Genomic DNA, 144,179 nt, shown 5'->3' with positions numbered 1-144,179 from the left:
AGTTTCAGTGTGGAAGAACAGCCTCATCAGGTGACAGATTCACAGCCACCAGTCAGTCCAGCATGGTACCCTGACATGGGAGTTCTGTGTTTGTTCTGATGTTACATCAACAGAAGCTCCTTCATTTTTCCTTGAATCATCCCTAGAAGCTACTGCAGGACTTTCTTAGTGATCAAGAACCTTTTTTACACCACCAATTACTTTTCTAATGAAATTCTCTCTCTTGGACTCTAAGACCTGAAAAACCTGATTTTCTTTCTATCTTCTCCTATTTTTCATCAATATGATAAATAATAACAGCTTATGAAACACCCTAATGTCTGGAAAATGGGGCACACATGCTTCAAGGAGCAAGTAATAAGATAACTTCTTTCAGCCTGTGCTTTGTATCTGAATGACTGTCCAAATAAATTAGTGTGACTGGACAAAGTCAAACTTTTTCTTATGGGCTGTAAAAATATCAGTCATACTTTAAAATCTAAAAATGCTAGATTGCCTGAGACTTTAGAGCAGATCCACTGAAGAAAAAAATCCTTGTGCTATGCATAAACATGACGTAGCTTAAATAAAAATGTGTTTACAGTCCTAGCACATGAATTTTGCAAGTGAAGTGTATTATCAGCTTGTCAAGCTGTTGCTGTCATGTTCCATCTGATTACAAACTGCGTCAAACACAATAAGAGAGGTAAAAGCCTTGAAACTACAAGTTTCTATAGGCTCATTCTCTCTGACTATAGGCCCATTCAAACTAGCAGGATGACTTCACAGATGCTGATAAATTTATTTTATTAAACTGCTTTAAGGCATTTGAAGATGGTCTGAGTGGGTTTTGCACTTGCAGCACAGCTGTTATGGGCATCTCACCCAAAGACTAGAGATATCTCCCCTCAAAAACCTGCAGATCAGCCAACACAGGCACAGCTTTTCTCAATGTGCTGTCAAGGGAGCAAAGATGTGTTTGCTGAACTCCTCCTTCAGCCAAGGACATTTGAATGCAAACAGGTACTATGAATTTCCTTTCAAGTGTCATTATAATGCAGTATTTGATCAGCCTCAAGTGGTACAAGCCTAAGGATCTAAACCAGTCCCAAGATGTTGCATTTGTTTAGCAGTGATTTGCTGTTGGCTCCCCAGCACACTACCTTTGCTACACTCTGATTTTACATGTATCATCTGATTAGCACCAGATCCCTGCAATGCCTCATAGGAAAAAATAATACAGGTGCCATAGAATTAATGAAAGTGACTTAAAGACCTCTCATACTTTGGGATCCTGTTCCATTACTGCCCATAACAGCAGAACCACACTTCAAAGAGGTGGTTTGTAAGCTTCTAGGATGGCTCTCCATTGTAGAGAGATATTAATGTAACAAATTTACTGCAAGGATATGAAAAAATCCAGAAAAAAAAATTAAGAGAAGAAAATCTTTTATGGTTATCTAAAACCAAAAATAAAACATAGTGAAACTACAATAGAAAGATCATTTTCCTAAATGAAATTCTTTTTATGAAATACGTTATAAAAGCAGTAAAATGGACTTTAGCCAAGAATCTTTCAAATGAATACACCTTTTGAATCAGAGAAAAAGACAGTGGAGGTAATAGTAAAAACCGCTCCTGATTATTAGAACCTGCTGCAGGCACATACATTTAAGAAAAAAAAGTACTATTCCTCAATTAAACATAATCAAATAAGAGTTCATCTCTTTTCTTGATGAAATTGTTCATTTTAATAATTCAGGAGGCAATTCAGACAGGGTTTTGCTGTGATTTTTTTTTTTTTTTTTTTTTTTTTTTTTTTTTTGGTACAAAACCCCAGAAACTTCAACTTCTGGTTTAATCTTTCTCCTGCCTGTGGCAGGCATGAAAAGGTGAGGGACACCATTCTTCAAGGTAGTGATGTATATGACAGGAAATAGAAATTTTACAACAAGCATTAGCTTCAACATGAGCACAAAGTATTTTTGTAGCTACACATAATGCTCAGCTACACTTTATGGACATGGCAAAATAATACACAGATTAATGTAAAAATGTGGGCTTGGTAGGGTTTGGTTTTCATTGGTGCACACATCCCTACCTTGCCTCACCAGCCCTGATTTGTAGGAACTCTGCTAATTTAGACCAAGTAAAATGTGGCTTTGGGCTATTAGGGCCTTTACCAGCTTGTTCCTGATCAACCTCTCATCTTCTCTGTGGAAGGCAAAGAAAACTTTAATGAAGCAACTGGAGCAATGTTTCCATTCCACAGTTAAAGGACTGTGTGAACTCAGAGTAATGAATGTACTGATACAATGTTTAACAGCTGCAAAGTCAAAATGTTCACACCTGCAAGAACTTTTACATCCATGTCATCTATCCCTCAAAAGATAGCCAGATTTGCAGAAAAGGTAAGTATTTTCCAGTTCAGAGGATGCCAGCCATGACTTCACTAGCAGCTGTCCAAAAATTGGAGCTGTGTTCTGGTCACTGAATTCCTGAATATCAATGTTTATGTGCATCTCTGATCCTAACCCAGGCTTTCTTTTCCAAAAAAGTTTTCAGGGCCAAAAGCTCTGTATCCATTTAACAGTTTTTGGACAGACAGATTTTTGGCTTGCAACTCCCAAACAGTATAGAGAAGAAAAATTTTAAGACTACTGACTCAGAAGAGAAAGGTCATTATGGACAATACAAAGAACTGGTAAAGCAGAAAGTCCTTATCACAGCTGTAGTTGATAACTAACCATCCATCATTCAGTCCCCTGGTCTGCTCCTAGCAAATGAGTTAATGAAACAACAAAAATGCTTTCAAGTGGATATGAGCAGATTTAAACAGGTGCCTGATGCTTTTGAAAACTTCATTATTTCTATCCATGTACAGAATGACTTTTAAAAGCATACTGGTGAGGTTAAAAAGCAATTATAACACAAAAAACATCATTAGATTGTGCAGCAAGTTCTGCTAACAAAATTTTCTGAGTCTGAATGCTACCAGAGCACACAGCTTAAAATCTTCCTCTTGCAGCTACATGAACAATGCCATAAGTACCTAGGTGGCAAGCAACGGAAACACAGATTTCAAGACTTTTAAAGAGACAAAGAATTCTAGGTTATATTCACTGCAAAACTTATATTGCTAGGTTATATTGCTGCAAAACATTTTCTTAATTATATAACAGAGCTTGAATATTGAGGGTTTTCATAGATCTGCATGGAACCATTGATCAGACAAATCTAAGACACAAGTTACTTGTTATATTCCTATATCGTGCCTCAGTAGTGGCAGTAGGAATAACAATTCGATATCCAAGTAAGTCAATTCTGTGAGATATTTTTACCACATTATTCTAAATTGACAGAATTTATCTTTTAATGCAAATACATATTTTCATTTTTCCTGAATACCATCATTGGTTGACTGAAAAGTAAAAAATACAAAAAGCAAGAATATTAATTTTGTTATAGCCTTAGGTTCAAAAGGAATAAGTAAGCTTCAAGAGATAAACCTAGAGAAAAGCAGTTTTATCTGGCTACTGCAAGAAATAAATGGAAAGAAGTTTATAAATAAACATGATTCATATATTTATAAATGTCTAGAGATAAGAAATAATAATAATTCTCTGATGTAACAAAAGCTGACGTATTTATTACTAAACATAATGTACTTAACAACAAGAGCTGTAAGACAACAGGCTGTTTTACTACTGCCTCTTAATGGGAATTACATGAATAATGAGTCTCAGGAGGCACTTACCAGTGATAAAGGTAAATATTGGCTCTAAAAAATGTCAGACAAGCTATTATATCTCTGTATTGCAAGCAAGCTACACAGATTATTAGCTATTATTTTGTTTTATTATATCTAGCATTTAATAGCTGGGAATGTATATTTAAAAGATAAAACAACTGATAATATCTAAAAGCACAGTCAGTGCAAAGCAAATAATCGATTTCTTTTCACACCATAACTGTGGCAGGATGGCATGCAAGAAAAAAGGAAAACAAGCTTACATCAAGGTCATTGCAGTGAGGGATCTTGAACAGAAACCAGCACAGAACAAACAAAAAATTGCAATAAATCGCATTAAAATCTCAGATGGAAAGTATAACTTGTTTCTACTACCACAAGAAGTATAAGTTTTTCCTTTTGGACTCCAGAAATTATTTTCCTCATCATGGCATATTTTTACAGCTCTGCCCCTTGATCTCTGTTGCTCTCCACTGGCCAGCAGTGACACAAGTGGCAAAGGAAATGTAAGTCAGACTGGTGATTTCTGGAACATCAGATGTGACAACTGTAGAGTAGAACTGGGTGAGTTAAGACAGTTAAGAACTGTTGAGACAGTTCTTTTGAAGTGTATTACACTTGGGAATCAGTCATCACAGAGAGACCATTCAAACTTAGGAAACTTTATTCTTTATGAAGAAACTCACTGCAAGAGAGGGAATATGCCTACCCTGCAACCACAAAATCCAAAAGGTGTTGTCAAGACATTTTAGGCTTCTGCTAAGAATTCCATAAATTATGTGAAAACCATCTATCTCAAAAATCTTAATGTCTTTGATTTTTCAGTAGAAGCAGGCTGGGATGAAAAAGATCTCCACAAAATTTATTTCTGTTTAATTTAGAATTCTCTTTTAAGGCTGACTTAGCCACAAGGTGCTTGTATGCTATTGCCTAGTATGGGCTAGAATTTTGGGTATTAGTAGCACATTCTAGTGCTGAGAGTTCTGATGTACATGAACATTATTACCATAATTGTGGTGAAGTTTTCAGATTTTCCTGCCTTTTTCTAATTACCTGCCTCTTAGCTCTTTGTACTGTGGAAGGATGGATTGTAAGAGAACAGAGACAGTGCTGAAGGCAATCTCACCCCCGAGGAGTTGCAGCTGTGCTAATTACCAAAGAGTAGGAACAGCCTGGCCCTTAATAGGTCACAGCTGTGTCCAATAAGGATGGGTGTTATAAAAGGGTGGGTTAGCTGGCTGAGGGGAGAGTTGGAGTCAGTTGGTTGTGCTGTGAGGAGTAAGGGTCAAGTGGTTGTGCAAGGGACAGTGAGGGTTAGTAAGTGCTGCTAGGGACAGAAAGAAGTCAGCTGGCTGTGCAGAAGAAAGAGAAAAGGAGTCAGTGCTGTGAGGAGCTGCCCATGAGAACTCACAGAGAAGGTATGAAAGTTTTACAGTAAGATAACAAACTGGTGGTGACAGTTCCTATCCACCCTTGACTGGTGCCAAGCACCAACTCTGACATTGTACAGCATTCGCTGCTGAGAAGTCCCAGTTGCACACCACAGATCCTAGCTGCTGTTAGAGCTAATAGCAGTAATGCCAGCTGATACCTGACATTTTTTTCTCAGCAGAATATAAAGGTCATTGAAGAAGCTTAGGAGAGCAAAGAGAGTAGATCTTTGCATGATTTTTTCAAATCTGGTGAACTGCAAACAATTCTCCCTCTTAAACATCATTTGTTTAAAGAAGGAAACATGAGCATCTATGAACAGCTCAGCACTATTATTACCATTTCACATTACTGAAAAAGATTTGATAACTTGAGTCCTTGGATAGTTAAAACATAGCTAGGCCTTTTGATTATATCACCAAAGATATGGTATTGTGACCATGATGAATATTTTTCTCTTAACTTTCAGTCCACTTCTGTACAGTCATGTTCAGATGAACAGCTTGTGAAGTCTCAGACATCCTGAGTTACCAGTTATTGCAGCTAACAGGTTGTGGTCTGGTCTGCCTGGTTTTTTGCCTGCAGAAGTCAGACAGAAAACTGTTGGCATATATCCAATGTTAATGGTTTCTTGGCCTTTCTGAAGCACTTTGGTTTAACTGTAGAAATAATCAAATTAATACATTTAAATAATTATTCAGAGATAAGGAATGATGTTTCCTGTGAGAACCATTTGTCCTTCTTTGGAGCAAGGAGTGCCAAGGACAATTTTTTGTCCTTTTCAACCTTATTGTTCAGTGGTGCCACAATGTTCCCTCAGAGGGCACCTCAGAGACAGCCTTGCACCAAGGCTGAGGCTTTTCCCCAGAAATCTGTGGCAGGCACAATCTTGCTCTGTGGCAGGTCACTCCTGCAGGGAGACTCTTTGGGTCAGGGGCTGTCAGTGCAGTGGGCAGGGGAGCATGGTCCAGGTGGCTTGGGTGTGCAGGCACTGGCTCCTGCTGAAACCCAGGAGTCAGGGGTCAGCAGCTGTGACATCATCTCCTCCTCCCTTCAAATAGATGCACATTTGCTGCTAGTCATCCTCCTTCAGCCTATGTTAAGCTGCTTCAAGTCTGCCTTTACACCTTCCTTACTTTCAGTTATTCTCTCTGGTGTCGTCTCTGTGTGCTGTTTCCCTCTGTGTGCACTGATGAGAACAGAATGTCCATTCTAGCTATGCAAAGTACACTCTGTAGAGGGTCAAGTACCAGAGCTGACATCTCAGGCAAGTTCTTCCCTGTTCCTATATAGAAAAAACTATTTATGCAGAAGATTACTAAATACAACCAGTTGCCTTACGGCTCTTGAATCTTCCAAGGATGACACTGTGAGACTGCTGTTCAATAAATATGAAACACAGTCTTAGGGCAAGTCAGAAAAAAATCAGATTCTTCTTTTTTTATTACTCCTAATTACTGTTTGCTTGAGCGGGAGGGAGGGGAGGATGGTAGAGTGTTTATCTCTATAAAATAATTTAAAATCATTTCTACGGCTAACATAACAGAAAGAGTGCAAAACCTGCTGACCCTGAGAGAAATTTGCATCAGCTCTGGGACTCTGCCAAAGGCACAAAGTCTTTGAGGAAAAGTAACTATGTCTTAAATATGTGTATTTAGAGCCTAAATTGTGGTATGATGAGGATGAACTCTTAAACTTAATGAAACAGTTCTAAACCTCTAATCAAATTATTAAAATGCTATCAAATTATTTTTAATTTATACACATAAATATGAATTTTCACCCCAAATTCAATTGATTCTCCTATCTGCCATAGCTTTAGTGTTAACTTCCACTTCAAGTTTGATGTCTAGACATCTGCAACACAACAGAATTCATGCACAGAATACCACACTGCATAATTTCCTGAGAAGCATGAACAGAACCACAGTTCCTCCTAAACTTTGTGAAAACAAATGGAAAATTTGGGGTTTGACACTCACTTCAAACTTTCTTTTTTACTTAAAGCCATATATAAAACATCACATGGTTTCAAATGAGCCAGAGCAATCCTCACGAGTGATGTCCATCTCAGTAACCCCCAAAATTTTGTTCCAACTTCCCATGGAGATAAATGGTGAGCTACTCAAATGTGTGAATGACATTGATGCACATAATTTGGAAATCTGATTCTAAATGTACCCATTTCAATATCTACACAGAGGCAGAACTCTTCACTCATTTGCCACCTTTTTCTCCTCCTTTCTCCACAAATTCTTATTGTGTGGGCATAATTTGCTTTACAGTCTTGAAGTTTTCTACAAAACTGTTTTTTCAAGCTGTGTGTACCTAGACAGAGTTCTCGTGAGCAAGGAAAGTTAAGGTGGCCAAATGTGATGACTGAGCACGTGATATATCTTAACCACAATTAACTGCTGAAATGTGGGTGCCTAAACCAATTTGACGTCTTGGCCCATGTAGGCTGAAATGTGTTGAATTTCACTCTCAACAGATTTTGTTAAAATAATAAATGGATATTCTGTTCTCAGTGGTATTAACGGAACATTTGAGCTAGACTTCCCTTGCAGATTCCCTCAATTTTGCTAAACCTTCAATTACATGCTTTTGTTTCACTCTTGCTTTTGCCAAGACTTGTTAGGGCAAGATATAGGGAAGAGACTCAGGAAAAAAGTGAGATGACAGATTGTTTCATGCCACAAGGGACTGTGGGATTAAGAAACACAACAAGCTTGTAGAAAGATTTTGTGGCTGCAGGCAACCTATGTCAGAACTGGAGAGCAGTAGTCCTGGGACAGCAGTGCCCCAGAGCTGTGACTTGTAACAACTGTATATGGCCTAAATACCAAAACAAATCCCCATTTAGTCATTTCCAATCTAGTCAAAGGAGACAGTAAGACATAGAAAGGAATAACTAAGTAGTTGCTGCATTACAGTCCATTCTGAGACTCTTGTCCTAAACTAACACAGCCTTAGTATGCGATAAAAAATTAGCTTCTGGAGCAAAAGTGTGTTGTTACTCTCTGTAAGATGATGAATCACCAAACTCGATCCTTTTCTATGGATACAAACCCCCTTTTGGTTTTTTTGATTTTTAAATATAATTTTCCTTCATATGATAAATGTATTTGGACTCAAAAAATAGAGAAATGAGTTTGACTCTAGTGAGTGTTAAACAAATACTGGAATTTACTTGGATTAGATGATACTTGATGAGCAGGTAAAATAACAACCTTTGTATAGTCCATTCTTAATGAATCAGTAAGGTACCCTTTGAGAAACCTGAATTAGGAAGACCAATGTACAATTGTTCCATCTAAACTGTGCACAATCTGTGCAAGACTGAGCTATCAGTATAAAAAATAGCCTGGTAAATATAAAAACCATAAAATTTTACTGCCTGTGCTCCATAAGACTTTTTTTTTAAAAAGAAACATTTATACTTTCTTTTGAGCAATATATTTTTGTTCTCAAAAAGAGTTTGATGAAATGATGTTGGTATTTTATTTCTAAGTTAATAGGCAATATAAGATGCTATGAAAAGAAATGTTGGTTTATATACCATCACTAAAATGCAAGGTTGAAATGTAGCAATGCTATTATTGTGTTATCAAATGATTCACATGAAATAGCCAGCAGACCAATACAATCCTGCTCAACTTCCATGAGTTAATAAAGGATATTATAAATGTTAGGTATATTCTGCTATATAAAACATTCTCATATCTGCAGTCTGTCTTGTATTTTATACTGAATAGTATAAAAAATGCATTCTGTACAAAAGACAAAAAGAGGAAGAAAAAAGCAGCCCAGATGATGGATTTCAGAGATTCAGCTGAAAAGCATTAAGAAGTAAAAAAGCCCTATGTGCAATACAGGAAGATTCAAAGAAGCTAGAGCAGAAAAAAATAAGAGGGAATAAGCTTCCATCCACCAGTAATGAGGTTTGAGAATATTAATGCACATCCCAGTACTTTAGTTGAATTTGTGTTTCCACATTTTTGATTCATGTTAAGAAAGCAAGACCTAAGTAGTGAATTGACTTAGGATCCTCTCCAGCTACATTACAAAATTTTGCTAGTGTAGTAACTGAGCCAATATAAATATGATTAAAATGGGATTTAATTCCTGATTAATTTGGAGAAAAGTTATCCAAAAGGAAAAGAACAAGAAAAACATTCCTGCACCCTAATCAATATAATTGCCATGATCATTTCCTACCAAAATATCCAATGAGAAATTTCAGCCCTAATTAGAGGAATCAGTTTGAATCACCCAGCTCTAGACATGCACTCAGAGTTGACAATTAGGAGGGGTTTATCTGCGAGCTTTTTGCACCTCAACATTAAAGAGAGATTTAAAAAATTTGATATAATTTGCAGGTTGTATGGTGCTGAGTCATGTGTGGAAAAAAGTGAGTGCCAGAATCAGGCTGTGATAAAAGAAAAAGATTTTTAATCAAGTAACATGCTCAATTATGTAGAAATAGAGGATTCCAGAGAGATCCAGTGGCCCTATTGACATCATGGGTGGCAGTTTTTAAGCAAAACTCCATCATCATAATCTTATGAGGTGATTAAAGACAAAGAGTCAATTAATAAGGATTGTTATAATGTGATTTGAAGTGGATTATAGTATCATTTTACTTCCTGGGCTTAGCAGATAGAAATAGCAGATGAGTGCAGGATCCTATTACCTAGCAATAAAATAAAAACCTACAAGCCCAAACTGGGAAAATAAAACAGAAAAACAAATTGTCAGTAAAACAAATGTCAGTAAAATTACTGACATGAGGTCTAGGTTTCTGCTGCTGCAAACTAACCAGGGCAGGGATTTGAGAGCTGCTGCTGAAAATGTACAAATTTCAACCCAATACAATGCAGTCATGAAGTAGGAAAATGCAAATTGGAATCAGTGTTCCAAAGAGACTGAAATGGAAAATAAATAAAAATAATTAGTGTTGGTATCTACTTTTTTTTCATCTACAGTAATAGGATGTTAACTAGAGAAATCCTATTCAATTCTGGATGAGAAAACTGAGACAAAAAAACAGATGAAGTGCCTGAGCAACACAACTAATGTACATCATATGACTTAATATAGATCAGAAAGATTTCTTAAAATATAATAAATTAAAAATTAAAAACTGTCTCTGGTAGAAGAGGTTAAGAAGAGATTAAAATATGTGGTATGAATAAGGAATCTGTGCAGTAGTTCGAGCAACTATACATAAAATGACATGCTACCTGTTTCATTAGGAAGCAGTAATCAAGCAAGTTGACTAAACCAATTAATATTATGCAGCAAAGTCAAATTAATTGCCCTACTGGGATATACTCTGTAAAGGTAGAATTATTATTTGTCAGAAAAGACAAATTCCCAGTCTGAAGTAAGGAAATTAATCTGCTTCATCACCAAATCCTACTGACATGTCAAGTGTAAGCCTCTAGGGCTAATTCTCCATCACAGCACACTGATGAGGAGCACATGAGCAGACCAGTCTGGGAGTCCTCCCTGTGTCATCTTGATTGATGACCAGTTCAAATGGATATTTGCAAATGTTTATTTGGCCCCCCATGAGTTTCAGTCAGCACAACAGACAGCTCAGAGTACCAGACAATACTGTGGCTTCCTTGAAAAAGGCACTTTATATAAATGAGAGCTCTCTAGGAAATGACCATTAGCAAAGGAAGAGAAAGAAATGTTGATAAGGGACCCAGACACACAGATAAGAACAGATCAGTATCAGAAAGAGAAGCAGTTCTTCCAAGTTTTGCCCAGTGTCACTTCCACACTATGCTATATCTCCATCAGGATATAAAAATTATATCTTAGACTCTTCCCCCTCACCCCTCTGCCTCATCCACCCCATCCCAATCACTGATTTTTTCCATGTCCTTTCAGACACTGAAAGATGCTGAGACAACAGATTGGATGCTCACTTTCCAGCTCTGCTGGAACCATCATCCAAAGATTCGAGAGAGATTGCATATAACCTCTTTATAAAATTAATCTCCATCCCCAACAGACCTCGCCACTCAAATACAAAGTCAGTCTCTTCTAAATCACCATGATAATCAAAGTGCTATAGCCCTTGTAATAAATAGATTTAAGTGATCTTAGCTCACTTGTTCCATCACTCTGCCATACAATCATGCTGTCACAAAAGGATTATCATAAATGACCTGGAAAATTTTGTTAACCCACAATGGTTCCAGAACAGTTATAGTGCAGGACACCTTAAAGCAGTTATTTCTGCCCTTAACATAACCTGTACCCAAGTACAGGTTTTTCTTTTCATAAAAGAAAAACCTGTACTTAGGAGCACTCTTTTATCTACTTTTCTTTCTCCAGATCTTACTTACCTTACAGAAAAACATTCTGAAAACAACAGACATGGTCCTAAAGAAACTCCAAAACCCCAAAAGAATGAAAATGCAAAAACTGAAATACATCTTTCCTTATTTTGGCTTTAAGATACAAGAAGTCAAGGTTAGTTCTAAGGCATTTTCTTCAACATGTAACCGAATCCAAGCTCCTTGCACAGATACACTCCAATTAGCCTGTGATTGACAGCTGTCAGACTGGTTCATTATCAGGATTCTTTATAGTAGATATTCAAAGAGACTAAAGGAAAAAGTCATAGAAAATTGAATTTTGTTAGTGAGCTAGCACTAGTCAGATTACTAAGATTTTGTTGCTGCACGTTTTTTTGTTCATTTCAAAGGCATTTAAAGACAAAGTCAGCTTTTCCATAGCAGAGACATCTACTGAGGTTTATAGATGAATGAAGTCATCCAGGAATGAAAAATTAAATGAGTTCACCTACACAGAATAACTCACTTCATGAATGTCTGTGCAATAGCTTAAACTAATGAACAAACATATGCAAAGAAAAACAAGTATATGCAAATAAGCAGCAAGCATACATGTACTATAATTTTACAAACTATAAAAAGGGAACTTACTACTGGAAATTAACATTTCTAAAATTAAGAATGCTTTCCTCTGCCAGACTTCTGATAATATTTTGTTCATTTAAACAAAGGCAAGATAGCAGGAATGGCCACCTGTTACTCCTGAATGCCTCATAGTTAATGCTTGAGATTATTCATTCTCCCTGCCTTTATCATTATTCACATCATAAGCAGCGATAATACTGTGTTGTTCCAGGTACTTTACACATGTGGGCTAAGGAAAGTAGTGTGGCCTGACTTTTTAAAGCAACTTGAAAGCTAGTTTTCCTCACCAGCTCTTTGACACAAAAAAAAGGGCACTTTTCTGTTTAAGGATCGGTGTAGCTGGAAATCACCAAATCCATTTTCATGCCTTCTCTCATTCCCTGCCTTCAGCAAGGGTCTCACTAGAACAGTAATGTTTAAATTGATAAATTCTAGGAATTTTGTGCACTGAATTTAACCACCAGTGACTAGTCCAGAGAACCAGCTTGGTACTCACAGGAAACAAGAGCAGCCATGAAGTGATAATTACAGATAAGATCACATCATTTTACACTGAGAACAATGGCCCTAATTACCACTCTCTTTGCTTAAAAATTACTTCTGTGTTTTTCTCCTCTTGCATGTATTCCTATGTGGACCAAGAAAAGAAACTAAGTATTCTGGAATGTAACAACTAGAAACAGTCTGGGAATGGCCTTGTCTTACTGCACTGATTTCATTGTGCTCCTAATTGTAGCATCAGTGGTCGTAATTAAAACATCACCAAGAAATTAAAAATGTTCCTACTTTGCGACATAAGTAAAGCTCTGTTTATTCAACCAGGAGAAGGATTTGTGACACAAAATACTCTTCTACATTAATTTAATGAGCTCATTTTCTGGGGAGGATTAACTGATAAGATGTTTAAATGGAACTTAATTATTCTTTGTGAGATAAAGTAACAAATTAGGGTATACTGTGTGGATTAGCAAATAAGTAATTTATTTTTCTATAATTAAGACCCAAGTTCAAGAACCAAGTAAGATGGGTCATGTTATCAAGAGACTGTATGCTACATTTTCCCAGCATTCCTGAGTTCCATCACGTTAGTTTATTATCCAGAATTGAAGGGCATTAAAAAAAAAAAAAAAAAGAAGATACAGGGAGAAAATAAGTGAAAAAAAAAACCTATAAGCTTTCATGATAAATATTTACATGTGAAGCACATTTTGCATTCAGATTTCAGAAGCATTTAAGCTAAAAAGTCCAACTATTTTCAGAATCACAAGATGACAAATGGAGTCTTTTATGTCTGTTCTATTGTTTGTGTGAGGCTTTTTATGAATTAGCTATATCTATATAGTCACAGAAAGATTGTTAATACAGATTGTGTAGTTATTCAGACACTTAACGCTCCAGTAGCATTAAACATGCTCATTCAGTACTACATCACGAGGATAGAAGCCACAGACAAAAATCTGGATATTTTTCCGTGGTTTTCTTGCTGTGATTTTTGAGTCTGAGGTTTCATAAAATACTTCAGGTCAGTGAAAGCTCTTGTATTAGATAAACTACCCATATTCAGCATGTTTAAACTGCATGTCTGTGGCTGGAATACAAAACCCATAGAATCACAGGACAAATGCCAATCCACTGTTAGGGTTTTGTGAGTTCTCCTTTTGGCTTTTTTTTTTTTTCTCCCTCTTAAGAGGAGGTTACATAGCTTCCTTAGCAGACACCTGTCATTCAAACCAAGACAATCACCTAAAAAAAGCTGGCATTTTTTTCAGTTTGGTTTCATTTGAATTGAAACAGGTCCATAATTTAAAGTCTTCTGCTCCATATCATCAAGAGAAGTGATACACCTGGGTCTCTTGAGCAATGCTGTAACTCTGGCTCATTCAGGACTTAAAGCAAACAGAGCATCAGCATCCAAAGTGTCACTGTGCTCTTGGTAGAGGACCAGAGAGATACCAGTCAATAATACAAGTTCATAACCTCTTGAAACTCACTTTGTTCTTGTGTATTAGCATTTGCAATCAAACTGTTAGCTGCAATTTCTGAAAACAAATGCATAAATAATGACTGATATGGAAATTAGGTCATCTATTAGAATGTCTCCTAGAACTGTCATTTAGAGTGTGCATGTACTCTCTAAAAATATCATAGGGTTCAGTCTACCCATGGCAGGAAGGTGGGGAAGGTCTTACCTTTCCCAGTGCCTTGAGCCATTAGAGTTTGAGGATCTGCAACAGTATGCATGTCATCCTTTACTGCCCAACAAGGGCCATGTCAAAGAGAACACCTGTGGATATTCTCAGCTCAGTCAGAGAGAAAGAGAAAGGTTTTCGAACCAGGCAAGAGCCTGTGAGACAGTTGGGCAAGAATGTAAAAATTCTCTAATCTATCTTGTTATTCACATTGTTTATAGCTATGCTCTGCCACTGTGCGTCATTCACTGCACACCAATGGCGTGGGATGTTTTTACTCTAAGACCAATGAAATTAATCTTCTCGATGTTCTCTATATATAGAGTGGTACATTTGAAATAAAGGGAGAGTTCATTTTCTTAGCCTTCTGATCTGGAGTTCTTTGTTCCCGTCCTGCTCAACAGCGTCAAACACCCACTGCCTTTTGACAGTCAGGAAGACCACAGAATTTACTCCAAGTGTTTTCTTGAATTCTCGGGGTTTTTAGCTTCAGATTCCTTCCTTTCTGGTATTTTTCTCAATAAACTCAACATTGCTAACAACTAACCAACTGGGTGCAATGATTAACACACAAAAATGGACAAAGAACATTAGCTACAAATGGTTTAAAGACAGAGACATATTTGACTTCCACCTTTTCCACCTCAATATCTAAATGATCACAAAACATAAATGTTGCTGCTCTGATATTTTCCTTCTTTGTCTCTAATGGTTTTCTGGGTTTAATCAACCTTGTTTGTTTTGCTCCCTAGAAGAGGATGTGGTATCCTAAAAACAGGTACTCAGGTTTCCAGTCTGTTTGATTCTTCTAGGAGATGGCACAAAACCAGCCAGACATCTTGTGTTCATATTAGACAAACTACTGGGCAATTTATTGACAGCATGGGGGCAAAGAGGGAGGCAAAAAAGCCAACCTGGCTTCACACTGCTACCTTCCCTTCCACAGACAAAGAAATCTTACATGTTGTTAGTTATTTAGCTTAAATCAATGAGAATATTCTAATCATATTTGGATGTGTCCACCTGCAATTTTTTTTTTTGCCTTTCCTACAAGACAAGTATTTATCTTTTAGTGAAATACAGCTCCCCTACCACAAAATTTCATTTCAACAGCTGTTATTTTACAGATGTCTACTGCTTCTTTGCCCTTAAGCTTCAATACTCTTTCCTCAGAGTTAACTTCAGACACTCAAAACACCCCAATGTTTATACCCAGACACCTTGTTTTGTTTCTATTGCTCCATATTTGCCAACAGGAACAACAAATAAAGAGAGTACAATCTGGTAACCATGTGAAAAATACATTATGTTACATTACTTTTTTTTTTCTGGCTACCATGTTACCCTCTTCAGTTTATGAACTACCACAACCCTTGAGCCAGAGGGACTTCTCAGAGACAGTCCCCCATTCTTTTAAAATTTAACCCATGTTATTAGCTATCTAAATCTAATGAAATGCTTATTGCTCTTTTTAAACATTCACCTAAAGAATTCAGGTGATTCTGTATTGGTGAGCTTTCCTTTCCCTTCATTTGCCACGTGCATTTATGGTTTCACTAAAAACAGAACTTCCTCTAGGGCAACAAATGGTGTAACAGTGCCAGTGCAGTGATTACACAACTTTATAAAATTTATACAGCTTCCATGCTTGGCAATGCTCTATGTCTCATGGTGGGATTCTTGAGATTTTCCTGTGAAGGACCAGGATTTCAATGATCCTCATGGGTCACAATCCATGATTCCCTGCAAAAATGTGCAGTTTCACCCGAGATAAAATTCAGTACAAGTTGCATTGCAGTAATGGTCATAAGAACTACTTAAAAAGTTATCTTTTGCTCTACTGGAAAATGGGACAGACAGAAAGGAGCTGTTTCAATCCAATTCATAAATAATCTGTCATCATCTATTCTGCTCAAGCCTAACAGTGTCACCATGTCCCTGTTTATTTTGAACTTGTCACTTAAGGCAACCAGACAAATTATTGATCTCTTCATCAAGCATCTCAGTGCAAACTTTGATTAATTGCTTATGTTTCTTTCTGAGAGTGAGGAAATTGCTGAACTGCAGTGGCAGATGAGAGGAAGCTGTGAGAGGCTGCTCCCAAAGTCACGAGTGTTCACCTGAAAGCCCTCAGAGCATGAACTCTGTGCTTGGGCACACTTGCACTTGTACCTCATTTGAAACATGAGCAACTGCCACAGCATTCAGGTCAAAGTCAACCCAAGGCCAAAAAGGCAAAACTTTGAGAATGCTTATAGATTTCAAAAGAAAATGCAGCTGAAGCAAAGCTTCCCACATCTCACTCACTGAACTAAAACAAGAGTGCTCAAAGAGCTTTTGCCAAAACAAGGTTTTATTCACAGAAAAAAGTTCAGAAAGCATGCATAGATTTTTTTTTTTTTTTTTTTTTTTTTTTTTTTTTTTTTTTTTTTGCTGCTGCTGCTGGTTTTAGAAAAGTTTTTGCTAATACACACAGAAATTTTCAGTGAGACCTTTCTTTAACAAAAGGAATTACACCCCCTTGAATGATTTAAAAGGCCAGGACCCATAAGGAAAAATGAGAAACTCAGCTTGATGGGAGAGGACACAAAACATCAGCCTCCCCTCCAAGGCCATTGTATTTTTGTGAAAAGGTGAGGAGTTGGAAATACCCTCAGTTTCCCTTTTATCATAATGAAAGGCCTGCTCTTCTCTGGGAGATGCTCTTAGATGGTTTGTTTTTTTTTTTTTTTTGCCTTTTCCCTTTTTTTACCTCTTTTTGTTCTAGCCACTATTTTTTCTCTGCAGAAGAAATTGCTTTCCTTCCACTTTTACTTAGCTGCATGTCATGCAACAAAGCTATCATTGATAAGTGAATTGAAATAAATGCAGTGCTTCAGTTTGCAATTCACTAAGGCTCATGTGCCTGGGAGCCAACACTGTGCCCACTGAACATTAAGTTTCACAAAAGGTTCACAAAACCATGGCAGGCTCAGAAGTGGGAGACTGAAAGGTCTGAGGCTGAGTGGGTGGAGGTCAATGACCAAAAAGAAGAAACCTCAACCAATACATGAAACTTATTTGAGTATCAAATAGACTCACAGTGTTGTATTGTGTTTCTGTACCCTATGTTATTTCTGTAATGGTTTGCCTCTGTACCCCCCACTTTCCCCTATGGTTCTACCCTTACTCTGCTGATACTTGTCTGTTCCCTGCAAATTCCAATGCAGATGTTTCATTGACTTAAAGACCTTATTCAGCCTTATCTCTTGAATTAATATATCTGGACTCTGATTTTTCCATGAAAGGAACTTTTCAAAACATGGTTTCTTGTCAGCTCCACTCAGGATGAAGGTACCTCATTGTCTCCTTTCCAGCTTGCTCAAGAACACCAGCTTGCAAGGTCATGTTGAACCTCACAATTACTGTCTCCACACTCTCTGATGGGCAGAAGAGAGTGAGAGAAGAGTTAACACATGGTGGGGATAGACGAACTGGAAAATGGTGGGAAACAGTCTGAGAGAAGAATAAGGAACTTCCAAAAAGCACTACAGTACATCTTATAAATGGGAAGTTTATTCATGCACACCACTTAATGACAACTTACCTAACATTTTGATTCATAAATGCTTTAATTTTCCAATTATTTCATTTGCAAATAATTTTTTAATTTTTCAAAACAACCATCACAAATACCAGTGATCTCAGGCAACATGACAAAAGCCTCGCTGGTTTCCTGATTGTAGCTGTGAAGTGTCATCCCCATCCCCCAAATGTGAGAGGGGGATGTTGGGGTCTAAAAGAAGAGAAGAAAAGAATTATTTTAAAAATGTGTTTGCCAATAGTTAATAAGTCAGTTGAGTAGGTAACCTTGCTAAATTGAAACTTCTCAGGAGTGGAGAAAAATCCTGTAAGATGACTGTGGCTTTTGCTACTTTTACCATTCTCCAACCAGATGTGACCTTTTCCAAAATATATCTTTTCTTTTAACTGATTTTGTCTTGTGATATTGCAAACACAGAGCAGAAGGAAGCCTCTTGTTCCTAACCAGTTCCCTTAAAGAACTGTGTACTAGAGAAGAGATCCTGCATGGCAATCCTGTGGAATTCAGCAGCTTATAGACATCACCAGCAAAATGCCTTTTCAGTTTTAGTCATTTTGAGCAAATGTAGATATTAATCATTGCAGAAAGACCAAAGCAACCAAGGTTCCAAACCATGCTGGGTTTTATCTAATGCTTAAATTATTATTTAAATAATTCATCTTCTTTAGTATAAAATACTGCTAGGTGCTTTTATTCCCCCACAGAGAATTGAGTGGGCTTTCCCTTAGTCTCCCCATTTAATGGACCTTTTTTCAACTAGAAAGTTCATAAAGTGGATCAAATTGTGATTCTGTTGAAGTCAGCTACAAATTATCATTGACTTTGAAAGGATTTCAGGCTTCAAAGATGATTACCTGCATATATGTAATGTTATCCCTGAATTTCCTGTATCTCTATAGGACTAGGAAGAAAGTATAAACAGGTAGGCTGATCTCCACATTTCTCAGATGGTCCTTCTTCAAAGATTCTTATATCTTTGAATTTTTAACTTTGAAGTGCTTAGATTCAAGGCAGCAAATATGATTATTCTCTGGGAGACTTTAACCATCTTAAGATTTTTTTTTTTTTCTGGAAGTGTTCTACTTATAGCAGTAAACTAATTATATGCAATTAGAACACAGCAAAAGTCTCAGAAAATGAGAAGCTGATAGAAAGCTATAAAATCATAGTAAAATGAAAGCATAACTATTTTTGAATACAGAGTTCCATCTTTCAGTCTTAATCTTTTAAACCCTGCATTGTATAAAACAATTATATAATTTAACTTTGCCAAGTGAACATAAATGAATATACATGTATATTCTAAATTAATTAACTGACAACTTTGTGTTTGCTTTTCATGAATATTTTAGTAAATAGCCTAATAGGAGAAAAAATTGCAGAAGCTGCAATGCTAATATCAAAGTTAGAAAATATTAACAATAATGCACTCATGAAAGCAAAGTCATATATATGAACATCTATTAAAATAAATTCTTTGTATTTTCCCCATTTAAAGAGAAACACCTATATTTAAGTATCTGGGGTTAAATCAGTTAGGTTAGAAAGTAAGCAGAACTCAAGTGACTTCAGAATGTTTGTGTAATTTTTAAGAAAACCACTATTCCTGTTCTTTTAAAATAAATTCTACCACATTTTCATCTGAGCTCAGCTGAGATACTAAATAATGGTATAGATACTGTGTGAGGGACCCAAATGACCTAGTTAAGTGGCCAATACTGAAATAATGAAAATCACATAAGGGTATTAATCCAAAAGCCACATTCCAGCCATTCACTTAACACCCAAAGCCTCATGATGTTTGCTATGCAAACACAAATATTATCAGCCTCCCTCAAAAAATTACAAAATACTTTACCAACATTCGCACAAGAGGAAAAAAAAATTGCATTTGTATAGTTTCACTGATTTCAAATAAGCAAAACTCATTTACTCGCTCCTGTCTCTACTCCATCACTCCGTATCAAATAATGATAAGAATGGAACAGGAGAGGAGCAAATGGCACAGTAACACCCATTAGTTTGGCTGCTTTTGGTTGTTTTTAACATTGCATTTACAACTAATACTGTTCCTTATAGTTTCTAAAACATATAATTATAGAAACACAATTTTTATACTCCCATTAAGGAAGAACCTTGGGAAACAAAACCGACCCTGCTGTTGGCAGAGAATGTCTCTGCTGCTGCTCGCTCCTTGATGCAAAGGCTGGTATTGAAAAATGAAAACAGTAGCCTGGGGGCTGGGAACGTCATCTGTCTTCATTAACCACCATCTCCAGTGCTATGGACTCAGAGATAGCCTGAGGGGAAACAATGTGCCACAGAAAAATATCCTCCAAATAAATCACATTTTTAAAGAAACAAGTCAAGCACTCAAACAAATGGCAGCCAGCTGCTAGTGTTAAAAAAAGAAACCCAGCCTTTACTTTTTATGTATACTTTCCTAAGCTTGTAATGGGAAATTATTGCCATTTGAAAGGAAAAAGCAACCGGCAACAACCCTGTTTGGCACCATCCTACATTATATCACAAATCAGACTTTCTGGGGACAGGTAGATACTTTAATATTCTCATCCTAAATTTTAGACATGATAGGTGTGTGTGATAAAAGGATTTGCCTTCATGAGAACTAAGCAACAACATGGTTTCTCTTAGAAGTCTCCCTGTTCTGTTTGGCAAAACCTTCTTCCAAATATAAATCCTGGTACAGTGACTGCATTTTTGCCATCTCAGTATTAGGTGTCTAACCCCACTGAAGTGCCAAATCAAATGCCAAATGCTTCTGCCTGCTCATGAGGCTGAACAAACCTTTAGGATCCCTTTAGATCACTTCACTGATATTTCCACATTTGAGTGCCTGCACTCTTTCTACACTTTGGGGGAGCCATGGTAAAGGCCAGAACACACCTGAACTAGAGCTCCTCCATTTAGAGAAGTGTTGACATGTTGCTCACGGTGAAAAATTATTATTCTCAGGACTTTCTGTTCTCTGGCATCCAGCAGGAGCATAGCTTGCCTCAAACAACAAACACCTGTTGTCTCACGGACCGAGAAAAGAGTGAGCTGTGCTAAAAAACCAGCAGTGACTAATCCTGATTTTGTGGGTTTTAGCTGATGTGACAGTCACCTCCATATGACTGTTTCAGTGCTCTGCACAGACACAGCACCTGCTCCCACGCCCAGCGTGACTGTGGGGCGCCTGCCCACGGCTTCAGCACGGCTGCTGCAGAGCTGGCCCTCAACAGCTCATCTCCCCTGTACAAACGGGCTGGGAGCTATCACCCCCTTCAGACATACAGTAGAGTCACCACTCGTGCTGCACTAATCTGTCCCTTTGAAGTATCTGAAACTGGCTGAAAAGACAGCAGTTTCTTTTGCTGAATGCAGTCTTGAAGTTAATTTTTAAAATAAGACTGGCTCACCTTCCTTAGCTTAGTGAAATGGAAGCAGAACCTGATGAAAATGCAGAATTTGGCAAAAAGGGGAAGTTTTTGCTTTTGCAAAAGAATAGAAGAGCTTCTAAAATATCATTCTTTTTGGATCACATACTCCAAACCCCCTAGATTAAACCAGGAATCTTACAGTGTGGCACTCCAGAAATAGCTATTGCTATAGCTTGCCAAAGATTTCCAGGACATACTTTTCTATAAGCATGCCTGGCTCTTTTGCAAACATGTTGTTTCTAAAACTAAGGAAGCTGGTCTGAGAAGGGGTATATTGATATAATTTGATCATATCTGCATTTATTTTACAAGCAGAAGTATCTGCTAAATCACATGTGAGCTGCTAACTGGGATCAACAACATGTTTGCCCTGGCAGTGGTGGTGAACAGAAGTGTTGAGAAAGCTCAAGGACAAGATCAAGTCACAAATGATTAAAATTAATTTCAAAATTATATTTCATATTTTAATATCAGTTGTACTTAATGTATAACCTTGCTTTGCAATTCATAGTTTTTCTTCAAGTTTCATTGCTACAAAACACTTTTATTTAAAATATGTGTGCATGGATATTTTGAGAAAATTCTTCCCAACATCTAAGTACAACAATGAAACAGAATTTTTGTATGGAGTAGCCCTAATCATCATGCATGGCTCTGCCTCTTGCAGGCCATACTTGTTCTTCAGTTACAAATTGCTGCTGTGTTTAGAGAAAACTGGCACACCATGATCTCCTTCCCAGCCAAGTGGTGGGATGGGTGTGGGACTGGCTTTAAGTCAGCTTGGTGCTGGTTTGAACTCTCGAGACTCAGAAAAAAAGGCTCAGTGACCTCAAAAGCTCAAAGCATGCCATGGAAAGAAAAGAACAGACACGTGGCCTACCTTTAAAGGGTTAGAATTTCCATGGGGACCTAAGAGGAGACTGACAGAATTGCTTTAACCAAGAAAACCACTGATTTAGCAGTGTGAGTCTTATGAAGACATTTAAAGGAGATACAAGGGAGGGTGTGTGCAAAAAAGGATGTGCCATGCCTTACTCCAAGCTCTCAGTTTCCAAAAGAGCTATTCAGTATTCATAAATCTCTCTTTCGAAGCCCACACACCTTTTTGGACATTCCAAGTTTCTCACTGCAAAAGAAAGTCTAGGGACTCCCACTCAAGCTCTGCCCAAACTGAATCTTAGCACAGACACTTCCATCACAAAAACAAGGCAATCTTGTAAAGTTTAATGTTCATGAGACTTTCTGCTGTGGGATAACTGAGATATATCTATGGAAATATGGGGACATGTCATGCTTATGAAAGCACACCACAAACATCTAGAGAATAAATTAACTCCTAAAAACCGAAGCAAACTAAAATAACACACTACTTCCTAGCTAATCACATGGTTAAAGAGGTCCAGCTTGAGACTGTCTAAATAAGTAGGAGCAATGGGTGAGTCTGAACAGATGAACAGAAAACTGAGACATCTGGACAGGTCTTGGTATATCAAGTGACAAGTGAGAATTCAGTGTGTGGTGTCTTTATCACCATTCACTGCTCTTTAAACTATGCTGCCTTTTACGCTATGGACAAAAAACAGCAGCAAAACCATGAAGTCTGACAGGCTGTCTCAAGCAACAACTTCAGCAGCTTCCTAGTATTCTTTTATTTCTCTATTTTTGGCATGTTCTGCTAGGGAGAGGAAAAAAAAATATTCAGCTGACAGTTCTGTAAAATCTCTGTCCTGTACACCTCACTTTTAGATAATTTTGGGCGAAGCAGGGTTTCTTTAAACAGGGCCAGGGTGTGAGAAGGGGTCATCTTCAAAAGTGAAAGAAGTAGAAAAAAATTATATGAAATAGTGCAAATTAATGTATATTATATGAGTATATGATAAACTGCAGATTCATGAAAAGAGTTGTTAACTCTTTTAAAGACCTGGAGTCTTTAAAAGGCTCACTGGTTTAGTCAAGCTAATAGCACACATTTTAAATAGAAGTGTTTTTATAGCAATGAAATTTGCAATTGCATTAATCAGCTTATGTTTTTTTGAGAATCAGTCAGATAATTTGATCTTTGTTCATATTTCTAAACCGGTATAATTGCACTGCCCTTTATAAACCAAGCCCTCCTCAATTAGTTATTGCAGACATTTCTACTAAATTAAATGTGGAAAAGAAGGCATTTGGTAGAAATCACACTGCACAGAATCCTTTGGCAAAGATCTTCTGAGTCAAAATATGAAGCTTTATTTCTACTGTATTGAAAACTGAGACAACGACCAGCCTAATTCAAGCCACTATTTATAAAATGGCACAGCAGTGACTTTTATACATTAAATGTTGTTTATTGTCATGCAGGAAGTTATTATGCAGCACACCTTGTCTTGACACTGCTTGTGGGAATTGAAAGATTTTGCTTGTCTCAGCTCCTTTCCAGTGGAATTCTATTCTTTAAAGAACAGAAAAGCCTAAAGCCAGTTCCTCTGCAATAGGACACCAGTTGAGACAAGACACCATCACCTACAGGTTGCACTGGAAAGGATCTTATTTTACTTCCAGAACGTTAGCTGTTGTTGGAACAGTCATCATCTGCTTTCTCTCCGTTAATGCAGTTCTTAATGCAAAGTCTGGAGTGACATTTGCAGAAAATCAAACACTTTCCCCCAGAATTATGCTACAAGGGTCTAAGAATCAGTTGCACAAGTGCTTTGAAAATGGGGAGATATAATTAATGTTTGATGAAGAGGAACATGACAAAGGGAGAACAAAGACACAAACAAGTGAAAAGAGCAGACTAGAAAAATGTCCTTTGCCCAAACAGAGAATAGAATAGCATAAAGTAAACTATCCTAGCAGGAAATCGCAAAAAAAAATACCCCTTAATTGTCATGCTGCTCAGTAGAAGATACCAAGTTCATATGATAAACTGGCAAGTGAGAAGCACATAGTAATTAAGTATTGATGGAAGTATGTAATTAGTAGGTCCTACTATATATGATTAGTTTAGAAATCAAAATAAGTCATCTACTGCATCATTCTAGAATTGAAGTGACCCTTTGCAGTACTAGAATTGGACAAGTTAATTGTACCAAACATTAGTTTAATTAATTCTTTTAAATTATTTTAACAGACTAATTAGTTGAACTGACTTCTAAGCTATGCAAATTTGCTCATTTAAAATTATTTAGTGAATGATTTATGCACCATAATTATCCTGAATAAAGGTAAATATTTTAGTTCATCATCTAGATACCTTGAACATATTGACTGTGTAAACAGAATGACACAAACGTACCCTGACTGATGGAAGTGGCCTTCTCCTAAAATTACTAAAGAGGAAGATTATATATTTCTCAAACTGAGATAATTAAATAAATGAATTCTACACTAAGACCCTCTCTTCATGAATGAAGATTGAAGAATGAAGAGCTTTTCTCTTTATAGACAGCAGGTATGAGAGCTAACAAGTTGTAAGACCTAAAATTTTGTATGAATAAACATCCAGGAAATGCATATTAGTTGTAATACACCCCTGTTCAATGCCAGAAGAATGATACTTCGACTACCCTTTAAGTCACTTCTGACTGAGATTGTGAAGAATGTTTTACCACCACTTCTCAGAGACACAGCTGCTGAACAGCCGTGTTCAGATGCAATGCTATGGTCTGCCTGGTCTGGATTTAGTCCTCTTCTCACCTTGCCCTCTATTTTATTTATTTAAGTATTAGACCATTGGAGATCCTCATACACTGCTCTAGCTCAGTCAGTGCTTTGGATTTCAAAGAACACTGAAAATAGAAATGGGCCTACTGTGATTTAGCTCAAAATCACCAGCTGTCTTCAACTCTGACGTTAGGAACATATGCCATTTTTATTTATCACAGCCACCCTTCTGGACTCTGTAAGAACCAAACATATGTACACATTTTGGCCAGGAAACTAAAAACACTCATGGAAGAAGTTAGTGAACAGATTTGGCTTGTGTTAAACCTGCTTTTTACTTTGCACTCCTCTCACTATGCAAATTAAATAGTGATTATCTAAATAATGATATACATCACAGGATTCCAAAGGGTGGAGAAACTCAATATAAAGCCATACATGGTTCTTTTGACAGCTTTCAGCAGAAAGACATCAGGTATGAGCAGGCTTGTGATGGTGTCCATCTGTTAAATAGCCCCTCAGAGATTATCACAGCTGGATGTGAAACAGCAGTCACCAGGGAGCTCTTATTTACACCTGTGATTGAAGTGCCCAGCAGTAACATTGTGATAGAAAACTGCTTTTGCCGTAACTGCCATCTGTTTCTTTGCCAATGTAGTCCCACTGATTCAAATGGCCCTAAAACTTACCACACGTTTTTTACAAAATATGAGTCTTTAGTAACAGCTTGTAAAAATCACTTAATCATAATTCATTAGATTACAATAACTATTTATGTTAAAAATATGTGATTATTTCAAATTTGTTTCAAGGTGACTCTGCTCTATCTTAAAAAGAAATAAAACAAAGAAATAGAATAGAAGCCCAACAGTCTCTCCCTATCAACCAGCTCCAGGCTGTTGTACCCAGCCAGCCCATTCTTTTACTGGCAACAGCTTGAATTAAAACACATTCTCCATGTTTGTGGAGAACATTTTGTCATCTTAAATTAAGATTCTGTTTTGTCCTCCTTACCCAGACCAGTGAGTAGAGGCACACATTCAGCTGAAGTGAAAAAGCACTGGGATCTATATGACTGGAATCTAGAAGTCTTTATTATAAGCCAAATATTCGATTTAGTCCAGCAGTCTTTTCATTGTGTAAATGCTCCCTGCATACAGATTTGACTTTGCAAAAAGAGCAGCTTTGCACACAAGTTCCTGCATGCTAATGTAGGCACAGAGAGGATGCATTTGTGATCAGCTTAGTATGGCACTCAGTGTTTCCAGAGACACTCCCTCAAAAGAAAAATGCACCAGCTTTGGCACACACCTGAAGGGTATTAGAACACTTTTTTTTTTTCCAGTATCTACATATGAATTTCACTGTAAAACAGTCTTTAGAAGAAATGTGTACTTGGCTCTGAAACATTCCAAATGTCATTGTCTCAGACAAAGGTGTACCTAAGCCTTTCAGTGACATGGTGAGACCATTCAAATTAGGAGACACAGAGCAGCAAATGCAGGAAATTTTTCCCGTATTCCTTTTCCAACATTTCTTCTTCCTCTTTTTTTTTTTTTTTCCTCCCTCCTGTCCCCCCACTCCATACATCCCCCCCTCTCCCCAGCTTTGTTGTTTTTATTTTTGTGTTCTCTTTCTGTTAGCTCCATTAGGAGGAGCTCTTGCAGTATTTGGGCTGGATGGGATTCTGGTTTATCTAGTATCATCCAAACTGATCATCACCCAGTAGGAAGGGACACACTGAGGTTTAAAATACAAAATACACTGCAAGAAGTATGACTTCAACCATACAACTTTCACTAACATTATCTGAAGACAGCAGACTGGTCAGTAAAAAGCAAAAACCCAGTGCTAACATTTTTGTGTTTCAGGGCATATTCACACCTTCAGACATTCCCACAACATATCAGCCTTAAAGCAGCATCACATATATAATAGCATCCATTTATATATATTCTGGAAACATAGATAAATCATGAAATACAGAAACAGTCACTCATAAAACACACCCTTTGCATGACAACAGTGAAAATATATCTTCACAGAAAAGTAGCAAGACATTCTGGTATTGCAACAAACACTACAGCACTGTGTGGTCCAATTTTTGGTATATTTGCTAACTCTGTTGTACTCCTTGATGGCACTGAATTGGCAAAGCTCAATGGACCACATTCTGAAGGTGGTTCTGAGAGATGAAATGGAATTCATCCAGCTCCTACCACACAAAGACAAGGAACTAATGTGCAAACTCTGATTTCTGCACACACTAACCACAGAACACAGGATCTCTACATATTGATGTGTTGATGAGACAACATTCAGTTCCAAAACTGATGATTTCAGCACTACTGACTTCAGCAGACTTAAATTGTTAAGTAATGTGTACCGCTACCCTGGGTGTGTGTTTCTACTTCTCTGACTAACACAGAATCTGACACTTCTTGAAGAAGGAAATACTCCTCCCCCTACAAAATATTCAGCAGCTGAGCACCTACTGCAAGTTGCTTCAAATGCAGAACTGTGTGTAAATCAAAGGAGAAAAGATGGGAGATAGGAGATATGTAAATGTCAAATCACATGCTTAGATGCTATTAAATATATTATCAGAGCAGTGTCTGCCTGAGTCCAATCTAGAAAATCTCTAGATGCAAGGGAACATAAAGGTAAATTTGATTTAATATTTTAACAGCAATTTTCATAAAAATTTCAGCTTTGGTTGTGCTTACATTCAATGACATGGTGATTCTTTTTATGTAACTCCACTTGACAGAGGTGAACCATTAGCTTTTTCAGTAAAATAACATTTATTGTACTTTTTTTGAGAAAGGTAGGATCCAGTGTGTCATAAACCTTTCTGTCTGATGAAAATATTTAATAAGGTGATGTTTAAGCTAGTGCTTGTTTTTTCAAAGTATCTCATTTGAAGAAGCTTACATTTTAAGTCTACCAAAATAAGGATCAAGAGTAAGGAAGAATAGTGTGAAATAAACATTTGTCAGTTCTGGAAGGCATTATAGAATTCTAACTACTCAAGCTTTTTCTTTTTCTCTTCCTCTTTTTTTTTTTTTTCTTTTTTATTCAACCCTTATACTGTATCCAAGCCCATATAAAATTTTAAGGCCACAGACTGTTTCATTTCAGTTTCAGGATCAGGATTCTCTTTCCACATAATAAATACTGAAATATTGACTTCAGCTAAATTAGGAGAATGCTGCATAAGTGGGGAAAACTGAGAGTTAAATTTGATTTAGCAGTTCAGCAGCCTTAATGTGAGGGGCTCCCATTGGTAATATCTGATTCATTTGCACAACGTTTCTTTGTTATAATTCTACAGAAAAGACTTCTAGTTTTATTCTTATTTCTCCCTAATTGCAAAAGTATAATCTGATAAAGAACTGCCACCTGATGAATGGACAAATACCTACATGCTCTAGACATTTTCTTCTCAGAAGTTATTGGCTTAGACATCATAACATATCACCTTGGGATACATAAAATCCTTCTCTCTGTGCAATGCAGACAGGTCTACTGTCCTTTATTCTTGCCAGCAGCCCTTCCACACCACCTCAAACTGATGTCTTACACAGTTTCTGGGAAAGATCTACAGGCTAAGCTAGAGAAGGAAAAATTAGATCAAGTGTCTCTCAGCAGTTTTCACCCTCTTCAGCTCCTGCCATCTGCTGTATTATACAAAACCTCCACAGATCTCACAAATTTCAATGCTTTAATTCAAAAAGGAATGTGATGGAGGGCAAAATTTGTGTCATCAGCTTCTCCCAATCTCTGACTATATTGTTCTTTTTTCTGATGGACATATGGGTATATAGTAAGAAAGTTGTGGGATTTTTTTTTCCTTCACCATATTTACACCATTTTAAAAGACATTTTAAACACATTTCTTCATCTTCTGCAGCCTAAAGAGAAAGTGACATTTACCTCAAGGAATTTGTAAAAAACAAAGTCTGCAATACTGCAGGTCTAATTTAAAAGGCTAGAGTTTTCATAGTTTATCTCAAATACCTATAAACAACCCTGCAGAATACATACCAAAATTTGAAAAACAACAAAACAAAATCCTTTCCAAAGGTCAACAGATATTAGGCTAACAAGACAAAGAATGGTTTAAATTCTAGCTCTCGTAGTGAATTAATTTACTCCAGTTTGTTCAAAGCAAATTTTTTATGTAGTTGTGCCCTAAGTTTTTGTTACCTAATATAAGTAAATAACAACAATGTTAATTTTAACTTTCCAACATCCCATTCACTTTAAAAGCTCCAAATATATTGGCTAGACATATACATTAATGTAATTCAATAATCTGAACATCATTTCTTATATGACAATTTATGAGGAAAAGGAATTATCTAGCTGCTATTTTGCTCCTTGACTTCTGAAAACCCAGAGTAATTTTATGCTTGATATTTTTCAGAGACGCTGTTTTCATTAATTAAATAAACACTTCACAAAGAGAAGTCTAATGAGAGATTGTATCCTGTGAGTCAAGCTTAAAGAACAGCCCAGTCATTTCTTCCATCAGGGCTGGGACTCTGCTGGTAAATAGTTCATGTAGTGCCATTGTCAAGTAATATGAAATAAAAGCTCCAGTCAGAGGGGCATTTGCATAGCAGTGCTTTGATTTACCAAAAACCCTCCAGAAGAAGAGGACAGTGATCCACTGCTGCCTCTCAGCAGTTAAAACTTTTGTTTTTGAAAGAGAATGTTAAAATATGGCATCCTGAGAACCTCCACAGTGGTTTAGTGAAAACAATTTAGCAACTAACTGGAAATATTAGGACAACTCCTGTCTCAAAGAGCAAAGTGGAGATGGTTACAGACAATCTTATGAAATGTAATTAAAAAAAAAAGTTAGCATAACTAATCATCATATTTCAGGGGATCTGAGTGTGAAATGCTGGAAGACAAACTAATAATGAGATAATATTACCCTGCAAGTTCATCAATAGCCACAGTGTTTTAGAAAACCATACCTGCTAAACATTTCCTGAAGAAAATTCAGAATATTTAGCCATGACAGTTTACTTTACAAAAGTCTTCATACCTCAGAGCTGTTCTGGTAAAATTTAAAAATGGATATATGACAGATAAGTTTGTAATGACCATTCTATAAAAAAATTGAAACATCGTGCAAACAAAAATCTGAGCTTAGAGGCATGAGATCCCCAGAAAGGTCTGCCTGAAGTAGACCTTGTGCAAATGTAATCACACCCAACAACCAATGGAGCATTTTCTTGCTTGAACATGTAGATTAGAGGCTGACATCACAAGTGATCACTGATCTCTTGGTTCTGGCTGACTACTTATGGACAAGTTGACTGTAAAATTAAAATAGAGATAAATAGATTGTTTTTGATGTAAGAGGGAAGGAAAGGCACATCAATAAAGTTACAGGGTAAAGAAAAACATTTGTGAGGCAAATTACTTTTCACAGTGGTATTCTGGATTACTCCATAAAGTGTTTTAGGCCAACAGTATTGTAAAATACAGCAACTAGAGGCCAGAAGAAGAGACTTGAGAAAAGCCTTACTGATTGCATAGATAAGAAAGCCTATCAAACAGATAACCATAACAACCCAGATGCAAATGCCTTGATAAAAGCCTGAGCAAAACAGTGATGCACAGGAGAAAAATCAAAGAGCTGCTGTCTTTGAGAAAGGAGACAGCCAAAGGAAAACATGTATGTTTTTGTCTAAAGAGGAGATAGAGTTGTGTGTGAGGACAAGTCAGAAAAACATGTCATGATTTTCCACCGAACAGGTGGAATCATGTCACACTGTCATTCTAGAGGTGGGTTGAAACATCTGTGCTTGTAAATAAGAACCTTCATAAATCTGGCATGAAGCTAGAAAATAAAATAGCAAAAGTTCTGGGAAACGTGAAAAAGACACTAAGGAAATGACTGGCAGCAGATCAAAGGTTAAGAAAAGAGGACAATGACAAATAGCATACACATTTTTAGTACACAAAATCCAGAAACAAATCAAAATTTTTCTCCAATGTTCCTTTCCTAAACTAGTAGGATGCTTACTTATGCTGACTATAAGACAAATTGCTCCTGAGTGACTTAATTTTTCCACACTCTTTAATTATTACTAAATGACACTGATTCCAAGCCAGATCATCCAATTTCTGCAAAAATATAATTAAAGGCTTTCACTTGACCTTCTTTTGTGACATTAAACATTTTATGCTGTTCTTTTACAGTAAACAGTGATGTAAAATGCATCATCAGTTCCTGTGTGAACATTCAGTATCAACATTTATCCTTTTAGATGTGTGTACAAGCTACTTAACACCTATATAAGCAGACATGTACATGAGAAATAGATAGAAACCTTCAAACTAATTATTTAAAAACATTTCACTAATCCTAAACATTTATAAGAAATAATTGTCTGATTATTCTATGAAGTGTTTGCCTTCAAGTGGAAGTGAAGGGACATTGCCCAAGGGACATACATTGCAAATGAAATGGGAATGGCAGTGGCAGGCTGGGCTTTCAAAAAAACCCTCCAAATCTGTTCACCCAAAGGGATATTCACAGAGAGTATTAACATATATTCAGTGATTTTACATTCCTTAAAAAAAAAAATCCCATATGACAACCTCAGCATCTGGTAGAAAGGTTTCATTAGTCCAATTAGATGAGAACTCAAGAACCAATTTTCATGAAAGTCTGTTAGAGCACTTAATCCCTTGAAAAATATTTTTACACCCTAAGAGCTCTTTTTTTTTTCTCCTTTAAAAACAATGTTGGTAAATTCAATTGCCAAGTTAAGCTAAAATAAAAGAGAAACTACTAACATTTCAAAAAATTCTTATGACCAATTGAATCCCATTATAAAAAAATTATGAAAAGACAAATAAAGAGTACTTAAAACCACACAAAAACTTGAAATCTCCCAGCAATCCCTTTTGTTACAATCTTAGAGCAAGTCTATTTGAATTAGGTTGCAAAATGCTGATCTCACTCTTGAACATGAATATAGACTTCTTCAGACACTGAGATACTTTTGCAAAAGGATTGTTAAGTGTTCTGGTGGCAAAGCATAATCCTTTATAAACCTAAAGGAGACAAATGGGATCAGATCAGATGGAGCTGAGTTGCACTACTATCCTTAGACACCAGAGATGGATCAGTAGGAATTTGCTGACCCTGCCTGTATTATTTTGAATCTCCCTCATCCTAAGCTTGACTCTGACAGCAACACAAAGCTTTAGAAAGTGTAATTCCATGACACTGTGCAACTTGGAGACACAAATCTTACTGCAGAGTCCATCCTTCTTCTGGAATGACATTGCAGGATTCCTTAAAATGCACAATGGCTTTCCAGTTTTGAGTCATTAGGAGATGTCTAGCTGAGAGTATGGAAAAGACTTGAGCTGGGCCAGCTGGTACAGAATTCAACAGCACATCATTCAGTGTGTCTTGACAAGAGCCCACATTTGCAGTTCAATAAGGAAAATGTTCTTATTTGCAAGGACAGTAACAGTGCCCAGGTGACCATGGGAAGGATGGAGGGGGACAAAGAGGCTCTATCTGACAACTGGCCTTGCTTTTGCCTTCTGCCAACTTCCTCCTTTGTTTCCCTCATTTCACAGCTCTTGTTGTTGAAAATGTTTGTTTTAATTCCTAAGTATGGGACCAGCACTATTCTACAGACACCAGAGGTCTGACACAATGGTGTAGTAAAGGGTGACAGTTTGGAAAATTCACATAGCTGAGACTTGAAATCCTGGACTATGGATAAACTTGTGTACAGCTGTGACAGAACTGGCAAACCTCCTTAACTTTAATTGCTTCAGAGTTTACTCATGAGTTCTTTTTTAAAAATCCCACTCTACAGTAATAAACGAGTGAAATATACTACCTGAATATCCTGAGGTATTGTATTCCTTTAACTGGAGGGTTTGAAACAGAAATAGGAATTATTTGCACAATGCTCTCCGACAAGTCCAGCCTGGAGATCATGTAATTTCATCATACCCTACATAGTTTTTCTGTCTCTCTGCAATGTCCTTGTTGCCTGAATAACTTGCCCAGCTGTACTGCACTCACATGATCTTCTTGCTGGAACTTGGGAGGTGATGTACAAGGAAGGCAAATGTAGCTTTTGATAATGGTCTTTAAATTGCAGACAGTTTCTATTAACTGCTTGCTTTAGGATTCCACTGGGTAAATAATAATTCTTTTTCTCATTAAGAGGAAGAAGAGCGGAGGAAAGGAAAATACTAAAATGGTATTATCAGGATTAAAAAAAAAAAGCAGCTAACAAAATAAAAAGGAAGGCTGAGTAGTCAAGGGATAAGAGATAAGCCACATTAATGAGGAAGGTGAACCTGATTGATTTAGAGACATTATTTAGAGGGGAGGAAGAGAAATTAGAAATAGATCCTATTTTTATATCATTGCATAATAACCTCAATGAACAAAGTGATGCACTAGAAGTTACTTAGGAAATCTAAAAATTGGAGGCACTTCAAGCTCTTAAAGCCTAGTAAAGGCATTTCAGAGCATGCTATCTTCCTGTTAAGGCAGAACCTGTCTTTTGTTATGCACTACTTTGGACTTGAGATTAAGATTTGGCTCCAGGTCCCAAGTAGTAATGTTACGAGGAAAAAAATTAAAGAACTTAGAAAGTAACCACCTGCAACATTCACTGGGGCTCCAGAACTCGAATAAATTGTGTGTTTGGATGGGATGTACTGTCTGTCACAGGAAAAATGGGATTTTTTACATGTAAATCCATATTAATGGAGATATTATTAGTCTATTAATCTGTTAGTCTATTAATCTGTTGCAATCAATAGGAGCTAGACAACAGACTGGATTTTGGTGTCTATGTTTTGCCTTCAGTCACCAGTAAGTCAATTGCAGAGAATGTAGTTGAGATCAGGCTCCTCCTGCCAGCCCCTTCCTCTGAATTTAAACAGCGACGCTGGAGGGAAGCAGTGTGAGAGAGATGCTGCACACTGTTAGAACAAACACAACCTCTAAATATTCACGTGTGGTGGTTTATTTATCTTAGAGCCTGTTACTTGCTTCAGTGGGGCTGTCATTCCCTTGGACTCTTGTTGGGCTTGCACATGTGGCAGAAAGGATAAGAAACCTGCTTATGCTCTAGAAAATTAAATCCTTACGTGGCACAATCAAGAACTAATGAAAAGTGGAATGGTTGAATTTGATGAGCTCCATTGAATGTTTCATATCTTGGTAGAAAAATACAAGTAACCAGAAGAAGAATCCTGAAACACTGAATTTCATAGAAAAAGAGGGGAAAATGCACTGTCTCTAAAATTATTTTTCTGAGGGCAGGGGGCATAAGTGGAAATTGTAGGGTGTTCCATAGCAATATCACATCCTGTGTGACAGTGTTGTGCTCAAGGTCAACAGGCACATACCATTCTTTAGATATGTGATTCATGGGACACACTGATAATGCTGATCTGTCTATCATATAGAAGGAAAAAAATACTAAAATAAAGTTATTCAAATAAAAAAAAAAAGTTTTAAAAAAATCAGCTTGGAATGATGTATTAATGTACCATTTTGTTTCATTTGTATTCTAATACTGGTCTTAGAAAAGCACTCTGCCAGTTTGGGGTATTTAGTGTAATATTTAATTTAAAGCTGTGATTGAATCCTGGAAAATCTAACAAGCATTTAGGTTCATTTATTAATATCTAAAGATGCAGTATTCATCATCAGTGATTTTGATTAATGCTCCCCTTTAGCAACGATACACAACAGTGAGGTGACCTTGGTGAGAGAACATTCCATGCTATTAAGTAAGAGACATCCAAAAGATTATTTTGATTCCTGTATTTGCCTGATTCATTCATTCCTTTGGCAAAAGTTGTTCTTGGTAGAATAAAGCCATGCATGGAATGAGACAATTCTTTAAATTTTAATTCATTTTTCTTTAACTTTTAAATTGAAGTTTTACTTCCTTTGGGGGCCATCACCACTAGATATTAAAGGTCACTTGCTAAAGAATCTTTTTTTTTTTCCAGTGACTGGCTTATGCTTTGGATTTTTTCTTGCATTTTCCAGATAATTATCATAATACATAACCATAAATTTAAAATTATTAATTAAATATTACATATTTATAAGACAAGTTGCATAAGTGCTTCTCTAGGATAATTTGGATGTAATTATTCACAGAACTTAATGAAAAGACTTCAAGGAAAATATTTTTACCTGCCACTTAACATGGAAATGATCCAAAGGTAGGGAAAAGCTCAATAAGAATGGGAGTCAAGAAATATATTTTTATGGATTAGGGTTTGATTTAATAAATAACATTTAATAATATAGAACTTTGAGGTGGGGTAAATGATTAAGTATTATTAGAAGAAAATAATTTGTCTTGAAAATTTATTCTTCAGTGTTCTACAATTTCAATGCAGGGTCAGTTGCAGTCATGAACAGTATGGGACAAGTTAAGTTTAGTTATGATTGCTGAGACAGTCACATGGAAGAGAGAAATCTTATTTGGACACAAATACATTGGGCATAACTTTCTTTGAGTGCACTCTCTTCTACATCTGAGTCCTTTGAAATGCCTACAATAACAATACCACACATGTATCACCCCCTCCTTCTCATTAAATAAGATCAATATAAGATAAACATGAGCTAGTTTTGTTTCTAAGGTCCTGAAAAGTACCTTTCATTAGTATCACTTGTCTGCAGTAAGCTGCACATCAGTCCTTGAATTTGCTGATGGCACCAGTAATCATGCACAGGTGAGGGGATGTGCTTTAGAAAGTGCACTAAATGTATATTTATGTTCAGACTCCTAAATACCTTTGAAATCCAGCCTCTGGATTTCAAAACTAAATCTTGTAGACGTTTGGTTTATAGGAATACTTGTGGGAAAGGCAGAGACTCTCTCCTAAGAAGCAGTTTGCATTCAGGAGGTCACATCTGCAGATGGTTGATTGTGTCCTCAGTGAAAGTGGGCTCAGGTGTGGGCACTCTGGTGAAGGACCAGAGTCTATAAAAGACTGGTACCAGAGCAAAGGGGTGGAAAATATATGAAAAAATGCTTGAAATACTCTTTCAAATGTCTCTTCTTTCTGTTTTCTCTACTGTTTGTCATCTACTGTGACTTTTGCTCCTCCAGCTTCATATGGAGGCACTCAGAGTATATCCAAATGCCTAGTGTCCCTCAGCCTTGAGAGATGGAGGCTGTTCAGGTCAGGATGCTGTTTTATAGCAAGTCTTTGCTCAGGAATGAATGTCCAGTTGGGTAATAATGGATAACAACTTCCTCTGAAATTCTTTAATTTTTTTTTCTTTTTAAATTTGTGATTAAAAGCTTAAGAGCAAAACAGATAAGCTTTAGCATCAAGATAGTAAATCAAATAATGCTTAGAAAGGAAAATCACATTGGAGAATTCTTTATCTTGTGGTTGAAAAGAGAATAGTCAAACAGTTTTGCTAAAGAGAAGGGAAAAAAAAATCATAGAAACCAATGCAAATTAGACTTATGAGGTTACTTCAGGGATTTAGCAGCACAATTTTGTAGGCACACAGTTTGTGGTAATTGGGCTAGGGCTGCAGCCCCATCTGACTTTTACAGGTGACTGGCTTTCCATGGTTGGTTTGAAATATCTCCTGTTCTGCTATAAGATTAGTGATTTCTAGTTTTATTAACCTTTGAAGATTTGGTGAAATGCATTGTATTGTAAATCCTTTTTCTTCTGCTTAAAAAAATTACAGAAAAAAAAAAAGTTTGCTGTAGTTTTAAGAATCCCTTGAACTCTAATGTCTGGAAACAGTCTAGCACTGATGCTGTGTCTGTTATGCTGACTACCCTGAAGCCACCCAAATTTATGAATGTTGAAGTCACTCTGTAATTTTGCTGTCACTCTTAATGTAAACACCATGGGCGAGATTTCCTCCTAAACCAACACCCTTCCTGCTCCTGTTCCTATAATTGCACTCACTTTCAAGTACATCTTATTTGAGTGTAGGTATCACTAAGAAATGCTTAGAGTCCAGCCTTTTCACTGCCACAAGCTCTGAAGCTGGATGCTTGAAAGACATAGATGAGATTTTCTCTATCATAACTTACATACTTAGAAAACTTAAATAATTTTTGTACAGCACAAACTAACCATCCTTTTAAAGAAAATCTGAGAAAGAAAAGCAAACTTAGAAAATTTATCTTCTGATGAGTAGGTAATTTCTGAATTTTGTAAGTGATGTAGATTTGGAAACCATAGTTATTGAAAACTTGGTTCCCATATAGTGCTAATCATGGCTGTCTTCAAAATCTGCAGAACTGCACCTGTTTTCCTTTTTTACTGCTTTCTGCCCACGGTTTTGCTATCACTCTTAATTTCTTTCTCTGGATCCATAGGGTCCTTTCTGGACTCTGCAGTAAGATTTGTGTCTCCAAGTTGCACAGTCCAGAGTGAAAGTACCCCTGTGAATTCCTGCCTGAGGACAGGGCAAAGCAAGAAGGACATCTCTAATTTCTTCATTTCCTCACTCACTCCATAGGAAGAAAAAGAGTAAGACAGAAAAACCGTAAGTTGTTCCTAAATAAAAATTTGATAGAAATGAATGAATGTCATTATTGATACATTATCTGAGCCCTCAGATAAGTCACTGACCATCTGGTAGCTGGCAATGTAATAACTCATGAAACTACTTTGGGGAAGCTGTGGATTGAAATATGACATTCCTGATTTCTTTTTGCTTTTAACTGACACATAAAGCTGAACATTTTACAGATTCCGTCACAACAAATGTAACAGCTCCTATCTTCTCCACCATCTTAAATTCATTTTTTAAATAGTACTTTTCAGCAATCCACAGTGACATGCTGTAGGTGGGCTAGTGGCTCAGAATAACTTTTACATACCTTCTGATTTCATGAAGCATTTGGAATAGAAGCCTGTAGGAGGGAAAACCCTTTGCTGATACATTATTTGCAGGTCATGATGTATATGCCCCTATATAATTGCAAGATGACAATGTTAACAGTGCTAAAATTAGGTATAACATTTAGAAAAAAAAATATGCATAAGCAGTTTAGCAGTTTCAGCTTTCCAGAATATCATGTGCTTGGCAGTTGATACCAAGAATACAGCAGATAATTTTAAACATAATCTAAAATTGAAATTGAGCTACAAAAAGAACAATCAAGTAACAGACTGCTGCAGACATTTGAACAACAATACTATGTTTTCAGCCAACAGAACAGAATTTTTAATATGTATATGTTTCTCTAGTTTTTAAAAGAACTGATGAAATTAGATATTGACTAGTCAGTTCTGAAGACACAGACATAATAAAGCACTTAGAATTGATAGAAATTTTCTTTGATGAGTATGACAGTACTTGTTATTTTAGAAAATCCTTCCATAATTTTTAGAGTTTTCCAAAAGCTTGTGTTGAATAAAAATAAAATTTAATAGACTTTAAGGCAAAAAGCAACAAAGGCTGAGTAAGCAACAGAAATACAAACATATTGTAATTGAAATGTATAAACAGGAATGAAGATATTCAGACTAATGCATAATTCAGGATTACGTGATGTAAAAGCAAAATCTCACTGATAAATTGAATACATCACTTGTTTTCTTAAATTCATCAAATTTTATGTATTTACAGCGTGACATACATTTTTTTCTCTTCATACTCAGGCTGGCTGCACTGCTGCAATTTGTGTAAGCCTTTGACTTGGTAAAGCTGGAATTCCTCCTGGCTGCACCGGGCTAGGACTGCTCCACTCACAGCCTGCTGGTCCCTTTGCTTACCCACCCTCCGTATGAGCACAGATCAACAGGGGAGCATCCTTGCAGCTCATGTTTTATTTCATTAAATTGTTGTTAAATAGTTCATTCTGTTATCCCCCAATGGTTTCCCTGAGTTGGTTTTTCCCGAAGTTGTACCCTTCCTTTGTTCTAGTCCCTTCTCTGCCTGTCAAGGTGACCCTGCCCATTTTTCCAGAATGTCCCCTGCCACTCACCCCTTGGGCCAATCCCTGATTGAAACACCCACTTAGAAATCCCCTAATCCACGATGCCCCATTGGCCCACGTGAAAGGTCTTTCCCCTTCCCTCTCCTCCCCATATCCTGATTGGTCCTACAGTGTTGATGTAATCCCCTTGCTCCACCCCTGACATCCCCCTGTTGGTTGATTTTCTGTCTCCACACCCTGGTTTGTAGCTGTATTTAACCCCTTGCACTGAAGTGCTCAGGGCCCTTCTGCTTTACCCACTTTACCTGGAGTAAATGTCCCATGGAGCCTCAAGACAAAGAGCCTCCTCCTTTGCCTGGTCCCTGCTGTGGCTGTAACAGTGTGCACTGTAGAGCTTGCAGCTCTTGTGGTTCAGCTGTGGGCAAACCCCAGTTCCCAGCTGTTCCCCACTCCTGCCGTGGCTACCAGAGCGTTAAGAGCTAGCCCAGGTTTGGTGGGCTTTGGCAGAGCATCTCACCCATCTTTCCTGGAGGATGCAGGAGCTGATGGGTCGGAAACTCTGTGGCCACCAGCTGCAGGTGCTGAGAATTCTGTTGTCATGATCACAACTGCCTTTGTAAATGTTCCTAGGAAAGAGGCAACAAATATCATCAAACTCCTGCTAGGGCAAACAACACCAGAATTTTCCTCCATATGTTCCAGTATGAGGTTCCTTAGTAGGAATCTGAATTGAGAATTTGAAATAACTTCTTTTTATAAAACCAGAAATTCCAGCCTTTCTAGCAAAAATAAAAATAAAACCATACAAAACATAGAATATAGTGCTCAAATAATGTAAAGTGGTCACAGATGAAGCTGTTCTTTGTTCTCTGCTAATAAAATACATGTCTGGTTTCCTTCCTTCTATGATTAAATCTTACCTGTCAAATTAATAAAGAGAATTTATCATTGTAGCAGCTGCAGCTGTTTATTTGCAGTGAGTAAAATTCAACTCTCTAGCATCAGCGGAAAACAAATAAATTTGTGCTTGAAATGTCCTTCATAGTCTGAGTTGCTTCTATTTCTCACATGTGCCTGTTACTAAGAGGGTTAAGAAACCATATATTTTGTGTTTAATTAAAATTAGTAATATAAAGATTTATTAGAGGTGACATAATATCTGATGTTTCCTTAAGATCTTCAATCAGATTGAACAAGATGGGTAACAAGATAGATTTTTCTTGCACTGAATGGCATTTAATTTGGTGTGGGAAACATCTGAGTCTAAGACCTGAGTGAAAAGAATAATGCTACTGTTTGCTCACATGAAGCTTTTAGAGTAAAATTTTTAAAATTTAGATACCAGCTGATATCACAATGATGGTTGACAACTCCAAAAGGAACCAATATCACCAACTTTCTCAGCATATTCGCCTTCATTTTCTTCTGGTCTGAATTGCAAAAATAATTATTCACAGTTATTGTCAGAATTGCCTCTGTGAGCAGAATAATTCCTCCCTACAAAATAAAACCATAGAGAAACACATACTACAAGTGATGGAAACATCCTTTTAGCAGGTAAAGAAGGAAGTAAAACTCCAGACCAATTTTCTTACACCTGCCATGGATGTGCCAAGTGCAGAATATTATGTCTTGATTTGAAAGCTTCATGGAAAAAAGAAAATGACGTGCTTGTTGTGAAGAACAGCTCATTTAATCATCAAAATCACTTTTAAGTGTCACTTAATAATGCAACCAAACTGATAGAGGAAATGGTGATTTGATTATAAGTGGCAAACCTGCATACAGTAACTCCTGTCATGATGTCATAGTGTTATTAACAGGATCCAGCTTGGTTTTGAGCTTAAGGGAGAGCCAGTGTGATCCTCTGCACAGGAGGAAAACTCAAATGGCTAACAAAGATTTCTGTGGCATTTATAAGCCTAATCTGATTTAATTTCCTGCTGTTTAATTTATCTCTGTTGCAATAGGACTCACAATTGGCACGTGTAGTTCACATGTATATCACAAACTGAATATTCCTTCTGAGATCTTACAATATACTTTGTTCAAAGAAACAGATGTGATCTTTAACTGCCTTTACAGAGAGGGAAATGAGACACAGAAAGTTGGTGGCAGAAGAGGTAACCCAAATTATCTTTTGATGTAAAAGTACAGTATCTTTGTTTCTATTGATTAATAAACTGGTATTTACCAGATTCTTTCATAGGAGGTAGATAAAGTTATAGTAATTTTTCATTTTATTTAGAATGGGGATTAGAAACAAAGAGCCTGATGGTAACACTACAGATCTGTTCTTCCTTATTTAAAAGAATATTCCACTTAACCCCACAATGTGCTGGACAGTAAGATTTTGGAGTTGTCATAGGTTGAGGTCCTTGAGATTTTTATTCCTCCTTTTTTTTTGCCCCAAGAAAAGAGAGGAAGGGTCTTCCCTGTGCTTTTGGCAATTTGTGAATTGTTGCCTTGCTATTGCTTCAAGTGTTGGGTAATTAAAAAAAAAAAAAAAAAAAAGAAAGGAAACCTTTGGGTTATATGAAGGTTTGCACTAACTCACATTTCCTTTTCTGTTAGATAGCTGAAATGAAACAATCATTTTTATGCAGTTTTAATAAAAAAAACCTGTATACAAAGGAGTTCTCCATTCACTGCTGGAGAAAAAGTGATGTTTAAAAAAACCATAAGCATAATGTGAAAGTAGGATAGATGAACATAGAAAAAAGTACTGTAAATTATTTAACAGATGAATGTTTTATATCAATGCACAGGTTCCCTTGTATTCATTGTGAATATTTCATGTTAATATTGATTTAGATTTGGCTCATAAAGTATTCTGATGCCTAAAATCCTAGCAATACGTAGGAATATTTTTTCTTGAAGCATATGACTTGTCATGAAAATTTCTCTAGCAAATTTCTCTTCCCATTCACAAAAAAAGTTTATTTAGTACAAGTTTATTCACATTACTATTTTTTTAAATTGTGATTTAGTGTACTTTGAAATGTTTTGAAACTTTCCATTCTAACCCTCCTGCACAGAATCAGTCATTGGCATTGTAATTGCTAATGGAGTTCATGTGAGAATGGTAAGTTATTATGGGAAAAAAATGTGTTATTGCTAAGCTCTGTTATAATTATCCAAAATGAAAAATCCTTGTAGTTAATTCATGTCTCCCTTGTTTTCATTATTGAAAATAACTATTCTAATTAGTGGAAAAGAAGCTATTTCTAACAAACCTGAATTATTACAAAAAAAATAAAAAATACACGAGCGAAAATAAAACTAAAATTCATGTTGGAATTCCAAAGCAACTAGAGAAGAAAAATGTAACCAGTGTTGTCCCATTGATATCCAACAACGTGCAAAGACTCAATAAATCAGTCTCACTTTTCTTGCTGGTGTGGCCTGATCATGAAATAATAGATCTAGAGCTGTGCATATTTGTTGTCACTGTGTTACAAACCCTTTAACCATGACTGAAAAGAAGGAAGGAGTTCATTTGGCACAAGTTCCTGACTACAGCAGCTGTGTGAAGGATTTGCACACAGCAAAAAGTTTTAAAAGTTTCTAGAACCACAGGAACCAAATATGCTCAGTACTGAAAGCCTTCATGGCATGCTTTTTGCCCAGCTTTATTTCACCAGTTTTCTTGCAACGCCTATCCAATCAAAGGGAATAAAATTAACTAAAATTAAAGAATAGATTGTATGGTTCCTAAACTATAAGAGAGTTTCTAAAAGAACTTTGAATATTATTTTAATAACATGATATGAATGGTCTATGGCAGTGAAGCACTCTTCTCAAAAAGAAAAATACACCTACAATAACTAACACAATTCAGATGGCGGATGATAACTGACCAGTTAAAGCTCTTTTTCTTCTCAGACCCACTGCTGGATCAATAATATAATGGTAGAATCCTCACCTCGCCTTAAGGCTGGTTTCTTGTATTTCCACAAGTATTTTCCTCCCTCTGATAGGATTTACATATATTGCAGGCTCAGCAGAGCCTGAAAAAAGTTTATGGGAACATTTAAATCAAAACCAGGTATATTTAACAGATAGTGTTATTTTGTTCAATTGCTGTGGGAAAAATATTGATTTTCTCTTGACTTCAGTTTTTTTCCTCTACCACTAGCTGAAATAGGAATGCTTTTGCAACAAATTAAAGGTGGCCTCCCTATAAATAAGTCATAACCATTATTATGGCTTTCTAGGAGGGGAGCACATGTAGATAAAAGAATAGTTGAAAATATATATATTTGTTTTAATTATGATATACTTCTCCTCTTAGTGTTATAAAACAATATCAACAATAAAATAAATATGGCACACACCTAATAAATCAGGCCAGATGTGAAAATACATTTAATTCCTACAATAATTTATTATAGTCAGATTTGTTTATGGATTTTTCTAGCATTTGATTAAATTTGATCACTGAGACATCACTGATAAAGAAGAGATATTTAAATGCTACAGTACACTACAGTATTGTCTAACAAAGTGTACCTGAGTGTAGAAAAAGAAGCTTTCCAAAAACCTGTAAGGAATAAAAAACCTTTGGTTGAGTTTAGGTAGTGAGTTGTGTGCTTTGAAAGGTTAATTTCCTAAGGTCTTTCTTCATATGATGCCTCTGATGCAATGTAAATCCCCCCAAACATTAATGGTGTGCTGGATTTTATCTGGATGGCTATTTTTACAGATTCTTGCCTGGCCTTGAGACAGTAGAATAGTCTGAAAAAACTTTAATCTTACATATATATTGTTGTGTTCTAACGTGTTCTAATATGATAGTTTAACAATCCCCTGAGGAGGAATCCAGGTTCCACATACTCACACACATACAAAAAAAGCTTTTGTCTGGTTCCAGCCAGTATGTTGAACAACCTTTCCCTGCAAAAAAAATAAAATATGCAAGTGAGTCTACTCTGTTTTTCTTTTCACACAATAAAATAAGAAGTGCTGCCATCATTCACCTGGAAGTTTCTTGGCAATGTTACAAAAATTTGGGTAGTAACTGAGCTCCTAAATAAAGAGTCAGGCATTGGAGAAGTCACACATGAAGTGTGGTAGACAGCTTCAAGCCAGAAACTGCAGACACTCCTTTGAAGACACGTTGTGGCACTGTCTCTGAAGAATATTACTGCACTTAATTTGCAAATCAGCTGTGCAGATCTGATCACATAAAACAATAAATGTTTCCTTTCAAAGAAATGCAAAAGTCTTAAAAAACCACAGGATACTCATAATTGTTGTAGGTATCCTTACAATTCCAATTTAACCAATTAACCAGTTTAATGTTGAAACCTGTACTATTTAGCAGTGTGGTTTTCAGTTTTCATATCCATACAATACAGAGAGAGTATCAACAGAACACTTCCACTATTAAAAAGGTTGGTATTTACCTTTTTAGTTTCCCTCCTACTACTTTATGTAATATAATATCTAAAAATGCTAACATAGACCATCTGTTCTTATTCCTATTTCCAGCCCACTCTTTTTTTTTTTTTTTTCCTAGTTAAACTGATTTTAGCAGCACTGGAGCTCATTCTGTGACATTTTGCTACAGGGAAAATTCATGTTTATTTCCATACAATTTAATAGACCAAATCAAACAATGAATATGCAAATTCCAAAACTAGCAAGATTTTTGAAAAACAGTTGTGAAAAAAAGAGAAAAATATCGAGTTATAAAAACAGAACCAAAATGTTAGCAAGCATTGTAGTGGATGTTACAACATAGAACAAAAAGAGTATGAATAGGCTCTAGACCATACAAAGAACTAAGAGTCACTGCCCAGATCAATAAATAAAATAGAGAAGATATTATTTAGTTACACTAAAAAAAGTCCGAGAAAAGCACTAGAACTCTGTGAAGTTTTACATATTAATAGTTTTTTCACTGCCAAAAGGAGAACAGAAGTGAGGAGATATATTTGCATATATGGATGGCACTGAAAGCAAGAAAAGGGAAATTTCTCTCAACATTTTGCTTTCCATGTTAGAGACAAGGACAAGGAAAAGTGGAAAAAAAAAATGGCATCACCTTGGCTGGCATTACCTTTGGGCTCCTGATGCCAGGAATCCCCCAGCTGATTAAGCAAATTTCTGCCCATATTTTGAAACAGTGCAAAAGAACCAGGGCTGGGAATTTGATCTGACAGAACCCATCTGAAATTTCAGTTAAACCATCCATAAACAAAATGGAAGGAAGTAACTAAGCAAATGTTGTTGTGCATAAATAACTTCGGGCAGTCATTTGCCTGTTTAAAAGAGCCTAATTTATTTGTTTTCCCAGGATTTCCTTTCACAGATGCTGCAGAGATTTTTTTCTCCTCCTTCTTTCTGCAGGATTGTCACTGCAATGTCCATTAGGGAGGATTATTTTGAGAAACAGTCTCCCCATCTGTTGGCTCTTTTAAATGCTGTTAAGCAGTATTTTACCTCCCTGGGAAAAACCTGTCCATGTATCCCATTCCTGCTGTTCAGCAGCAGCAGCTTGGGATGAGCACCTGGGAAGTGCAACTGAGTGGAGCAGGTTCAAAGAACAGCATTTGTTCACTGAAGGTAAGAGTGCTCTTACGTTATAGAGCATGATACAGAGCCAAAGTGCACTGAACCCTGTGCCTGCAATCCTTGGACACCCCAAGAGTGCACAACTCTGGGGTAGGTGCATCTTTCCCTTCCTGGGTATTTCAAAGCCAAACTCTGTGCAGTGGAGTAAGCTCATCTATTTCAAGATGGCCAGTAGGATAATCAGCTTTAAAATTTCTGCATTTTTGATTTCCTATGTCTCCTCTGAGGATGTCTGTGAAATGTCAGTTTTGATTTTAAATGTGTAATATTCAGCACAGCTCTCTGTATTCCTGTAACCTGTAACATAGGCCCTGGTGAATAACACATAGATAAAGAAATGTTTTTCTTGTAATTATGCAAACTTGCTAACTCAGAGGCATAAAAAGCTGATTCAATTTTTTTTCTCAGGATTGCGATGAAACAATACAAAACTTAGTTAAGTGGTATCTCTTAAAAACCCAATCAATTTAATCTCTATTTGACTTCTGGCTTAAATGATGGTACAGGTGCCCACTGCTAAACTTCAGGCAGAAAAGCAGCAGGTTAACCTCTATTTCTGGATTCACCCTGACATTCACTGCTGTTGACATCATCTGACAAAGATCAAAGTGTGCAGCCCATTAATTTCTTGGCTTGTTCTTTGGGAGAAGTATGAAAGATTAAATCAATATTTGCTGAATGGAAAAAGATCAAAAGTTTCAGTAAAATAAATCTTGGTTTACAGCTCCTGAGATACTATTCTAAATAAAGAGGAATGTGTAACATCTAACCAATAATTAAAAAGCACTTGAAAGCCTCCTTTGAATGGTCTCTTGCTGTATCAATTCAGTTATGGATTCACTGCTATGTCAGAGAGGACACTTCATTTTCAAGTGGATACATTTTTGGATTCTTCTAATTAATTCCTGCCTGGTTCTATGTTCTGACAGTGACAATAGGTAGAGGAATATTCAAAATGGAGCTATCTCATAGTATTTGATTTAGTTATTTTTTCTTAATTTGGTATGTTATTAATATACACATTCATATTTAGTTTAGTCCAAGCCCCTGGAATAATAGCACACACATCATTTCAAACTAGACAATGCTGCCTCATCATGATTATCACATGATAAACTTTAATAATAGCACAATTGTTAAATAATTATAATTGCAATAATAATACATAACTTTACCTGATTATGCATTACAATGTTTTATGTTTAAACTTCTTTGAACTTTTTTTTCAGTTATTTTTGCTTCAAAATGAAGTTTAATTTACTGAAGTGTTAATGGGATTGTGTTGAAAAATGAGCATGGTACTGTATGGTCTCATTAGTTGTAACAGCCCCTCTGATAATAAAGCCTTTAGTGTAAAAGAACCAGGAAACTAAATAAGCATCCTTTGAAAATAGAGGCATTTAAGATTAATTATTTAAAATATTTTTTTCCAAGAGAAGATGCACAAACAGGTATCATTCAAAGGAGGCACAAATAAATAAACCAAAATATACTCCTGGGAAGCTTCCAGTGATGGTACTGTACAGTAATTTTTTTAATTTTAATTTTTTAGTGTAAAAGGAAAATTAACATAGTTTTTATCCCTCTAGTTTAGCTAGAGCCTTTAGATTTTGCATTTTGTTGTTTATAAAATTGGGCACTAAAAGAAACCGGATGCATCAAGTTTGTGGATGACAGCAGCTGGGGCATGGTGTCAATGTGCTTGTGAGTAGGGCTGACATTCAGAGAGGCTGCATTTGGCTGAAGGAATGAAATGAAATTCAGTAAGAGTAGCTATAAAGTACTGCAATGGGATGGACTAATCCTTCCCAGATAGTGCTGGGGACTGACTGGCAGGGGAACAGGAGTGATGGCAGGGATGAAGGCAAAGCTGAGGAAGTCATCACTCACCTTTACCTGGCCTTCATCAGACCACATCTGGACCACTGTGTCGTTTGGGGGCTTCAAGACAAGAAGTTGTACAGTTATTCAACTGACAAACACGAGTGAGCCCCCAGAGAACCACGGAAGTGGCCGCACATGGAGCAGCTCCCTGGGGTCAGAAGGCAGTGCCAGAGATAAGGGTCGTTATCAAAGGGGGAGAACAATGATTCACTGTCAGCACAATTAAAGATTAGAATGAATTGCTCAGAGAGGCTGTGAAATCTCTAACCTTGATGCTTTTCTAGACCTGAGCGGCAAGGTCTGGTTTAAATTCAGTCAGCACTGACAGCTCTTTTGAATAGGAGCTGGATGAGGGATATCATGCTGTCCCTTCCTGCCTGTCTGACTCCCTGTGTACATCCCAACAATGTACCCAGACCTCAGGCTTCAGCCTGGTGATGTTACATTTTTCTATGACAGGCTTTTAGAGAGATTTTGTGTTCTCTGTCCCAGTTCTGAGAGCTTCATAGTACTGAAAAGAGTCAAATACTAAATTGCTACAATTTCTATACTTACTGTCACTGTATGGTCTCAGAGCAGCTTCTGAAGCCTTATTTCATCTGAAAAAAATAAACTGTGGTAGCCAGTTAGGGGCAGAGAAGTGAGTGTAAGCCTTCGCAGTTTTTTTCAATATGAGCTTGACTTATTAAGTGGAATATATGGAACTACATCACTTCAGCACTTTTCCCTTGATGTGTCACTGCTTATATTAGGAAATTTATATTTTGGGGCAATAGGATTCTTGAAAGCTTAAAACTATAGAGAAACATTGCAGCAGAAATCTGTTAATACAGGTAAAAGCTAGGATCTGGTCTGCAACTGAGATCATCACACAATCTACATTTCAGAGGAGAAGGGATGATTCAGATCCATTTTTTGTTGTCATGAGTATATGGGCCACGTCACTTAGAGATGCAAAAAAAATCCACTATATATGCAAACAGGAAAGAAGAATAAAAGACACGTCTCTTGTAGTCCAAGCAGTTTGAAGAGATTTTCAATGCAGTTACTGTTCTGAATACGTTGTTAGTTATACAAGATCAAATACCAGGAGAAGTAAAAGGGTTCAAGTTATTCCTAAGTTCTTCTTAGGAATATTTTCCTGGAAGTCATTGCTTAGTGGTGAACTTTCATGTCACAAAACGGAACTTAAGAGAGAGAGATGGAAAGCAACAATGAACTTTATATAACATCCTTAGAAATCACTTCTTTCCCTTCCATTTTCTTTTGATCTTGCAAGCAATATACTTTTTTTTTCTCATCTAAATCATGAATATTGTATACCTTTATTTTTGTGGCAACAAAAGTTTTCATTGCCCCTATTAAATGAATTAATTTCCTTTAGTTCTTTCAGATAAAAATATATGTACGAGACTGCCTTTTTTCTTTTTTTGTTTAAAAGCTTATATGAACAAGTCTCAGTTTAATTTCAGCCCATTATTTAGCTTATACAGAGCACTTACCTATCATCTGTAGAAAGCATCACTGAAGGAACCTCATATTTGATCTCAGAAAACTGTTTCAGTGCTCTGGGGTTCCCACCATAGGGCATTTTTTTTGACTTATCCAAAGATAATTAATCTAAGAAGCTGTGATAAATCTCAATCACCCTACAAAGCAGAAACACCAGCTATTCATGCCTCATTACACCTGCACATATTTCAATACTTGACATAATTCCTCTCAGACTAAACTGCATTTACCCCTTTTTCTCATGTATCCTTTAACAACAGTTTTAAAGACCTCTGGTCACTCTTTATGAATGTTCTGAATTCATCTTTTTTTTTTTTTTTTTTTTTTTTTTTCCTTTCAGATTAGCTTTTGTTTTTCAGGTCTAATCCTGTTCCCATCACTCTCCTGCCTGTGGCTTGGCATCCTTACTGAATATAGTAAGGATACTATTCATACTACCATCCAGATCATTATTTAATATATTTAGTACTAAAAAGAGTAATCCTATTCAGTACCCAACTGCACTGTAAAGCATACCACTGAAAACTACTGAGGAGAAATTTCTAGAACTAGATCAAATATCCTTAGCTTGCCCATAAGTATGTCATAGCATGGCATCAAAAGTCCAGCGTGAAAAAACATTCTCCTGCCAGCACACAGGAGCTGTTATCAGCTATCACTCCCAGAGTGCATTTGCATCCACTGCAAATCCATCACTGGAAAGTGATCCTTCCCAGTGCTGAAAGATCAAAAAGCTTACTCTGAAAAGAAACATGGCCAAACTATGAGATTTCTTCTTCAGCTTTATGTAAAGTGAAAAAGATTAAAGTAAGCCAGACTTACAGCTCAAATGCATACATGAAAAACAGATTTTGAATACTGTATTGAAAACTATACTCTTGTGTAACCTTACATTGCAGAATTAGTAAAATGAGTTAGCAGACTTTTTTTCCTGTTTTATCTTCTTTCTCAAACAGAGACAATGGGCTGCCTCCTTCTGCATGAAGAAAACATTCTTTATGGCCTTTTACTTCCATTACTTCCTGTTTTTTGGAGGAAGAATTGAAAACCATTTGCAATGATTATACAGAATGGACATAACATTCCCTTGGCAGGGCTAGCTGTAAGGCTTTCACAGACCTCAGCACCCTGGATCCATTCCCATGTAGCTATTCCTGCTCCACTCAGCCTATATGAAACCATATTTGTGTCCCAATGTGCACACAAATGGCAGGAAGATTTCCTCACAGTTACTTTGCTGCTGAAAATAGACTTTGAATATTGCAATCATATGAAATAATGACACACCAAAATAGGTCTTAAGATTATGTAAACTGTCCAAAGGAAATACCAAATCTGGCCTGGAAATACAGAGCTTTTGGATCAGTGTTAGTGAACACTAAGCAAAATGCCAGAAAAACAACACATATCAAATCAGATTTTCTGTACAAAAGGGATAACAACTACAGAAAGTCAGTGATGCTGTGTCTGATAGAAAGGAGTGGCATCCCTGAGTGTGTGCTATCACACAGGCTTTGGAGACTGGTGTCTTAAAATATTCACTGCTGAACAAATTCAGGATTTATACTGCCAAATCTCACCTTCTTTACTTTTAGATCTCACTTTCTTGGTAAGAGAGAAAAACAGAAACAGTAAAAATATCTTTACTGAAAATATAGAGATTACAATTGTGAAAAGTGATATTCTGAGGCTTTTCTGTCAGGTAGTGGCCTTTTCTTGCAATAATGGAAAAGAAGGTTGCACCTCCTTGTGCAAAGCCCTGGGCTCAGACCGCAGTTAAATATACTCTTCAGTTGCATCAAGGTTTGTTGATGCTTCCTAAGCATGCATTTCAAACTGCTTCCTTTGGCCTCTTGTCAGGATTTCTAGACTACTCTTCTGAAAAAAATACATCTATTCATAGGAAAACTGATAATTCACTTCTTTTTGAAAGTAATCATTCCCTTAAAGTAGCCAAGCTATTTTTATCAGGCAGAAACCAAGCATCTGATTTTGATGTTCTTGTTGCATTATATATTGTGAAAAACTAATAAATGAATGAACCATGATTTCCTGGTCTATGAGAATTTTCATTCTTCATATGGGAATAAAAATAATACTGTAGATGTGCATAGCTTAAATAAACAGATGTAGCAGCCTCAAGAGCATTATTCCTTTGTAGTAGTAAATAAGAAAAATTGTATATACAATGACTTGGAACAAAAACATATCATTTACAGAACTCATTAATCCTGCCAAATGTGAGTATATACTGATGAAATTACATTTGCAAGCATATTGGTCCATGAAATGTGCTGTTTCATAGGTGGTTTGAAGAAGACCTGTTTCATTTCATTCCAATACACGTATATTCACTACTATATTCATTACTGTACTAGAACACAGTAATGGAAAAATACTCTTTCAAAATTTCAAATGTGTCTTTCCTTTTGGTATTTAGTGCTGACTGTGCACAGGGTATTTCTTCCTTTCTCATTGCTAAATAGCCAATATATACAATTACAAATTACATGCAGGTAAATATCCAAAACAAGATGCAAGTAGGTTGAGTGGTCATGGGTAATAATCATATTTATGAACAATAGAATTCAACTTGTCCCACTATGTAAAAAGGATTCCCTTGTACTTTCATGTAGAGATTCTGTCATCAACCCAGAGCAGAGCCCAGCATTCCCACCCTCTCTCAACCCCAGGAGTGAGAGGTGGACAACTCCAGCATTCTCCTTTCCCCTTTGGCTGGTACTTGAGTACAGGAAGCAGAGTCTGGCACAGTTTTAAAGTGGTCTTAAACTTAGAGACTCAGCACAAGGCAAGCATGGAGAGGAAGCTGTAGTTTGAACACGGGGTTTAGATCTAAGCTCTTAGTATAAACATGTGAAGTATTGTGCACAAGACTGATATATGTGAATACATAGCAATAAATGACTCCTCAAAATCGTGCTTCTTCAAAACTCTTGGGAAACAGAAACTTCTCCTAGGCATTAACAAAACTGTTCAGAAAAAAAACCCATTCACATATTCCTCAGGAAGTGCCTTAGCATGGTGATTTCTTCACATAAGCATTTAGTGTGAAGGAACTGGGCCCTCTAGGTAATGTTACAGGGTAAGGAAGCTTAATCAGGTCAGTGGCAGGGAGATGGGGAATGCAGTTTGCTCCAAGAGTTTGATGATAACAGTATCTTAGATGTTTGCAGCACAAAACAACATTTGGTAAGTCTGTTCTGGCAGGAGCTTGTACATCTAAGCACAGTGTGAGAGCTCTTAGCCAACAACTTGTTTTCTTTACTGTTTTAGCACAAGATCAAAGCACCTAAGCAAACAGAGTATTTTAGGGTTGTGCTTTGGTTGTATTAGGCTACCAGAATTCTTTATTTTAAGTATACTTGGAATACTTGGGAAGTGATTGCTTTGAATAGAAACCTGGTGATACAGATTGAATAATATCTACCTGTAAAAATGTTCACTTTGCATTAAATCCTGAAGTGTTTTAAGAAACACTTCTCAATTTTAATTGCTAAGCTTTAAAATAATTCTTTAAAAATAATTTCCCAAGCACCAGAAGATTTTGGCTTTTTTAAAAAATGCAGTAAGTTGAATACTCTAAGAAGGTGGCTTCAGCTTGAAGGGTTTCTTGAAAGAATTACTATTTTTAACCCATTTAATCTCTTTTTTTCTTTTATTCTGACAGTTTAAGTGAATCATCTTCCAAATAAATAGGACTGAAACAATGCTTAAACAATACTTTTCCAGTTAAATAAGTAATTATACCTTAGAGCCCTACTTCAAAATTCTGTGGCATCCACATTCTACACAATGATAGGCAATATTTCTGACTCCAGCCAATATTTACCAGGGAAAAGCAGCAGCGAGATTCAATATTAAGATGGGACTATTTTTTTAATATTACAACAAATAGTTATATTTAGGTTACACTTGGAAAAAGAGACAGAACTATGGTTGGATACACTGTGCACTATACTTCTGAGTTCACCTACTTGGTTCTGACATGAATGTATGTATTTGTGCAGATGCAATAATGGTGTTGGACTTGGATCACAAAGCTCATTGAAAGGTCCAGATTTTGTGTTGATTCAGTCAATAATCATCTCCAAACTATGATTTTAGTCTAGCACTTATCTAGTGCAGTTTTTGTTCAGCCCACCCCCATACCCCTCCTTCACAGACTCACTGTGTTTTGAGCACATGGATTAAAAGAGAACTAGGTGTCTGGGTGTTCTAAATGAAATCCTCCCATGCACAACCATGAACACACATGTACAGTAATAAATGCATAAAACCATGACCTGCCTTTCTCCTAGAAGTGTTTCAAGATTAATTTTTAGTTTTCCATGTTTCAGAATGTATTTATACACCTGTTGATGACCAGAAAATGTATTATAAGATAGACCATGGGGAAAAAAATAGAGATTATATCAAATCCTAGAATTCCATCAAAAATATGCCTTATATTGGATACTATTTTCCTCTGGAGTTCAGTATTAAGATATTCACCCAGGGCTAAAATATGCTAGGAGAGTTTTTGAAGAAAGCAAAATGTTATCAATGTTATATCTACTATTATAAAATATATATTTATATATAGCTTTATACAAGCTATTTTTAAAAATATGTGGATTCATGCAGTTCAAAAGTATTTTTATTTATAACTAGGATATTTTATTTCAGAATAAGAATAATTTAAAACAGTAGTTAATGTATTTTTCTAAGCATCAAAACATTATTTGATATGTAATAAATAGTCTCATAAAGCATAATAGAAAATTTAACTACCTAGATGTTTCCTTCTTATGCCTTTAAGAAAGCATCCTCAACATGACCCATATAAACCAGTTACCTCTACCCAAATCATGTGTCCTTTGAGAGAGAGTGAAATTAGCACTTTATTTTTGGTGGTTTGCTTTGTTTTTGTCTAAAGCAACACAAGAAACAACAACCTGAAACAGAAAGAATTTCCAGATAGGAATGTGTGATGAAAAACAATCTGGCAAGATATTGACATTGACAGAATTCTTTTTGTTACTTTATGCATCTTTTGTAACACCTACTTTGCATTTGCTTTTTTACATGTATCTTTTTCATCTTCCTTTCTGATGTATGATCTAATATTTGATACAGAGAAAATAATAATTTTAGGGTAAGGAAAAGCCCTGTTTTCCTTGGACACGTAGGGAAATCATAGGAGCTGAGAACCCCTTTGTAAACGAACAAGGTGTCTGCCAAATTGACTAAGATACTCTTATAATATTCTAGTCTGATACAAAATGCATCTTTTTGGAACAATGACTTCTGTGTTTAATTATTCTTCATAAGACAATTTTTTCAAAAACTTGAAATGATTTGTTGTGAAGATACCACATTTGTGCCCAGGGACAAGTTACTATGTGGGATTGGTTTATCACACAAAAGGTGTCAGGAAAACATTTCGCACTAGGCAGTGTCCTCATGTAAATTTGATCCTTTGTGATAATTTATTATGATGGAATCCTAAAATATCAGCATCTGATAGAGTTTGTGGGTACAGAAAGAAGAACAGTGTGCTTCAAAGACAACGTGTGTTCAGAGAGAAAACAGCCTGGCACATTTTTGTTTTTCTGTGGCAGTTCTATCTGCTACAGATAAACAAAGTTTTTCCTAGCAGAGGTTATCAGTATAATATAGTAATATTGAAAATCTTGAAGCATAAAATGTGGGGTTACATTCCCTTCCTTCAGACCGAGGTTGCAAAAAATTGCAAGGACAAATTTGCATTTAAAATTACTTAGAACCAAATTGGTATTGCTTGATTATTGGTGGATAAGTATTATCTATTGGGATCAAGTATTTTAGCATTGAAATAATCTTATCTAGGAGCACTCAAAAGCCTGACTTGGCCATTGTGTGGTCTACTGACTGTAACAGAGGCCAAAGATCCTAATGCCCTACCTATTACTACCTAAGTCCATGCCTAAATGTCAATTGCAGGCAGCTGAAATAAAAATTAAAGCTGATGTGTCTGCAATGAAAAATTGATCATAATATGGTGCTGCAAGTTTTAATATGCAGAAAAATCTACACAATCTTCAGAGTATGCTTGGCTATCAAAACCCACTGATAACCAATTAACAATGTGAATAGAAGGCACAGCTAATAAAGTACCCACAAGAATAATACTATCAATGGTCTTCTGCATCTTTTACATCTCAGAGCAATCCAGGATTAGTATTACAGTACCCAATTCTTTTTGACTTACCATCTGTGTGATGGGAAGCCTGGAAAAATCTCTCAAGCTTTCACACCCATAGGTTTTTCTTCTATTGCAGACCTCTTGCCTCTCTTAGCAGGAAAAATGAGGTGACCCTCTGGAATGAAAGTGCATAAGAATTTTGTAGGGATCCAGGAGCTCTTTTCAGACAAGAAGGCTTTGCTAATAGAACAAATTTTCAGTAAAAAAGGGCAGAGTAAAGCTGTCATACTTGTGCAGACATGGTTACTGTAGCCAAGACAATAAATAAGTGTTTGCACAGTTCAAATTCTTAGCTATCAACAATTTTGATTCCCTCACCAAAATATACACAGCATTTTCACCCTTCAAAGGAATGTTGTGATAACTGATGAGAGAGATTACAGCAATAAAATCACAGAAGTGTCGTGTTTACAGGTAGTGAATTGAACCATGAGCAAATGTTGATATTTGAACATGCATACAGACATACATACATATATATAAACACTGAGAGGAAGAGAGATATGGGGAGAGTTTTAAAAATATTTTATAGCTTTCTATCACTGAAGAGGCTGTATTGCACAAGTTGGTGGAATAACTTAATTAACAATAAGATCATTGACTGGAAATATTAAGTGACAGGTTGGCAACTTGTTACTTTGTTTGTAAACACTGATAAAAATACAGTGACTGGGTTAGATATTGGCTCCAATAATCATCCAACTATCCAGGAACCAAGATGTATTTAATTCAACTAATAACATTCATCTGTTGATTACTGTTAAAGTGAAGTGCATTGTGTTTGGAAACAGAAAAAATTAATTTGATGGCTGAAGGCTGGATCTGTGTTTTTAGACTCTGAGAAAGCCACTACCGTATCTAATTCTGATGGATAAATTTCATTCTGCATTTGGGTATTGGGAAATAACAGATTGTCCAGGATAATAGAAGGTTTGAGCAGAATCCAAGTGTCAAATTTGGCTCAGACAAGACTAAGTCCAGCGGGAAATTTTGATGCTTCTATTTTATTTCACTTTCCCATAATTTAAGTTTTCTTTAGGATAATTTTTCATTTATTTCTCCTTGAAGTTTTACAAAAGTGGGCTTGGGATGGAAAAAAACATGTTCCTTGTGATTAAATTTGCTCAATCTCCCAGTTCATAAATGTCTTTGGATAGGCTTGTTATTGTCTATATTTACTTTGATCTAGACAGAAAAAATAGGAGAGGTAAAAATAATATCACAGATCGTAGTCCAAGTACCTATTTTAGACTGAAGTGCTTTTACTTTAGGAATCATGAGATTCCCTAATTTTTTTACTCCACTAGTAGTTGCTAAATTGCATTTTTGGACAACAGAATTTGGGATTCTGGTTCCAAAATTTGGCAGCGTTCATCTTCCATAGTCCTGTAGTGTTTCCCCTCTGGCCAGGAAGTGTTTCCTGTCTGTGTAACCTCTTTTATTATGGGGAGGGGAGATAAAAAACTTGCATACTCCCCCTGATCCTATCAGACACCAAATCACCTCATTCATACTGACTCCACCAATGCTGCTTTCCCCATTTCCTGGGTTACTTAGCAACAACCATCCCTCCCTTTTCCACTCCCCCATCCAACCTTTCATTTTTTTTCCCCATTTGCAATCACGATTTCCACGCTGTTTAGAAAAATGAGGATGCTCCGCAGCATAGGGCAAGCTCTTCCTTCCAACCTCCTTTTTTATGCCTGCCAAATCCTTCTCAGCTCCAAAATGAAAATCCAGGCTGCCTGCATATGTGTAGTCAAAGGTTAAAAAGCACCCTGGCTGACACCACGCATGTGTTAATCTGTGCTGCAGCAGAGTGCATCATTTCCACTTTGACCTCAGAGTTAATCTGCATTCAGGCAGAAGCTCCATTGCTTTATTCTTTCTTTTTTTTTTTTTTTTCCCTCTCATTTACTCTTTGTTGCTTTATTGGATTTTCCTGCATGTGTGTCAGCGGCTCCGTAAATGTGTATGTGCTCCTTTCCTTGACTGTTTTTATTCTGTGAGTGTCTGTGATTTTCGTGTTTTGTTTGGGTTTCATTTTTTTCCTTTTCTCCCAATTATATTATTTCCCTAGATTTGGAAGCTGCTGCCTGAGCTGACGTTTTCTGATTATATCTGCAAAGGGCTTGTGCAGATCTAATTTCTCTCCCCCTGCATATTAATTCCCGCAGCTGGGCGCAATGTCTCATCCCACTGACGGGACCTGGTAGGGAGGAGGGAGAACTACTACCAAAAAAAAAAAAAAAAAAAAAAAATTAAAGAAGGGGACGGATCCATCTGCAACCAAGAGGAAAGGGGGGAAAAAAGCTGGGGGGGGGTGGGGGGGGCTGGAATAGAGATGATTCCTCCAAATCCAACAAGCCTGGGGATCACTGCATTCTTGAATCCTGCATTTTCTCTCAGAATGATGGTGTGGGCACTTCTGTTCCTCTCTCTCATCCAGTGGTAAGATGTGCTTTCTGATTCTGTTTGGGAGGGTGGGGGGAGAGGGAGGGCTGGGGGGGGGGGGTTGAAGAATCTGCGAATTTGCTGAGCTGTCGTGAGAATGCCAGAGGTTTGGATAGTGGCATTGCATCCATCTATCTCTAGCAGCTGAGATCTTAGAATGTTTTATTTCTCTTACAATTGTTGTCGCTCTGACATGGACAGAGGGAGGGTGAGCAGCGGGTGTGTGTGATGGTGGTACATGCCGGAGTGTTCATAGAATTTGGTGCCATATTAATGAAGCCTTTTATCTCTGAATTAATTGCTTGCTCCGGTGCACGGAGCTCTACGGCGGCTGTGTTTTGCGGGCACAATGTCCGTGCATTCCTGCTTGTTTTCCCGGAGCGGGCAGCCCCATCATGGCTGTGCGGGGCTGCGCGGCGAGCGCGGCCAGGGCTGGGTACCAAGGACAGGGATGCGGGTCCCGCACGGCTCCTCCCGGCTCCGCACGGCTTCCCCGGCTCCGCACGGCTTCCCCGGGTCCGTCACAGCCCCCTTGGGTCCCTCACAGGCCCCTTGGGTCCCTCCCAGCCCGCGGCCCCACGCATCCCTCCCGTGCGGGCGGCCGCGGCTTCCCAGGGGATGGATGCGATAGTTCTGGGGTTCGCAGCAGCTGAATGTTTCCAACACACCCGACTCGTTCTGCTGGCAGACGCGCTGTGCATGCTGCATGTGTGCATCATGCACCTAAACGGAAAGGGGTGAAAATCCCGACAGCACAGGAAGCAGGAGTTCATCTGTGGATGAGCAGAAAGTGGAGGGCGGGAGAATTGCTGCAGTGCCAAGCTTTGCGCTGGAGCAGACATTCCTGCAAAAACGTGTGGACTGTGCATTTAACAGGTTAGATGAGCAAAAATCTCTGCACGGCAAAGTGTGTGGCCTTCCAAGTGGCAGCAGACCCCTCCCCACAGCTGCACAGGCATGTTGTCACTAGCATCTTCCAGAAGTTTGTGCCCACTCTCTTTGCTACTACTAACGCTGGATTCATACAGGCTCCTCAAATTTACCTTCTTTCCCCTTCCTTCCTTTTACATGGACACTACCAAACCAAAAAGTGGGTTCATTCTCTTTTTTTTGTTTGTTTGTTTGTTTGTTTTTCTGTTACTTTTTGTTTTGGTTTGTTTTTTTTTTTTTTTAATTTAAGAAAAATCAGACTTCATACCTGCAATGGTAGGATCTTAGTTCTAAGCCAAATAAAAGGCCAAAATGATTGGCTGGGGAAATGAAAAGTTGCTAGGTTTCCAAGTAACTTTTTTTCATACAGAAAGAACTTTGTAAATAATTCCTGTGAGAAGAAACTAAAAATGGTTGAAAATTGAGTAGAAAATGAGATAAAACTCGATGAGCCTACCATGAGGGTACTTTCGTGTTGGGAGTAAGACAGGTGTAAGGTATTTTTGACCCTTATAGAACCAGTAATGATTACTACCTGAATGCAGAAATGGAAAATTCAATTTTTACAGGATTTTATGATGGGCTCTCATATTATTTTGACATAAAACTTCCACTAAAATAATCCCAGATACTTATTTTAACACACTTCCCTTTTTTCACTCATCTTTCAGAAAAGCATTGCCTGAGAGGAATTTTGCCAAAATTATTTCATAAGCTTTAAAAGAAACCCTTCATAATGCAATTTATAGTTTTATCTCAACAAAAAGTTCTGTATTCTGTTCACAGCTATCTGATAGTCAAGATGGTTTCTTCTGACAGCCTCCTGACCTCATAATTTTGAAAAATAAGTCATAGACCAAGAAATAATAGCTACAAGTAAAGGGAAAATTATTCTTAGTGCTTTACAAAAACATTTTAAATGAGTCAATATGCATATAAGATTTTAATTCTAACCAGCAGGACATTTTCCTCCTCCCATTGTGGAAGAAGCCTTGTTATTAGTTTTGGAAACTCAAGGACCAAGACAGAGTTATAAAAGTTGAACTTAGATACCAATTATTTATAGCCAAGATTAAAGGTTTTCTTTGTTAAATACTCATCAAACACTTCAGAATGAGGGGAATATTATTGTATTTTGCATCACTTTTCTTGGACACTGAAATTCTGAAAGGCCAACTGAACACTAACAAAGATGCTCCATGTTAAACATCTGAATAAATGTGTTGGCATCAATCAGAATACACAGAGGTTTAAGAATTTGCAGAATTTGATGAAAGTAATGATTAGCATTAATGTGCAGAAGTTTGAACCCTATTAATACAAAAAATTATTATAGAGAGAAATTTATGGTTGCAAAATCATTAATATTTAGAAGATTGAAGAAAGAAGAGGAATGTTAAGACATCACTCAGGCATTAATGGAAGTAGCTAAAATTCTAGCACTGACTTCAGTAAATCATGAATGAATTCAGAAAAAATGTCATTTTACGACACTGTGGTATTTTATCTTTAGAGAATTTGTATCAGTTTTATCAAATGCACAAAGTACATCCTTACAACTGGGCACAGTAAAGTTTTAGGTAGTGCTTTTTTCCAGTTGGTTTCTTGACATTCATAACTGGATTGCAAATTCTTGCCCAAAATTCTCTCCTCCTCTTACCCCTCAGATCAGTGTCACAGCAGTGTGCAGTCCATCACATGGGCTTGGAACTGTGTTCAGTGAAAATCAGTCTGATCAAGCTCCCAATTTCTGAAAATTGCACGTAAAAAATCTTCAGATCAAGAGACAATTTAAAATTATTTAAGGAAATACCTTTGTACACCTGATGTGGTTTAATCAGAACTAATTATTTGATGGTCCTTATTCAACATAAAACATGTATTTAAGGCATTACATGTAATAGAACTCACCAGCAAAGTTTCAAAATTATTTAAAGCTGTATTCTGCACACAATATATATGGGGTTTATCAGTTATTTTTGTAGAGCTTTAACAAATTTCCAGCAAAAGCTACATAATACAGTGGAAAATAATGTTCAGATGGGAAATGTGGGACTTTTTTTCACTTTTTTGTGTCCAAGGAGTTTCGTGGCAATATTTTTATGCTGCAACTACATGCCTAAAATTGAAGACTGTCAAGACTGATCGAAAAAACCCCATAAACAAAGCAATCACTTTAGCATCAAAATAGTCTGGTGACTAAGTGAATATATGCATTTTTATTAGTAAAGTAATGAACATGGGTATAAATAAAATTCTTTTGCTCTTGTAAAGTGATGTGATATAATAGCAAGGATGAAGAGAATATCCTTCAGATGGACAGTCACTTAGAATTACTGTAAAACTTGCCAATATCAGTTTGGTGTTAATCCTGCAGCCATAGTTATTCATACATTTCCAATAATTTCACACAGTGTATATCACTAACACTAAGCCAGAGGTCCCATCACTGGAATAAGGAGTTGCTCAGCAAGAGGCAATTTCTCACCTCACAAGGATTGGTCCCCTTTAAAGAAGTGTCATGATAGAAGATGTGGATCTAAATCCTTTTAAAATATGACTTTGTCTATGATACCATGAAAGGGAATATTCTTTGTGCTCCAGTGTTTGTATCAGCAGAGCTAAAGCTGTGTGGACACAGGACCTGCACTACTTGAGCATGCCAGGGGGAGCAAGGCCTACCTATGAGTTTTTCATGGCCATGCTGCATTCCTGACTGCTGGGAACTGCAATGCTGGGACACAAACTTAGAACAGCTATTATTGTTATAAAAACAGTACCAAAACTACTGACCTAAAGTCGATTTGAAAATTAGATTAAATTCTATTATTAATAACTTGATGGGACAAAAAAAGACGACAGTCACTGTTTCCCTACTCGAAAATATATGATTTAGAAACAGGGATGAAACCCTTTGACTAATTTCTGCTGTAGTGAATAAACCACCTAAACATAACCTGCAAGCCAAAACTCATGTATTCCAAAATACTCCAGTGAGTATGGAAAACCATATTAGATTTCTTTCAGAAAGTTTGAATCTTTGAAAATCTAAAAAGTGGAAGCTGGTAGTAAAAAAACTATAGAAACTAACTACAGTAAAAATACCTTAGGAAAATAATCTGCTCTTTTAATATACTATTTCCCATATTAATCATATTATATGTCTTCTTCATGACCATGCTTTAGGGTCTTTAGGGTTTAAAATATTAAAGATTAATGATAATATGGAAAACGTATCTTGTTGACTTGGACTGTGCTTGCATTGTTTTCATTTATGCTACATTCATACTATTGACATATGTCATTAAATTCTATAATGGTTGCACAAAAATTTAAAAGGGAAGAAGAGGAGTGAATGGATGAAGGGAAAAGAAGCAAATGTTTGGTCAAAGGGAAGTCTTTCCAAGTCTCAATCCCAGTACAATTAAACTCCTATATGCTTAAGTAATGACCATCACTTTCTCCAACAGAGAATTGAATTGTGAATCGAATAATGAATTATGAAATTATTAGATAAAGCATTAGACACAGCTGACCAGTAACAGATGCACATACTTACAGGATGGATGATTTTTTTACAGTACCTTGCAGACATACATTCCAGTAAGCTGCAAAGCAGAGGCAGTTTTAAGGTCAATAGCTGTGCCTGGCACTGTCCTGCAGAGAGAGATGCACTGGCTCAGGACCCTTCAGCCTTGCCCTTGTTACACTGAGTGTCAGCCACTCCAGCTGTAAAAGTTCCATGTATTCCTACATATATATTCCTACATTCTATTAGGCTGATCATTTGATTACTTACTTTTTAGCATTCGTGGGGATAATTGGAGTGTACTGGGGTTCTCTGAACCAGGGCACCTGCAGCTCCACTCACAGAAACCTTTAATGCAGAAAGAGAGGTGGCTTGTGTGAGGCTGGCAGTGACTTGTGTAAGACTGCAAGTGAAGAACAAAGTGGAAGCTGGAGGGTGAATTAATGTGAATTCAAGCTCAGAAAGTCACAGAATCACTGAATCATTAGGGTTGGAATGGTCCTCTGGAGATCATCCAGTTCAACCCCCCCTGCCAAGGCAGGGTCACCTGGAGCAGGTGACACAGGAACGTGTCCAGGTGGGTTTGGGATGTCTCCAGAGTGAGAGACTCCAGCAACTGCCCTGGGCAGCTGTTCCAAGGCTCTGCCAACCTTAACATAAAGAAATTCTTCCTCATGTTGAGGTGGAACTTCTTGCATTTCTGTTTATGGCCATAACTCCTTGTCCTATTACTGGGCACCACTGAAAAGAATCTGGACACATACATATAAACACAGAGATTAAGAAAAAAAACCCCAAAACCTGATACAGGATGTCAGTGTTGAAGAAGGTTTGTTTTGTTTTTTTTTTTTTTTGTCATGCTCCATAGCCTATTTAGTGTTCTACTTTTTATAACAGATTTATATTGCAATACAAATTTCTTTTAATATGAATAATAAGATACAATTTTCCATTTTCCCAGTTTTGCCTAGTAAGAAACCAACATCATATCTAACACCTAATGCTGAAAATCTCAGCAGTTCTGGGAATCTTCTCACATGACAGGCCTCATTTTATCCTCTCAGTAATTCCTGTTCCACTGAAGTCAGTCCATTGCTGAGAAAAGCCAGGGCATATCCAGTATAGATTCATACAGGTAATTTTGTGCTTATCTAAGTAGTGGGAAAACACCCAAAGTTAAATTATAACTCAGTAAGGATCTTCAAAAAGTGTTTCTTACACTGCATAATGCTTTTGCAGAAAGCTCTCAACCTACATTCCAGCTGATTTACAATACCTCTAAATATTTTTTCCTTCATTTCTTCTTTTTTATTCTGCACAGATCATCAGCTAAAACGTCACACTCCATTTCAGACCACAGACTGTAATGTAAATTGATCTTAAGTGGCACATAAGTCTTTCCCTGGCCCTCTGGACTAAAAGGATTTTCTCCATTCTAGAAAACGATCTGTTTTCTGTGAATAGAACTTCTGAACAAGCACCAGGAAGGCTTTTTGAGAATATAGGTGAAAGAGATGTATCCATTCTCTTTTTAGAAAAGATATGACAGCTGATGATAGAAATGGGCATACAGATAACTTCACTGGAAGTAGATGTAAACTTTCTGGGCTCAAAGCAGGAAGCTGTCTACCTAGAACAAGATATGTTTCTTGTTCTTGTTTCTTATACAATGACTAAAAAGACTTCAGAAAGTACCAGAGAATCATAAATTCCAGAAAAAAAGAGCCCACCACCATAGTCAGGTGTCTATAATTATTATTAGGTAAGGAAGATCCTGAGACTAAAACTCATTGAGCACCAATGAAATTAGGGACTACAACTGCCCCTAGGGAAAATATCCAACACACAAAAACCAGGGTGAAGAGATATTTTAGGTGATGGAGAGATGAGAAAGGAACAGTATAAAGTGTCCATTCTAGATGCACTGATTTTTTTAGACTCAATTTGGTGACTTTTGATGACTTTAAACAGCATTCACTGCATGCTTCCTTGTGATAATGGATTGTGGCCTAGATTGTCATGATGCTGTAAGGAGCCGAGTGTGAGAGTCTGAATTCACCTAGAATGTATACTTTTGCAGGTGTAATGTCTTTACAGGCATTTTATTTAGGTGAGCACCTACCTCAGAAGAGCTTTGGTGCAGTAAGTAGGAGCTTTGCTGTTTGAATTGGGTCAGGTTTCCTATTTTAACGTCCAGAATAACCTGCTTATTTGATTCTTTTAATTAAGAAGAAATTTAGCTTTGCATTAAGCCAAGAAGTGAAGAAAACAGCAAAACAGAAAATAATATTACTTGCTTTTACATTTTGCATATGAAGTGGTTAGAACATAATTTATATCAGAATGTGTAACCATCTCCTTCAATGTGAGAGATTTACAAAAGGACTATACTTTTTTTTTTCATCCATATGAAAAAAGAGTGGGTAGAGGGAGATACATATTTTCACAAGTTCCAACACCTGCCAACTGGCTCAGACAAACTGAGGTAAAAGAGGGGTGATTGTGGTAGGTTGAAGAAAACTATAGAGAGAATAGTGAGGATTATATCTAGTGTCATTCTGGGGTATTTGTATAGTTGTGATGGAGAATTAATATGCGAGTCTTGTCAGACTGAATATTGGGTATTCAGTCTGACACACGGTGATATCCTCTTATTTATATAACAGTAATATTTTTAACACAACTGCTGTCAAAAAAGGAGGCTTTAATGCTGATGAAAACCACCAGTGACTGCATAAGCAGAAGAGAAATGTAACAAATACCTTCCCATGTAAATGACTACCTCAGCTGCATAATGTTTTTTCATGTGATGTCCTAAGCAACACAGAAAAAGTTGACTACAGCAGCTTTACTTGTTCTCTTATATAAAGGACATAGAACATGCAATGATATTATCCCTGGCTGAAAACTTATGAAAATGTTTTTCTTTTTAATAAGTGAGGTGATGCAGAGGCCAAATACTTATATAGATTCAAAGAGAAGAAAAATATTTTAAAAACCATTAAACTTAGTGATAGTGTTTCATTATAGGAAATCTCTAGCTGCTTGTTTCTGGAAGAGGAGAGATTTTACCAGGGATATTTCTGCCCTTATCTTTTGCTCTTATTTTCTGCTGTTGGCAGCTGCCAGATGTAAAATACATGGCACAAAATACCACTCGTTTGACCCAGAGTAGTGACTGCATTATGGTTACTCTAAAGTGATAGTAGGCAATAGAAATTCAGTAAATCATACAAGAATCTTAATGCAACAGTTGATTACGACTAAAAAAGAAAATCACTTCTGTTTAAAACAGATTTTTGTATCTTGAGGATCAGTTCTATTTTTTCAGATCTACTGGAAGGGCATTTTCACACATATTCAGTAAAGAACAACACAATGTGTAGGCCTAGCTATGAAGTCTGGCCATTGTGTATGAAACTAAATATTAGTCTTACAAGGTAGAACTTTCATCTTTTTGCAGACAGCCAGTAAAACATTAAAGAAATATCATTTTTACCATACCTAAACCAACATACACAGATTATTACCAGAAATAGAAGACTGATATATGTAAAAAAGCTATTTAAAATAAATGAAGGATAATAATGATCTTTTGGAAGGGATGGAATAAGAAGTTATTTACTTTTTATGCTTGAATAAGCTCTTTTCAAATGATGCAAGTAGTCATGTATGAAATTGTATTTTTTACCGAATGTCATCTTGGATTTTGATGTGAACCCTTGAGATAAAGACTACCTTTCTTTCTGAGCTATTTATCTTCTTCAACTTTTTAAATGCTCTGTGTTCTGCTGAAAAAAGACTTCTGGTTCTATACATTGATGAGAAATGCACCTTAAAGGGGATCTCATACATACCCCTAATAATCTTCTGCCAGAATTCCTCCCCCCAAAAAAGTGTATGATATGTGGAAATGAGTGTTTTCCCTCAGTAGTTGCTCAATGTTATATTGTGTAACACAAATAGCATGTTCTGGTCATATGAAGCTTTTGTTAATCCACAAGATCTCTTCAGATCCAAACAGAACTCTGCCTGCTGCAACCGACTGAGGATTAGCCACTAAATTCCACTTTCATTTAATTCCCTTAGATTATTTTCCAAGAGAGAGAAAAAAGATAGCAGGAGGAAGAATGAGAAAGAAAACCATTAAGAGCAATTAATTAGATAATGCTAGAAAGCCTTACTAAACTAATCAATGTATTAGTCAATATGTTATTAAGTAATGCACTTCTGGGACCTACTGAACCACAGGTATGTTTGCTAGAGGTGGAGAAGGGTGTCACCAAAGCAGAATGAGATGTGCCCATGATAACCAGGCCCCAAGATCAGTCATCTCTTGGACATTTTGTGTACATCCCATGGAAGGGTAGTAGAGTTTGTACTCTGCTTTTCCTCTCCAAAAACTGGTGAAGACACAAGAGACTTCACACTACAAATTAACACTAAAAGGGCTGCAATCAGGTGGACAGCAGATGTGGAAGCAGGCAAGGGAAACCAGATTATCAAGAAGTCTGTAATGACTTTTCCCCTCTGCTACCCTGATCAATGCCTCTGGTTTCTACTTTTATATCCCTAAGAGACATTCTTCTAAAATTTAAGCTTTTGAACTGACTCTCTGTGCAGAAAAATAATCACCTGACCCCCCAAAAATCAATAACATAATTCTATATGTAAACAATCAGCTCATTCCTAGTTTGTGAATGGACAATATTTTCAGGAGAACTGTGATGCCATGGCCCATACAGATAAAACAGGAAATGCAAACAGGCACACAAATGTCAGTGAATGAAGAATGCCAATAAATAATTGATATATAATTAAAATTACAGTCAGCTTGACCTTCTTAGATGAATTACTGATAGCCCTTAGAGTTACTTAATTCAAGGAATAAGGACTTCAGCTAAGAGTGCAGGAAGGTTGTACACTTGCTATGAATAAGAGACAGAACTGAACCTGGTCTGGAAGTGAATTGTGAAAACTGGAATTACACAACATTTATAATATAGTGACAAGAAGCCTGCTATGCTTCAAATAGGAAAGAAGTGCAGGGGTTGGGAAGATGAGTTATTATGGTCAAATTAACAAAGATGAGAAATGCAGAGCAACCATTTGCATGAAGTGAAGACAGCCTGGTATATGTTTTGGGAGTCAGAGCCATTCCACACTTGAAGAACACAAGTGAGGAAGCTGGTAGTGTCTTCAGAAGGAAGATGGGGTGTGTGACCCATGTAATAAAATTTACACTGCCAAGAACTGTCTTAGTAGCTGAACTTGAATACTGAAAAGACACCTTTTGGCTTCTCTATATGTAACTTAAATGATGCATTCTGCCCCTCTAGCCTATGAGGGCTCAAATGTGTTTGAGTATTAAAATTTTGTTTTGTCATGGAGTAAAGAAGTCACTATTTTCTGGCAAGGTGAGGATTTGGAAGAGGGGAAGGTTACCAGCAGTAAAATACTTGGAGGCCCTTGGAATGCAATTACTAATATTACTACTCTTTTAATGAAGCCAAATAATTGACCAGTATTCACAGACCACATTGTATTGAATAAACATACTGGATATTTGTAAGCTCTTTGGGGCAAGAACAATAAATTAACAATGACTTTTCTCATTTTATTTCCTGGTTTCTAAAGGAAATGCTAAAAAACCTCACTAAGCTGCTTTAAGGACTTATAGCATGCACTTAAAATTACTTAAAACCTTAATAAGGCTCTAATGTAGCACACGAGATTAAAGTCATGACAAATCTTTCAGGCCAAATTCCTGAATTCCATGTCCAGCTCAACTAACAAGGCTCTGAAACCCGTATTTAAATGGTGAACAACATGAAAATATTCTTCTTTGCACTGGTTATTGTGATCCAGATCCACAGCTCTGCCTCCTTTATGTCAAAAGGCTGTAAATCTAAGGTACTGATATTTTGTCCAGGTGAGGACAGCGTATCTTTCCTCTCACCACATGCCAGCAGCACCTCCAGGGACAGTTCATTACTCTGAAATTAAATTAAGCAATTCCAAATTACCTGCTATTAATATCCGACCACTTTCAACCACTGTTTTACCCACTTAATGCATTTTAACCACTTAATAGCCAACCACTTTTACTCTGGTATACCTGTTAATAAGGATTATTTCTATAATGAGTTCCAAAATTTACTATTCTGTCATCTAGGAATTATATGTGTGAAAAAACCCATATATAGATTTGATATTACAAGGAAATAGGAATAATTTTAGCCTTACTGATTTCAAAAAGTGGATTTTATTTCAGGCTTTGAAATAAAATTAATCTTTGGCCAGAAACCAAGAAATTCAGCTCTTGTGGTAACTTTGAAAAAGTTCTGAGTATGTGAAGGCTTATGGTGAATACTAGAAGGGAAAATTGTGAGCAGCTCTAATTATACAATTCATTAAGGAAGGGAAAAAATGAAAGAGGAAAGGTACTATATCTGTAGAGTAAATTCTTCTGTTACCATCCCCAAGGCTCTATCTCTCTTAATCTCTCTATAGTAGATAAGTACAGACGTGATTAAATTCAATGCAACGTATATTCAGACTAAAAAATGAGAAACATTTGTTATCTGCAATCATTACCTGCATATGCAATGTTCTGAGCCCCTCAATAAAATAGTAATGAAAGGATTTAATGAAAAGCCCAGAAGTTTAATAGTCAAATTACCTCCAATCATAAACAGTGTATATTTTAAATCGGACCTCTCATTTTAGTTAACGAGCAGCAATTCCAAGTGGTAGGTAAACAATGTATTTCTTTAACAAAGATGTCATGTCTGCAGTGACACCTCAGAAAACAGGCTGAGGCAGCTAAGCTGGGCTTCAGTTTTGCAAGGTTTTAAGCATTCAAACCTTTATTCAGGAAAACACTTTCATTTGTGTTTAAATGTTTACCAACATGGATTTCTGCACAAAGATTGGAATACTGAGCAGCTGGCAGTATGGAAAGCATAATCCTGGAAAATCTGACAGATATAAGCTAAAAATGCAACATTTGCCAGCAAATGTATTCCATTTATGTCCTCTCTTCTAAATGATTTCTTTGGTAATCTGTCCTGAAAAACTGTAGAGCTTAGAATAGCACCTGTTTTTTATTAAACAAATTATCCTGAGGTGTGTTTGCCAAATTCCCCAGGATCTCAGGAGGATAAATTGCATGCAGAGTTTTACTTCAGTGGCTTCCAGTGGAATTTCTTCTTATCAATACTCTGTCAGTTCTTCTGCATAAGTCTGTAGCTCATAAAAAGCTGCTGGATCGGTAGCAAGGGAAAACTGAAGATGGATTTATCCATGTGGGAGATATGCTACGATTAGTAAAACGTCTTCATCCTTAGCTTCTGCTCATCTTCCATTAATTTTAGGGGTTTACAGGTGTCCATCCTTACCTGATGGTCCCATCAGCATCTGCTCAAGTCATGGGAAGACTCTTGTTTTTAAAGAGTTCCTGATTAAGTAGTTTGGGTAAGATCCACAAACAACCAACAAAATCTCTGAAGCCTCATGGTGCCTTCTCTGTATCATAGAAAATGGGGTCTGAAACCCTCTGCATTTTGCCAATGAGCCTGTTCTGAGTTGCCATGATGCTTTGGGCAGCTACCCTGAATTCCTGTGTGGACCTTGCTTCAGTGCTTACAAGTACAATCTCCATAAATGACCCCACATGTAGCTGGTGCTTACATCTCTTCTGAGGAGCCACACAGCTGGCCATGGACTAATCCAAGGTGACCTGCTAATGCCAGATGGTAACATCTGCCTATCCCTGCCTGGTGTTTAAAGCTCCTTGCTGTCATGCCATAGTGGCTGCTCTACAGAGCTCTGATGGAGCCAAGGAAACCTGATGAGGACCTGGACATTGTGGCCTGAATATAAGGACACCTAGGTTTTCAGCTGAAACAGTCTCTGCAGCACATTTAGTGGATCCTTTGACGTAGCCACAGTACAGAGCTGCAGGAGATGAGGAGACAAGGAGAAAAGAAAATCCTCTTATATAATCTCTCAAACTGAAGGAAATATTTTCATCACTGTATATTTTTCTGGACTTTGTATCATTCTCTGTAGCATCTTCAGCACCCTGTATTCCATTGCTAAACATATTTTGAAATGCTAGTTACATGAGTCTACATCTCTTTGACCTGAATATGATTTCTTCTCTTCAGAAATTTCAGAAATAAATTGGTAATAGTGCTGGATAAACTTGGCTCCCAATGCAGTGTTTCAAAATGATGCTCTTGGAATATGTCTATGGTTATAGCCATACCACTACTGACCCTTGTAGCCAGTTATACTCATTAATCAAACCCACTTATAGCTTCTGCTTTTACTTGGTTATTGTTCTTCTTGCTCTTTTCCAGTGATGAGGCATCCAGCTTTCTCTAGCCCTGCATAGCATCTACTTATAAAAGAAGTTTCTAATATCTTTCTCTGTAAAATTTTCATTCCTTTTACAAGGAAAAACTTCTTCGACCATAATCAGAGCAATGACAATTTATAAAGTAAAATTCTATAATGCTGACGAGAGTAAAAAAAGGTATGCCAAAATATTTGTGGAGGAAAAAAAGAATTCTGGGAGATACATGTTTGTATGTGTATGGAATAGAAATTGCTCCTACTTTCCTGGTGTTTTGACAAGCCTTAATAGTCACATTGAAATGCAAGGGATGGGAAGATTGGCTTTGCAGTGATCATTATGCCTAGCCCACTCAAACGTCAAAAACTTCAGAGCTAGGTAGAATTTGCATGTTATGTGCCTTACATTTTACTTATTGGAGATTGATAAAAAAAAAGAAAAAAGATAAGACACTGAGTGAGCCCATACACAGTTTCTTCTCACTAAAATAAAATTACAGATTCACCATCATATTTATTAGTTAGGACCTTTAAAACAATTCACAATATTTTCAGAAAAATATTCAGAAATTCTTGCCTATCAAGCTGAATATAGTGAGATAGCTGAATCTAGTTGAATAGTGAGATTTTCTTTTTATGGACTACATATCCAAAGTAAGCTTTTTAGAGAATTTTCAGGACCCCAGCATTTCTTATTGAAATTGTCTCTGGAAAAGTGGGGCATAAATAGGCAAGTAAGATGTAACAGCTTTGCATCACAATTTATGTGATGATTTTTGGAAGCACCATGTGTGAATTGCAGCTGTGGCCCAGCAACACACCACAGGCACTGCTTTGCACTGAGTCTGCACGGCCTCAGGACAGAGGCTTGTCAGGGTCTGAACTCCTCTTGACCTGCCCCCAGCTCCCTTTTACTTGGTTTAGCTTCCACAGCCATTTATCTAATTGACCAGGCATCTATGGCTAATTTATCTGACTTTTTGTATGGTACAACTAGAGTTTTATTTAGACAATAATAACAAGCCATGACTCCATGGAGAATGAGTTACTGACATCACTGTGCAGTGCAGAGAAATACAAGGCTGTTACAACAGCAGAGGCACTGAGAAGTGGACTTGGAATACAGCATGGCAGGGTAAGGGCACAGGATCATGGAATCATTGAGGCTGGAATAGGCTTCGAAAATCATTGAGTCCTGTCATTAACCCCACACTGCCATGTTCACCACTAAACTATGTTCCCAAGTATCACATCCACATGGCTGGAATACTTGGGCTGGTGACTCCAGCACTTCCCTGGGCAGTCTGTTCCAATGCTCAACAACCCTTCCAGTGAAGAAATTTTTCGTAACATCCAACTTAAACCTCCCCAGCTGCAACCTGAGGCTGTTCTCTCTTGTGCTATCCCTTGTTACCTGGCAGAGGAGACTGACCCCCAGCTGGCTACAACCTCCTGTCGGGGAGATGCAGGGAGTGATAAGGTCTCCCCACAAGCCTCCTTTTCTCCAGGGTAAACAGGCATGGGGTGAGTTGTGAAACCCTGCCTGGGTGCATTTTAGAGCACAGGTGCTGGCAGTCCTTACCCAGAAGCTGGCATGCTTATATGTCCCATGGGATTAAGAAGACCCTGACATGAAGCTGTCCTGATAGTACCAACCACCAAAGTCCATCAAAACAAATGAATTTGACAGGGGAATTGCAGAACACTTGTTGATGATTTTCCTACTCAGCTGACATAGAGACATTAGTTTACCACTTACATTCTTAATGTATCACACATCTACCCTGTTATCAGAACTAAATTCCACATCCACCTCTGCACAGTCTGTTTTATGAGCATGAGTGCAAACAGCGTCTTGCATGATATAAGTTGGTTTATGTGGGAACACATGGGTTACTATTGGTTACCATGCATTAAAAATGAAGTTAAATCAGAAGCATTGTTTAAAAAAGAAACAACAAAAACCAGTTTAATTTTCACCATTTGCTTACTCTTATTTTGTGAATGAGTTAGCTACATCATGATGTAATTAAAGACATGTGTATTGAGCAGCTATTTTCTGTTCATTCAGCTCTTTCTTCAGATGTATTTCTATCTAAAAGCATTCCAGTAATGATACTTCCATGATCTAAGAGAAGTAAGAATTACTGATACACTCAGAATAAAACTATACTAGTTTCACATTTATCTTTGACTGGCTCCCTAAACAATGAGGACTTACCTGACCCACTTGCTTTACCAACAATAAGGGCTTTAATGTTGCTGGTAAGCACAATGCGAAGTCATTCCCTAAGTAATGGTTAGGGATTGTTTCCTCCTCCATCATGAGATGGTTTAGCATCGTACCCAGTCTTCATCAAACACAAATAATAAGGGACGTTTATGTGCTTGTTAATGTTGTAAAAATGGCTTACACTTACATGCAGAGAAGATATCACTTGCATAGTGATATCTTGGCTTACCACAGCAAATAGGACACTAGTCTTTTAGCTGGGGTAAGCATTCCATGTTCCTGGCTTCCAGCCCAACACCAGGAACACTTCATTATAGAGCTCTTCTGTGTACTGAGATGGAGAAGATGAGAATGAAAACATTCCCTGATAGATTTAATTCTAATAAGGATTTATATTCAGCTTAACATGAGTTTATGTTCAGCCTAACTTGAATTTATAGCTCATGCTAGTAGACCAATTAAAAAAAAAGTATTTTAAATTTGAAAAAAAAATGCTCAGGAGTGCTACTCAATAAGCAAAACTGCTGACATTTCTAGCACCTCACATGTTTGTTTTTAAACATTGACAGATAGTGATGAGAAGATGACTACATCATGAGTGCTTGATTCCAGAAGTGACTTCCTTCTGGGTGAAATTACCATGCAGACAAAATACAGAAAAAAATTGTGTAAGAATTTTGAAAAACCACAAATATGGGTGCCTCATGGGGTACTACAGAACAAGGACCTATTTTTTCCATTTCTCAAGTCTAATTGAGCAATAGGATTGGGGGTTTTGAGTTAATGTTTTTTTAAAGAGATGGCTGGAGGGCATCCATGATTTCCTAATCTTACTCACTGAGAAGAGAATTGAGCTTTTTAATTTAAAGTGAGATTTTAGAGCAATCATTTATAAAAGCAATCGCTGGGGAAGAGATATCACATGGAATATAAACAGATGACAATTATATACAATAAAACACAGGCAGAAAAAATGAAGTGAGCTCAAGCTAAAACCGACCTAGTCAAATAACATTTCAGTAATGGTTGTTTAGTCCTTCTCTTGAGATTTGTTAGCTATAGCAGAAACCAACAGGAGCTGAGTAATAGCAACAGGCAAAAATCATGCTCCAAGTGCCTTAGATTTCACATTCAGAGATGCATAGAATGGTTAAAAAAATTAAAAAAGGAGAGAAGGGGATGGGACAGGAGAGGAGTGGCAAAAAATGAATGTAAAACAAAACAGAAACCTTCTAACATTCACATAATTCCAAGATTAAACCCTTTACACTTAGATATAGCTAGATACTTTCAAATAAATCAGATCAACTCAAGCTAACCCTATAACTGATGCAGAAGAATAGCTGTAGCTATTTCTCCCTTTTCTGTTTGTTTCTAATGCTTTTGCTCACTGCTAACGCAAATATACATAACCAGAGTGAAAAAAGATACAGAAGTAGATTATATAACCTCCAGTAAATAAAATATAAAGAAACATAGTCATACAAAATTCCAGCTCAAAAAAAAAAAAAAAAAAAAAAAAAAAAAAAAAAGACAAACATTGAAATAATCATCTTAAGTTACAGAGGCTTATCTGAATCATCTGATCACATCTTAGACTCCTCCAGAGCTCTAGTAACTATAAATGTTGCACTTCAAGCCCAGGCTGTTCAAAATGAATGATGTATGCTTGTTTCTATAATTATCTTTCTTTTCCTTACTGGCCAAAAGTTTCCTTCATCTCTTTACACTTTGCTGTCCTCCCTCAGGCTATCATACAATTCCTCTCCATACCCACGAGTTTTTTTTATTTTTTTGTGGTGTAACTCAGCTTTGGTTAATAACACCAATCTATTCTGATAGACCTGGAGATGTATATCCACTATCAATTTATTTAACAATATTCCTCAATGATCTACTGAAGAAACAGATTCTAGACTGGGTGCTACATTTCAGCTTTTGGTTCTTTGCCAGAGCTGCTACCACTGGTCTCTGTTTCTGGTAATTTTTGTGACAACTGGCTGTGAGGCCATATTGTTGCAACTAGAAATATTTTAAAAAGGACAATAAGCCTCATGGTCACTCACGACTTGAATCCAATCAGTTGTGTAATGCAAAAATTGCACTACAATTTTTCAGCACAGTGAACTAGAAAACACTGTAAATACTGCAAACCAGAAGGTTTATTGTTAGCACTCTCAATAAATGCACTCCAAAGGGCTTTTTTAAAAAGTGTTTTCATGAACTTACAGGAATGAAACAAAACATAAACCAAGTTAAATTTTTCATTTTAAACCTTTCCTTATAAACACTTGCTGTAGCCAAATTCAGCTGAATCTGAAAATACGGAAAATAGATGCTTTAACAATAGCTAAAAATAGCTAAAAATGATTACATCTTCAGCACAGTAGTGAATGTGAGTGCGTGTCTTGGGCAACATGTAGAAGGACTGGAAGCTAAACCAGTCTGCTGTGATTGACAGTTTTACAGACACTGATACAAAACCACCACTGCCATATAATATTTTAGAAGTCTGTGAAGAGGTTTAAGACCTGGACTGCTTTACTCAAAATGGCTGACAAGCACCTGTGAGGTTGCTGGGAGTTGCTGAATGACTGCAGGAAAGCTTGTAAAATCCACAGCATGATCCATAGGTGCTGTGCTGCCACGTAGCATCTCTTCAGGGGAACAGAGTGTAAATGTTCACAGGAATCCAGACAGCCTTTAAATCTCAGGGCAGGCAGAGTTTTCAGAAATGACTGATTGCTGGCAGTTTGGGGCCTTCATGTTCACTAAAGATGACTGAGAAGTCATTGGTGGGAGCATTCATCTGTGCTCCTCTAGTAATTTCTGGCTCTTAAAAAAACATTTTGAGACTTGTATGCTCAGTCCCATAATCTAAGTGTTTCAGCTGTACCTATTTCTTTATGAGAACTGTAATATTGTTTTAATAATTATTTTCATAAGTGCTTCAGTCCCTCTGTGACTTAGGGATGACAGAAAAATTTAGCTTTGCTTTGTTTTAAATAATCATTTCATGCCAAGATTTTAACTATCTTATATAATTTGAGTAGTACATGGATAGATAGCTGCAGCAGAAGCAGTGCCTAGGAAATAAACTATCTTCCACAGGTGACCTACCTAAAACCCACCCCACCCAAACCACTGAACAGAGGTCAAAATTATTTTCTTTCCTCCTGTAAACTCAGCGTCCCTTACTACATGACTACAACAAATGGCCAAAATAGAGCTGATACACCCTTGTGACCTTCACTGAAAACTCTGGGAATCCAGGATTTCAGGTTCTTCTGGAACATTACAGCTTCATCCAGAATTGTAGTTGCAGCAGCACCACAAATCTAGGTGAAGGAAGTAGGACTACAAGACAGTTTCTCAGTGATTTGTTAGCCCAAATTTTTCAACTTCATTTTCTGTTATGAAGCTTCTGATAACTGACTGGATCTTCACCTCTCTAAGAAAAGCATCCAAGTTTCCATCTTTGATGTGGGAAAAGAGTTGGGAAGAGATTAATATTTGCATTACATGATTTGTAGTCCTAATAAAATTGAACTTGGGTATTTCTGATGAACATTTAGTAGTAAAAGAGAAAATAGGTGCCATTTTTATGGCAAAAACAGAAACTCAGTCCTGTACATAGCCTTGGGATTTAAACACAAATGGACAGAACAGAAACACAAACAGGACAAGAGAATCCACGGTGCAGCTTTGTGAAAACATTTTCTGCTTCAATCAAGATACCTTTACTTAAAATGTGAGTCAGCAAGGGAGAATTTAGACACGGTTAGATTTCCAGAGACACTGTATTCTCTTCCACATCTGCTATTTCCACATCCTCATACGTCACATCTGCACACAGCATCTCTGTACCCACAGTGGGAACCTGGAATGCATTTTGCCTTCCCACTGACCCTGTTACTATCATGAATAATGTATGAGGTACAGATTAAGGTAATTTTTTATGCACATCAGAGAATGAATCGAACTTGACTCTTCATTAAATTAAACAGTGCTAGTTAAACTGCTAGGTGAACTGGCAAGCCTTGTTTCACTTCTTCCCTGAGAGGTAGAAAACATCAGTGTTTTCAATGGAAAACTCAGTTTATATTCAAGTAGTTTATTAAATCTTTGCTGAAAGTTCTATAGCTTACTTTTTATAAAAGATGAAGTTGCCCAGATTTTTTGATAAATAACTCACATTTTAAATTAGATTTAAATTATTTCATCATTCAATACTGCTATAGGTCTTTCCTTTTAAGCTCTTAGTGGCTACTCTGATTCTCCTTGTAAACAACAAGGCAATATTAGCAATTAACTCTTAGGTGAAGTTTCACAACAAAATTCTTGGTAATAGTTAAAATTAATTTTGTATATTCAGAAAAATTAGAGGACAGAACCACAGCAGGTACAAACTGGCATAACTCATTTAAAGTCACTGCAACTACGGAGATTTTGACGAGTTTAAATGACCTCATATCTGAAGGCTGAAAGACTGACCAGCCATGAAAGGTTTTTTTGCCAGAGAAGAGTATCCTTTCCCTTCTACTCCTTGTAATAAGTTGTGAAAATCATGTTCTTGTGGATTAGGAAATAATATCTTATTTCAAAGGGATATCCTTTGAGAGTTATTGCTCACTACTTAAATAAGATGTGTCCAATCTGTCCCCCAGTTTAGACTGTAAAATTATTGCTGCTGTCTATGATACTAAATAATGCATAGCCTATATCTACCAACACACGGTGGTGGCTTTCCAAGAAGCATTACATATGATTCTCCTGGAAATCACATTAGAGTGTCTCTGATACAGAGATGACAGCAGAGAGCATCCAAAATTATAGTGTTGACTTTGTTAGCAATTAACTAAAGCACAGTAGTTTTGAAATGGGTAACCTATGCTTTATATTAATTTTTGAACTAAAGATTTAAGCCAAAGGCTTGAAAGCATAATGTAAGACAGTTCTATACCATTAACATAATTATTTGTTAAGTTTTACTAAAGTGAATATTATTTTTACATGGGCATCAAACTAACTTCTAGGGAAATGAAAGCACAAAATAAAAGAAATCATGCTGAATCTAATTAAAAAAAAAAAAAAAAAAAAAAAAGATTCCCAAACCATAATGGGGCCTTCCATGGCTTTGGTCTGCTAAGAGAATGGTGTATCAGCACATTAATGAAACATTTAAATAATAGGTTTCAGAAGACCATGTCTTCTGAAGAAGGATCAATAAAGATGGAAAAAAATTGTTTTCCTAATGTATCAGTGATTTCCCAGCAGAGATATCCTTTTCTACAATTTTAATGTATTTCCAGTATAGAAATAATGCCTTTAGTGCTAAGGGGCCCATAAAGGAAGCTGTAACAATGGAAGTGAGCATAATTTCATTAATTCTTTTTCTCTTGGTTGGTGATCCTAGCTCCACCTGCAGTGAGTACCTCTGCCCACAGGGATTACATTTGCACCAAAAATGATTAAATGTTGCCCAGAGAGTATTGCAAATAAATGTATGGATCAAATGCACTGGCAAAGATCTGAAGAATAAGCTCCTGAACACTTAGTTTGCATCAACCTCAGTTTGTGCTAAACTTACTCCTCACCAATGAGCACTCAAAAGAGCTTTATAAATGTTATAAATCAAATGTTATAACAACTTCAATGCAAGATTGGGATTAGTATGTGTTTATTTTAGGAAGGAAGATAAAAAACATTAGTTTAGCCCCTGACATGGTAAAAATCTCATTGGCAGAATGAGATTTTTATATAATTGTAGAGTGAGATACCATTTTATAGATCTTTGAATATATTAGTAAGAAAATCAGATCTAAATTAATAAATGCTTATTAGCAACAGTAATTTATGCCCTCTTCCTACTTTGTGAAGATATATTTCAAATAAAATAAAACTTACAAATATCCCCCTGCATATTAAACACTTGTGGTTACACACATACACACACACACACATATATATATATATACATATATAAAAATTTGTAAGTGATTACCATCAGAGCCACCACATGCAGATTCAGCTGGCAAACTGAGAAGGGATTGGATGAGATGATCTCCAAAAGTGCCTTCAACTTTAATTACTATACAGCTTGAAGTTTCAAGCTTGGGTTGTGACCCTCTTAAGTAATCTCTTTTCTAGCAAGGAAATGTATGGATTTATGTAAAGCAGTGTTGCAGACATCTTGCAGTGGCACTAATATCACAGTGAGAATATCTCAAATGGTGAGATTTTGTATCAGTATCAGAAAGATGAACCTTCAAAAAATTAAAGTTTACTCTTCAAATAGGTAAATATGTGTTTCTCTTCATATCTATATTATTAGATTTGAAAATTTCTAGCAGTCAGAAAAATAAAAATAGATTTCAATATGCATTTTGGTATAATCTAGGCTTTAACAAATTTGGGTTGGGCATTAAAAGCATTTGCAAAATTTCAGCCATATAATCAGAAGGACTGATCTGAAAGTCTTAAGGAGATGAAAAGGGCTTTGTCCTTATAATTTTCATTGTATTAATGGCATTGCATGGCTAAAGCTCTGCTCATTTTGATAGAGAAGCACCTCTGATTTTTCTGACAGGAATGCAGGTTTCCACAGAGAGACAACTGCATATCCATGCTCCCTTCTGATCCTTGTGGAATTCTCATAAAAGCTGGAATTCAGTAGCATTTCCCCCCGCTGCATTGGCTGTGGTTTCCCTCTGTCTCCTATCAATTTCATAAAGTATTTGCTGGTTTTGGAGATGTGGAGTACCAAAATGGCTTGAGATGAGAGACAAGCAAACAAACATCTGTGTCTGTGATACAAATAATTTCCAAGAAGGAATAGTAGTTTCAGTTACTGTGGGCTGTTGTTCAGTTTAGGTTGTTCTAGATCTGAGAAAACTTCTAGACAAATGTACTCCTAATCTTGCACTGTTCTAGTGGACCAGACTCTGCTACTTAGCTGGTTTGAGTTTTGAAGCTTTCTCATTCCACTGATATTCAGTAACATGTTGCCTTTCTAAAAGAATGCATTTGATTTATTTTTCTTTTCCATTCAGAAAAAAAAGATATTGTTTTCAGAGAATGGTTGTTTAATTGGTTATAAAAGAGGAAAAAGTTTTTTTATCAATAAAGTTATTTTTCTTCATTCACTTTGCATAGTTTGAAAACACATAATCTAGTGCCTTCTGTTTGCAAAGATTTATTTAGAAGTATTTCCTTTCCTCCAGGAGAGAGAATTTGGCTTCAATTATGTTTCTTTGAATTACAATTAAATCTTTGAACTCCAGAAAACCAAATTAAAAAAAAAAAAAAATTCTCCCAATTTAATTAAATTGGCCTATTTGTCAGTACCAACAGAATACTATGGACCATATTGCCAATTAAAACTTTGCTTTTGATTCCTAATAAAACATGACAGGTCCAGGATTGTGCAGCCAGAATGAAGAGGCTGCATTGCCAATTCTTGACCTGGGAAGCTCCCAGACACCCACGGCTGGGGCAGCGTGGGTGAGGTGGTGCCTGGAGGCTGCAGTCGGTGCCTGGTACCCAGCACACACAACAAAGGTGTAGATCACATTCATTAGCAGCTCCCAAGCTCAACTCAGAGCAAGACTAGCTCTCTCTCCATGCTGCACATTCCTAGTTGCTACAGCCCTATGCAATCTTGAGCTGCTTCAAATGTCCCTGTGCCTTCAGCACCTCCTGGGAAGCAGCGTCCTACACTGAGAGGCAGAAAGAGCTACAGCTCTTCCCTGTTAGGCTGTGCCCAGGGGGAGAAAGAACCCAAAGCCTCATTCCTAACGAGATTGTATTTGTGCAGCTGGCTTACAGCTCCCAGACACCAACATGGGAAAGCCTTTGGGCCATGCACTCTGGGTGGTACAAGCTGGATGCAGCAGGAGAGCAGTGTAGGGAAGAGGGGGCACGACCTCAGCTGGGCGAGATCGCTGTTAACAAAATGACTCTGTCAGGCTCTGGGACAAGTCATCCCTTCCCTACTGCACCCATGGCCATGGCCAGCTGGGCCTCTTTCAATCTCCTGTGCCATGCAGAAAATCCAGCCCCTGTGAGAACCTGCTTCTCTGTGCTCTTTCCCACTCCAGATTCCGGCTGCAACTGGAAAATAACTAATTTTTCTGCTTTTCAGCCTATCACTCTATCCACCAACTCAAGACATTTGTAGTATCATTAAGATTTTCCATATCTAGCCAGCAGGGTTTAAACTTTGTCACAGAAGCAGGGCAGGAAAGAAGGGCACTGGCATATTATACAAAAAACCATGGCTAGCACTGTTCAGCTGATTACCACTAACATTCTGAAATGAAAATATCTGATTATGTCATATTCTAAAGTAGTTTCAATGTTCTCCTCTAGAACTGGAAGCACTGATTTTGGGAAAACCAAACATCCATTAAGACTAGTCTACACATTTCTGACTCCAAACTTGCTTTTTTTACTACACTAAACAGGTTGAATTAGATCTGCTGTCATCGTTCTGAGAAGCAGAAAAACCCCAGCAGACAGACTTTTTATCCTCTGCGGGTTGTGGTTAGCAAAAGTGAAAAGGAAAACCCTTGGCAAAAATTTGTACTCAACTTTCCAAATGCACAGTAAACTCAAGTTCATCAAAGTGGAGAAAAGCTGCAGGAGAAGTTTGTCTGAATAAATATAATTATTGGTCTTGTCAGTATTGTGTTTCATCAAATCATTCTCTCCAACAGAAGTAAAGCAACAACAATGTGTACATATTAAGTGATATTTTGGTGGAGAGTTACATAAGCTAAATGACAGATTTGTTTCATAACAGGTCCCACCTGAGTCAATGAGAGAAAAAATAGCCATGACAGAGGTGATAAGCACTGATGATCTTCTGAACAGACAGAATGTGATCTCAACCATACTAAAACAAAATGCTGAAAAAGTGAACTGTAACCTCAACTGATACTTGGCATCTTTACTGGGAGTCTAATTTTGAAAATGGGAAATTTTTAAAATGTGTTTACAGTATCATTAAAATCTAAAATGTGTGTATATTGTCTTTCAAAGAAGTTACCTTCAAATTTGTATTTTTCAAGGCTTTTCTTTTCTTCATTTTTGTTTCTTTAATAGTTCCACACAAAAGGGAGATGATGATTATGAAGATTACACTTCGAATAAGACTTGGGTTTTGACTCCCAAAGTCCATGAGAGCGATGTGACTCTTATTTTAAATGGTTTGCTGGAAGGATATGACAACAAATTGAGACCTGACATAGGAGGTAGGTTGGTTTTCCTTTTAGGCTACTTTGATTAAGCAGTGAAGAGAATTTTCATGTCATATTACTCAGGAAGCAGAATCCATTCAAAGTAGTTACGAGAATAAAATGCAATGCAGAAAAACATCAGAGGCATGTAAATTAGTTGTGATTTTGGAAGTTGACATAAATTAAGATGGCTAAACCTATCCTAAGACATCTAATAAGAATGTTACAATTTGCTGAATCAGGCAGCTTGTGATGATTTACCTGCATATGATGTTCAGAATTTAACTTCTGGGGAAAGAAAAAACAAGTTTTTATCTTCCTTTTGTAGCTAAGAGATTCTGTCTGAGAATCACAAATAATACATTGGAAAGAAAGGCCAAAAAGAGGCTAATCCAGCCTAATCTTTGTATGATGTGATGGATACAGAGCCTCCAACAGCAGCAACCCTGCACAGACTGATGCAGCCTGGGCCCTCACTTGCCCAGCAGGGCAGGAATGACAGAATAGGGCAAGGAGGAGGAGGCTCACAAAAGATAACTGCAGTCAAGCAAAGCCAATCTGCCCAGATGATTCCCACAGCCAATGTAGGTAGATAGAGCCAAGGCTGGACTCAGAATGGAAGTCTTATTTGACTGAATCACCTTGTGGAGGGATCTTCCTCTCCACTGATTACTGAGGTAACTCGAAGGAAAAAATCTCCCTGTCTTGCTGAAAGTCAGTTTGAGAAGGCCCATGAGAGCCCAGAGCAGACAGACAATACCTCTGCAGGAGAGGATACAGCAGTAATAAGATTATAGAAATAGGCACAGATTTTATGGATGAGGTAGACAGAGTAAAGCAGAGAGCAGCAAGGTTAATGAAGGAAGCTAACAAGTTTATAGAGACTTATAAACTAAGGAACTTTTCACAGTGAAGGATAACATGAGTCTTTGACCTTCATTGTATGTATACAGTGTAAATTAGCAGAGGAATTTGTCTTCACTTAAACCAAGACTTTAGAAACAGAAAAGAAGTAAAGCATTCCTAAAATCATCTGGGATAAAAGCAATCATGCTGTAGCCAAGATATATAAGAAGAATAAAGCTGAAATGGAGTAATTTCAAAATAAATTAATGTAACAACTATTCTTAATTTCTGCCTTAGAGCTTTAAGTATTTTGGCTTTGGGCTCACAAAATTATTACTTATCTACAGGCACCTATGCAGGCCACAGCAGTCACATTGCATTTGGCATTATAATGTAAAACAAGTGATGCAAGGCATCATAAGAGAAATAAGCTTGCTTTTGTTGATAGTTTTGATGCTCTGCTGTGACCTGTGACCTGACTCCTCTCAGTCAGACGAGCTTCTCTAAGTTATCAACATGGTTTCAGTATTTGTTCTCATAGCATTAGGGAATTTGTTTTGATAGAATAAATGATACAAGAATCTGTCCAAAGTGTCTCCAACTAATTTTGAACTGAAGACGTTGTTGCAAATTTGTATTTATTTTTTATGCACATTTAAATGCGAGGCAACCACAGAGGGGAGATGCCAGAGTAACATGCTCGTGCTTGACTTTCACATAGTTGATTTTGACCTTCATTGGTTACTGATTCTTGTTTCTCTTGCAGTTAAACCGACAATAATTCACACTGACATGTACGTGAATAGCATTGGCCCTGTGAACGCTATCAATATGGTAGGTAAAGGATTGCCCACTTTCCTTGTTACAAAGTCTCCATCATTTTGACATTACAAGGCTTCCATTAGTTCTTAATGTTGTGGCATACCTATATTATTTTTTAAATCTCATTTTAATTATGGATGAGAGGACTCTATGAGCTACAAATCTGTACAAGTCAGAAAACCGAGCTATATGCTGAAAATGCAAAAATAATTGTTTTAACATATCCTCACACTTTCATGTGCTCTGCTTTCAAATGCTTTGCAACAGTTTAACTCTGGTAAAACCAATCTTCCAGATTGCTACAAAATTGGGAAAACCATTCATGAGTGATATTACCACTCTTGCCACCCTGAGATAATAAGTAAAAGGCCTAGAACTTCACCAAAGACTTCAGCATTATTGAGATCAACCAGGGGGCACAGGCAATTAGTCAGCTCAAGCTTTTCCTGTTCTAGATCCAAGGAAATAAATTATTCTCTGACCTGAGCAGGGGTGGGCTGAGATGTGGGGACACAGAATTAGATAGGTGCATATAACACTCACTTGCACCTTAGTTTTACCCTCAATGGTAAAATAATAAATTGTTTTAAAACAATAATGTTTGGTAAAACATGCCTCAAAACTTCAGCAAAAGAGATCGGTTTTATCAGTTCTAGTATCACCTAGCTCACAGTTTGTTCATATGAAATTAAGGAAAGCATATCAGGAGTTATGTGGACTGCTGAGTTTTCATCAGTATTTCTGGTTAACACAACAGGAATATACAATTGATATATTTTTCGCCCAAACGTGGTATGACAGACGTCTGAAGTTCAACAGCACTATAAAAGTGCTCAGATTAAACAGCAACATGGTTGGGAAGATTTGGATACCAGACACATTTTTCCGAAATTCCAAGAAGGCTGATGCTCATTGGATAACAACTCCTAATAGGATGCTCAGGATCTGGAATGATGGCAGAGTCTTGTACACATTGAGGTATTTATACCTAGCTTTAATTTCATTTTCTCTAAGGAAAGCCAAAAAGGCCATTTGACATTAACCTGAAGGGAAGAAATATTGAGTTGGTGTTGAAATCCAATGCAAATCAAAGTTAGTCTGATAAAGATGAGCCTAGATCAACCTTCTAAATGTTAAATTTGGACTTGGCTACACTACTGTCTGTTTGGGTTTTATTACCTTTCTCTTCAAATTCCTTGGTTTCTCTCACTAGAAAGAGATGTATCTGGTAGAACTTGGAATCAGGTATCTACTATGAATGTATATTTAGTTGTGCTGGTGAGTCACAGCAAGCACCAATGATTCAACCACGATTAACCCAGAAATGAAATGTGGTAGTATCACACTGCTGGGATTCTGTCCTCAAGAGGGATCCAGAAGGGCTGGTTTATTTTCCTCAGTCACCTCCCCCAGGTTTAAGAACCACCCTGCCCAGCAGGAAATCAAGTATCTGTGGTACTAGAGATGATGAAAATGAAAAGAGGAAGGGAAATTAGATTTCTTCCTAAATCCCTAATGCAGAAAGGTTGCCTTTGGACTCCATTAACTTGGTGGTCCCAGCATTCCTTTGCATCCCACAGGATGAGACTCAGCATCATTTGCCCATAATACCTTCACTCAGGAACCTGGAGACAAACCAGGGCTCATCATTTAGACACCCCAGAATCAGCAAAGACCAGAAACCTACAGCTTTCCTAGAGACATCTCGTGGAAAAAATATTTTACCCCACACTTTTCCTTTTTCCATCTCTCACCCCACCTCTTCCCTCTCTTCCAAAGTCCAAGTATCCTGCAGCTTATGGCTGAGTTGGGAGTGAATGAAAAATGGAGTTTTTAGCAGGCACACCAGAGGGTACATTTCATCTTACCTGGGATTTCTGAAAGTAATTGTCTTTACCTGAGCTTAGCACCTACACTACCTGAGTTATCATGGAGACTCTCCTAATATTCAGTGGTGAGAAACACCTTTTGGTACATTTTTCTTCTGATTAAATTTGAATGTCTTATTTTAGAGTGAGAGGAAGTGTATCCTCAGAGTGCCTCTGCACTAGCTGTGAAGGGAGTCTAGATGGCTGTCTTGGATGCAGATGTCTAAATTTGGACTCCTATCCATCATTTCTGAAATAGATTATTTGTCACATAAAATACATTTTCCTAATGCTTTATGGCATGTTGTGACACAAAGATTTGTCACTGCTCATGAGATGACCTGTATATCTACCTACCTATGGATTTGTCAGTCATGAGTAATGTTGCCATTTCAGATGCACAGGAACAGAACTTTAATACCTTCTTCCATTACACAGTCCAGAAAGTAGATGATCATGGAACCAAAAAAGAAATATTGCTTATCAGTGACCATGATGTCTTCCTATGCTTGGAATATTCCAGTAATTACATAGATAGCAATACTTTACACACACACACACACATATATATATATATATATCCTGATCTCTTTCTTCTCAGGCTGACAATTGATGCTGAGTGCCAATTACAGTTACACAACTTCCCAATGGATGTCCACTCCTGCCCACTGGAATTTTCAAGCTGTAAGTAACATGGTTAAAAATATTCCTTTTTCTGACCCACACTAAACTTCTTATTATAAATTTATTTTTACGTACTTAGAGTCAGTGAAGGTTGTTAGACATACTCCACTGGGGTTTACTTTTATTTTGATTTTTTTTGCAGTACATGTATCATATATGTTCACAAATATCATTAAGGACTGCTATAAAAAATTCTGGACCCTATGTGATTAATTTATGCTTATATCTGACCATAAAACAAGAAATTTTTACTTTCAGCATCAAGGTGTTCTTGCCTTCCACTTTCTCTTTGTGCATGGGTGTTTTACTATTGCACTGGTTGTAGTCAAAAGTTTGACATTTTGTGCTTAGATCAAGGTGTGAATTCCCAGTCCAGCTGCAGATGCATCTGGAGGATGGGCAAAATTGCATCCTATTAGGTCCACAAAAGTGGAAAACCTATTTTTGAAAAATTTATCTCAAGTGCTATTATAATTTATAATTAATAAAATGTGGCATTAAGTAAAAGGCACTAGTAAGTAACTTGAGAAAAACATATCTATAATTTACTTGCAATATGCCTCCCCAGTTTTTTCCAGAAATAGCTAGTAGTATTTTTACTCCCCAAAGCACCCTAAAGCCTAGCAATGACTATGAAACCAAGCATTGTGTATTTTCCATTGCAATAAGATGGCTACCCCAGAGAAGAGATCATTTACCAGTGGAAGCGCAGCTCGGTGGAGGTGGGGGACACCCGGTCCTGGAGGCTTTACCAGTTCGCCTTCACAGGACTAAGAAACACAACTGAGGTGGTGAAGACTACTTCAGGTAAGACAACTGAAGGCTTTGCCTCTAGGTCCAGTTAGGATTTTATTAACAGAATTAAAGATAGCTCTGGTTAGAACTTAGCATTTACACTCAGCTGAACAATTAAAACCTTTTCAATATCTATGGAACTGTCCAGGCTTTGGCATTTCTCACAGCAAGAAAAAACAGTTGTTGTCTCTTGTCCATTCTCATCCTCCATATAAAACTTCTGACTCTCAGGAAAAAGCCACTACTACAAAGGGTGGATGGGTGAGGGAAATTACACTGCTTCAGTGCAGAAAACAGCAGAACTGAGCCACTAAAGGATGATCTGACACTGCACTGAATATTTTACAATCCCCTTCCCACTACCAGACACAGAAAGTAAGCCTGCACAGAAGTGAAACTCAAAGTTCCAACTTCTTTACTACAAAGGTTCCAAGTTTATTTTGTTCCCTAAAATAAGGCACATTCAACTTTCATTAAAGAGAACAGCCTTACAAATCAGAGTCTCAGATGGCCTTCCTTCATATTTCTATCTCCTTGGAAACGAGCAACGGAATTCAGAATGATAAATGAGGAAGTACTCAGTGTTTAATAAAAATACAATTTTAACCCTACTAACTAAACAGAAAAATATATTTTTCTAGACATATGTATTGTTTTATTTCTTGATGGAAAGAAAACCAGTGAGGAGGAATGTAAAGAGGAACTGCATATTAATATTCTTGTGAATGCATGATATCTCTTGTCTTTCATTTCTTACTTTCAAAAAGAACAATGAAATGTAAGCAGGTTGGGGATTTTTCTGGCTGCTTCCAATTTTTACCTTACTTTATAGTTCTGGCAAGTATCTTAATTTAAATTCAGACATCTGTGTTTATTCTGACTTCGGAAATACCCCCACCCATTTTATTTCTAAAAGGCCATCATGGCTGTTTTATTCAAAAAGGAAAGTGAGATACACTAGATTTGAGAGGAGCCTGCTGTATATTACACAGGAGAACAAGCAAAGAGATGGAGAATTAATTCAAGTTCCAGCTCCTTCATTTCTGGACATTAAGCACCAATGATGTGTTCAGTCTCATGAGCAGGGCAAAACCAGAATGCAGCAATGTATGCCTCATGGAGCCTTCTGCCATTTTAGCCAAGGAAGGTATTTAGTCAAGTACTGAAGAAAGCAGTTAACTTTTCTCATTTTCTCAGGAAAACAAACATAAAGGTGCAAAAGAAGACAGGAGAGCAGCATGTTTGAGAGCCACAGCTGCTAATAACCACCATTACACAGGGCTCTCAAAACAAAAATATAAGCAGCAATAAAAGCATCTCCCCTCAGACAGCACAAATGGCAGCATTGCACCCAAGTGTGCTTCCAGTCTCGTCCTGCCCACATTGAAAACTATCTATATTTCAGCCTTAATTTGAGTTTCTTCTATTTGCTATTTTCTTTAATTTTCTGCTTGAGCCATTCTCTAGTCAACTCTTTTTATTTTTGACCAGAGATAGAAAATAATAAAATCTGGACATGCTACAAGCTTCCTATGCCCTGAGTACACTGGTGACTCAAAAACATTCTCTAGTGCTCTGTTAAAGTGAATGAGGTGCATACTGGGAAATAAACAGTAATACACAAAAGAGCAAAAAATCCCTTTCTCATGCAAAGAAAACCTTTATTTTTTCACTGTATATTCATTCAAGTTGTTAGTACTCACTGGAGTACTCCCATAATTTGACATCCATAGTTTTTAATATGATGACACACACCAGTCCATTTTATTTGCATTAAGATAAAATAATTAGCAGTTAGCACGCCCATGAAAGCAGCGAAAAGTTATCACTCAATTCCTAAGTTAAAAATCACATGAAGGCTACTCAGCCTGCTGCTGCTGCTTTCACTGGCCTGTTGTGTATAAACATTTGGAAAATCTCCTGTGTATGTATTTCCTCTGCTGCCTGTGTTTGATTTTCATTGCTCCTCTTGTTTTTATAACCATAGATATGCAAAAGTAGATTTTATTTTGATCTAGCTGTGGCATCTAAATAATAGAAGGCAGGAAAAAAACCCAACAACATAGCAGTTGACATGAATCCGGTCTATTTCCTACAAATATTTTTTTAAAGCCAGCAGAGCCTAAAGGATCTTCATGGCTTCCTTAAGTGACTTATTATCATGCTGGCAACTGCATTAAGTCCAGTATTCCTCAGCCAAACCCACACTCTACTTATAATTATACTCTTAGCCCGTGCATGTTTTCAAAAGTTCTATGAACAGTAAAGACAAAAAAAAAATATCCAAGTTTAACAGCAACCTAGGTGCAGCCAGAGTACCCTAGTTAAATGTTTGAGTACCCATACAGCTAAAATCATCTTGACACTTTATGCAATTACTTTCAGTGCAGAATTTCAGTACAAACTAATGCCAATGCTCTGGTAGAGATAGAATCTGAGGTACAGTGGAGGAGGCAATGGAAAAATTAATGAGATGTTGGAAAGAGGGCTATACTATATTACCACAAACTCTTCCCCAAAATTAAATTTAGGTGGAAAAAAACCCAGAGAAACCGGAACAAAAGAAGGGATGTTAGAGAATACAAAATTGAACAGTTAGAGAGCAAAAGGATCTTGGGGCTAGTGTTAAGGCATTTGAAGCTAGAGTAAACCTTCTGTGTCTCTACCCAATTGGAAAACAAATTATTGTTTCCAGCTTCATACCTCCCAGAAACCAACACCTGCTGTTGAGGGCTGCGCTTGCTTTGTGTCTGGAGAGAGAACCAGGATGGCTGAGATTTGGCCATTACAAACTCCACTACTCTTTCTGTCATGTCAAAACTGAACATTAGAGCTGTGGGCTGGGTTGTGGGCAGAGAAGGACAAGGCTTGTTTGAGTGTAAGCTTCCTAAGACTCTTGCTGAAATTAATAAATTTATCTGCTGCTTTTCCTTTGCACGCACTGCAGAAATACAAGATTAACTCAAAGGGCCAGATGTCAGAATTCTGTCCCTTAGTTAGCAAATCCCAGCAAATCCCAGCAACAGCTGAAAAAACCCAACTGGAATATTACAAACCATCCCTCTGTTTCTCTTATCTGAAGTCATCCTGCATCACCAGCTTGTTTCACTCCAAACTGAACATTTACATGCAACTTTAATTTTCTTAGAAAGTCACTGACCAAGCAATAAGAAATAACTTAGCAAATGGAATCCAATTTTAGAGTCCAGTAATAGTGGGGACTCTTAAAAAAGTTAACTATAAACCTTCTGCCTTATGGACATTTCATTAAAATAACTAAATAGTCCATATACATTATCTGGTTTTTTTTTTTTTTTTTGCTTTTTCACTAAAATCTACCTTGTATAAACAGCATTGGTTTAGTTTAGATTATTTCCAATAGAGCACATATTGAGACTTAATATCATCTGTGTTATATAAACTATTACAGTTGGCTTCACACACTTAGAGACTGAGATGGATTTAAAATATTTTGTACTATTGATGTATGTGAATAATCACTGCTCAAAGAGTGCATATCTTATTAAGAAAGTAGCATTTCTTGTGTGTCACCTTCTTGCTCACAGTGTAAGGCAATGAGATTCTCCAATAAAAAAGGGATGAACTGATGGAAACGTCTTGAGAACAAAAATTCAGCAACTTGCAAAATTTGGACGCACACTGCTAAAACAAACCATTAGCTTATTAAAACTTTATTAAACTATTATAAATATAAATATATACTATATATATTATATAGTATATATATAATATAGTTTATTATAAACTATATAATAAAACTATATTAAAACAAAAATTCAGCAACTTGCAAAATTTGGATGCACACTGCAAAAACAAACTATTAGTTTATTAGTTTAAATTAGTTTATTAACTAATGATTAATTCTTACAAAGAAAGCAACAAGTGATACGGAAGTATAAGATTTGTTAAATATAATGCACGCATGGATCATATCGAGAAGGACATGTTGCACTTTGGGAACAGGAAAATAGGACATTTCAAAATTTTTAATTACCTTAAGAGGGAAAGATTGCAGGAAGGAAATAATCAACTGCACAAATATAAAAACATAAATAGTTTTGCAAAAAAAAAAAAAAAAAAAATTGGGGGGCTGTACTGCAGTAGTCCACAAAGGACAGAGAATGTGGTATTATGGCAAAAACCTGCCCCTGGGATGTGTTACTCAGTATTGTGTGTAAACTTGGGAGAAATATTCACTGTGTTGCTCTGGGAAAGATTTACGCCAAATGGTTGCTGCATTCTGCTTGATTAATAAAAAAATCACTTTTAAGTGCAATATTTTGAGAAATGATGGTGCAAGGAAATATAACAAGGAAGGAGTTTAGAAAACATAACTTATAGAAATACTTGGAAATATGGAACTAGTCTGGAAGAAAATGTTATTGATAATCAAGGGAGTGAAACAATCATACTGTTTTTAAATCATAGCAATGATCAACACTGGTAGAGAGGAAAATAGTGGAAGCTCTAAAATCAGAGAGTTTATGAAATCATACCATAGACCAAGAGGAAAGAAGTAGCTTAAATCTTGAAATTCTAGCAATAGGTTTCCATTAATTTCATACAACCCCATGATAAATAGCACTTCTACTCACCATTCCAGTTGTTTTGAACATATAAAATATTGTACTATGCGAAACCACTTGTAAATGTGTAATTATTCAGGACAGATGGAGTTTCTAGTATTCCCAGTTCATTTCTATGACTGGGTAGTTCCTTTTTTTAGGCCATAAATTGTCTACTGCTTATTTACAGAGCCTGTCCTGAATTTTTAATTAGATACAAAGGCATTAGAAGACTAATAAATAGCAATTCAACAAGCTGCACAGGAGCCACAAGACTGGTCAGGCAATATTTATAAATACCTTTTATTTTCTTCCTTTTCTGTGCTTTAGAGAGCTAATGGGAACTATGCAATAGAGACAGTGCATTGTTCAGAATTGATGAATGGGTAATTAAATATTCCTCTTGCTATGCATCTGTTAAACCACATAAGTAAATCTGGGTCTGGTTTCTGTTTTATCTGGAAAATATGGTCAGGGCTATTATTTTGCGGAAGAAGATGTATTTTCAGGCTTTTATACTTTATTTCAATTTTGTACCCTAATGAATTGAACTGTTGGCAGATACGCAGTCCCCAGAGGTTTCATAATGGTGAAAAAACCCCAGGAGTCATCTTCTGTTTCTTTATTAAGACAAAATATGACAGCTACAATCAGATTTGCAGATCTGCATTGGGAAATAGTCCTGACATTAAAAATGGGCATAAGTAGATCTCCACTGCACCTAGAAATCCCTGCCAGCCCATGAACAGCCTCAGGCTCTAGCATGGCTTGACTGTAGCATATGGCATTGCCAGGAAGACCTGTCTGAGAACTCAAAACATTTCCAGTCTGAAGATGCTGATCTACTGAATGGGTACAAGGTACTACTACCTGCATCTTGCTTTTGGCAGAATTTAAACATGTTTGTATCCACTTTACAGAGGAGCAAATAATGACCTAAGCTGTAAGTCAGAAAACCCAGATGACTATTAAAGTGTGCTGTGTGTTGTTATTGTTCTCTTTATGGTATGGGAAGGTATTTATCTCAATATCCTTATTTTTGAAAAAGATATATTAAATTATTCTTTAAACATGCTTGTTAAAAGAATACTGTCTCTGTAGGACAGTGAAACATTTAAAGCAGAAGGCAGGCACAATAAACTAAAAGGCCTATTTTTATGTTTGCTGCCTCAATGGAAAGGCTCAGTTCTAAGCCAATAACCTTAAGATAACCCTTAATAGTTACACCCTAAGATTTTACTCCCATTAGGAATAGCCATCTATCCTAGTAAGAGAGTCAATAGGGAATATTTTTGCTTATAAATTCTTGTTTTTTCAAACTGTCCCTTATTCAACTTGCATGAACCACCATATTACTACATCCAAATATCATCATTTGAAAGAAAGCCCAGGAGGAGTCAAATTATTTGACTTTCATATAATACCATTACAGACACTTCTATGAGCAGGAATTCAGCTATGGTGGCAGCTTACAACAGTTTGATCTTGCTCTTAGGGGATAAAAACCAGTCTAAGATAACTACACTTGCAAATTCTTTTGGAGAATAATGGGTAAGAGAGATTTCTAAAATGTGAACAACAAATTTTTCCTAAAATAATCCACATTCTCCTGCTGGCCCATCATGATTCAAATCATATTAATTAATGAACATTTACTAAAGTTTAACTGTTGAATAATTGGCTCACTGAAAATAATCTATATTTCAGGATTGTTTCTTCAAAGAGTAAAACTGAAATACAATTCCCTTCATTCCCTGACTTTTGTATATTGTACATTTTTTCCAGTTGGTTAGTTGTGTGGCAAGTAAGAATTTACATTAAAATGCACGATTGAATAAACAAACTCATTCAGTAAACAGGCATTTTGAATCCTCCCGGTCATGCAGACTTCCAAGATCTATGTATATGGACTTTTTTAGAACTGCAAAATCAGAACTCCCCGGTACCACTTATCCTTATATCATCCCTGTAAAGACAGACAGGACTACAGGGACAAACCAAAGGCTTCCCCGGACACCAGAGAATGAAGAGCAGACAAGAAGGACAGAGGCCTGACTGGAATGGCTGGGAAGGACTCAGAATTTGGGTCTCTTCTGTCCTGGCTGCTTCAGCCCTTGGCTAAAAATCTACAGTTGCCTTCCCACTTCTTTAGTCATTCAAATGCCACTCTGCTCATCCTCTGCTCTGTAGTTCCTTTTCAAATCACTATGGACCCATCCAGTAGCAGTAGAGCAATAGGAAAACCATCCTTACAGCACAGGCTGAGGCCATGGAATTTAACACAAATGCCATATCCAACAAAAACCCAGTGGCTCCAAGCAATCCAGATAATTAATAGCCAGGGTTTGCCTGGTTTCAGGTCTGTGTTCAGTTATGACCACAATAGAAATGATGCTGCCAGTTTGTGGCAGGGGTAGTGGCACAGTCACTGCCATCACCGTGCTGGCTGCTGTGGCACTCCTGGGGAAGGTCTGGATGGAGAGCAGGGAGATCTGGCCGTGGCACTGCAGGGACATCACCCTTGGAGGTAGTGCAAAAAGCACCCCGAGTCAAAACTCCTTCACTTTGCCATCTCTTTCACACTGACAAGTTAGATCTTTTTGGTATAATAGGCAGGAAAAAAGCAAACACTACTCCTAGGGAATCAATAGGTTTAAAAATCTCAGAGACTGAGAGAATCTGACTTTTCTGTTCAGGTTTGTATCTATAGAGATTCAGGCATTGAAATCCACCTGCTTCTATCTAATCATATAAAGAGTTGAAAGGCTCTTTGATGATTACTTTTCATTTTTTGAGAGAGGTTAAAGCCTTTCTTCCAATTTCAGTGACATTAATTCAGCCTTTTTTTTTCTCTCAGATTTTCGTAGACTCAATGGCAACTGACTTGCCTCAGCAAAACAAAATCATGACTGTCCTGAGGAAAAGGGTTGTTGGGGCCTGAAATCCTCCCTGTAATTACTCCCCAATTGAACAAAGATTCTTGAGGGTCAAGGTTTTATTCTGAGTCTGTCCTTCATAAGGTTTTCCATATCTAAAAGCATGGCCTGCTAGAGCTTAAACTGAGCTTCAGAAAGGTCAGATAAGGATAAAAAGAATTAATATACAAGTAACCAGAGAATAAGGGATAATGTGGGATCTGACAAGAATTTTCACCGAGCTTATTGCTGGGTAATTACAAAAACACAGATGTTACAAGCAAGATTGGTTTTGCATTAAATATACTTATGTAGATATGATAGAACATAGTCTTTAAATAATATTTGTTCATTTAATAGCAAGAAAATAATTAGATCTTTTAGGATATTTGAATTATTAAAAAGAAAGAAAAACCAGAATTTGGAATGTTTCTAATTTTATTATAAAATCAGCAAGTTAAGAGGGTGAGTCTATATCTTAAATCGCTTCCTGGACATAACCAAGTATAAAATTCTTGTGATGCCACTTATGCCCCTATGAATATATTTTCATAAGTCCTGGTGACTCCTTGAGGCAAAGCATATTATCCCAACTCCCTCCTACAATTCCTGTTTGGCAATGAAATCATCCTACTCCAACCACTGTGTGACTTTGAGAAACATCACAAGAGAAAATCGTTGTAATGTCACTCTTGCCAGTTGCAGCTAGATCTAATTATAGTGAATTGCAGGGAGAAATCTTTGGCTCAAAAGGATCAGACCAGGTGATGTTGTACTGAAAGAACAACGTGCAGTCACAATTACTTTAGAATTAAAATAAGTCTGAGTATTAAGCCTTTTTGCAATAGGTAATGACCATGTTTAAATCACTGGTATAAATAAATATTTTTAGTGCACTGTTCAAATAACTAAAGTTCAAGCTATCCTGTGATAAATCACAAGGTTCCTGAGCATCTCATCCTTTCATCTGCAGAGTACTGGATAATCTCTGTAGCCTGTAAGCTGATCAGTGTAGTACTGATGGTCAATTTCTGTACTGATGTTTCACTTCCAGACCCTTTTTATGTCAAAAAAACATGTTTGTAGTACCATGATTATAAGATAATGTCTTGGACATTTTCTTCCCTTGGCCTGATTTAGTAATTCAGCATCTTCCTCATTTCTCAGTGGAGAAAAATTAATTCATTAGGATGTGTGAAGATGAGGACAGCTTAGTGTTCATAATGTGTATAGAGTAGGGATAGTTCATTTGAAATAGGTTTAGTTTTGCCTGGGGCACGTATATGTCCTAAATAATAAACATATTCCTCTAAGGCTGTTCTTACACAGTTAAATCCCTTCACTTTGCAAGTGCAATTTCTAGTTTCTCAAACCCCTGTCATTACATTGCATTTTTAGTAACCTACTTAGCTAAGATGCTGTTTTGTTGTCACTGTATTTGAATAGATATAATTGAAAGGCTGGTTGGAAATGAGACATACAAGTCTGTGTCACATGTAGCAAAAGCCAGGCAGCATTCATGGGAGCTAATAATACTCAAATTCTGCCATATGTTAAAAAAAGACATGAAAAAAAGGAAATAAAACTAAGTTAACATTACTAACTTTGAAGAGACCTTCACAGTGAGCTTTAATTGTTAATTATTTTTATCAAATGAAATGGGAGAAGCAAAAAGATAATACAATGAGGTGTTAAATGAAAATGTGTACATGATGTACAAACTACTGAAACTCTCTGCTGTACTTTGTGACCACAAAATATCCTACTTACATTATTAGATAAATGTTACCTACAATTCCAAATCCCATCCTACAACACGTTCTCACAGAGGAATATAGTAGCCTAACACTAAGCATGGTGTAGTGTTCAAATAGCTGTCATCATCATTGTATATTTCTCAAACATTAGCTTAAAACAAATTCTGAATTGTAAATAATGTGTGTTTTAACATTGCCTTTTGAAACAAGGCATAATTGCCCTCATTTCAATGTACATTACAGAAGCTAAAAATACGCCACTTATCTCAAAAAGTGATACAGTCTATTAAGTGAGTTCTTTGCTACTTTCAAGAAGATTGCATAATTAAGGCTAAAGAGCTGCAGGATAAAATTTATGTAATAATACTTTCTTGTATCATGCCCTACATAGGAGAATTTGAAAATATTTTTCAAGATTTAATGCCCTTTGTGTATCTTAATGCTAGAGACTAGAAATGTTTATGAAACTGGTCAGTAATTGTTATTTTTTCTTTCTTGTCTATTGTTCCAAAAATTGAGAAAGTTATGAAAAATTTTGACAAATGCAAATAATGTGTTCTTGTTGATTGGAGCTCAATTTCTTCTATTTTAATCTGAAAGCCTGACTTTGAAGAGGAAGTAAAGTCGTAGGTAACAACCCATCACACAAACGTGCTTCCATTCTCAGTGCAGAGGTTAAAAATACCCCCCAACGCATCACTTCCTCTGCCTTCCTCCAAAAGTCCTACAGTGAGTTCACACCCTACCAGTTCAAATCACAAAGAGCAACAATTATTTGACCTTACTTAACTTCTCTACCTATGCAAAATGGAAAAACACACATTCAACATAGAATAAGCATTGATTTGATTATTTTCTGCTGCTACCCAGTAATACTTATGCAAAACCAGAAGAAAACAAGTTGGAATGCTTTCAAACATTCTTGTAGGCCATCAAAATTTCCTCTCTTATTTTACAGTAGCAAATGTCTGGTCTGAAACAGAGCTGGTGGACTGTCCCCACTACAAAATCCTAAGGTGAAACAGCAGAATCTTGGAACAGCATTTATTGATGTTGGTTATACAAATGCAAGAGCAATAACCAGGGCACTCGTGACAGCATACTGTCACTCCAGTTTGCTCTAGTGCTAAGGATTTGATCGAAGGACAAGCATTCTTGAGTAATTCTATTATTTGATTTCATCTTGGAAAAAGCAAAAATATTATTGAAAATGAAGAAAATTAATTAGCTTTCTTCCATTATTTTGAAAAGCAAGGATTGTCAACAACTCTATGACAATATTTAGAGAAAAACTAGCATACTTTCAAGTATAAGTATAGGAAAACCTTTGGATATCCTTCCATTCTGAGAGAAAAAAATGTACCTCTGGTGACAAGAAAAGTAAAAAAATTGATCAGAAGAATTTATTATTAGAGAATAGTGCAAAGAGTAAAAAGCCAAAATCAAAAATAAATGTATTATAATCATTAGTATGCCTATCTTAATGCAGTGCTGCAGAGACTACTCATGGGGAAAAACATCTTACCATACAACATAAAAATAAATTTAAAGGAAAAACTAGCTTTTTAGAAAAGGGCAATGATGAGTATTAATATTATGACATTTAATTCATTTACTCTGTAAAAATAAACTTGGGAGATACAAACTCTTTCTTTGAGATAAATTTCCTATGATAGTGGAATTGTATTCCAAAATCAAGGTTGCTAGCTCAAGGTAATTCAAATGGACAATAGATAAATTGTTTCATGTTGAGAGCTGCTTGAAGAACTTTGGTAATACCTGTATTCATGTTTTCCAACATTCATTTAGCTTAAAAATGTGTTCACATTTTTAGGATGGTAGGATCAAAAAACAAGGAGGAAACTACATCAGTAAAACATGTATTTTTCAAAAACTACCATCAGTCATCTTCTTTTAAACTTCTAGAAATAATAAAATGTTTAAAATTGATCTGGTTGGGAGCTGCTGGGATGCAATTTGAAAACACCACTATCATTGATACATTAAAAAGTGAAAGTCGTGTTACAAATTTAGCCTCTGAATTCAGTAGAGTGAAAGAGAGTAAAGCAGTGTTTCCAATGCTCTTTTGGTTACTCCTTCTCCCCCACCTGCAGTATGTGCACACGAACAGCAAAGTGTTTCCTAGGGAATGTGGCCAGCAGAGCTGAGCCAGGAGCAGCCCCTGCTGCTGGGCATGGCACCATGGAGGAGCACTGCTGCATTTGCTGGGGGCATCTCTGTTTCCTGAAGAACACTGGATGGCATTTCCATACCTACATCACTTCCAGGAGACTCATGAGCCACTTCAAAGCAAATATTTGTTGGGTGTGAGAAGTTAATGTTTGCAATTTTATTGCTTTGCCTCTTGGGCTTTGAGTATCCTTCTCTCTTTATGGCATCTGAGGTGACATCATGACTGTCCCAGAGGGAGTGAACGACCACTGCATCATTTCTGCAGCCAGCCTCTCACCCCCCACCCTGAAAGTCTGGCAACCTCTGTAGAAAGATAAATGCAAAACGCTTTGAAAGACTCTTTCAGTCTTTGACTCTTTTAGTCAAAGCATATCAACCTTTTCTGATGGCTGTCACTTGTTGCAGCCTTACCACTCTTACAAACACAGCTCCCAAACTTCTAAACAAATAACATAGGAGACCCCGCAGAGATGTGGCTTCCAGGGCCATCACATCCCATTGCCATGTGAAGGGTGCAGCCCAGCCTACATGGCACAGCTCAATCCCCAGCTCCCTCCCCACGGGCCTGTGGGACTCCAAGTGCATCCTTCTGTCTGCCTCACAGTGCTTTGGATCCACAACTGCCACTTCATTTTTAAAAGCCTTCCAGGACATAATATTTTCAAATGTTAAAAGAAAAAAATCTTAAAAAGACATTACCCATTGGATTCACATTTTTGTAACCTCACTATTAAGAAGATATTAAGAGGTTGCACTTCTGGGCCTGAAAACATACAATGGGATGGCAGTACACACTGTGACATGGAATGGGGACTCCCAGGGGAACCAATTTTATAGTAGCTGTGGACTTTTATCCTGAATATGTCTCTTTGAGAAACAAATAGTTCTTCAAAGGTCTCCTGTTGAAAAGAGCAAGCCATTTAAATACCTTGAAGGATTTGGACTAGGGTGATTACATACACCTAGAAGATCTACCTCTATCTGTGAGGCTGCTAACTGAAGCTTCAAGATGATTATCTGTAGTCTTTAAAGATTTTTTTCATGTCCTAAGCTTGATCTGTTTGACTTCAAATGGCAATACTGGGTATAAATTATTCATGATTCATAGCTGTCTCTTTTGAGGCATGATCTTCAAACCAAGCATCCTCTTTATCTCTGTTCCTCCCTTCAGGCCTGTTGCATGCAGGTCTGTGGCCTTACTCTTGGTATTAAGCACAGTTTTAGAACATCATCTCATTGTTTGCCGTTTTTCATAGTTTCTCACTCTTAGTTTCTTGAACATCTATTTTTTTTAAACTCTAGATTTATGTACTATTTTAACAATGACCTAATTCCTTCTACTTCAGTGTCTTTATTTTTTTTCTGATTAAAAAAAAAAATCCTTTCTTTCCCCTTCTAGTAGCTGAAGAGATAATGGTTTTAAAGGCTTTTTCTTCCCTTCAACACTTTTACTTTCTACCTGATGTCAATAACATCCTCTTAGAAAGCTAAAGAGGTTAAAAACACCCAAACACATTTACCATCTCCTTTCTTAGCATATAAATAACTGTTCTATTAGTGCTTGGTTTTTTTCCATTTCATTTCCTCACCAATCACACCTTAGACAATTTTGCAACACCTACTTTTACCAGCGGATGTTTCTGCTGCTACCTCTGATTGTGAACAAGATTGATTTGCACAATGCTGAAGGTTTCCACCTGACTTCTGCAAGACAAAATACTTATAAACCAGAAACAATTTGGAATCTGCACACAGAGCAGGCCTTGTCCTCAGGCAAACTGATAGCAGGAGAATGAAAATCATGTTTGCCTCTCAAATACTACTCCACAATATGCTCTTCTAGAAGAACTTCTTAAATTGAAAAAATATATTTATCATATTTTTATCGAAAATTGTTCTAAGTAGTTCTAAACACCAACAATAAGAACATCATATTTTTAATAATCACAGATGTGAACTCTGAAGCACTTTCTTCTAGGAATCTGGTAATCTCTTTATATGTTATGATTTTAAAGTATGGTTTTAACAGATTTTAGAAAATTTTGCAAAATGTTGACAATAAATGAGTTACTCTCAAACAAGTCAACCTAAACACAGGCCCAGATGCTTCTAGTGAAAATATTTTTCCTTTCATTCTGAGCTTTTGTATGTCAGATTTGTGGTAATTTAAAAGCAGAAGTTATGTGTGTATGGCTGTACATAATATAGTAATATAGTATAATAATATAGTAATATATGTATCACTTGTTTCTGTGATACACGTGACTTCATGCAATTTATATATTCCTTTTATTGAGCTCAGTTCATGGAAAAATCTAACTACATTAAATCCTACGAGGCAGGTACCCTTCTTGAACTATGCCTACTAATGGGAGCAGCCTGCTCCTGTGTGGCCTTTCCCATGCCCAGAAGGAGAAAAGCACAGCTCACGTGGGAGTGAGTGCACTTATGTGAGACTGCTCTGCTCACGAAGGAGCTAGCAACAGCTATGGAATCACTGAGACAGAAGGTTGCTCTTCACATGCCTTTAACAGACCATGCAAGTTGAAGCAAATAACTGTTCTTTTCAGCACTGTAGTACTCCATTAGAGCTAAAAACAGTTACAGCTATCTCAGCATCAGTTTTAGGCAGCTACATATTAATAATTAGAGGAAAACAAGGGCACTTTCATCCACCTTTGAAAAAAACTCTAAGATCATCTACACTGTCACCATAAAGCATCCAGGGAGGAACTCAAAACTATAGGTGGCAGGCATAGGTGGGAAGCTTCCTTGTACTTGATAGTCCAAGAAATCAGTACTTTTGTCAGACAACTGTTTCTAAGGGTCATTCTATCAGTGTCTGTGTCTAAAGAAAAATAATCATTCCATTCCTAAACAGTCCCAAGATCTATAAGTGTAGAAGAGAGATAAGCCAGCCAATAAAAGATCAGTAGTAATGCAGGGAATGCTGACAGCAGCTCTGTTGGGCAGTGTGTTCAGAACAAGGTCAGGTAATATCTTTCCTGCTTTACAAAGGGACCATACAATGCTCCACACAGGTATTGAGATTACCATGGTAATGAAAATTATAATCAGAAACTAACAAGCGAAACAACAACAATACAACACCTCAACAAAACTATGAATATTAAAACTTGACAAAAAATGTATTATTCTTCTCCCTTCTTTCCCCTTATATGAAATACACATACACAGAAATGTTTAAAACTCATTCGAACAGCAAATCCTCCTGATGCACCCAATTTCCACATCCACCTGCTAACAAAGATGACCACTAAGATATACACTGGAATTCCTACACAAGAAATTAGCATTAGAGCTCAGAAAGGTGCACAGACTTCTGCAGGCTTTTTAACATTGACAGCCTCTATGATAAACCCATGAATTTTTAAGCAACACAATTATCTTTGCTATGTAATTTCATTTTAAGCCAAGATTCAACAGAGGCAAGTAAAAAGTTAAAAATGCATTTATGTTTTGCTGCCAGCTGTATCTATCACTGAGAAAGGAAACAGAAAATTGTGGACTGTCTCAATGGCATAATCACTACCTGGTTTATGCACTTACTCAGATTGCAATTAACTAGAAAATGAAACATTTGGTTACTCTTCAACTTCATAAATACCCAGTAAGAATCAAGGGTACAAGGAGGTTCAGAATTACCACAGTCATTTGAGAAGCCATATCACTGAGTGTTTCATCATATTCTGAATATGGAAACATTTTTTATTGAAAGGTTCAGGGATCCAATCCTACACATCAATGACATAATAAAACACTCATGCACTTCTCACCTTTATTTTTCTTATTTTTTTTTCAAGGCCCAGAGTATGGCAATTTTCATTACTTACAAAATTCCGTTTTCTGAAGTTTCTTATGCTTTATAGGCATGATCTTGTTTCCATGCTGTATAAAAACTTTTTCAAAACATACAGTCTGGCTTTTTTCTGGCATCCCAGAACCATGACAAGGCATGAATACAAAACTGAATGAATTTTGGTTTTTCCTTGCTATTTAAGAAAAATGTATTTGGAAAACAGCAGAAAATTTCAGACCAAGTTCATAGCTCTGGTTTTAGATAGGAATATTTGTGAGTATATCTTTGCTTCTTTGTATGAATATACTTACATTGTTACTTTTTGTATCAAAGGAAACAAAGTAATAGTAAACAAATATTTTTGAATTTTCTTTCATGTGAGAAGCCAGAGAAAAATTATTATACAAGTATAAAAATGCATAAATGTTATGAAATTACATAATTTTCTTGTTTTCCCTTTTTCAACTATTCCTGCTAATTTTTCCCACATGAGTTTAGAGCAGAATCCCCAGATGTTGTTGGAATACAGTGTGCATGTGCTCCCAATGACTTTGATGGGCTGAAACAGCTGTCCTACAGCTGCTCCATCAAAGTGGGACTACACCCGAGATCTCTTGCCTGCTGCTTCAGCATCCTGATCAATAATCAACACTGATTCTTTGACATGGTTTGTTGCTACAGTGTTTTCCAACAGGACTATTTACATTTTATCATGTGTCTTTGTTGGGTTTTTGTGCTCAAAAAACCCAACAAAGAGCTCTTACTGAGCTCTCTGAAGCTCACAACATTTGGTAGGTGACTCCCCTGCTTTGGGTCTGGTCTGTATAACTGTTGTTCTTTGATGTTTTGCCTTCCAGGGTCTCATACTCAAAATTTAGTCTTTTCTTGGTTAGTTGAATTGGTTTTCTGGGGGTTTAAAACTAAATATCCGCTGATGAAGTATCCCAAAATATTTAACGGAAGCTAAAAATAAACGGAATTGAAACACTTAAGAAAAAAAGAAAAAAAAAAAAAAAAAAAAAAGCCTGTCTAATGCTGGAAGCTGAGCAATAAAGGCAGACGTATCCCTCCCTCCCAGCACCCCTTGGGCTCTTTGTTTATGGGACTGTCTTCCCAGTCATCTCCCTGTGCACCCACTGGAAGCGAGATGCTGGTGTTTGAGTGGTATTTCCTTGTATAAATATTTCTTCTGCTGGGGCGTTCAGACAGAATCAATCTGTGAAATCTCAAGCTCCCCTGCAGAACATTGCCTCCACGCAGTCATGCCTTCTCTCCTCTGGAGAGGAAGTAGAAGGAAACAGCAAGTTTTATTGCAGCCTCAGGTTATGTACTACTGTCTCCTGGCCCTGAAAATAACAACTGGAAACATCAAAACCAAAGATTAAATGTACTGTATCCTCAAATTCCTCTTCTCCCCAAATGAAAGGCATTCAGAGGAATTAAAAAATGACCTCTGCCCTGCAAGACAGTTCACAAAGTTGTATATAAAAGCAAATCTGAGAAGGGGTGTTAACGAACTACATTAGTCATGTTCAGTTATTTCAGTTACCAGGACTTGCACAAAGCTCATGGAACAGTGATAATTTCAAGGGAGTTCTCCAATATGTTGTTATTTAGACCAAAATTATTAAATACTTGATTTTTTTTTTCCTCATGGCACTCACCAAATAGACCTGTATCTAATTTTTATTAGCAGTTTTTAACCTAGACTTCAAAGTGTCACATTTATTTAATTCTCATTTTTACATCATACATTTTTCTTATTACCCCTGGACTTGCCCAGACTCTCTTTTCAGACAAATCCTTTGCAGAATTGCCTAGAAAGTCCAAATATGTAGACCCATGGTATGGTATCAATCTTGTGCTTTGCCACCCCATGAAACAAAAACAATCCCATAAAACAAAATCCCATAAAACAACCACCATTTTGTGCTCTCTTTCTCAGACACAAATTGCTGCAAATGTCAACATGATAAAATTTACATCATTTTGACAATCCCTATTCCATGCCATTTCATAATTCTGATAGTGTGTTTGATCTAAAGTACCAGGGATATGTTGTACTTCATGCTTTGAAGTACAGAAACAGAAGTTATTTCCAGTTATCCCTGCAGCAGGCAGATTTGGATACTGTCAGAAAGTGGTTATACCATCTGGATACCTTGAAATGAATGAAATATTACATAGAAAATACATGTAATATATGTAATATAAAGTTTTAGTATATAAACAGATTTCTTAGTTGCTTACATTGATGACTACATTATATCAAAACCTGTATTATTATGGCAATAGATTAAATAATCAAAATTAAGCAAGACATTATTTTAAACATGCACAGAGCCCTGCTGTAGGTGCATAATTTTCTTGAAGCAGACAGCTTTTCTTGAGGTATTCAGACAGCAACCAGACATCCAAAAAAGCCAAGGACCCAGGATGTGTCAGGCACATCAAAATTCCTGACAGAACAGCACCCCAGCTGGTGCTGCTGCCTGGAAATGGTGACTCTCTACTTTCTCTCTTTACTTGATATTTCCTGTAATCCTCACATTTTCTAACCTCTGAACTGGATGGACTTTTTATCACAGTGAGTCAAAGAGGTTCTTTAGAACCTGAACTCCTGAGTATTCAGAGATGAGATGTTGAGCTTTCATCCTTGGTTGATGGAGGCAAGGAGGAAAGGGAAAGAGATCAGAAGGCACTATAACTTGAAGATTATTTGCACACTGGAGCATAATGGTTCACTCACAGAAGTTGCAACCTATTGCTGCTGTCACATCCGAATACTAATCCTGCACACTAGAAACTCTCTTGTGTTTGCTAATGCCAATGTAATAGCTTATTCACCTTCACAGACAAGCAAAAAAACCCCAGTTTTAATTAGGTCACAAACTAGGAAAAAAATCATATCATGGGCAAACACACACGGTCAGTAATGTTCATTTTCCTTTCAGACTTCTGGCACTCACAGATAAAACCTTAGAAACAAACACACCTAAGTTTCCCTTCAATACATTTCCACATACTGACATTTTTCAGCAATGAAAAATTCTCTGGCTAAATCTTGTCTCTGTGATTTCAAAGAGAAGGTGCAGACAACAGTAATAGATTTTAATTACTGCCTAGTGTCATTACATTATTTCCTCCTATAATTAGAAACTAATGAGAAACGGAACACATTCTGTCAAATGAACTGAGAAAACAGCACTTCAAGTGGAATGAGTGGCCAAGGACCAAACAAAATCCAGAACTGTTGGGCAGAAAGTCATGTCATACATAAAGAAATTTCATTTGCTTGGATGAGTGTAATGATTCATCTCATTTTGCAGAAGTTTCATCAGCTGAGATTGTCATTTTGTAAACATAAACTAATTGCAGCTCTCTTCTGCCTGCTCCCACAGGAAATCAAGGTCTTTAATGTCAGACATATTAACACAGAGACATACACCTTACTGCCTTACTTTTTAAAAACTGCACCAAAAAAAAAAAAAGCAGATCTCCTCCCATCTCCTACCCTCCATCCAGCTGTGCAATGCAGTTAGGATTCATCCCTTGGAAAGTAAATTGAAAACCAGGCTTGCAGCTATCTGAATCCCAGAGATAATCTTATATAAATGGACTACAGTGCAAGCTTTGTCAAAATCTTAATATTGTTTTACCTCATTGCATAATCAAACTATAATCACAGCTTAGAAATGGATATTAAGAATTTCTATTATTGGATTTTTTGGGGAAATCACTGGGTACAGTTGCTGTGCTGTACCAGCAATGACCATGGCTCAGCCCATTTTTATGTAATGCCAGCTGTCAGGTAGGGAATGTCACTGCTTCCATGTGCAAGTCTGTTAAAAGGAAATACCTGCAGTGCCATGGCATATTTTCTTTCGTTGTCCTAAAGGGCAAATATTTATTTCATGTCACATTATGACTTCTCTATGACACAATTACTGGTATTTTGCAGCTAAACCTCAGAGGGAAAGAGATTATTGAGCATTTTTGGGAAGGAAGAGACTCAATTTTTTTAACTGTCTGACCCTTATGCAGTTTAAAAATCTGTCAATGAAAGAAGAAGAAGCTGTGAGGGACAGAACCAATGAATCGGGCATTTGGCAAAGAATGAGAAAAGGAGAAGGTCTCCAGGTCAGATCCCGGGGAACACTGTTCCCTCTGGTTTTATCTTTTCCCCAGACTTTTCACTTCCGGCTGTGACAACAAATAAATCTCACACATATCAGCAGATAATTAGTACTGTGATCAAATTTCTGTCCTGTCTTTATGAAAATGAATTCAGTCATGTTCCCAGTGATCAAACACTTCCGTCAAAATATTTTTTTGCGCCATATATGTAAAAACATTGCACTGTGACAAAAGACCAGTTTTAGAAAGACATGGTACTGAACTTGACAGACTTATGAACTTTCTGATCTGTTGCAAAATGAAAAAAAAAAAAAAAAACCCTAGGTCACTTTATGTTTCACACAAGATAACTACTGGAATAGGCTAAATCTAAATCCTCAAAGAAAACTGCATGTTTAGAACAAATATCCTGTTTTCTTTATGCCACTGTAACAGTGCAAGACATCTCTCTGAACCATATCTGCAAGCTGACTCAGTACCCTCACCAAGACAGTAAATGCCAGCAAAACTCCAAATATAGACCCTGTCAAGGCAAGAAAAGAGATGTCCACAAAAGCCAAATGAAAATGCATCAGGACAAATACACCAACCTTAAGCTATTTACATGATTATTCATCCTAGATTAGAGCTGTACTGTACAATGTAATCCACATCTGATACTTGCTTGATTTGGTAGAGAGATGTGATTCCTGACTCCCATTCTCCCCTTTTACTGCCTTTTCTGGGGGCAGGGATATGCCTCAGCCACTGCTGAGCAGAACATACACCAGAGCTCTGGTACCAACACCTGATTTGACATTTGTCTGCATTCTTTTCTTTTTCTTTCATTTTCTCTCCACCTGCAGCAGCTTTTGGGTAACCTTGCTGCGCTCCAGCATGCCAGGAGGGCACACAGTGGGAAGGAAATCAGCTGCTTTACAGGCAATGCCCACAAGCTTACCAATTAGTCATTTTCTCTTATTGCAGAATATCTGTCTAAAGATGGCACCAAGCCTCTTTTAATGAAGAGGGATGCATTTTGAATCCTTTTGCTGCCATTTACTATTATTTTTATAGTCTGCACTAATCCAGCAACTTTTTAAGAACCAGAGAGATTTTGAAGCTCCTACAGGAGATGCTCATAGACATCATGCACTGTTGTTTCAATGGTATTTCCAGGTACCATGAGTAAACCCAAGAAAACACATCTATTCCATCAAACTACCATTTACCATTCCTTCTTTTAAAATAAGCCAAGAGCACTAGCTGTGTTCTCTGCCTAACAGAAAAGGAGACTGCTGGCCATGCTAACAGCAAAAGAGAGAGAGAACAAGGATGTATCTATTAGCTATTTATGAGGAAAAGAAGATAAATTCTGCTGCCACAGTTGTTCTTCATTAACAATTGATTCAGTTTATATTCATTACTTGTAACACAAAGTTGATGCTACTTTGGGGATATTTCTATCACACAAGACTTATTTTGGTCTTTAAAAGTGCTCCTCTAATAACAAACCCACACAAGTCAGTTGTGCCATTTCTGTGTTTGTATAAACACTCAATGGCAAGAATAATTAGAATTTTTTAAGATTCAGTTTTCCACTGGCAGACTTGCAAGCTTTTCTCATTTCTATTCTGAGGTGACAGTGCCCTCCTGTGGCACGAGATTTTGTTTTTGCTTTTTCCCCTATGCGTACTCCATCCAGAAAGCTGAACTGGATAGGGTTTCCCATCTAGAAGCATGTCATTTATTTATATAGCTGTTTACATGAAGTAATTTTGAGAAAAGGTTCCATTTGTATATCTATTTTCACACGTCTCTTTAAGCAAACATTTTAAAAAGTGCTTGCTCCTCTCTGTATGGTTTCTGTGTAAATTTAGGGGATAAAAGCCCATTGGGAATCTGGAGAGTGGGCGCATCTTTGTCTGTAGGAACCAGGTGGTTGGTATTTGCTGCACTAACAAAACTGTGCCTATTACATACCATATAATCTGTAACCTACACTAATCCTAGTGTTTTATTAGTCATTTAATCTGTCCTTAAGGAGCAGATGATGGCTAGAAATTCTGGGAGAGTTTGGATAATGCATTACTCTTCTCCTAGCTGACTTTTGTTTGGCAGTTTAACAAATTCTTGTAGTGGAGAAAAACTTCAGATTTTAAAAGGATATAATAAAGGTATTTGGTAGGTTTTGTTGGTAATTATTGATTCATTACCAATGTTCTGCTATGTAATTTGTTTTCTCCACAGATTTAAAAATTTTAAACACATAAGGCTCTACATTATAAACATTATTAGAATTACTGAAACAGACATTGATTTTTATACTACTAAACATTGACAAAAATATTTAAGGTAACTAAATACAGAAAGAAAATCCTGTTCAGACCCTGGAGTAGAAGACTTGTCATTACTCAGGGAGAAGATCTCCACAATGAAACTCCTGATACCCTGGAGTCAGTATGAGGATATGAGTTCATGTGCTGTAAACTCTCAGCAGCACAGAGGAACTCTGGAGATTTTAGGTAGTAGATTATATAAAGGAACAAACACAGTTTGAGAAGAGAGCCACTCTGCTTCTGCCATTCAGAATGGTGTGTAGCTTTCTAAGAAACAGAGAGAAATAAAGTCTTCTTATAAACTCTTAAAAACCTTATCCATATGGACATGTCTATGTATACAGTCACTGTCTTCCAAAGCTTTTAAGTTAGCCATGAATGACTTAATAATGTGAACCCATAACAAGGCCAGCCCTTCACCTAATTGAATTTCCCTGTTCAAAACCCCATATCCTTCACAGAAATGAAACACTGAATTTTCCCCAGTCAAAAACCATCTGAGAATGAAATGAAGTAACACATACAAGTAAATTGACTATGTGGCCAATATATGATTTTTGAAGCTCTTCTGCTGTTCTTTTAATAATTTAAATCCAGCAGTGTTTTAAACAGCAAAAAGAATCCTCATAATACTAAGTGTGAGATAATCTTAGCTCTAAGTGTTGCTACCTGAACTATAATTAAGACACCAATTTCTTGTGGTGTTATAAAGCTGTTCTTTTCTCTTGCATTTGCACTAGGTTCCAAATCATTTCTATGTACAAATTGGAGGCTTTTCTCCCAGTACCTTACATTTTGCACAGTCACTTAAGCATGCATAAAGAGAGCACTAATGGGTGTAATTCCCCATTTGCCTTGCACAGGTATAAACGACTCCTCAACCAGGGAGCAATGAAGGATCACACCCACTGAGCTGATTAAATCACTTAAGTACAGTGTACATTCCCCCTGGCTGTGCTTCCTGGCACGACTAATTCCTTCTATTGAACCTTTGGGACCTAGGCCAGCACACATGCACAGATGGTTCCTCAAATCAGGAATTCACTTCCCCTACTGTAGAACAGAATCCTGGTATTCAAATCACTATGTCACACAAGTATAGGGTAGGAGGAAGACCACAATTTCCGAAGTTCATACAGACTGCTATGAGCCTGTGTAAATTAGGATGGAACAGGACTGTTAGAAATAAAACCTTTTGCAAGGTTTTACTAAGGTCACAAGCACTGAATACTGATGCATTAGTCAAATTATCTCCTACTCTGGAAATGACTTAAGGTTCATGCACTTCCTCTGTGTGCCCCAAGAGAAATATTCAACAGTGTGGCAGCACGAAGATGCTGTGTCTCAAGTCAGAACACTGCTCTGCATCTCTTGATCTTCCTAACATAATTTGGAGTAATATGCACTTAGAAAATATGATATGAGCATTTATACCTGACAATAAATATGACCTGGATACCACTTTCCTGAGGGATTGCATTCTGGTTTAAATATATGTTATTGAAGAAAGTGGTTAACTTGTATCTTCAGATGACAAAGACTATGTCTGTCTACATGCAGATACAAACACAGATTACTACAAAGGAATAGGAGAAATTTGTATATTCAGAGAAAGAAAGGAAGGGTCCAAATACATGAAGGATCAGTTTTTATACTCCTCAGTGTAATAAGATTATTTTTTCCAAGGAAAAGTTGTATTTCTTTAAAAATTGAAAATTATGGAGGTGTTATTTTCTAGATACGTGTAATAGAAATTTACCTCAGAACAGACGATAGGAAGGTAAGGTCTCTGGTGAAAGGCTAAGTAATCCAAAATCTTTTAATTACGATGTCAAATGTTGAGTGCTTAAGCATGTTGTCTTACAAAGACACTGCCAGGTTGCATTATCATTAATTTCTAGAAAACTCCAGAAGTGTATTAGTGCTCCAAAAAGCAATCTGGCAGTCTGGGAAGCTTTCTTGCTGCAGCAGACAATATTGGACAAACAAGAGAGAGCTCAAGGAAAGAGGATGAAGTAATAATGAAAAGATTATAAATTTGCCAAGTGAGGACTAATAAATGACATTGTGCTGAGGATCAAGTCTGGCCATTTTTTACTAAACTAATGTCTTAGTTTGACAGCTTCATGCAGACATCACACCAGGAGTGAAAAATCACCTGAGGCACAGAGGTAATCTGAAAATAAAAGAGTATTTAAGCTGGTCTCAGCTAAAGAGCTGAGAAGTGCATGAATAGAGTCAGAAAATAAAGCAAATCTGGATAAAAACAGGGCAAGATTCCATCGTGAAAGGTGTGATTAAAGCAAAGCACTGTCAAGTACATGTTCCACAGGGGACTTAATGCATTTGAGGTTTTGGATGTATGTGTTGTGACACCTGAGACTGAGTCCTAAACTTCACATCTTAGGTCTTGCATTATTTTGTATGTTCAGAGTACTTTTGTTATTCAAAATGTCAGAAGACCTGCTGTTATGTTGTTCCAACATCACTTTAGTAAACTTGGCAATCCCAGCAAGATACTTCTCTGAAGCATTCCACCACTTAGTCCTCTTTTCCTTATCTCATTATTGTCACAGTTTTCCCTGGCTGGCAATTGAGTATATGTGGCTTTTCACTCACTCCCCACCCACCACCCCTCCCCAGTGGGGAGGAGAATCAGAAAGAAAAGGTAAACCTCATGGGCTGAGATAGGAACAACTTAATAATTAAAACAAAATATTACTATTATTACAAATATGCAAATAACACTAATTATAACTTCACCAAAAAGGGGAGAAAGTGACAGAATCTAAGAGAAGCAGGTGATGCACGATGCAGTTGGTCACTACCAAACACTGATATGCCCAGCTCGTCCTCAAGCAGTGACTGGCAGCTCCCAGCCCACTCCCCCCGTTCATGTACTGGGCAAGACATCCCAGGGTGTGGAATATCCCTTTGGCCAGTTTGGGTCAGATGTCCTGGCTATGCACCCCCCCAGCTTTTTCTGCAGCTACTCACCTGCAGAGCATGAGACAGAAAATTCCTGAGCTTGGGGTAAAAACAGCACCAACAAACATCAGTGTGGCATCAACATCATTCTAGGCTAAATGCAAACACAGCCCTGTGCCAGCGACTCACAAGAAAATGCATCCTGTCCCAGACAAAACCAGAACATATTATTTCAAGACTAGAAGAGATATTAAGTACATTACAGAATTATTAACTTGCTTTGTCTTGGCAATTCCTAAATTCCATTTGTTTTTCTTACTTTTACCTCAAAAAAAAAGTAATCTGTACATCCCACTTCCCAAAACCCCAAGAAAGCAAGGTAAAACATTAACATTATTCCTTTCTTTTCTAAGGATCTGAAACATACCATAACACAACAGTGTCTGCAGCATCAGCAGGCTTTCAGATTAGAAAGATTACTAATTTAAAAGAATTTACACATCCTTGAGTGACTCTTCACATTGGTCAATTCCACACTGCCTCACAAGTTATAGTTGACACAGAAGTTTTTACTTCCCCTGATTTAACTTCTCCACTAGTAGAAACCTTAAAACTCATATAAAATACATATATAGTCTCTTATTTCCTTGAGCTTTCAGTTAAACATTTCCGATTCTGCAATGCATGAGAAGTAAGGGCTGTCAGAACAATGCTGCAGACTTTTAAATAACAGAAACTGATAGAGTTTCCTACAAATATAATTCTGGGGTAGTTTGGATTTTTTTATTGCAAGTATCAGTTCGGGAAGAAAGTCTTTGTTTGCATAAAGGAATGTGTAATAATATTTTTAAGGATTGAAAAGTCCTACAACAATTATATTGCTTTTGAACCTTTGGAACGTGTTAGCAGAGAGATGTTATTTTTAAACATATTTGCTTATGAAGTTGCACGTTAAAAAAAATAGAAGGAAAAGTAAAAGAAAAAAGGAAAGCAGAGGGAATTTTGTTTGATTAGATATGAAACACTTGCACCTAGAATATCCCCAGCTTGTGTGGCCAGTGTTCTGTGGACACTGTCAATGCTCTATGGGAATGAACTGCCCTCTCAAGTACACCTTCAAGATGACAGAGAATTCAAAGTTCTGTTTCACTGCCAGTGACTGGACTAAGGCCTTTACAAGTTTGGTTTATGTTTTAAAAGTTCTTATGGATTATGTTATGAACAACAACAAAAAAAAAATTAAAATAATGCATGCAATATTGTAAAACTACTATTGTATAAAAAGCATTCCTTGGGTTAAGGCTAAAATCCAGACAAGTCTCCATGGACACCAGAGGATCACCACTACAACCAAACAAAACAAAAAGCAGTATTTGGAAATAGTCTATAAAATAGAAGGGCTGAGGATGTTCTCTCTCTACACACAGAGATGTATGTTCACATGGTATCCACAGCACCCCTGGGCTGGATTTGCACACACAGCTGCTGAACAAGGACAGCGTGTGAGGGAGGGCTTGCACTATGCCTTGGTCTAGAGCATCTCTATTTAGCTCTTCTCAGCACAGGTGCTGAGTTTTGGATTTAACTCTAATGCCTGTAGGAAAGTTCTGGCTCTTATACTGGAGTCTGATGTTTTCAGGGCAGAAGGGCTACAGCTGCCAAACAGTTGGGCGAAAAGACCTGTGCAAGTATAGGACAAAACAGAAGGAGTAAGTAGTTGCCTGGGACCTGGTACATCACTCATCTACTCCAAAAGAGTAGACTCAATTCTTTTAATTCTTTTAATGTTCTAATCTGTATTTGGGTTCATATTTACTCTCTAACTTCTGGCAATTCTTTGTCCCATTAAATTGATATAATAACTGAACACAAAATCCTTCTCTTTAAAAATGTTTGCATGGAAGTAAACCAGTTACTGCTTAAAGTGATCTCTGCCATATCATAGCAGAATACAATTGAAATAGCAATGCTATTAATAGCATATATGAAAGTGAATGAATAAAAGGATAATTCCAAAAACTGAAAAAAAAATCATTCCTTGGGAAGTTAATATATAATCCAGAGAGATGAAGAATGAATAATACTGTCATTTTATGGCTTCAGCTTTGCAGTGCTGCTGATCAGTGCTGGTTTTTTTGATAGGTTGGTTGGATGTTTTTGGTATATGAAGCACATGCACATGCAATGCAAAGTTATCCGTGACCTAAGGAAATCATCAGACTGTACTTATTACACTTGTTTGCTCATATTCAGATGTATCACTTTTAAAACTGCATATCTAAAATTTGGGGGCTTTATGTTTTTGGTTTAATTATAACAGAATATAATTAAACTAAAGCCAGTCAATCCCAGGAATATGGACATTCAAGTTCAAAAAAAAAAAAAAAAAACAAAACAAAGATGCAAAATATCTCTGAAGTTTCTTCTGTGGTCAGGTTCAAAGGGATTATTCTGGGAGATATTTAAATTTTTTTTGCCAGAAAAGAAGGAACTCAATTTTAACTAAAGGTACTGATCTAAGCAGAACTTGCATTAGCCACAGAGACTCTTTGATAATACTGGAAAACTAGCTCACTGTATATTTGCAAATCATATCCTGTGTCCATTAGGCTCTCTAGGCTGCATTTCACTGAATTGCAATTAAGTCTTTGTACCCTGGGGTTCTGTAGCTCCTTGGCAATCACAATTTTTCCCAGGAGTGCTGTAATCTGAAGTAAAGATAAGAACTAGGGGTTTTCTTTGTTTAGGAAAAGAATCCCACAAGCAAAAACAACAAAAGACCCCAACAAAAAGAAAACAAAAACCCCACAAATAGTACCAATGAACCAAAAAACCAGAAACAAATAAAGACCAAAAACAAGCCAAAAAACCTCAAAAATAAAAAAAAAAAAACCCACACAACAAAAACTAAAGCTTTGCTGTGTCCCTGAACCCAGGTGGAATTGACTGAATTTGAGAGGGGGAAAGACAATCACAAACTACTGAATAAAAATGATGTGTTACGTACACCTGAGTAACTTCTAGCCCAGCTTTTGGGGTCACTTAGGAAATGTGGGTTCAAATCATTTTAAAGGAGAAAATACAAGAGAAGAGCAGCAGGAAAACAAAATAAAAAAAAATACTGACACAGCATAGCCCTGAAGAATAGTTAAGAACATGAAAAATTTCAGAAGTACATCTGAAAGCATGTGACACTTGAGAGTGGAGCTGGGAGCACCCTGATGGGGACACAGACACTGGAGGAAGGTTAGGCCCCCACCACACCCTGGGCTGCTGCAAGTGGATCATAGCAGGCAGGTGTGGATATGAGGAATTACTTGCATAGAAGTCCTGCTCTGCAAGGCAGGCTACCCTTGAAATCACACAGCAAAGTTCCCTGAGTGAATCTGCATGACTGCTAGTTTTCCTAGTGTGGAAAACACACTGGTTCTCGAGCTAGAGCTGTGTTGAAGTTGGATATGTGTATTTGCCATCAGTACATCCGGTTAATCACTTTTATATTTATGCACACACAGCCCAGAATAGGAAGCCCCTAGCTCTTACATACAGATTTTATGTTAGTTTTCTAATATATTATTCTATTTGTTCTGCTTTTGTTTTACAGGAGACTATGTAGTCATGTCTGTCTTCTTTAACCTGAGCAGGAGAATGGGTTATTTCACTATTCAGACCTACATTCCTTGCACACTTATTGTTGTCTTGTCCTGGGTCTCTTTCTGGATTAATAAGGATGCAGTTCCAGCCAGAACATCACTGGGTGAGTTTATCTTTCCTGTTTTCTTCAAGCATTTTGATGTTTAATTGACACCTCTGCAGATCACCAGTTTGTAAATATGAGAGCAAGACAACTTCACACAAACTCTCCTCATTTAGAGGAATGCAGTAATTGCCAAGGAATAACACAGACTGAGCTATATTTGCATCTCTTCCTTTTCATCATGTCAGATTCTGACTATTGCAGATTGTCAACAATAAAAGCTTTCACATTTTTTCTGATTACAGCAGAATTTTTATAAACATCAAGAGGATGGGGACACACAGCTGGATTGGAGGCAGGATGCATTAGTTTCACTTGTTCTACTTCCATATCACCGTGACTGGCATCACAAATTAAATAATTACCTAGAAGGAATCCACCTTTCTGGCCGTGTGTCCAAGTGCTAACAAGGGGAGAATGTACCACCATGACCACTTTAGAAACCAACAATCAAGTATAGACTTCAGGCAAAAAAAAAAAAAAAAAAAATCAACCGAATTTGGTGGTATCCAAAATCTTACACATGAAAATGTGACATGCAATTAATCAGAATTAGAAATTTCTACACATTTAGCAACTGCTCCACAAATAAACTAAGAGACCAAATTAATCTTGCCTGTGCAAAGCAGCTGTAACAGTAAGAAATAAAGCAGAAACATTCAGCTAGAGAAGCTTTAACACATTTTCTACTTTTACATTAAATCTACACATGTGAAAATTATTTCCATTTTTCCTTCTGCATTTTCATTTCTTCACAGAACCACAGCAGAGAGCACACACTGGAGTGCAAAACAGTGTACACAATTCTCATTCCAGACTCCCTAGAAAGAACAGAACAGAGGACCAGTGGCTTGCATAAAAGAAAGCTTTAAGCATTTTTTTCACATCCTCTTTAAAAAGAGATTATAAAAACTGATTTAAAGAAGTACAAAATTAATAAAGGTATTCAGCTATTATTTTAAATTTTACCTAGATACACAAAACAGACTTGTCCCTCTGTTGAGAATTAGTCAATTTGCACCAGTAAGGTAAAAACCAACAATGTGAAATTTGCCATAAAACATGTGGGAGATTTTTAACTGTTCTGATGCATTTTTTATTTTTCAACATTTTTCACATCACAGTCCACGCAATAATGTTCTGAAAGGGAAGGGATGGTTAGGCATGTCACACTACTTCTCTTTTGTAGATATTTCTCTTGCTCTCTTTAATCACTTGAGCATACAAACCCTAAACTTCAAATTTCAATAAAAATAAAAACTCCCCAGATGTAAACTACAAAACCAAAACCTTAAATTTAGAATTAATCTACCCAAAGTACTCTACAGAGCAACACTGGCAGTGACCATGCAGAAATGTTGCATTACCCCTGTTAATCCTCTAAGCTCCCATTGAACTGACATTTTACTGCTAGAATGTGCTACTGAATACCTCTGCTGTGTGTTTGAACTCCAGGCACACTTCAAAACCAATCACAGAGAGATAACTGGCAAAATCAGTTTGTTACTTGAAGTAATGGTTTTTTTCTGTTTTTTTTCTATCTACTAGGAATTACAACGGTGCTGACAATGACCACCCTAAGTACAATTGCTCGTAAATCTCTTCCCAAGGTCTCCTATGTGACAGCCATGGATCTTTTTGTGTCAGTGTGCTTTATTTTTGTGTTCTCTGCACTGGTGGAATATGGAACTTTGCATTACTTTGTCAGCAACAGAAAGCCAAGCAAGGATAAAGACAAAAAGAAGAAAAACCCAGTATGTATCTTTTGACCAGCAAGGCCTAAAATTTAATTAGTTTTTCTGAGAGAGTATTTAAATCCCTCTTTATTACTGTCCTTTTTTTTTTCATACTTCTCTATTACCTATATACCCATTCTTCATAACAAAAGGAATGCAAATATTCACTTTGAGAATCAAAAGCTCATATATTACAGCTTTCTGGATGCCAGAAGAACTAATTTCTTAGGATAAAGATCTTTTTAACCAAAGTGTTCTGCCAACCACAACTACCAAAGCCATTATTTCTGCTATAAATAGATCTCTTTATAGAAAATATCTCTGTTTCTCTATATTAGTATTAGTAATATTCTATGCCATTAGCTTATGTCCACATCATTGACATGATTACCTTGCTTACCAGGACTACATTTAAACTTTTATATTCAAACTTTGGTGTGATTTTTGCAGCTTCCATTCAGCATCCGTTTCCTTTCTATTGCTTCCTTAAATTCTTTTTCTTATATTTTTACCTTATTTACCTAATTCTCTGCTTTAGAAAGTGATTTTGCAGTAGTTTATAATGATGTTTGTGGATATATGCGACCCAATAGTAAAAATAATGGATATAGTAGCAATAATTTAAAAATCCTGGAAATACCCTCAGTAGTGATTTGGGCTTTTGCCCAGACAAGGAAAGAATTTGATGCTTATTTTGTCCAGGACAGATTTCTCCTTGCCTTTGGGCAACTTAGCTGACAAATGTGTTGTTTAGAATCTCTAAAAGATTTACCCTAAACATCTACCAAAAAAAAAAAAAAAACCAAGAAAATAACAAAAATCCCCAAACCCAAAACACCCCCATAAAGCAAAAAAATAATGAAAACAAACAAACAAACAAACAAAAACCCTTAAAACAACCAAAGAGTGAAAAATGTGAAGGAAAAATGTTTAACATCAATAAAGAGAATTTTCATCTCCATTTCAGGCATGTAGCAAAGAATAAAGTAATTTGTATTTGCTCTAAAATGTCCAAGGACTTTTGAAGATATTCTGTTTTAGTTTTAAAATATATCACAAAAATGGAGATAGGAAAAAATAGCAGTTAAGGAACCTATCACTACATACTATTCCTATAATTTCAAGTTTTAAAGCTGCTGAGAGGTAGACTGTAAAAAAATGTAAAATGATAAAGTAATGTGTTAGATGGACATAGAATCCTGTGTTAGATGGACATAGAAGTCTCTGTGTGTGTGTGTCTTATGCAGTCAGGTAAAGGAGCAAAATTAAATGCACCTCAGATTTAATTGTTTCACTTTAAGGCATCCACATGAGAAGGAATAACTTGTTCTTTATATTGCTTATCTATGAGCATCTGGGAAGAAATAGAACTATAAATGCTTGCCAGAATCCTAATCACAGAGTCTAAAAACCATAAAAGTAGAGTATTCAGGGCACAATTTGCAGGTAAAAAATCTTTCCAAAAGATGCTTCTATAAATTGTGAATGGTCTCTTTCAAAACAGTTCAGCATAAAAGACTAGCATTCCCTCAGGATATGAAAATCTAACAGGAGTTTGATATCTTATGTCTTTGGCCCAGATGTAAACAAGACAGTGACAAGTGGAAAATGTGGGGGATTTTCTGTTACAGATACTTGTTTCAATTGCCCTAATCCCAATCTCTCTATAAATTTAGTTATTTTTGACTTACCATGTTTTTTAGAAACATATTTTTAATTTACATTATTTTTGTCTCTTTCTTTCCTTTCTTTAATTTAAAACAAAACCCTCTGATTCTCTTTTCTGTCTACAAAATGAAAGCTTCTTCGGATGTTTTCCTTCAAGGTATAACATTTTTTGGAATGGAAATTCACTGCATGCGACTGCTGAATTTAACTATTAGAGCTTAGATGAGAGTGGTGTTTTGTTTGGTCTTGTAATTAATGAGAAAACTACTCAAGCTACTTCCTAATTAAGTAGAATGGTTACAAATTTCTAAACAATTTGTAGAGTTGATTCAGCAGCCCAAATACCACTACGGGTCTGAACTTACCTAAGTTCAGGAGTGACCAACATTATTGGATCACATGAATTAAGAGAGTTTAACGTTAACACATTTCTGCTCCTCTCTCTCAATTTGCCATGGGATTCAATAGCACCAGCTAGCCTAAAACCTGCAATGCACCCTTTTAGAACTCAACTCTGACCCTGGATTTTTAACCTTTGTGATTTCACTCCTAATTATAATGTCAAATCTATTCTGATATTGACCTGAAAAAAACTTCAATCGATTACTCAAATGCTGTTCACCACGCAAAAAAAAAAAAAAAAAAAAAAAAAAAAAAAAAAAAAAAAAAAAAAGTCAGAGTTTTGAAAGGGTTTAAGATGCATCTAGATTTTTAATGTTGTCACTGGATCAAATGTGATCATCACACTTGGAAAATTAGCTAATATATCTAGCCGTGTTCCATATCGAAACCTTATGTCTATTCAGAAATGCAGAGATTTGATTAAGAAAAAATTTTAAAGAGTGGAGGGGTGGGGGTGGGGTGGAAGAAGCAGCATAAAATAAATAACATTGAATTTGCATACTTATGGAATGGAGTTATGTTTCCCTAATAACTATCAGCATGAAATTTCAATGCCTATCATCCCAGCATTCACCCAGTGAATGTGTTTTAAACACTTGCTCAATTCATTCTAATTATATGTATGTATATATACATGTACAGCTACTATATAAAATTCAGAACATGTTGAACCTTCTAGTTGGTGAACATTAGTAGGTGGTAAGCTGCAAATATTAAAATAATTGGAGAGTCTTATAAAGATTCTCTTAATCTTATTCAAAAAAACTAGGTTTTGCCTTTTTCCTGTGTATACATACTCTTTTTTCTCAACATGAACCACCCCTTTTAAAATCCTGCATTTCCAATTGATTCAATTCCTTTCATGTGCAATACACAAATTGCCTTCAGATATCAAGCAGCTACATAAACTATAAAACAAAAACTAAAAATACCTTCAGTTATATTCCTGGATGCTTCAATTAACCTCTCGTGTTTACTCAGTTTAGCTTTGAAGCTAATTTCCCATAGCTGCTAACTTTAGATTGGGTTGTGCTGCTTTCCTCTAAAGGGTATGAACTTTTAGTAAGTTCAAGATAATACCACCACTAGAACACCTCAGCAGTTTCCCATGTACCCCCACAGAACCATCATGCACATGTTGACCATCATCCCCATCTGGTCTGGTGATAATAACAAAGTTTCTCCCCTCTACCGTCTTTTTCTTCTTTTGCTACCGCACCCTAGGCACCTACTATTGACATCCGCCCCCGATCAGCTACTATTCAAATGAACAATGCTACACACCTCCAAGAAAGGGATGAGGAGTATGGGTATGAGTGTCTCGATGGCAAGGACTGTGCCAGTTTTTTTTGCTGCTTTGAGGATTGTCGGACGGGGGCGTGGAGGCACGGCAGAATACACATCCGCATTGCCAAAATGGACTCCTATGCCCGCATCTTCTTCCCAACTGCCTTCTGCTTGTTCAACCTGGTCTATTGGGTATCATATCTGTACCTTTAAAAGCAGTGGGAAATCAGTGATATGAGCCTTACTCACTGAATTTCTTAGAGAGATGGTTTCCTAAATCCACTTGAAGTATTTATGATGCGCTTTATAGTGATCCGAATTCTTTAGTGCCATAATCCCGTAAATATCAGTCATATCATTCATCCAGAAAATTGCCATCAGGTTATTGTGAATTACATGTCCATTCCACATGCCAAAATAATTTAAAAATAAAATCATGTCAATAGGTAATATACACCTATACCTGCTGGAATAGAGAGAAACAGGGCAGACAGGACAAGGGGAGCATAGCAACATCACTTAATAGTTGATACTGTGATTCCAAACAGGAGTGAGAGAGAGGAGAATTCCCAGGTAAAGTGCTGTACAGTTTGTTAACATTGGCTATAATTATGCTATAGCTTTATTCTCTGTGGGCTTTTCTTTTTGGAAGAGTCATCTCTCACTTTGAATAGGTATTATTAAGCTAGGAAAATTAACTTCTACTCCCACCAAGATGAAAACAGACCTTTCCCTTTGCCATCCCTTTAAGAGCACATGTACAATGCTGTAAATATTTCAATACCTTATAGTACATAAAGCCTAGTGCATGCATCTTTTGGGGGCCAAAATAAATGAAAAAAAGGTACTATAAAGTTTTGTCTTTTATTTTGTGTCTCTGGATGTGCTATTGTAATTGAAATGTGGACAAACTTAATTTTCTTTTTTCTTGAAAAATTGCCCCTCTCCCTCATGCATGGAAGATCCAAGCAGACAGCACTGTCATGCAAGATATTAGAGAAGCCTTAAGGATTCAACTAAATAATATAGACAAATCTGTTTGGCCAATATAATAGCTCATAAAGTGTAATGTATGTGTCCTCTGCAGTTGTAGCCTTCATTTCCCATTGATAATGTTGCTATATTTCAACTGAATCTCCAGTAATTATACATTGCAAGATCAGCTTCTGAATTTAATCCACATGCTTCTATTGTTCTTTTCCCATGTTGAGCTCCACTTTTTTCCTTACACAAGTGTTTGTGGGGGTCTTTTGTTCTTTAATCCAGTACAGGAAATAGCTTTTATTCTAGATGTTATTTTTACATAAGAGCTTCAAGTTAATTTTGAAACATTAGTCCTTCTATTGTATATACATACACAGTTCTCTGCCCATTCATGTCTTTGATCAGCTCTAGTTGTTGTCAGTGATGCTTTCTCTCAGTGAGTACCTTTACTAAAACAAACCTTTACCATGGCTAGCACAGAGTTTATAGATAGCCTCAAAAACAAAAGGGAACAGAGGGTGTCTCGGCTACTAAATCACATGTATGCAGTTATGTATGTATTTAAAACCTTCAACCCACCTGGGTGAATCTTGAAAACCATTGGTTTTCAGAACCTGTATGATGCTCAATTATGCAACCTTAAGCACATGTAAATATGACTGACAGTTTGTTTTTTTTTTTAATTGTCAAAGATGCAAAATGTCACCTCCAGAAAAGTGGGCTTGCAGCTTGAAAAGGGAGACCTATAGCTTATCACTACAGAATTATTATTAATCGAAATGGAGGAAAAGGAAAGTTTTCCAATGTCTGTATAGTTTTGGAAATAAAAATGTATAAAAAAGGAATATCTCTTGACCATCAATTGCTCCTAGTCCAATGTATTTGAAAACATTTTAATAAAGGAATTGCACACACCTGTGGATTTTTTCAATAAAATTACTGCACTCAACTCCATTTCTTCTGTGATGAGTTTGTTAAAAGCATGCTTTGAGAACTAGACTACTTGACCAATTGGATTCATCAGCTGCCTAAATATAAGTGATTATAATCCTTATAACCCTCTGCATTGTCTCATTTTATAGTCAAATGGCTCACACATAACTTTAAAGAATGGAGACTAACTCTTTTGAAGGTTATCTTACTCTAATTAAAAAAAAAAAAATTAAAAATCAGTGGATTGGAAGTACTCCAAAGAAAAATAACTTTCCTTTATCTACTTAGGGAGTCTTCACTATCTGAATGAGTGTGAATCACCTTTCACATGGCTACCAGAGTGATCTCGAATTTTTTTTTTCCCCCAGTAGTCAGTGGTTTAAGAACTTTCTTTTATTTTCTTGCAATTAATAAGAGTGACCAATGCTATACATTTAAAGTTTCAATCTTTCCCTGCTCCCATACAGGTTTTATACATAATCACTATGAAACTCAGCCCAGATCAGCCTTTTAATGCCCTCAGTCTAAATGCATTTTGGTTAACATACATAGAATTATTTTTTTGTCATGATCTGTGGAATTAATGTGACACTAAGCACTTTACTCTAGTTCAGCCATCAGGTTACCTGTGCCTAAGAAAACCTGCAGTACTGATGAATCAGATGCAATAATGAGGAACAAATGATCTGATCCCTCACTTGTGCAAGTTTGGCTTCTCCTTCCAGCAAGGGAGGGGTTTAGAATTTATATATCCCCACCTCAATAAGGTAAACCACACAAACTGGAAAAGTGAGCTACATCTGCTCTAAGGAGGTGAATGAACTTTTCTCACCATATATCACAACACGATGTAAAGGAAATGAGACCCTAATCAGTCATTACCCATTACTCCCTCCTGCCACACTTACTGAAGGGATTTGTCATTTCCTTCTGGAGAAAATGGAAGACGTTCAAAAGGATTGTTCATGAAGAAAACTTAATTCCCAGCAAGAAATTGACAAAGTGCAATCTAAGTGTTCCTCTAATAGGGATTATTTTAGCTATTCAGTACAGAAAAAAAAAACCTTTGTGTTGTAAAGCCAGATTGCCATAAAATATTGGGTGTGATAAGTGTTATTATTCAGAAGAAAACTGCCCAGAAACCTATCTATATAATCATGTTCATGTATACATACCATAGAAAACATTATGCTAATGTTTATACATTTACATTATACATACTAACTCTCCCAGTTGTATTCCAGGGAAGAAACTCACTCCTGATGCACCAGGTTTGCTGAGATGTTTTCAAGTTCATAACACAGCAAATTAATATTACTGCTCTGAGATGTGTCTGAGGATGTTCTGACTGGCATTGGAAATTTTATCAAGTATACTCTAGTGGCACAATTATTTACTTGCTATTTACAAGAGTATGCAACATCCTGAGACTGTTGTCCCAGGGATTATACCAAAACAGGACACCTTCAAAGCATTTATCATCTTTATACATTTATAACATTTACAAACCCAGATTGTAAATAAAGAGCTGGTATTTCGGAAGATCACATGACTCAACAATAGTTCTATTTTTTATGTTAGCCAGCCCCCCAAAAAAAACATATTTTGTCAAGCATGTATGGAATAATCTTAGCCTCTGTACAATAAAAAAAAAAAAAAAAAACTAAAGATACACACACACTAAAAGGAGTCTTTTTTAAAATCCACTCTACTTCGTTTCTACCTAATTTCCCCACAGTTACATAAATCTCTAACATGGTTGGACTGGCCCAATAACAATGTATCAGTTTCAATGACACATATTACAGCAACTATTGGAGATCCAAATATTTAGACCTCCTGCCACCTGTGCCCCAAAGCCCTTCAGTATTAAAATGTGTAGAAAAAGAAAGTATACTAATAAAATAATTAGGCAAGTGAATAATGTCAGAAAAGGACCAAGAAAGCTCTGTTAACTGCACAAATTTTAGTGGAGAACATTTTATTTTCCAAAATATATTTTGTTCCATATAAAACAGTTTTGGATTATCTGCCTTACCACTAAATCTGAATTTTGTAGGACCATGGTAGAGCTGACCTGCAAAAAATGATTGGAAGACAATAAGCAAGGACTTTTCCAGGTTTGCTGAAGAGTTTCTCATGCTTCAGAGAAAAGGCAGGACAATGCGAAAAAAAGAATTTGTAGGAGAATTTGGTAGTTAAGGAGAGAAACTGAGGCTTGGATATGACCCAGAGGCTGAAGTCAATATTAAGCTGATCTGCTCTATCCAGGCTGCAGCTGAGAACAGAATTAGACAAGCAAGCAAAAGAATTTGCACATTAATGGACTAAAGTGGCAGCCCAGAACAACAAGTTAAGAAGGCAAATTAGAGGCAAAATGATCTACAGGAAATAATTTTCAAGGCTAAAATAATGAAGGTTGCAGTTCTCTGGACTTTTAATAGAATACCTTTGGGATTCAGGCTTCATCTACATGCATGAAGGACCACATTTAGGGTATCCATAGTAGAAAGGTAACGTTATTTGGAAATTAATAGCTGCAAGATGAGGTCTTCGTGAAAAATAAAGCCTGTTTGTGGGCTTCTGCACTTGAGGGACTGAGGCCTCTTCTTTTAAACTAAGGGATCATCCAGGGCAGAACCCAGTAGTAAGAGTGAAGAAAAGAAAACTAACATATCAAGAATCCATCTAAATGCAACCTAATTACAGCCCAAGGGACAAAATAACATTTTAAAAAGCAAGTGTTGTCTTTCAAACAAAATTTCAGTCACTTTGCTGAGAATTTAATTAAATCTTATGAAAAGCTTCACAGATAAATCGGTTTATTATACCCATGAGAGACCTATTGTTCCATTTATAAAAATTAAGAGCCAGTGCCCTTTCCCCTCCTTATTTAGAAGGATTCTGTAGATGAAAAGATTTAGATTTCCTGCTTACACATTACTGTGGGGCTTTTTTTTAAAGACAAGATTTACAATGAGAAACATACCTATTCAATATGAAAAAGAAAGCTCATGACCTTTAAAAGATCTTGAATAACAGACATGAACTAAAAGCTTGCTTACAAGTCAGCAAACACATTTGAATAATTCATTCCAGAATGTCAATTTACTTCACAAAAATATATTAAAAAAGGTTGTCTTTCCTGTGGGAAAAATACCCAGACCACTGGATGTTAAATTGGGTAAGATATTCTCATTTGGATTCACATAAAATTCATATTGATTATCAAAATGAGCAAAGGGAAAAACAAAGTAAGAAAATATTAATGTACCTTTAATTCAGCCAATATTAAAAACATTAGAAATATTGATCTTTCCACCAGAAACATGCTTTTTAATACTGGTATATTGAAACCTATATCTGATGAGATTTAATCTGCCATCACTCTTTAGAATTTTCAGGTATATGCTATAAGGCTAACTATATATTCAGTTATTTTGCTGTGAGAAACCTAATTTACCCATAGGAAAAAAAAAAAAAATAAAGGAACAAAACCCAAAACCACACAAAAATGCCACCAACCTTCCCCAAAAAGGCTCCAAATCAAGACTTCTCATTTCATTCCTAAAATGAGACACAGGCACAGAGACATCTACGCAGCTAATATATTTACAAGAAGTCTATAAAAACAGCAAAGCAGACTATGAATGCTTGAAAGTCAGACAGACCTGCTAGAGAAGATTTAGCATAGCTGGATACTTTGCTGTATTAAAGAACAAAATACTCCATGTTAATTTACCATGCTTTTACTAAGATTAAAAAAAAAGTCTCCATGTTTGTATTGACAAAACAATGCATATCCATCAACTCTCAGAATTCATTTTAGTGCTTCCCTTAGGACTAGAAAGACTAGACAGATAGTTTTAGCACTTCTACAATCTCACAAACCTATTCCGATTTCAAAAGCTTTTCTGCTTCTCATTCTTGTTCTACTTACATCACAACACTTTGATCTGCTGCCACAGTGAGATTTCTTATAGAAGAGAGCTCTTTCCTTGGGCTCTTTCCAATTCCTTTGCCCTAAGTTACATTCACCTGAATTTGATGGCTTCCTACTGATTTAGCAGTGCTGCATCTTTCTTGCACAAATGCTTCTGTCCCCAAAATCACCATCCCACAGTTTCACCTAAATCATTTCAACCCTGAAAAATTTTTGCAATTTAAAAACTATTAATTCTAAAGAAGCTGTAAGTGGAATGATAAAGTTAATGGACTTGATATCAGGAAACAAAGAAGTGGAAAGAGAAACCAATTAGAAACTTCAAGCTCACCTTTATCTTGCTTGCTTTCAGGAGAACTGATGTCAGCTCATGTTAAGGCCCATCCCTCTCTGCTGAACTGCTCAGAGAGTGCTCACACTGGCACGATCTGCAGACCCTGACAACATGCAGGTGTGGCATAAATCTCACCCAAATCATACCCTCCCCATCCAGGAGCTGTCCTGCTGCCCTCAAACACCTGAGGATGCTGCCTACAGCTGCTGAAGACCAAATATTTCTGGAAAGCCAAGACAATGGTCATGCCAAAGGAGACACCATTAATTCTTTCAAGCCTCAGGTAACACTTCCTTACATTTTTGGCTGGTTCCAATAGCTTTGCCAGTTTCTTAGGGGTCTTCAGCAGTTCTGTTGGATAATTACACACTGGCCAATCTACCCTGGATGGCCCTTGGGAGATTCTCAGCATCAAAGAATCACAGGTAGAGACTGTACAGGCATGACAGAAGGTAGTTGACTATACATTATGTTTAAATGAAGATAAAACATTTGTTCTTATTTAGCATAGAGAAGAAATAAGTCTAAAAAATGAAAACACTCCACGAAATTAAACTGCAGAAAAACCCACTTAAACAGTCATGTAGTAATAAAAGGGTTTTCCCCCCATTTATTTCTACAGACTGTTTTGCAAATATACTACAGCAAAAAGAAAAAAACACAACCAAAATTTATGAAAACAAACTACAAATAATTTTAAGTACACCTCTAATTGTGATTTGTTAAAATAATTTGTTTACTTCTAAATTTACTGTAGAAACATCCTAAATCAGGCTTTGTTACAAAGGGGAATTAGCACCAGAGAGTGTGACTTTGTTTTGCTCCCCTCCAGGTCCTACAGAACATTTGCACAGACAGGTCCAAAACACCTCATGGGTGGTTTGGAGAGAATGTCACATGGGAAACACATTAGCTCAAGCTACAAATCTATCAAAAATCTGTAAAACACAAAGCAAAATTATGCTAAAAAATCCACCTTGCAAACTCAGTATACCTGAAGGCATTTGTTTCCAACTACTCTGCATGATCTGCCATAACTGATAAGAACTCACTATATTTGAGGAGTCTTCTCATTCTAGTACATTTGTCTGTGCTTTAACAAAATCACATTTTTAGGCATTGGAAACCTTTTCTGTCCTTTGGAGCACTCACTTTCAAGAAGAGATAGGGCAGTTCCTCCTTCCAGCTGTTGTCAACCTCACACCCAGCATTTGTGTGCAAAGAAACAAATCTGAGTGCCAAGTACATCTGAAAGTAGGACTGAAAAGAACCCAAAAAAATTGAGATTTTTTTTTTTAACCAAAACCATGGCTTCCTTCCAAAACCCTCTAAAGAGCCTCTCACCTGCCCATGAAGGAATTGGGTGTGCTAGAGCCCGTGCAAGCTGGCAGGTCCCACCCACTGCCTGGGTTATTACTCAAGTGCTGCTGGCATCTCCTCCCTCATCTCTTCTGGTCCTAACCCAGTGCACTAACACAAGTCTTGAGCAGCATGAGACAGGACAATGTGGGAAAGGTAATATTTGAAAGGTTCAGCATCAATGATAAACAGGAAAATTTATCAGCTATTCAGTGTTATTACTTTGTAATAGTTAATCATAAAGTGATGTTTCTACATAAATTCTTTAAGAACCGTAAGTTTTTGTTCCTCTCTCTACATCACTTCCGACTGTTTCTTTTAGCATTGGTATCAGCAGCTGGTACCAAATATTGCCCAAGTGTAAATGATACATCTCTTCTATAATTGCATAACTTAGAGCTATTGAGAAGTGACCAAAACTACAGGATGCCTGTCTGGTAAAGCAGTGAAGTGGTTGCTCTGTTCAAAATCTCTGAAATTTGATAATAATCTGATCCACTTTTTTCTTTTTATTTTTTTCCTCTGTTGGCAATTTTGTCCTTTACAGGGAATTTAAAGATAAAACAGGTAATTTAAGAATAAAATCCATCCCAAATCTGAAATAAGATTTGCTATGGTAATGTTTCCTAAGGGATAAGCTGAATACAAGCTTACTGCATGAACATGCATTTTAGTCTCCAGAGGATATTTTTCCTACCTGTACCAAGGGGAAGAGCCAATAATGCTGAGTTAATGCAGACACACGAGTTTTGATTATATAAACAGGCTGAAGTTCACATCTCATGTACATCTGAGATAATTGTAAAAATTCTTCTGGGGATTTTGCCAAATAAACGCTAAGTACCCTGTTATTGCTCCTTCTAGCTTCCCTCCCACTCTCCTGGCATCCAGGCACAGAAGAAATGATATCTCAGTACTCTTGAATTCATACATGGTGGAAAGGAAGTTACAAGGGGAAAAGATGCTCCTTTTCAAAGATGCCCTTATTTTACCCTGTCATCCAAAAAAAAACAAAAAACAAAAACACACAAAAAAAACCAAAAACAAAAACAAAAAACACAGAACTGAAAAGCACTATTTGGGAGGAAGTTTTTAAAAACAAAAACTCTAAATTAACTTTGCAATAATCTTTTCTAGGTAAAGAAAGAGACAAGCATTGGCAGCTTATTTTTTGTTCCCCATTTGTCTTTCTCAACATCTTAGAAAAATTCAGACCATAACAATTTAGTAAATTAACGTTGGTAGACTAAGACCATCGTGACCTTCCTGTAAGAAGTACTACCAGTTCCCTACATCATTCTGATTACTAGTACTATTAAATAATTTTATCCTATCTGAATCACTTATCACAGTTCCAATCAATGGATTGACATTCTGATGTTGCCTAGAAAATGTATTCAATGAACATTTTGAAACAGAAAAGGAAAGCACCACTTTCTCAGGTTTAGTAATAAAAACCTTACTAACTTGAAAAGTTCTGCTTAATTCATAGGGAGCAAGCAAAATATTTATTAAAATGCTAATCAAGGTCATTCATGCCACAGTAGAACAGAATGCATTTTATTCTAAGCAGCTGAAGTTTCTCAAGACGTTCTGCTATTATTATGAGGAACATGCTTTTCAAAGAGTTAAAATACAAAAGGCATATTTTACTTACTAAGAGGAAAATTAAAATAATTATATAGGAAATGAAAGTGAAAAGAAAGCAGTCAAAAGAACTATATCCCTGAAAATATGGTAAAATAATGGAAACCATAAATTAAAAACTCATTAGATACATTTTAAGAATTAACATTCTTAAAGTTTGCACCTTTTTCCCCACTCATTTGGAATACATTATTATTCAAAAATCAGAACCATTGGAGAGTTATGTCACAACTAGCAATGAATACATCCCCACCTGAAAGTAAAGTCACCATCTGTAATTAGCTCTAGATGTGCATTTTTACTTAATTTCTTCCTGTTTAGCACAAGATACCAATTTTATTTCAAAAGACTTCTTTACAGAAGTTTTTTTTTTTTAATTTAAATTTCATGTCACCTATCCTTCGTCTATTTAGACAATCAAAACCTAAGGAGAGAAGTTAGATCACCAAAAAAAAAGTAACTTGGCAAGTTACTTAGTCATCTGTGGGAACTTCTGAATTCACATCTTCACTTTTTCTCTAGGTCTTATACAGAGAAAAAGCTGACATTTCATTGGTGTATGCTGTAAAACAGAGGAAATGGGCTTTCAACTGACATGGGACAGAGCTGCTTCCTGTGAGGTGGAGGAACCAAAGAGGGACCAAAGAAATCCCTGCTGGGATCTCCTACACAAGCTCACAACTGCAGAACAATGTTCTAATCTGTGTTAGCAAAAATACCCCCCAAAACTGAGAACCATCTCTTGGGTGTGACTTGGCACATTTTGTCAGGGATTTTGCTGACTCTACCCACGTTCAGAGATTTATATATGCCAACTGAGATCTACAGATTAGCATAAAAATACAAATGTAGGAGAAAGGTACAAGGTTCTTCACAAGTTAACAAACATTTTTTCCTCAGACTGTTGGACAGGTACATAGAGAATTTTAAGAAGTCATCACTTCAGTGATACATACTTTGTAACACTTTTTTTTTATATAAAGCTATATTAAGGTGCATAAAGAATGAATAACAGTCATTGCTGTGAATCTCATTCATACCTTTAATATGTTTACTCTACCACTAAATGGTTAAAGTATCAGCTGGGGATACCATCTTCATAGATAATCTTCAGATTAACATACTACACATTTTACAGTAAATATTGAAAACAAGAAAATGGACCATTTTATGATATTCATAAACATTACCCAAATATTCTTTGTGAAATATCATTCTGCCTGGAGAGTACGTGAAGCATTGCTTTGTATTTTCAATTTGTCTAGCAAACTGCACAAGCCCATTAAGGAGGGAAGCACTATGAATGCCACCTCTAGACAGAAGCAGACCCCTTTGTCTCAAGGGGGATTTTTGGTTTGAGTATTTTTGCAGGCTGGGGGAGGACTTATAAAGATTTACTGCATTACTCCTATTTTGAATCTAAAATGTCCCTTTACCTCAAGTTAACAAAGCCTATAGCAACCTATAGCCAACATTCAGGCTCTTTTAGCTTATTTATTAACCTTATGAAATTAATCATCCTAGTCCCTTACCAGCAGCAGGCAAATATGATCTCACATGTCAGCAGGACATTCATGGGCAGTGAAAGTCCCAGGATTTAGTCTCTCTGTCCCCATACTGATTCCCTAATCATTGACTAATAATGTTACATAAAATTAAGATTTTCCAGTTTCAGGAAACCAGAATCCTCCTCTAGGTGATGACCCTTCAGTTGTACCTCATATTAACTCATGCAGGCAATCTTGGAAGAAATTCCATTTGCTACCATAGAAACCAAGGATGTGGGCTCTACACCCATCCCTTGAGTTTAATCCATTTAAAACTGAAATACGTATTAGGAGGCAATGAGGAACAGAAAATGTATTTCTGAAAGCGGCCTTTGAAGAAGAATAAAAGTAGGAAATGAATGTAAATCCAGTGGATGGTTTCTGCATTGTTTAGGACAAAATGACAAAGTCCCAGTGAGACAGACTGCAGCAATCCTGGACACCTGCACAGAACCTTCCACCTAGAGTGCTCTATAATCTCCATGATCTGCAAGCAAAACCAGGATAAACTGGCTCACACTGCCAAGCAATTATTCCTACCAAGAACTTTTCTGATGATACTGCTATTGGGAGAAGTGGTAAATGCAAGGGCCATTTGTTCAAGCCTCTTCTCCATTCTTTCCATTTTCCATTCTTTCAGTTGATTCTTTTCTTCCTTGACCTATTTTACAGACTCTGGAAAAAGAGAGAAAACATCTAGAGACACAATGCGCCTGTCTTGTAAATTTTAAAATTGTAAGTAAAGGACATCAAATAGCTCTCAAGGAGCCATTTAAGGTTTCATAATGTGCAATTAAAAACCAGCTTCCTAGTTTCACTAATTGGAAAAAAAAATGTTTTGTTTGCCAAACCATCACAAATTCATTTCTTTTGTTGGTGTAGAAATCTTGGCTTGATCAATACTGTAAGTCTAAAAGATTGAATATAATATGAGGGGTCACACAGCTGTCCAGTGCACAAAACTTAGGTTAAGATAAAATAAGGCACATTACTCTCAGGTGAAAATGGACCTGATTTCATGGTAAGATGAACAGCATACAAGATGAGATAAACACACAATAAATACATGTGAACATAAAAATATATTGTCTTCATGTCAGACAACATGAGTAAAAAGTAATAGCTTCCAATAAGACTGTTTTAAAATGTTGATATGCATTTCAAACTCTACTGCAGTTGCCCTTGAAATATCCGCTGCTGCCTGTGCAGCACCAAAAAGATGAATATTCATTTCTGCTTGTAGTGCAGAGTTAGCAATACACTGCAATATAAACATACCCCCAGCACTGAAATTTGCTGAACGTTTGTACTATGTAAATTTCATATTGCTAATAGATGCATTGTTTGGTACATTGAATTTCTCTGATACGTGTTTCTTCAGCATCATGTGGGTGTATGGAGACACACTGTTAGTCTGACTTCCCACAGGGATTAGGCACAAGCAAAACTGCATCCCTGAACTGGAGGCCTAAATTTCAGATTACAGCAAAGTTTAGAGTTCTACTGCAAAAGACAACATTTTTGATACTATGACATCTAAATAAACAGAATTGCTATCCTTACAGAGAAAAGGAAAAAAAAAATAATACAGGCAATGTGAATTCTAAACTGACACCCATACAAAGTTGATATCAAAAGATGTAAACTGAACTAGAATCCTTTGAGACCCAATCTATGCCTTAATCACAAATCTGTCCTTTCTATGCCATAAAATAGAAAATCTCCCCACCTGCCTGTCAGCCAGTGACAGCATTATAAGAGGATTAAAGATGAAAGGTTTACAGAGTTTTTTAAACTGCAGATCTTAGAGATTTTTTGCTTTCTCTCTCATGAAGATTTTATATTTGTTCTCACTTTGTATTTCAGTTTTCCTAATCTAAAATGAAAGTAATTGAGACTGAAATGTATGTTTTGTTCTTTATGCACTGAAAACACAGCAAAGCAAGCTGTCAGTGAAAATACAACTGTGAACAACAACAAACTGCACAGAGCAAAGAGAAGGTGAAAAGGATTCTTGCATAAGAAATAATTAAAAAGAGCAAAACCAGTATGCAACCAAGCAAGAAAAGCAGCCTATTATGCAAACACAGAAGTTTGCATTTTAATTAAAAACATGTGAAAAGTCTCACTATCCCTCACAGCAGATCAGTAAATATTTTCTGCAAATGCTCCTGAATAAATGAGTTGTTTATAACAAATTCTGCAGCCCTAGTAATTTTCCCTGGTACTACTCATAGAATAAAGAATGACACAGTGCAAGTCCTAAAGTTATTCAGAATGGTATCAAGTGAGCAAGTTAATTTGCCTTTTCTTAAAGACACACAGAACTCTAACAAATTTTGCAGGAGGAGAGAAGAGGGTTTCTATTGTGGATAAAAGTGCATTAGGACTTCAATGTCTGAATGTGCAAATCTGGAGAGGAAGTACCTTCATGGCAATGTGATACAGAGCCTTGCACCCCAACTGATGCACCCACAAACTGTGAGCATCTTCCATATCTCTTAGACCCCACCAGAGCTCTGTCACAGTGCATGGAAACCCAAGTGCCCCTGCTGCCAGCAGTACCAGTCCTGCTGGTAGTGCAGTGCAGCCCTGCATGTTCCCCAGGTCAGAACAGAACCAGAACCATGTCTCACTAACAGTGGAAAACACATTGGTCATATCTTACATGCACCAGCCAAAGTCCCTGACCTGTTTTCGTCTCAAAATCACTTTGAAGCTTGGAAGATGCAGCAGAACATTGGCACTTGTGTGCTGTGGCCACACAATACAAAAGATGAGCTTTTGTGAGCCAACGTTTTCTGTCTACGGTGAATTTAATTGATCAGTTCCCAAGCTGTGTGTCTTGTAGGTTGTTTCTTCATGTCAAAACAAAACTCCAGGGGTGATGAGAGGTGGCAAGACTGACTGTTTTGATTCTACTGCATCTCATGGCTATAGCTGTTGCCTGAGATTGCTTAGAACACTCCCTCATGTTTCTCCCACAGGAATTTGGAAAACATGTTTGGTGTCCACCTGCTTGGGGTGACAAACTCCCGTAACTAGGACAAAACCCTACTAGCCATCACTGTCTCAAATACTGCTTCCTTTTTTTAGGAATACAAAGGATCATTTTGAAAGTGACATTTCTAAAGACCCCAAGATCATACTGATTTGGTTTTACATCCTTCTCTCTTATTGTACTTCTGCAGCTCCCTGAAGCTTTGACAACAGTTTCTAGGACTTCATTATCAATCCCCAAACGGTAATTCTTCCCTAGTCCTCCTACCTTAACAGCTGTTTAGAAATTTAAGAACAAAAGGTGTAAAGCTGTGGGGACTCTAAAAAGTTGTGAAACAAAATATTCCCCATTTTTAACATGAAGTTCTTAAAGAACAAGTACAACAAATAAACTCATTTTCTAAAAGCCAAGCAGTAATATTTTCCAACTTTTGTAATGAAGTAATTCGTCAAAATTCCAAAGATTAATTTTTTCCTTATGATTCAGGCTGAAATAGTGCCACTTATATTGATAGCCCAATATAACAGAGATCAGTATTGTCTCTGCCTCTGAACTATTTAGACTAGGTTCTTTTGTGCAATGTGTAACTTTAGACCTTCAGTAAGTGTGACTATTAAACATTCTGTATATGTATTTTATTTGTTCTGAAGCGCTACAGCACTAATAAAATACCTAATGTACATTTCAATTTTCCTCTGAAGAAAAAATTTGTAATGTTTAATTTTAAAACTGTTGATGTTTTAAAAGCTGTTTATGTTTTTCTATTTTCTCTTTATTTTTAGTTTCCTTAAGACAGAAAAATAGGACAAATTTTTTTCAAAAGAAAGAAAAAAAATCTCAAATTTATTCGTGAATTAATTTAGGAAAAGCATCTGATCTCATTTGTAGGCTTTCTGTAATCCATTCTGCTCCTAGAGTCTCCTGATTATTAATTAATTCAGAAAAAATGGAATATCAGACTGATTTAGAGTGGAGAAGTTCAACACATGGATCTATTGAGAATTCATAATTCATAGCTTGATAGCAGCAGCATTGACTTACACTAAGATCATAAGATTATTCAAGGATTACACTCATCAGTGGGGAAGAATTTATCCTGGGAAAATCTGTTTTCTGGCTCTCTCTGCAAATTGCTTGATCCCACTGCAGAGATTTTTCAGGTGTTTATGAAACACCTGGTTGTCTGGGAATAGCCAGTTTGTTCTTCTCCAAAACCGTATCATATTATGACATTAAATACAATTGAATATTATTCTATTATTTTCTTCTTCTTTTTCAAGCAAAAAAATTATATCTGAAAGGGCTTTAACCATGTACTCCCCTTGATTCATACTACAGACAGGTTTTGCTGACAAAAGATGCCTCTATAGTATTACCTCTGCCTGACCTCACACAATGGGAATATTTCAAACTCAAAGGCTACTTTTCACTGGAAATTTGAAAAAAATAGGTCTAGCTGAATCACAGAGTGTGACTCCTGAATGTCTGAAAGATAATGCAGCCCTTGGTAAGTGCTGCTGCAGGCAGCAGCTTTATTGGAATTTGCAGTGAGACTAAATCAGCGCCATCATTAGAAAAAGTAGGACTCCAAAGCATAAGACATTTAATTAACATTTCACTCCAAAGGACTGATCTTCCACACCAGGGTTCGTGTAAGCTGCTGATAGAAATTGGCATTGCCACCATCAGCTCTGTGGATGAACAGCAAACTTCACAGTTCTCACCTTTGGGGAGCAAGAAGTTCAGACACTTGCAGAAAAGTGGTTTTCAGAAAGCTTTACTCTGGCTGTAATCCAGGGAAATGGCCCTTTGTAATTAACATTAATTTGTATGAATCCATTAGAGAGGGACTGAAAATCAGAAGTTCCAGGCTGTCAGTGACCTGGAAAAGGCAGGAGAGCATTGACAGCTCTGCTGGTCCTGCCTGGACCTCACACTGCAAAACAGACCATAGCCAGAGAGATCAGACACTGCAGGGCTCTTCAGAGGCAAAACCGAAATTCTTTTTGCAACTAAAAGACCAAGACAACAATGTTCAAGTTACCTAGTTTTGTATTTTTTTTTTTTTTTTTTCTTCCCATAGCTTCTGAGCACCACAGCTCCTATTGCCTTCAGATTTAAAATTCAGGTCATTAGAAGTGACCAAAATCAGTTTTGGGCCAAGTGCCCAGTACCAGTTAGGTATTAAATATTACTGAAGCAGGACAGAAGAAATAGACCTGCTGGAGAAATTTTGACTAATAAGCACTGCCAAGTAAACCCAAAAGGTCTCTGGAAAGCTGCCCAAAATACTTTTAAAATGTAATGGATATGGCTGAAAAACAATTGTATTAAAAGAATAGGGTGTGATTTTGTGGGCAAAAGAAGAGAAGCAATAAGGATATTTAATGAAAAGAGTTTTTAAATGTCAGAAGTTTGGGTTCAACTTGTATTGCCTAAACTAAGTACAATGCCCTTAAACATCACCACAAACAAAAAAACCACTACACATTGCTGACAAAAAAGGGCTTGTAGATCTAAATGGAAGCTGAAAAAAACCCATACTGGACTAGCAAAGCGTTTTCCTGTTTGCTTCTCCGCAGTCAGAACAACTGCAAAAAACATAGTAAGTCAATTTTCTTACTTGTTTTTCAAATTCTCCAGAGCTAGCACAAGCAAATGAAACAGATTAAAAACCAGGTCATGTGGAGTACACAATTCCAAAAGCTTGACTTTGAGGAGGGAGGCATCTTTAGATGTCTTCCTCATTGCACTGCTACAGTTGGAGTATTTTAAATTCAAGCATTGCTTCTTATTTCTGCTTTCATAGACAAAAATGCTGTGACATTACTCAAGAAATTACACTAAATTCAACTCAACCAAACCTGATTATTTTACTAGAGCTACCTTCTCAAAAGGTACAGTTTGCTGCTCTGGACCTCTTCCTAATTGTTTCCTTGCCCACTTATATCTGCTCTGATTTTTAAGTTCCCTAAGTAAACAAATAAGAAAAAATATACCACTCTTCCAAATCCAACCCTCCTTCCTTTATTGCTTTTCCTGACTCATGAAAAGATTTTATTCTCTTGAAGGTGACAAACTACACAACGCAATCTAATTCTCAAAAGGTATTTTTTAGAGAGTCATTCAAACCAGAAATAAATGAAGTGGCAGCTGTGTAGGAGGAATGGTTGACAGAAAATATCTGAATGGTTGACTGAAACCCCTCTAAGTGAAGCATTCAGTAAAGTGATACCAGGATTCTAGGAAGAGGTGCCCATTCTCAAACATTTTGTTCAACATTTTCCTATGGCACAGTCCTAAGGGACTTTCATTCCCTTCTATGTTTGCCAGGTTCTTGTTCCTCTGTGTGCCCAGACCTATTTTTCAAGCCCCTTGTCAGGGATTTAGGTCCTTTGATGTGCCTGGCTTGTTTTCAGTCCAGACAACTCCTCAGAAAGGCATTTTCCCAAGCTGTTACACTTCATTACCGTAAGAGAAAGCTCTCTGCCAGTGCTCTCACACGTCTCCCACCTCGTGCCAAGGTGACTGCAGCTGGCTCAGGGTGTGGACACACAGAGCAGCTGTGTTTGCCCTGAAATGCACCTACTGCCAACGTGCAGATCAGTAAGAAAGCCTAAGCATATTTTTTCCACTTTCTCAAACATGGCTATGTGTTTCACAGACAGAGGGCATTGGGGAATGCCATTTGTCTCTTTTCAAACCATCAACATCTTCATATAAGGTAGAACCTGTTCAATGGCAGGCATTTAAAAACTTTATTGTTTGAACAAACACATTTTCATAACCCTTTCTGTAAAATTATAGCTTGATATTGATACTTCTGACAGATACCAAGCCTCTGTTAAACTTCAATAGAAATATGCCTCTGTTCACAAACAGAAAAAGCATTTCATTGTCTAGATTAAGCATACAGCAGAGCAAAGTAGAAAATGTTACACTGTCTTTCCTCTCATTCAAGCTGACCAAAATAAAGACAACAATGAATAAATCAACATTAGAGTCATAAAAAATAAAAAAGGTTCGGGAAGAAGTTATTCCTTTAAGTAATCTACTCTCCCGCCTCAAAGCAGGTTCAGATATGCCTAGCTACATATTCCCATGAATTTATCTGAAAGATTGGCAGTGATGCAGAATCTGCATCCATTGATGTGAGCTGTTTTGAACTACATAGTCAGTTACTTTTTCCTCTTTTCATTCTCAGGCTGCCTGTGGTTCCCTTTATCAATTGAAATGTTCAATCCTATCCCTTAGCAGACAATTTGGAATCCATGAATATCATTTGGAGTAGTTATCACAAGTGTTTCATGTTCAAAATATGTATGAGGTGTTAATAAACTAAGTAATGCAATGTAATTTTTAAAATTTCTGATTAGGTGACTCATATAAATAAGCAATACTGCTTCAATTGAGAGCATTCTCTTTGCTGCAAATTACATTTCAATTGCAAATGTATTTCTGTGGACTTTTGGCTTAGCCTTTTAATCTAACAAGAACACAGTAAGTTTCTTACCTTGAATATTAGAGAAAAGTTAACAGAAAAAAAGAAACAGCATGTAATAATTTAAAATATGAGAAAATATTCCTGGGTTTGTTTCTCTTTCAAGATAAGTTTTCAGTTCTTATTCAAGAATACAGAATGGTTAAAATCTAACAGTTTGTTGCTTAATATTTATTTAGCTTACTGACAGGGCTAGGGTGGCTTACTCAGTTCTTCCTTCCCACCCCTGCTTTGCTGACTTCAGCTTATTGAAAAAAACACAAGTTTTCCAGTCATTCTTCATCTCCAAATATTGCACTACAATGGAGGTTCCTAACCTGGGTTTTTTAAGAATTTTAGGAAATTAATTCATGAGGGCCTAGATAAAAATATCTGTTTTTTCTATAAAACAATGTAATGAAATGAAATAAAACTAGGCATTTATAACATACAACACTATCACTGGAATAAACTCAAGTAGAAAAAAAAAAAAAAAGGCAAAAACCATTAAAATATAGGAGCTTCCTGGAAAGTTGCTAACTTTTCTGCTAGTGTAACTCTTCCAGTCAAGAACATATTTTTATTTTTTCCTAATTGAGATAATAGCAGTATAATCCCTAATTCCAGATAGAGTTGTGCTATTACAACATGTAATATGATTTATTCCCCTTCATTCTGTTATTCATAGCTGCTGGGTTTTGTTCTTTTGCTGCAGTGAAAAAGCTTCTCACCAAAACAACTGACTTGTGTGTGTTTTCTTGCCTATGGATGCTCACAGATCTGATTTCTAGCTTAGCTGGCAGAACCAGCATGTTGTTATTCCTAAATAATAACATTTCTTATTTCTCCTACCTATATATGTCAGTAAGAGATTCCAATCCCTCTTTAGGATGCAGTTTGTGGCTTTCCTTTTTTTATTTGTTTCTTTTCTCAGAAACCTATTTCCACTTGAGCTCCAGCTGTACAGCTGCCCCACAGACTCTTACTGCACATCACTGTGTCCCATTTATTCTCTGCACTTGACTGCTTTCCTTATGCTCTATAGTTTATGGCTCAGCTCAGGTTTTAAAATGAGGAAGAAATGAGTCTCTGTGTATGCTTGGGAATAATCTTCAGTGCTGCGATATGAAAATTCTGGGCTTGGCCACTGTTACTGATACCCATTATGGAAATAAAAGAGGCAACTTCTTCACTTACCAAATATTTACTCTGATGTGAAGTTGCTAAGTTTCTAATTCCCTTTGTACACAGGAGGATCCTGGTAGAGCACCGTTCGCATAAACCTTACAAGATCATAAAATTATAAAATAATATTTTATAACAACCTTAAAGCATCTGGCATGTCTAGATATTCTTATCTTCATAAAATGCTTGCTCTCTGGAACTGTATTACAGTTAAATAAATCCATGCTGGTATTAAGGACTTACAGGAAAAACTGCCCTGAATAATGTCTGCAGGATCCAAAACACAATAAACCTTTAGTTACAAGATACGGAATGCAAAAAATTAAGATACAAAAATATTTTTCTGTAACTTTTTCTGACATTTTGATCAGATCGAACCATAATACTCTGGTGTTCTCATGTACTGTCCCCTATTAAATAAAAATTAGGATAGAAAACTTATAATGGATTAGTACTTCTTATGTATAAGTAGATTTTGTCCAAATCTGCTTAATATTATGCATTCTCTTCACATGAAGACTCCTGGGATATTCTTTGTATGTGTGTTTACTTCTGAGCTGCCTTGCAATGATCTAGCCCATGTAACTCAAGCTTCATTGCTTAAACCCCTGTATTTTTTTCTGTGTCATTTTGGGAAAATAATACTAAAATACTTATTTCATTTTCTTTTTATTATTGTAGTCTATGAAACTTTATCCTTCCTGCGTACCATCCCTTCTAGTTCCCTATTTCTACCTGTGTTTCTTCCTCTCTGCTTTACTGAAGGGTGGAAAAAGTGTTTGCTCAATACTGGTAAAAAGCACAGTTCTTTCAAAAATATCAATGTATAATTACTCCTGCTTTAACAGCTAGTAGAGATGCAACTCTACTTGTTCAAATATTCTGCTTTTCTCCTTTTTTTCTCAACTTCATTGCTGAGCTGCAGCTCTTACCACATGACAAATCAAGGTTCCTATTCCATAATCAGAACAGCAACTCAGAGTGTAATTGTGAATAGAAGCAGATTTTTCATACTGCTAACTGGGAACAGACAAACAAACATTCTGTCACACAAAGAAATATTGTGCTTGGGAAACAGATCAGTAAAATTCAAATTACAATTGCCTTACAGTTTATGGATCACAAGCCTTAAACATTGCATTTTGTTGAACCTATGTGGTACCAATCTTTCATAAAATAAGAAAATAAATATTTGTGTGAGTTAAGAGATATCTACCCTATATTGGGCAGGACACAATTTTTTTTTTTTAATAGTGTTAAAATTTTAACATTGTTAAAACTGGCATGTAGCTCCAACCATTCAAATTTTCATTATTCTCTGTAAATTTCCACACAGTTTGCACATAAGCCAGATAAAAAGTCTGCAATATGTTTTCTTGTGAATAAAAATGTAAAACTAAACACTAAAATCCCCTCAATCTTTGAGATAACAGACAACCTCCCTCTGAAAGATACTTTTTACAAACAAGTATTGTTCTACTGTTTAGTCCTTGAAGCTGAAGACCATTTTAGGAGCATAGTCAGAAAATGAGCCAGACATGAGCTAAGCCTCACGAGGCACCAGCACCCTGCTGGTTCCAGGTGATGACTTGGTTCTCACATTTTTAAGGGTATTTCTGGACTGCTGTGCAATAGCATCCTTTGTGAAGATGCATAATTTGTTTCATTTTATGCTGCTTATTCAACGTGATTTATTTAATATTGATCTCTATAACTAGCTGAATATCTGGAGTCCTTTTCTAAATGAAAGAAATCTATTTCCATTGTTTATAAAAGCAATAACAAGAACAAGTACAGAAGTGCTTGCTTGTTTTTCTTTACATGATGCATAATAGGAAACAGTTCTGTTGCCATCCCAGCACCATAACTGAGGCACTATTAGACACTGAACAATTACTAGATCTAGCAGAATAACACATGATGTGGTATTTTAATATCTCCCTTACTTGTCCTGTTTGTAAAAAATATTGGAGAAATTAGCACAAGATCATCACTTTTTGGTATGACCTCTATTAAGCTTCATTATCTTTCACAATCATAAAAAAAATTCTGTCTTTAAATTCATCCTCTTCTATGTTCCAAATGGAAAAAGGAGGTCACTGTGTTCTATGCTTACCAGACTGCTAGGTTACACCTGAGAAGTTTGGATTCTGCTTTCAGGTGTCTAATTTAAGTACAGTGGGACTCCCTGGAAGTCCAAGCAGATTTGGCTGCCAAAAGCTGCAGCATGACGTTCCTGTTGCCAGACTGAATGTCATCATCGCTCCTCTGGTCACTGCCAGCAAAAGGACACAACAAAGCTCTCAGGATTCCAAGGAAAACCTGCACAGTGCAGCTCCCTGCAAAATTGTTACAGCTTCACCCCAGCCAGCAGCCAAGGACCACACAGTCACTCCTTCACCCTCTCCCAGTGGGACAGGGGGGACACTGGGAGAGTAAAGGTGAAAAAAACTCAGTGATGAAAAGGAGAAAAAGCCCTGATGCTGTGCAAGAACTGCTCAGCAGGATCTAAAACATCCCTGTGCTAGCAACACTGTTTTCAGCACAAATCCAAAACACAGTTAAAATTTACTCTGTTCCAGCCAAAGCCAGTACAGCAATCCACATTCATTCTGATCCATAAGGGGCAGTGGTGCCAGAAAAAGTTTCAGCAGACAATTTGCCAAAAGAAGCAAAGCAGAATATCCTACACTTCCTTAGCTGCTTTCTGAGGGTGCATAATGAAGCCACTGTGAAGATAAGTAGATAATATCTGGATGAGCCAGATAAATTTTATGGGGTTGGAAAATATCTCATGATTTAACAATATGCAAATCAGTTGCCCTTGTCAGATACCAGTGATGCCCTGAGTTAGAATATCTGGGTGCTTCTTGCTTATAGAAACAGCCACTTGCAGGTTCTTTTAGAAGCATATGCAAATTCATATTTTGATCAATCAGTCAGATAAGTCATTTGATGTTGGTTTTCTTTAACTGAACTGCTTAGGGCAACTGAACTAGTGGCTGTGGTTGCCTGGCAGAAACCTGGCTGCCAACAAGGTTATCAATTGCAAACACTACAAAACACTCTCAAACCAATGCATGTTTTGCCCTCCTGGTCTTCCTGCTCTCTTTAAAAAGAGTAACAACTAGGACTGATGAGGAAGGAAATTCTAGAATCTTCAATACTGGTCTTGTAATAGCTTTACACCTCTATTAACAACACTAAAATAACTTAAGAGGTAATGTGCACTAACATTGTGAGAACATCTGTACACTACCATTTATAATCCGTGTGGAAGTCAGAGCAATCTAGATAAGCACAATAAATTTCAAATGAGAAAGAAACTATTACAACATTTGTTGACCTTCTCAGCTATAAATCCTGCTTGGTCAGGACCATGCCTATTTTGCAATATATCTGCCACATGAAAACTCTGTGTCCATTTACATTCCAGTTCATTATTTCTGTAAAGAATTTAGGATTTTATTCTAGAAAGATGTAAGACAATGATATCTTAAAAATAAAATACAGTTCCTCCACTTTTTAAGAGTAAGGATTTGTCTATTCATGTATATAACTAACTCCCTAACAGAGCTGCTCTCACTGCCAGATCACATCTACCTTTTCTTTCTCAACTGCCTTATAGAATGGTGAAGTTTATTTTTGACATCACAAGTTTTAAGGCTCTATTTTTCTTTTAATCTTCTTTGAAGAAACAAAAGATTCACTCTCTTCTCTAGCACCTTACATGAACACAACTTAAAAGACTATGTTTATCTCATTTCTCATTTAGCTTCTATCCATCATTCTTTATCCTGTGATGGTACAGATGGAATGGAGTTGGTCTAAATCTATGCCTTGTGCAGTGTCCATAGACATCACAAACTGGAATTTAACCTTACTGTAAGTCTCACTTGTAAGACTCATCTGTGTTATAAGCAGGTTCAATTCAAACATTTCACAATAAAATTAAAAACCATTCACACTTGAGAAATAAAATGGAATCATCTAATTTGAAATGTGTAAATATTCCTGGGCATACCTTATACTAGCACACAAGAAAACTACTTAAAAACTTATTTTAACTTACTTTAAAAGTCTTTCACTAAAATCAGGGGGCCACTGCTTCAGTCAGCACATTTTTTTTTTTGATTGCAGGGCCAAGTTCCCATTTTCTCAGTAATGGAACTGAACTTTGTCACTACAAAAATCTCACTATGGAGCTTACAGTTTGTCTGCTTAATGGAATATTCCTTGTAGTAAGTTTGTGTCCAAGATGATTATTAAGAGGAAATGTTTTATAAAAACATTGAAGGCTTCCTGCCCACTATATTTCATTTTGAATTTAAAAAAAAA

At 36.7% G+C, this 144,179-nt stretch overlaps 1 protein-coding gene across 2 annotated transcripts; it reads left to right on the top strand.

Annotated features, from left to right (window-relative positions):
• Window positions 1-57,507: 57,507 nt before the first annotated feature.
• GABRG2 (gamma-aminobutyric acid type A receptor subunit gamma2) lies at window positions 57,508-122,361 on the top strand. 2 transcript variants are annotated; one of them, XM_053956605.1, is made up of 10 exons: window positions 57,508-57,614; window positions 81,776-81,924; window positions 83,522-83,589; window positions 84,335-84,555; window positions 86,047-86,129; window positions 86,799-86,936; window positions 115,183-115,335; window positions 116,884-117,089; window positions 118,873-118,896; window positions 120,366-122,361. In XM_053956605.1, exons 1-10 carry the CDS (start codon window positions 57,508-57,510, stop codon window positions 120,639-120,641), a joined length of 1,425 nt encoding a protein of 474 aa, XP_053812580.1. In that variant the 3' UTR covers window positions 120,642-122,361. The 2 variants fall into 2 exon arrangements, with proteins under 2 accessions (XP_053812580.1, XP_053812581.1); XM_053956606.1 differs by lacking the exon at window positions 118,873-118,896 and having other exon boundaries at window positions 57,522-57,614.
• Window positions 122,362-144,179: the final 21,818 nt, after the last annotated feature.

This window comes from Vidua chalybeata, chromosome 15 (genome assembly GCF_026979565.1).
Source record: "Vidua chalybeata isolate OUT-0048 chromosome 15, bVidCha1 merged haplotype, whole genome shotgun sequence".
Taxonomy (NCBI): Eukaryota; Metazoa; Chordata; class Aves; order Passeriformes; family Viduidae; genus Vidua; species Vidua chalybeata.
This window is presented reverse-complemented; position numbering and strand designations above follow the sequence as displayed.

Excerpts from the sequence above, each read along its gene's own strand:
- GABRG2 (XM_053956605.1), top strand. The coding sequence starts at position 57,508 with ATGATTCCTCCAAATCCAACAAGCCTGGGGATCACTGCATTCTTGAAT. Across the intron at positions 86,130-86,798 it reads CCCACTGGAATTTTCAAGCT|ATGGCTACCCCAGAGAAGAG; the intron begins GTAAGTAACATG and ends CATTGCAATAAG. Across the intron at positions 117,090-118,872 it reads ACAAAAAGAAGAAAAACCCA|CTTCTTCGGATGTTTTCCTT; the intron begins GTATGTATCTTT and ends ACAAAATGAAAG.